At 45.3% G+C, this 121,111-nt stretch overlaps 4 protein-coding genes, 1 long non-coding RNA gene and 1 pseudogene across 11 annotated transcripts; 4 read left to right on the top strand and 2 right to left on the bottom strand.

The window, feature by feature from the left end:
- Nucleotides 1–37,088: 37,088 nt before the first annotated feature.
- LOC134731210 (E3 ubiquitin-protein ligase RNF181-like) lies at nucleotides 37,089–38,213 on the top strand (annotated as a pseudogene).
- Nucleotides 38,214–43,269: 5,056 nt separating this feature from the next.
- Nucleotides 43,270–78,914, top strand: MSANTD2 (Myb/SANT DNA binding domain containing 2). Of its 6 annotated transcripts, none has more exons than XM_024930860.4 (4): nucleotides 43,270–45,553; nucleotides 70,592–70,691; nucleotides 72,361–72,421; nucleotides 77,374–78,914. In XM_024930860.4, exons 1-4 carry the CDS (start codon nucleotides 44,777–44,779, stop codon nucleotides 78,224–78,226), a joined length of 1,791 nt encoding a protein of 596 aa, XP_024786628.2. In that variant the 5' UTR covers nucleotides 43,270–44,776; the 3' UTR covers nucleotides 78,227–78,914. The 6 variants fall into 6 exon arrangements, with proteins under 6 accessions (XP_024786628.2, XP_024786626.2, XP_034789841.1 ...); XM_024930858.4 differs by having other exon boundaries at nucleotides 70,436–70,691; XM_024930862.4 differs by lacking the exon at nucleotides 43,270–45,553 and adding an exon at nucleotides 66,276–66,365.
- Nucleotides 78,915–79,790: 876 nt separating this feature from the next.
- LOC103786301 (uncharacterized) lies at nucleotides 79,791–83,015 on the bottom strand. Its single transcript, XR_004665299.3, has 3 exons — nucleotides 82,904–83,015; nucleotides 80,623–80,674; nucleotides 79,791–80,291 (listed from the first exon to the last, which is right to left on the bottom strand). It is a non-coding gene; the product is annotated as an uncharacterized LOC103786301 (long non-coding RNA).
- Nucleotides 83,016–83,073: 58 nt separating this feature from the next.
- Nucleotides 83,074–92,267, top strand: ESAM (endothelial cell adhesion molecule). The gene is made up of 7 exons (XM_003819933.5): nucleotides 83,074–83,294; nucleotides 86,852–87,030; nucleotides 88,635–88,836; nucleotides 89,015–89,170; nucleotides 90,630–90,752; nucleotides 91,053–91,179; nucleotides 91,432–92,267. Exons 1-7 carry the CDS (start codon nucleotides 83,225–83,227, stop codon nucleotides 91,745–91,747), a joined length of 1,173 nt encoding a protein of 390 aa, XP_003819981.1. The 5' UTR covers nucleotides 83,074–83,224; the 3' UTR covers nucleotides 91,748–92,267.
- Nucleotides 92,268–92,414: 147 nt separating this feature from the next.
- VSIG2 (V-set and immunoglobulin domain containing 2) lies at nucleotides 92,415–98,644 on the top strand. Its single transcript, XM_003819934.5, has 7 exons — nucleotides 92,415–93,314; nucleotides 93,811–93,968; nucleotides 94,457–94,664; nucleotides 95,502–95,660; nucleotides 96,605–96,724; nucleotides 96,830–96,974; nucleotides 97,697–98,644. The coding sequence occupies exons 1-7, from the start codon at nucleotides 93,254–93,256 to the stop codon at nucleotides 97,827–97,829; spliced, it is 984 nt and encodes a 327-aa protein (XP_003819982.1). The 5' UTR covers nucleotides 92,415–93,253; the 3' UTR covers nucleotides 97,830–98,644.
- On the bottom strand, nucleotides 98,159–105,470 carry NRGN (neurogranin). 2 transcript variants are annotated; one of them, XM_034933946.3, is made up of 4 exons: nucleotides 105,285–105,470; nucleotides 99,645–99,871; nucleotides 99,388–99,408; nucleotides 98,159–98,966 (listed from the first exon to the last, which is right to left on the bottom strand). In XM_034933946.3, the coding sequence occupies exons 1-2, from the start codon at nucleotides 105,297–105,299 to the stop codon at nucleotides 99,650–99,652; spliced, it is 237 nt and encodes a 78-aa protein (XP_034789837.1). In that variant the 5' UTR covers nucleotides 105,300–105,470; the 3' UTR covers nucleotides 98,159–98,966; nucleotides 99,388–99,408; nucleotides 99,645–99,649. The 2 variants fall into 2 exon arrangements, with proteins under 2 accessions (XP_034789837.1, XP_024786473.2); XM_024930705.4 differs by having other exon boundaries at nucleotides 99,388–99,405; nucleotides 105,285–105,469.
- Between the last annotated feature and the right edge of the window lie 15,641 nt (nucleotides 105,471–121,111).

Below are 121,111 nucleotides of genomic sequence, written 5' to 3'. Positions count from 1 at the left end.
GGTTTCTCTAGACACAAGCTCCTTTGGAGAAAATTATTTATGCTCCCCCTTTTGCCAGTACTGGTGGCCCCCACAGTGGAGGGGGGGATGGTGCAAAGCATTACTGAGGGCTGGGGGCTTTAGAGTCAGACTGGTGGGAAGGTGGAAGTGTCTGACTTCCACGGGGGGAGACTGATTTGTTTTAGGTTGGCCTGGGCAGCCTCAGTTTCCCTGATTCAGCAGAAGAAACTCATCCAGAGGAAATTGGCTCATTTCAAACTCATCAAGACTTGGTAGGAGCTGATTGGCTTCCGGTCTCAAATCATTCTCGACTGGAGATCGATATGGAGTTGTAGATCCCAAAATCAGATTACTAGGGGAGGGGAAGGGCATTCACGGGAGAGCTCAGGCTCTTTGCCCTGTTGCCCATTGCTAGAAACTCCTGGCATGTCCCAGGGTAGTGACCTGCACTCTCCAACCAAGGACAAAAAGTGGCAATGTCCTTTCACATCCAGAACTTCCTGTTTGCCGTTTCACAGCAGTCCTGCGACATAGGGAGAGCAGCTACCATTCCCAACCGGCAGGATGAGGCTCAGAGTGGATAAGCAACTCACCCAGGCTCACACAGCTGGTAGATGACAGATTCATATGGTAACATGGGTTATCTGAGTCCAAACTCACCCTCATCCCTTCGCACCATGCTCTCTTAAAATTCAGGCTACTATTCCTCTGCCACTTGTAGGGAGATGGGGAACATTTGGTGTGTCCGTGTTTTGACTACAGAAGAGTGTGCATTGAGGGTGTGCGTTGAAGGCGTGGGGGTCACTGCCTGAGGTCAGGCAGAGGTCACTCTCAGCTCTACTGCTGCAGTTAGGACACAAGGATGCGGACTGCTGGAAAAGCCATCACGCTGCCTGCTCTCTCTCTCTGTTCAGTGACTCCATCCTTCACTGCCTTGTCTCTACTCTGGGTTCAAAACTGGGAATGAATGTGAATCACAAGAGTCTTGAGCTCTTCGCCTCAAGTGATCATCCTGCCTCAGCCTCCCAAGTAGCTGGGATTATAGGCACAAGCCACAGAGCCCGGTAAGTTAATATTAATAGTAATAATAATTGCTTCTTCTCACATTTGCTTAGCATTTTACAGTGTACAAAGTCCCTCTCTGGGCCAGGCACAGTGGCTCATGCCTGTAACCTCAGCACTTTGGGAGGCCAAGGCGGGCAGATCACTTGAGGTCAGGAATTGAAGACCACCCTGACCAACATGGTGAAACCCAGTCTCTACTAAAAATACAAAAAATTAGCTGGGCGTGGTGGTGGCCACCTGTAGTCCCAGCTACTTGGGAAGCTGAGGAAAGAGAATCACTTGAATCCGGGAGACAGACATTGCAGTGAGCCAAGATTGTGCCACTGCACTCCAGCCTGGGCGACAGAGTGAGACTGTGTCTCAAAAACAAAAACAAAGCCCCTCTCTGGATTTGAGGGTATGATTTGATGCTCACACCCCCCTTGAGAACTAGCACCACAGCCTTATGCTAAGGACAGGGCACAGGTTCTGGGATCAGCCTGTGTGTGTTCACTTCCGGCTCCACTGCTTATTAGCTGGGTCAGTCCTGGCAAGTAGCAGTGCGACCTCAGGCAAGTTAAGACCCTTCTCTCTGCCTCAATGTCCTTATCTCTGAAGTAAAGACGATAATAACAGAGCCTACTTCCTAGAGCTGTTGGGAAGAATCAATAAGATTATACACGCCAAGTGCTTAGAGTAGTGTCTGGCACTCACTAAAAGCCATTTTTAGGGCGGGTAAGGAGTGTGATCCCATCTTACAGACGCAGAAGCTGAGGCTCAAAGGACTAAGTAACTTGTCTAAGGTTACTCGGTTGGCACGGCAGAGCTGATCCTTAATTCGGATCTGGAATGCAATCTGCAGGTGGTCTGGGACCCATGCCCAAAGTTCCCTGAGGAGAAGAAAGTGGCGGTCTCCTGAGGTCCTTTGTTGTGTTTTAGATGGCAAGGCAGGCTCTTTTGCTGTTTAGCCGGGTTAGCCACAAGCGGAGGAGACCGACTTCAGTGCGGCCGGTATGACTTGGGGCGACCCCTCTTCCCCCCCGCCCCTGGCTTGAGGCGGCGAGAGGAGCCTGGGGCACCATGTGGCTTGCGCTCAGCCGCTACTAGAAAGAGAGGGCGGGAGATGCCTTCGGAGGACCCCCTCCAGGGCCTCGGAGAGGCCTTCCGCGGCTCAGCTCCCTGCGTTTAGCTTTCTCCTCATTAACTCCCCGGCCTCATTAATCAGCCCCGATGAAACGCGCCCCCGGGAACGCTGCCCGCCCGCTCCGCCGTTTGGCGCTTTAATTATCCTCCCAGCGGGAGGAGGCGGGGTTGGCGAGGCTGTGTGTGTGTGTGTGTGTGCGTGTGTGCGCGCGCGCGCACAAACACACACACACACGCGCGCGCACACACAAACGCACACATGCATGCACAGGTCCGAGGATGGCCGAGCCAGGCAGAGCCCGGGTCGTGACCCAGCCAGGGCTGCAGACCCGGCTGGCCTCCCAGGATATTACCTCAGCCCCAGGCAGCCCTAATATCTCCTGGGCATGTGCCCAGCGAGCCTACTGCCAGGCGGTCGTTTGCATCAAGTCCCTTCCCTGCAAGGGAAGGGGGATCCTCTTTCTCTCCAAAACAGTCCACAAACCTTCATCTCTTTTGTTTAATTTCATTGACTAACCAAATCCTTACTGGCCTGCACCTACTTTGTGCATTGGGAACATGGTTGGGAACATGATTTAGGAGTTGGAGATATAGACATAGCCCCTGTCAGGCATCAGGAAGCTTCCACACCGGCCAGGAGGGAAACAAGTGAAAAAGCAAACCAAACAAAGAGCAAAACGACCCATCAGTGGCAAGGTCCTCATCTTAAAGTGAGCCAGAATGCTATGGAAGTGCAGAGTAGGACATGGAATGCAGTCAAGGCTTGCCAAAAAGGCCTTTCCTAAGATCAAAGCCTGGAGTGGGACTTAAGCTATAAGTGGAAGCCAGCCAGTGAAGCAGTGGATGTTTAAAGGAGTAATTAGCAAATACAGAGAGGACATAACATAGACAAAACTGTGTGCACAGAGCCCTGTGGCTATTCCGTCCAGCTGGAGGACAGAGTTGTGACAAGGAGACAGCATGAGGTAAGGAGCTAGCCATGGCAGAGCCCAGGACATGAGGAGCCTTGTGTGCTGTGCTAACGTTGACTTCGATGTAACCTAAAGGCAATGAGCAGTTAGTGACAGGTTTTAAAGGCAGAGAGTGACATGGTTAGACATATGTTTTGGAAAACCTCATTGCGAGTGAGGAGGATGAGTTGGAGGAGGACAGGAATGGAGGAAGGGAAGCTAATTAGCAGGCTAGGTGGCTGATTGGATGTGGGAGGCAAAAGAGGGAGTGGAGTTTGGAATATTCCCAAGTTTCCTCTGCAAGGTGTGTTTGCAAATGGGGAGGAAGGTTATCTTGAAGTGGTCCCACGTCTCTGGCTCAGCTCAACTTGCAGGTAAGGCAGAAACCAGCTGGTTTTCCCTGTTTGCTTTACCCTCGTCTTGGTAGGCAGCCAGGAGACTTGTCTTCCAGTCTCAGGAAGGTAAGCTACTTCATCAGCTCTCTCATCTATAAGGTGAGAGACTTGGATTGGATCTGCTTTACAGACTTACTCCTGCAGGGCAGAGGGTCCAGGGTCTAAGAAGATCAAAGCATGCCAAGGCAAGAATGAATGCCTACTGAAGGAGGCAGTGCCCCTCAGCCAAAGTCTGCTCTAGTCTTGCTGGAAAAGGATTCAAGGTTGCCAGATATTCTACAATGGAAGCCAGAGGTCAATGTTTTTCATATGACATCTTCTAATTTTAAAATGCCCAATCAAAATATACTTGGTTTGAAACACATGAGATATATTTAAATCCATTTGTTCATAAGTGATTTAAAAAAAATCATTGGGCACCATTGGGGAATCTGAGGAATCACCTCATTATTTTGATAAATAATAAGGGAAAGAATCAAGCATTTATCCTGCCTTTCCTATTTGACGTGTACCTCTGCATAAACAAATCATTGATGACAGATTCTCTTTAGAGAAGTATTCAAGCTCATAAATGAAGAGTGAATCATAGAACTAGAATGTCACAACTTGGCAATCCCTAATGAAATAATGGGTCTAGACAATGGTCATCACTGACAAGCAGACATTACTTCGGATCGACTTAAACTATGGTCTATGAATTATTCTTTAAAAAATCCAGCATTAATTGATCAAGCCTCTATATCTAACAACCAATTTACAGGAAATGTAGAGGTAGAAGAACATGTTAAATGGCACCATGGGGATACATTTAACAAAATCCAGACTGTGGAAAATTCTACAGAACAAATGATCTGGTTTATTTAACAAATAAATTTCAAGGAAAAAAAGAGATTAACTGGGGGATTATCCGATTAAAGGAGAGAATGCACTGTGGAGATTCATTTGGATCCCAATTTGAACAACAATAAAGAAAAATAAGACAATTGGGGAAGTTTGAACATTGACTATATATTTGAGGACAAGGAATTATTGTTTTAGGTGTGATAGTGATATTATTATGCTATTTAAAAGAATTCTTATCTTTTAGGACTACTTTTTAGTACTTAAAGAAGAAATGATAGGATTTCTGAGATTTGCTTCAAATTCTGGAGGAGAGTGGGAGAATAGATGAAGGAAGATTGCCTTTGAATAGATTAAGTGCTGAAACTGAGTGGTGGGACTATGGGGGTTTATTATAGCATTCTCACTAATTTATATATATTTATGATCCACAATATGCTATTATTCATGATGGAAAGTTTAAAAAACACTTTATGGACCAAAATGTGTGGGTGGCCTGGATTTGGTCCACAGGCTGCCAGACTGTGGCCTCTAAATCTGATGACACTTCAGCTTCCATCCAACTGTAAATTGCCCGTGAGTCCAAACCATCAGTGGTAGGACCCCTTATTACTAGACTTTGATTCCCCAAACCTTTTTCTGGTCCCTTGTCACGTCCTTTCCCAGAGGTTCCCATCCCACAGGGAACGCGATAGTGTGGCAGAGAGGAGCATTAAACAAAGCCATGACGACCAGCCAGAGTTCCCTGGGACGGAAGATACCAGAGGATTGGGGTGCTTAGGATTGGGGTGCTTGGAGCAGGGCGTCTGGAGCTGTCACAGACTAGCGCTGCTCCTCTATCCAATTCTCTAGCCTCCATGTTGAAGATACACACTGCATCCGGCCAGACCCACTTTTTACCTGAGCATTCCAGAGCCCAGCCGAGGCAAAGGCATCTACTACCCAGGAAAAAAATAATAATAAAAGGCTGAAGGCTCCCCTGCGGAGTTCGGGTTAGAGAAGAAGGTGGTCAATCTCAGGGAGACAGAGCGATTGGGACAGAGGAGGGGAGAGAGTGAAAGGCCCCTTGTCCGAAGGCACGTGAGAAGGACAGTGCAGCAGACGGGCACGGAGCTATTTCCGTGCGGTCTCTTGTCTTATTGCATGCCCCCCCGCCCCACGCAGTGAACTACCCTTCCCTTGGCACGTGTCTGCGGCGCTGGCTGCTCATTTAGAAACTAAGGGGCCAGCTCGCAGAGTGCATCGCGCGGGCGGCCGCAGAGGGGACGCACAATAGGCAATCAGCGGCCGCGGGGCTGGAGGGGAAGGCGCGGGGGCGCTGCCGGGGGCGCTGCCGGGGGCGCCAGCAGCCTGCGCGCTCCAAGGGCGCTTCCATCCCTCCCCAGCCCCGGGGCCTTTTATTGTTCGCTGGACCAGCTCCTGTTCGTCGGACTGGCGCTGGCGTGGGAGGTTTGGCGAGAGGCGGTCTAGGCCGTTGCCCAGCCCGGGATCCGGCGTGCAGGCGCGCCCTCCACTCGCCCGCGCTCCCACCCAGGTGTCCGCGTGCGGGGATTAGGCGGCCCGCCGGGGTCCCGCCTCCTCCATCAGCCGCTAATGGGCCTCCCTCGGCCTGGCCCCCGCGCCATTGTGTGCGCGTGGGGGTGACGCCGGGTCTCCGCGACGCAGTGGAGTGTGACCGCGCGCCGCTGCCACCCCGCTTCACACCTGCTCCCCGCCCCCAGCCCCGGCCGCGCTTCGTGTTCCCTCCCTCCCCGCGGGAGGGGTCTCAGCTGGGGCTGCAGTTGGTAAAGAGGCCGTGGAGAGGCCGGCGGCGGCCCGAGGAGGAGCCATAAATTTGGAGCAGATGCGGCCTGACAGTCACCCAGCCCGGGGAGGTGGGGGAGGGCTCTACGCCCCTCCCAGGCCGCGTCTTCTGGTTTGCAGCTGAGTTAGATGGATTCCAGGCCGAGGTGACCCGGGACTTTGGACACACGGAGCCTGTGCTCCTCACTCCCCCACCTCTGCCGGCCGCCCATTGTGTGCCCACGTGCAGGGAGAAGGAATAGGGGGCAGGGACATGTCTGCATTGGCTTATGATTTTCCCCCTTAAAAAAGTCGTTTTCCAGCAGAGACTGTGACAAAGTCGGCCACCCTGGCTCTGAGCTGGCGCTTTTTGACAGCAGCCAGAGAAAAATATGGAAGATAGTAGAAGCAAGCTTCAGCTGTTCATTCTGCACTATTTTTTAAGTGCCTGTTTTGTGCTAGAAAGGTAAGGAGGCACAGGCATACAGGATGGGGAGATGGGAAAAGGTGGCAGAAAAAATACCAAGGACTAATACTTGCCATACTATAAGTATTGTGTGTACTGTAATTCTGCACATTAAATAGTATTTTCCTTTAGAAAGTGGCAGTTCCTCCAGCAGAGGAGGGAGCAAGGTGCAGTGTCTCGGGGGGTTGATGGAGTTCGCTCTCAATCCATATCCCATCCACAAATATATGTGTGTCAGGGGTGCTTTCCGCGGATCTGGAAGGGAGTGAAAAGAGCTGGAGCTGCACCCAGGTGGGGTGGACACAGCCCTATTTATCTTATTTGCTCTGGGTACTGTAGGGATTCTTCTCTAGTGTCGCTTTAATTGAAGACTGAGTCTCTCATCAGAAGATCTTGTGACCAAGGGTGATTGGAGGGTCAGTGTCCACAAAGCTGGTGCTCAGTTGGCAAAAACCTTTGCAACCTCCCTTTGTGGCTGTTCTCTGCTCCCTCTAACACTCTGGGCTGGACTGGGTAACTAGATTGGCTTCTAGGACCCATTGCTTCTCCCCTTAGCTCCCACTCCGACAACTCTCCCTGGTCTGTGCCCACAGGATCACCCTAAGACTAGAGCAAGCTTGTGCAACCCACGGCCCATGGGCCGCATGCAGACCAGAACACCTTTGAATGCGGCCCAACACAAATTCATAAATGTTCTTAAAACATGATGAGGTTTTTTGCAAAAAAAAAAAAATTTTAGCTAGTGTATTTTATGTGTGGCCCAAGACAATTCTTCTTCCAATGTGGCAGGGAAGCCGAAAGATTGGACACCCCTGGACTAGAGATTCACAGCTTGCATGAAAATCACCTGGAGGCCTTATTAACCCTGCCCTACAGTTTCTGATTCCTTTGATCTGGGGTACAGACAGAGATTTTGCATTTCTGAAAGTTTCCCAGGTGGTGACAGTGGTGATACTGGGGGCCACACTTTGAGAGTACTGGCCTACAAGGAAAGGAAAATAGGGGCAGGTGAAAAAAGGAAGGAGCTGAAGTCTTCAGTGCTGGAGGAGGTTACTGGAAGCTGAAGCTCTCCAGGGTACTTGGGTATCTTCACCCTCTGTGAGGGATCCATAGGCCAAATCCCCAAATAATTGTGGACATATTCCAGAATTCATATTCCAGTATTCGAGTGTGTGTGTGTGTGTGTGTGTGTGTGTGTGTGTGTGTGTGTGTGTGTGTTTCTGAAGACTTAGCACTCCCCCTAATGGCCTCAGATGATTCTGCACTCTCCTCAGCCTTTCAACGGGAAGCAAGAATTACTCTTATTTTCCCAGCCTAACTTGGTTATCCACTCCCATCTCTTTGTCACTGATGGAGCGGGGCATTGTCTTACACATTTGTTTACAAATTGAAGAGCATAGTTTTTTTACACAATAGTTTGTGTACTAATGAATGAATTAGTGCTATCTTTCCTCTTTAGGAGAACCTTGTTCTCCTAAAATCTACCTTAAGTCACGTTTGAAGTGTTTTAGAACACTGGTAGGGGGTTCTACAACACTTCAAATGTGTTCACAGGGATTGAGTTCCAGATGGTTGCCTAAAAATTCTCCCCAAGGTGTCGGTGCCGTTGTCATCAGTTGGGAACTTTTGGCTGGCGGCAAGCACAACCCGAGTCAGAGGTTAAGGATGGATTTGCAAAGTGGAATTTTTAAGTGTGGTATATGGACAGATCAGATGAGAAAATCAGGTGGCATTTTATTTCTCACCACCAGGTGGCAGACCTAACCTCATTAATGAGAATCATCCCTAGACTTGAAGCCTGGCCTGAATTCTACTTTTTTCATATATGAACCAGGGCAAAAGAGCTGTTTCTCTACTTAAATGACTCAGAAATTTGGGGTAGGGAGAACAATGCTTGAAAATATCTTTGTAGGCCGCGGTGGCTCTGTCTGGGCAACAGAGCGAGACTCCGTCTCAAAAAAAAAAAAAAAAAAAGAAAATATCTTTGTAACTGCCGCCAATGTACTTGAGTAATCCCTTGAGCTTCCTGATCCGTGAGGAAGGGCTCGCTGATACTTTTTTTTCCTTCTGGAAAGAGGGAAAACATGTGGATGTAACAAAATGGGTTACTTAAGAAAAATGTAAGCAATCTAACTTCTAACCAGAGGTTTCTGCCAGGGCATAAACACATGGCAGCCCTAAACAGCTTTGCAGGCACATGGCTTCCTTCGCTTCCAGCCCGTCTGGCAGGCACCCTCTTAATTCCTACCAACTTAATTCCTACCACCCGAGTTCTTTGTTCTGTCGCCCATATTGAAGTTTCCTCAAACTAAAAATGAAAGCTTTATTATAATTCTGGAATCTACTCAGGGCCTTCTTAACTAAATTCTAACTTGCAGTATATGGACATGTGGTTGATCTCTCCTTTATCCCAAATGATCTTGACCCTCAGATCATAGTCAACGTATAAATTAAATTCAACCTAAATTATATAACTATAGCAAGGGTTACACACACACAGCAAGAATGCAGGACGGGCGCGGTGGCTCATGACTGTAATCTCAGCACTTTGGGAGGTCAAGGTTGGCGGATCACCTGAGATCAAGAGTTCAAGACCAGCCTGGCCAACATGGCAAAACTCCATCACTACTAAAAATATAAAAATTAGCCAGGCGTGGTGGCGTGTGCCTGTAGCCCCAGTTCTCAAGAGGCTGAGACACGAGAATCTGCTTGGGAACCTGGGAAGCTTGAACCTGGAAGGCTGAGATTGCAGTGAGCCAAGACTGCACCACTGCACTCCAGCCTGGGCAACAGAGCGAGACTCTGTCTAGAAAAAATAATAATTATATATATATATATATATATCTTACAGGAGGGGTCAATGAATGTTTTGGGAGAAGGGCAGTGAAGATTTCTGTTCTACACACCTTTCTCATCTCAGGGCTATATTACAGCAGATTCTGACAGTATAGTAGCTTTCTTCACAATGTCAAGATCAGAGCAGATCTATACCTTACATAGAAGACAGAAAATTGACTATACCAACATCAGGTCCTCCAGCATAGGTGGGACATTACCTTTTTTAGCCTGCAGGGCTTAGTACTTCTTTCAGCTGATCGGCTTTAGGCCTCTTCCTCATTTTGGAAAGGGCAAATCTCAGGTGCACACTGAAAATCTTAGACTAAGTAGCCTGGTGCAGTGGCTCACGCCTGTAATCCCAGCACTTTGGGAGGCCGAGGAGGGTGGATCACGAGGTCAAGAGATCGAGAACATCCTGGCCAACATGGTGAAACCCCGTCTCTACTAAAAATACAAAAATTAGCCAGGCGTGGTGACATGCACCTGTACTCCCAGCTATTTGGGAAGCTGAGGCAGGAGAATCGCTTGAACCCAGGAGGCGGAAGCTGCAGTGAGCCAAGATCATGCCACTGCACTCCAGCCTGACGGCAGAGCCAGACTCCGTCTCACAAAAAAAGAAAAGAAAATCTTAGACTAAGTAAAACCCTCCAGCCCAGAGTGCTTCTCTGCATTGGGCAATTCACTCTCACTGCCAGAGCTCCCTTATACACTTTAAATGCTTATAAATACACTAACAGACAGAGCCTATGGGAAGCAATATAAGAGGATTGGATAGTAAGTATTTGGTTTTTTCTATGTAGTTTGTTAACAGAATCAGTCAAAATATATTTATGGAATGCCCACAGGCTACATAGCATGGTACTTCACCCTTCATTGAAAATCCATTAAAACAATTACTGGGTCATGCTTGGAAACTTTTTTCACAAAGGAATTTTCTTTAGTTGCTGGGTTGACAGGAACTAATTTGAGATGCAAAACTAACAACCCCATTTGAACTAGCAAGCCCTATACGTAAACCACTACAAGTGATATGTTTGAATTTATTCGCACCTGTGCCTGTATATATGGACTTAAAAGCTAAAGATATCGTGGTATTAATATGCATATAAGGGAAGGAGAGTTTTAAAAGTTAGTGAATCATCTTCCACTAATGCTTGGTAAATGTTTACCAAGAAGGTTGTGCCCTGGTTATAGGCCGGTAATGACCACCAATAAATAAAACTGTTTTCACCTCTATAACAGTTATGGAATGTCATTCCTTCTTGCCTTTCATACCAGGAAAACTAGGCTGAAGAAAAAAATCACTTCTTTTTAATCAAGGCAAAAACAGACTCACCCAACCAAAAACCAATCCTTGGTATTTGAAATTAGTTTATTAACATAGGGAGATTTCATATTTTTTTATTGTTTTCTCCCACCACTAACTTTAAGACTTTAACAACCTTTATTAGAATACACACACAGATATATATATATATATATATATATATATATATATATATTTGGTTCTGTCTTCTCTAAATCATTTGTTTAACAATGAATTTTTTCACTTAAGGCACTGGTATAGAAAATGTACCCCATTTCTTGCATATCTTGCATGTTATGGGGTCTTGTTAAGTGTTTCCAAGTTTAGTGGAATCACCACCATTTCTACCCCTGGTCCATATTTTTAGTTCCAGATCTTCTCTGCAACCACTATCCCAGTCCAAAACCCTCTACTGTATTCCCTGTCTTCTTAGTGCAGAGGAGAAAGAAAGAGCAGGGTTGGGCAGAGGGTCTTATTCTGCCTTAAAAGAAGGTTATACTTCCTGTCAAAGGATAGAACTCCGACTGACTTAACGAAAAATACAGTAGCATAAGTTTAGACCCAACGTCAGGTAGTCCTGGGGCTAAAGCTCAGATCCATCACTTAGCAATTATGTGATTTGCTGCAAGTCACCTAACTTCTCTGAGCCAAGGCTGCCCTTCTTACTTGTAAAGTGAAGCTTAAATAAGATAATACATATGAAAGGCTGGGTGTGGCAGTTGCACCTTAGTCCTTGCACTTTGGGAAGCCAAGGCCTGTGGAGCCCTTGAGCTCAGGAGTTCAAGATCAGCCTAAGCAACATGGCAATAAGCTGTCTCTACAAAAAATACAAAAATATGCTGGCTGTGGTGGCATGTGCCTGTATTCCTAGCTACTTGGGAGGCTGAGGTCAGGAGTTCAAGACTAGCCTGAGCAACATAGTAACAACCCGTCTCTACAAAAAATACAAATATGCTGGTCATGGTAGTGCATGCCTGTAATCCCAGCTATTCAGGAGGCTGAGGTGGGAGGATCGCTTAAGCCCTGCAGATTGAGGCTACAGTGAGCTGTGATAGTGCCACTGCACTCCAGCCTGGGAGATAGAGTGAGATCTTGTCTCGAAAAGAAAAAAAAAATGCACATGAAATGCTTAATGTCTGCCCTACTACAATGCATCAGAGAATAGAAGTTATTAGTATCTACCGGACCCAAACCTCTGTGAGAATAGAAGCTTGCTTCACTTCTGTTGCTTTGGGCAAAACTTCACCTGTGATCAAGAGAGTATGTGTGTGTGATACTGTGAAATATATATTTGGTCTTCTCCTGTCTCCTGACATATAGCTTCCCAAACCCTTGGAATCTCTAAAGCAACAGGAGTCTTTTGTATGCTAATGAGGTAAATGGTGGCCCAGCCATGATTAGAGGGCTGGGACTTTCAGCCCCACCCTCCAACCTCTGGGGAAGGGAAAGGATCTGAAGTTTGGGTTGGTCACCAGTGGTCAATGATATAATTATTCATGCCTACATAATGAAGCTTCCATGAAAACCCAAAAGGACAGAGTCTGGGGAGCTTCCAGATAGCTGAACACATGGAGGTGCCTGGAGGGTGGTGCCCTGGAGAGGGCATGGGAGCTCCGCACCCCTTCCCTGTGCATCTCTTCCAGCTGGCTCTTGATCTGTGTCCTTTGTAACATCCTTTTAATAAATGGGTAAGTGTAAGTAAAGTGTCTCCCTGAGGTCTATGAGTCACTCTAGCAAATTAATCAAACCCAAGGTGAGGGCCCTGAAAACCTCAATTTATAGTTGCTTGGTCAGAAGCACAGGTTACAGCCTGTGCTTATGACTGGCGTTTGAAGTGGGGCAGCCTTGTGGGACTGAGCCCACAGCCTGTGGGATGTGACTGAGCCTGTCTCCAGTTGGAAGGTGTTAGAATTGAATTGGAGGACGCACAGCTGGTATCTGCTGGAGTTAGAATTGGAGGACGCACAGCTGGTATCTGCTGGAGTTAGAATTGGAGGACGCATAGCTGGTATCTTCAGGTTTTTTCTCTTGCCTCTTTAGTATGCATGTGCAAATACAACAGAAAACTCATTGATAGCTAAGCACAGTGGCTAGCACCTGTAATCTCAACACTTCGGGAGACTGAAGCGGGAGGATTGCTTGAGGCTAGGAGATTGAGACCAACCTGAGCAACACAGAGGGAGAGACCCAGTCTCTTTAATTTTTTTTTTTAATTAGCCAGGTATGACAGCGCATGGCTGTAGTCCCACTTACTCAGGAGGCTGAGGCAGGAGGATCACTTGAGCCCAGAAATTCCAGGCCGCAATAAGCCATGATCGCACCATTGCACTTCAGCGTGGTGACAGAGCAAGACCCCATCAAAAGAAAGAAAGAGGGTGAGAAAGAGAGAAGGGGGAGTGGAGAGGAAGGGATGAAAGGAAGGAAGGAAAGGAAGAAAGGAAGGGAGGCAGAAAAGAAGGAAAGGAAAGGAAAGAAGAGAGAGAGAAAGAAAGAGAAAGGAAGAAAGAAAGGAAAGAGAGAGAAAGAAAGAAAGAGAAAGAAAGAAAAGAAAGAAAGAAAGAAAGAAAGAAAAAGGAGAAATCTCATTGAACCACCAAATCCAGGATACTGCAGCATAGGACTTTATTTTCTGGGAAAAAGCTGTGTTTTGAGCAGGATTAAAAGATGACCAAGATCCTTTGCCTTTCTCTAATTGTTGGTCAATTGAGTTGGATCCTTCCAGAGACGGACACTGAGACAAGCTTTTGAGTGCAAGAAGTTTCTCTGGGGAAGATCACCAATAGGAAAATAAAGGTGTGAGAAGGGAAAGAAGCCAATACAGGGTAAATTGTAGATAGCTGGGGCTTAATTCCTTCAGGGAACTCTGGGACAGATGGTTTAGGATGCACCTCAGAGTTTTCCTACCTGAGGGGCAAGGAAGTTGGGATATTTATCTACCAACCCTCTATCCATCGTTTGTTAAGATCCACTTCTGGGAGCATTAACTGTTGCAGGCACGGCCTTGCCACAGAACCCTGGAGGCCAATACTGCAGCTTTCCTAACAGAGCTTGCAAGAGACTCTGTGTGGCCTACACGCCTGCAACAAGCATCTCTAGCACCATGGAATTACCAGGCACATGGCCCAAGCAGAAAGGCTGCTTAAACTGCAGCTAGAACCTGCTGCGAAGTATAGTCTTGCTCTGAGCCTCCCTCAAAATCCGTAGCCTTCTGAGTCACCCAATACATGGGTGGGAGCAGTATTCAAAGAGGTGTGTTGCTGTCTCCAAAATCCAAAATCCCAGCAGTACCATACCCCTAAGTGGAAGAAAAGCAAGGTACAAGAACTTGTCCTCACCCTGGGATGTCTTGGCATACCCCAGACAAATGGACCCCTAAAAATTTCACTGATATGGGAGGCCCTGAGTCATTTTGGGGTTTATTTTCTCACCTCTGGTGATATAATTGACATAATGTATTAAAATAGGGAAACTGCATGGAGTTCTGGGGTAAATATCAAGAGAGGCAAGGTCTTTCAGGAAATATTTTGAGGCTGCTCTTGGAAAAGGCCTTTAAGATTCTCAGAAGCCGTGACTGCAAGGTTCCTTCAGACATTGCCTTAAATCATTCACACGTTTTCACAGGGGTTCTTACAACCCTACCCTTGATGTGATTTTTGGCTTTAACTTTCAGGAAGTCCAGGTCTTGCTCTGTTGCCCAGGCTGGAATGCAGTGGCTCAGTCATGGCTCACTGTAGCCTCAAACGCCTGGGCTCATGCAATCCTCCTGCCTCAGCCTCCCGAGTAGTTGGGACTACAGGTACACACCACCACTGACTTTTTTTGTTTTTTGTTTTTTGGGAAATGGTGTCTCCCTATGTTGCCCAGTCTTGTCTCAAACTCCTGGCCTCAGGCAACCTTCCTGCCTCAGCCTCCCAAAGCACTGCCATTACAGGCATGAGCCACCACAGCTGGCCAACTTAGACTAATTTTTACCAGCTGGGAAAACAGAGGACAAGAGACAGTTATGTTTTCCAAACTAGCAAATCCCTGGGCTTCTGTAAATCCTCTAAACTTTGCTTATAAGCTGAATGGTTCCTTCCTTTGCTCATCTCTCTTTTCTTGCATGTTATCATACCCAGGAGAAGCCAAGTGGCACTTTCAACATTCTGCCTGGAGATCTCCTTAATCATGTTTTTAAAATGTTATTAGGTATATTTTTTTTTATCTTTTAAGTTTCCCCAGAAAACATTTTGCCAATTATTCCAATGACGACATAACACAAGTTGCCCTTTCTTCAGCCTGCAGTGACTGTTTTCTCACTGCCTTTCCAGCTCTAGTTGCCCTTTCTTCTGCCTGCAGTGACTGTTTTCTCACTGCCTTTCCAGCTCTAGTTGCCCTTTCTTCTGCCTGCAGTGACTGTTTTCTCACTGCCTTTCCAGCTCTGGCAGCTGTTGGTTTGCCATTTCTCCAGCCTCTGCTCACAGCTTACTTGGTGCTTTTCCAGCCTCTAACCACCAACTGGTCTAAGGGCAGAATTCCAAGAGAAGTAGAGTGGAAGCTACAAGCCTCCTAAGGTTAGGCTCTAGAACAACATCACTTCTGCCACACTTTATTGGTCAAAGCAAGACACAGGGCCTCTCCACATTCAAGGAGTGGGGAAATTGACCCAACTCTTTATGAAAAGAGTTGTAAAATAATGGAACAGTGTTTTTCAATTTGCATCAGACATCTTTTCACTAAAACGTGGATAGATCTATAGAATAAATTCCTAAACGTGAACTTGCTGATTCAAATGCAAATATGTATTTGCAATTTTGTGATGTATTGCCAAGACACCCTTCACAGAGGCTGTACCAATTTTGAATTTTACTGCCAATGTATGGGCGTGCCAGATGAGGTTTCCCCAGATCTCACAACATGGTGTGTTATCCAGAATACAGAGTTTTTCCTCTGCCCATATGACAGGTAAGAATGGCATCTCCCTGTAGTTTTAAGTTGTCTTTCTCATATTATGAGTGAGATTGGGCATCTTTTGTTTAATTAAGAGCCAATTACATATTTTTTCTCAAAACTGGCTATTCATAAGTTTGCCATTTTCTATTTATTTTATTGGCTTGTTATCTTTCCGTGCACTCAAGAACTAGCATATGTTAGGAGTGGGGTATCTGGATACCAATTCTGGGACAGGCTCTCTCTAGACTCTGGACTAAATTTTCCTTAAATAACCAATTTTGGTCTTGCTGAGGTCAACAAATTCTCTCTTCCCCCAGGAAAGGCCATCAGTATGAGGAGAATATAGTAGCTTAACTAAATAAAATATGGCCAATTTCACTCATTGTATGCAAAGTTTACTTACTTCAGACCAGCTTGCTACAAAATAGGAGGTTCCCATGATTACCCTCAGGTTCAATAATTTTCTAGAACGACTCACAGAACTTGGGGCTGACAATTATAGTTTTATTATAATGACAGGATACAAATTAGAACAAGCCAAAGAAAGAGACACATATGGCAGAATCCAGAGCTAAGAGCATCCTCAGGAATGTGTGGCAACCCAAAAAGCTCATCCTAGTTTTGGTGTCCAGACTCTCTATTGAGGCTTCAGTAGATAATAACTCAATTATTACATGGGTATAATTGAGGGTGGCTGGAATTGGCTAAACACAATTTCCCACCACCTTCCCTCCCTGGAGGTCAGGCTGATTTCACTCCTGTAACTCAGGAAATTTCAAGGGATTCGAGGGAAACTTCCAGAAGCAGAAACAAAGCTCAGACCTTTCTTTGCATAGTGGTAATTCTTCACTACACAAATACCAGTAGTTTTTCTTTGTTTTGGTTTTTAAATCTTAATTTAAAATGTATTTTTCTACAAAAATTAGCCCGGTGTGGTAGTGCACCCATAGTCCCAGCTATGATACTTCAGAGACTGAGACACAAGCATCGCTTGAACCTGGGAGGCAGAGATTGCTGTGAGCCGAGATCATGCCACTGCACTCTGGCCTGGGTGACGGAGTGAGACTCTGTCTCAAAAAAAATAAAAAATAAATAAAAATAAGGCCAGGTGTGGTGGCTCACGCCTGTAATTCCAGCACTTTGGAAGGCCGAGGTGGGCGGATCACAAGGTCAGGAGATTGAGACCATCCTAGCTAACACGGTGAAACCCCGTCTCTACCAAAAATACAAAAAATTAGCCGGGCGTGGTGGCAGGTGCCTGTAGTCCCAGCTACTTGGGAGGCTGAGGCAGGAGAATGGCGTGAACCCGCGAGGCGGAGCTTGCAGTGAGCCGAGATCGCGCCGCTGCACTCCAGCCTGGGCGACAGAGCGAGACTCCATCTCAAAAGTAGATAAATAGATAAATAAATACATAAATAAAATAAAATAAAATGTAGTTTTCTTACATAGTAGCATAAAAAAACAGCCGACACTTGCCTTTCACAACTTGTGTGGCCAATCCCATGTACTTTTGATAGGTTTTGGTCCATTTCTGAGTTGTATCTTTTTTCCTTAAAGGACTGGGGCGTATATATACCTCCCATGGAAGGTCCCCTTCATTTTCCCTATGCTAATGTGATCTTGTACAAAGTCTTGGAAGGGACAGAGTGTTTTTCATGTCCTCTCCACCTTCCTTTTCTGATATTTCCAGTAACCCAATCGCCTTCCTTGTGCCCCGTGCACTTTGTTCACTGTGCCCAGGTCCTCCGCTCCTGCTTTTACACTCTTAGCCCTTGCTGGGGAGAGCACCGTTCAAAATTTACTAGGTTACCATTTTCACCCTACTGTCTAGTTATCTGCATGAAAAAACAATATAGTGAACTCTTTTTTATTTCTTTTTTTTTTTTTTTTTTTGAGACGGAGTCTTGCTCTGTCGCCCAGGCTGGAGTGCATGGCATGATCTCAACTCACTGCAACCTCTGCCTCCCAGGTTCAAGCGATTCTCCTGCCTCAGCCTCCCTAGTAGCTGGGATTACAGGTGCCCATCACCACGCCTGGCTAATTTTTGTATTTTTAGTAGAGATGGGGTTTCACCATGTTAGCCAGGCTGGTCTCGAACTCCTGACCTCAGGTGATCCGCCCATCTCAGCCTCCCAAACTGCTGGGATTACAGGCGTGAGCCACCATGCCTGACCCAATATAGTAAACTCTTAATGTTAGGCTATTAATGTCTGATAACAGATTTAGTGTGTTCTCCCTTTCAGGTATATTTGATTTTGAAAAAGAAATTTTTGTAAAGCACATGGGGATGATTCTCTAATTGCAGAATTTCAGGCCAGAGGGGAAGATATACTTAACAGAGGTCCTGATGAGGGAGTGAACCATGTGGATATTTGGGGAAAGGGTGTTCCAGGCAGAGGGAATAGCAAGTGCCAGGGTCTGAGGCAAACGTGTGCTTTATATACTCTAGAATCAACAAGCAGGCCAGGGTGCCTAGAGCAAGGGAGGCAACAATAGGAGATGAGGTCAGAGAGGCAACTGGATTATTCTGATTGTTTGGGTGAAAGTAGACTGAAGATGGGGGAAGGGGTAGAAGCAGAAAGATCTCTTAGTTGGCTCTCAAAATAATCTAATCAAGAGATAATGGTGGCCAGAGGCAGTGGCTCATGCCTGTAATCCCAACACTTTGGGAGGCCAAGGCAAGTGGATCACCTGAGGTTAGTTAATTCAAGACCAGTGGGCCAACATGGTGAAACCCCATCTCTACTAAAAATACAAAAATTAGCTGAGTGTGATGGTGGGGCATGCCTGTAATCCCAGCTACTCAGAGGCTAAGGCACAAGAATCACTTGAACCTGGGAGGCAGAGGTTGCAGTGTGCCAATATCAGGCCACTGCACTCCAGCCTGGGTGACAGAGTGAGACTCCATCTCAAAAAAAAAAAAGAAAAAAAAAGGGTGGGGGTTGAGTGATAATGGTAATGGTGACTTGAAACAGCAGTGGATGCTGTAAGAAATCCAATTTAGAATAAATTTTGAAGGTAGAGCCACTAGAATTTGCTGACATATTGGACATAGAGTGAGAAAGAGACAATGACAACTCCATGGTTTTTAGTCTGAGCAGCTGGAATGATGAGGAGGACAGGAAGGAGCAGGTTTGGAGGGGAAGACCAGGAGCTGTTTTGTGCAAACAGTTTGAGAAGCCTGCTAGGCAATGTGGAGATGTCCAGGAGGTGGCACATTATATAAGTGTGCAGTTTGGAAGAGAGGCTTGGTCTGGAGATATAAATTTGGAAGCAATTAGCATATGGATGAGTACTGAGAACTGGGAGACTTGTGCCCTCGATGTGGCACCATTTTCTGGGGTGATCAGCCCGCTACTTGGTGGCAGGTTGATTATATTGGACCTTTTCCATCGTGGAAAGGGCAGAGGTTTGTCCTCACCAGAACAGACACTCCGGATATGGGTTTGCCTATCCTGCACACAATGCTTCTGCCAAGACTACCATCTGTGGACTCACGGAATGCCTTATCCACTGTCATGGAATTCCACATAGCATTGCCTCTGACCAAGGCACTCACTTTACAACTAGAGAAGTGTGGCAGTGGGCTCATGCTCATGGAATTCACTTGTCTTACTGTGTTCTCCATCATCCCAAAGCAGCTGCATTGACAGAATGAGGGAATGGCCTTTTGAAGTCACAATTACAATGCCAATGAAGTGACAGTACTTTGCAGGGGTGGGGCAAAGTTCTCCAGAAGGCTGTGTATACTCTGAATCAGAGTCCAATATATGGTACCATTTCCCCCATAGCCAGGATTCATGGGTCCAGGAATCAAGGGGTGGAAGTGGAAGTGGCACCACTCACCATCACCCCTAGTGACCCTAGCAAAATTTTTTCCTTCCTGTTCCCGTGACATTACATTCTGCTGGCCTAGAGGTCTTTATTTCAGAGGGAGGAACGCTGCCACCAGGAGACACAGCAACAAGTCCATTAAACTGGAAGTTAAGACTGCCACCTGGCCACTTTGGGCTTCTCTTACCTCTAAGTCAACAGACTAAGAAGTAAGTTACAGTGTTGGCTGGGGTGATTGACCTAGACTATCAGATGAAATCAGTCTACTACTCTACATTGGAGGTAAGGAAGAATATGCATGGAATACAAGAGATCCATTAGGGCATCTCTTAGTATTATCACGCCCTGTGATTAAGGTCAATGGGAAACTACAACAACCCAATCCAGGCAGGACTACAAATGACCCAGACCCTCAGGAGTGAAGGTTTGGCTCACTCCACTGGGTAAAAAACTACAACCTGCTAAGGTGCTTGCTGAAAGCAAAGGGAATACAGAACGGGAAATAGAAGAAGGTAGTCATCAATACCAGCTACGACCATGTGACCAGTTGCAGAAACAAGGACTGTAATTGTCACGAGTATAGCCTCCTTATTTTAAGAACATATTTGCGCATGTATATACTTGTACTAAGAAAATATCTTCATTTTATTTCCTTTCTTTTTCTTTTATCATGTGACATAGATTTATGGACTTCATGTCATCATTTAAGTGTTGTTAACTTTATGTAATAGCATTTAGGTTAAGGATTAGTGCACTTCCAGTTGTATGAAGGTTAGCTGTATTATGTTAGGCATAATTATGACCTTATTATTGTCTTTATTTGAAGATTATGTATAATTTCAGGAGATATGTATGGGTTCAAGTTGACAAGGGGTAGACTTGTGATGGTTAATATTAAGTGTCAACTTGATTGGATTGAAGGATGCAAAGTATTGTTCCTGAGTGTGTCTGTGAGGGTGTTGCCAAAGGAGGTTAACGTTTGAGTCAGTGGACTGGGAGAGTTAGACCCACCTTCAATCTGGGTAGGCACCATCTAATCAGCTGCCAGCATGACTAGAATAAAGCAGGCAGAAGAACATGGAGTGAGAGAGACTTGCTGAGTGTTCCGGCCTTCATCTTTCTCCTGTGTTGGATGCTCTAAGTTCATCAGCTTTTGGACTCTTGGACTTATACCAGTGATTTGCCAGGGTCTCAGGCCTTCAGCCCCATACTGAAAGTTACACTGTTAGCTTCCCTACTTTTGAGGCTTTGGGACTTGGACTGGCTTCCTTGCTCCTCAGCTTACAGACAGTCTACTGTGGGACTTCACCTTGTGATCATGTGAGCCAATTCTCCTAATAAACTCCCCTTCATATATACATACATCCTATTATTTCTGACTTTTAGAGAACCCTAACTAATACAATATCCATGTTAGTGGTGGCAAATCCATAGGGGTCTACAGCAACCTCAATGTTTGCCTCCTCAGAAGAAAGAATTCAACCAAGAGGCATAAGGCAGAGTGAGAGACCAAAGCAAGTTTTAGATCAGGAGCGAAAGTTTATTTAAAACTATTAGAGTAGGAATGAAAGGAAGTAAAGTACACTCAGAAAAGGGCCAAGTGGGTGACTTGAGAGATCAAGTGCATGGTTTAACCTTTGACCTGGGGTTTTATACATTGGCATTCCGTGTGTGTGGTGGCCTGCCAGCAGCTGGGAGGGGCCACATGCACAGTATGTTTACTGAAGTTGTGCACGTGCTCACTTGAGGCGTTCTTCCCTTACCAGTTGAGTGTTCCTATAACAAAGTCATACACCAGTTAAACTCTGCCATTTTGCCTCTTAGTGAGCAGGCTTGAGCCTACTTGCCCAACTCCTGAGATCTTATCAGGAAGCTGGTCAGCTTCTCAGCAAGTTAACCTGGAATGGCAATGTTTCCAGGTCTTTCTATCTATTGGGAGACTGCCTTTCCCTGGCTCCAGGCAGTGTGACAGTGAGACAGACAGTGTGACAACCACCTGACCATCACATGATGGTCGCCTAGACATTCCTGTTGTGGCTGGTGGGGTGGGTCTGACTACCTACTGTAACATCAGGATCCCTCCCCTGAAGCTTTTAAACAAATATATGGCCAGATAAGTGAGTATGGTGTGTGTTTAACAAGCATCTGGGTAAATAAAGGTTCATAAAGCATGGGAACATAAAATGGGAAAGGGAAGGGAGTGGAGAATCACAGCGCATTTCAAGGCTGTATTTCAAGATGAAAGGAAACACATATGCAGTTTGTCTCAAAGTTATATCTTCAGATTGGGGAGAAAGGAGGAAAGGAAACAAAGTTTTAACATGCAATTTGAAGCCAAGCTGCTCAGTTACAAGATCATCAAGGAAGTAAGTGTAAACCAAAAATAAAATTCTAAGGCCTCTCAACCATCTGAATGGACTTTCCCCTCAGCCAGGGCATTCTTAAAACTTAACCAGAGAGACTGGTTCAGGACATGATGGAAAGTGGGGGCCAGACATGCCTCATTATACCTCTTCGACATTAATATCAATACTGACCTTTGAGTCTGATAAAAAGCATTTATAATCTATTCTGTCTGCAGCCTGCTACCTGGAGGGTTTATCTGCACGATTAAACTTCAGTCTCCACTACCTCTTATTGCAACCCAGACATTTCCTTTCTATTGATCCCAGGTCTTTAGATAAACTCAACCAGTTGTCAACCAGAAAATTTTAAATCTACCTATAACCTGAAAGATCCCCCACCCAACATCCCCCCGACTCCTGCCACCCTACCCAGCTTTAAGTTGTCCTGCCTTTCTGGACCAAACCAATGTATTTCTTAAACATATTTTATTGCAGTTTCACGTTTCCCTAAAATACATGAAACCAAACTGTACCCCAACTATGTTGGACATGTGTTCTCAGGACTTCTTGAGAGCTGTGTCATGGGCCATGGTTATGCATATTTGGCTCAGAATAAATCTCTTCAAATATTTTACAGAGTTTGACTCTTTTGGTTGAAATAAATGTAGTTAAAAAGAAGAGATCAAAGGACAGGTTCTGAGGCACCAGCAAAGGAGACTAAGAAGTAAAATGATATATTGATAGAAGTAAAGCTAGGAACTAGGAGAGCATAGTGTCCTGAAAACAAAGTGAAGACAGCGTGTCAAAGAGAAAGGTGAGACCACGCATGTCAAATACTGCTGGCTGGTCAGATAAGATGAAAATGAGACTTGACTATTGGATTCAGCCATGTGGAAGGCATTGGTGACCTTGATGGGAGCACTAGGGTTCATGGAGGGTTAAAGCCTGATGGGCGGTGTTGACTCAAAAAAGAATTTGCGGAGACAGGAATTGAGCATAAAGTACTAATCAGGCTTTCAAGAAGTTTTGGTTAAAAGAGAAGAATAATCATTTCTGGAAAGGCAATGTTGTTGTAGGACTTTCTCCTTAGTTCAGGTAAAAACGGGGTCCTTGTCACACGACCATGAAATATATTAGGCTCACAGACATTTTGAAGGGTGAGAAGGGCAGGGTTTATTGGGTGAAAAGGAAAAAAAGGAAACAGGGACTCGGCAGAGCAAGTGTCCTGCTAGTAGTCTTCCCACGTCACAGATTGAATCCCAGGTTCCACCCAGAACAGGAGAGGCCAGGCTCCTTCCCTCTGCAAACTGAGTGAACTTCCCAAGGCTCCACCCCAGTGAGCACTCCTCCCAGTGCCCAGATCAGTTGGAGGTTCTCTGGTGACTCCTTTATACTCGGCTATCTCAATGTGAGGAGCTCAAAGACCCTCTCCCCAACAAAACAACTGTAACTGGTGAAATTATTTTTAAAAATAACAACCTTTTAAAGTCCCTGGAAATTGTCCTAAGGGCATGCAGTAAATGAAGAAACATTTATTCAAGAAACTCTACTAAATCTTGGTAAGAACAGGAAGAGTCTGTGGCACTTAAGCTACTATCTGCTCCCTCTCTTGCCCACTTCCCCCAGCTCAGCAGCATAGATGCTCCACTCTGGGTAGCTGCAGCCATGAAGACAGGGCTCCCAGCCAAGCACTGTGCTATCTCCCTGTTAGGGGCAGACCACCAGCATTTCTCATACCCCCAAACTCTATGTTGCAGAGGCTAAATTCCAGGGAGGTGCTCCCAAGAGGTTAGGAACTCTCTTTCTTCATCCAGATCCCATTTTAGGTCAGAGGCTCTATCCAGGAGTAGCAAGCCAATAATGAAACCGCCTTTGCAAAAATTTTATCAATGAGAAAATCATGAGAGTGAAAGAGATCTGAGCTAGCCCACCCTGGATCTTGTCTATCCATTAACCATTCCTGGGCTATTGGGTGGAGCTAACTTTGGAAAACATTTAGGGTATTGTTTAGATGATAATAGGCATTGCCCAAAACTCAGCAGCTTTTATAAAGCTCATGGGAGGCCATCAGGCTGCAGAGAGGAGCCTAAATCCTGCTAAGGGGCAGACAGAAGCGATTGCCAGCCATTACTCCAGAGGTTATAAGATATGCAACTTCCCCAATTATGCCTGCAGATAACACCACTATTGTAGGTTGGCCTTTTGGGATATCTTTTCAGGTTTTTCACATGTTTAACACCCATGGCTCGACCTGGACCCACCAACCCCATTCCTGCAGCCCCACCCAGAAGTCATTCAGCCCACAGGAGGATGGCTTCAATCCCCTTGATTTCATCTGCGGCCCAATAATTCAGCAGCAAGCCTAGCCACCCCCACCCCTTTCCCCGAAACTGCTTCTGAAAAACCCCTAACCTACCAGTTTTGGATGAGATTATTTGAGCACAAACTCCTTCTCCCAGGTGGTGTGGCTTACCTTGTGTCTACTAAACTTTTTCTTTACTGCAATGCCGCGGCCTTTTTTTTTTTTTTTTTTGAGACAGAGTCTTGCTCTGTCACCCAGGCTGGAGTGCAGTGGCACGATCTCGGCCCAATGCAACCTCCACCTCCTGGGTTCAAGTGATTCTCCTGCCTCAGCCTCCTGAGTAACTGGGACTACAGGCGTGCGCCACCATGCCCGGCTAATTTTTGTATTTTTAGTACAGATGGGGTTTCACCATGTTGGCCAGGATGGTCTCTATCTCCTGACCTCATGATCCACCCGCCTTGGCCTCCCAAAGTGTTGGGATTACAGGCATGAGCCACTGCACCTGGCCGCTGTGGTCTTTATGCTGCCAGCAGGAAGAACCCCTTGGGTGGTTATAGTAATACTGGGGCCCCAATCGCCCTAACCCTAGTTCACTCACAGGGCAGAGGTTCCACATGAGGAAAGGCGAGACAAAAAGACCAGAGGCTGACCACCTCCATGACGTGCCCTGCAGGTCACTCTGAAATAAGCAGGCCACTGTCCCTGCCACCAACTTGGAAGCAGTAGTACCGAGATTTTGCACAGGAGAAAAGTAGGCCATAAGAGCAAAGAGCACCTATGCTTTCCCCAAGGGAACTGACTTTATTTGGAACCAAGTGTAGGGAAGTTCAAGCCTAGGGGCACTTTTTCAAAACAACGAAGATGCTGGTGGTAAGCTATTAAAAGAAGGCTGGTAGCTCTATGAGAACAATAAGCTAAACTGTAGGCTGACTAGTGTACCAGAGAGAACCAGGGGAAAAGACAGCAAAGAACAGCCTTCCTGGGGTCAAGACAAACCTCAAAGACTGTCTTTCAAAACTACCCCTGCAAAGGGGCCCAAATTTAGTGGATTAGATTACCGAGCAATTTACACCCCAGGTTATAGCATAAGACAGTAGAGCAATTTGTTGGCAATTAGTGGAACCTAACAGTTGGGTGCAAATAGAGATGTAAAAATCCTCAACAAAATACTAGCAAGCTGAATCCAGCAACATATAAAAGGGATTATATGCCATGACCAAGTGGAATTTATCCCAAAAATGCAAGGTCGTTTTAACATATGAAAGTCATTTAATGTAATCCATCCACTATACAATATTAATAGAAAAGAGGACAAAAATCACATGATCATCTTAATAGAGGTTGAAAAAGCATTTGAAAAACCAACACCCCAATGTCCCTTAGCAATAAAAATACGCAGCAAACTAGGCATAGTAGGGAAATTCCTAAACCTGATAAAGGACATCTACTAACAAAATCCACAGCTGACATCATTCTTAATGGCAAAATACTGAATGCTTTCTCTCTAAGATCAGAAATAAGACGAGGATATCTGCTCTTGCCACTGCTATTCAACATTGTATTCTAGGATCTAGTCCGGGAATTTAAGCAATGCAGTGAAGTAAAGAATATCCAGATTGGAAAGAAATAATAAAACTCTCTCTATTTCTTAGATGGCATGATCTTGTATATAGAAAATCATAAGGAATTCACTGAAAATATTAGCATTAATAAACAAGTTCAACTAGGTCACAGGCTACAAGATCAATTACACACATCAATAGTATTTCCATACACTAGCAATGAACAATCTGAAAGTGAAATTAAGACAATAATTCCATTTAGAGTAACATCAAAAAGAATCAAACACTTAAGAATATATTTGACAAATGAAGTTCAAGATTGCCACATACATTATTAAAAGGAATTAAGAAGACCTCCATATATCAAAAGATATTTTATGTTCACTGATAGGAAGACTTAATATTGTTAAGATGGTATCTAAGTCTGTATGTGCTGCTATAAGCAAATACCACAGACTGGGCAATTAGAATATACATTTATTTCTTACAGTTCTGGAGGGTGGGGAAATTCAAGGTCAAGACACTAGCAGGTTCGGTGTCTCATGAGGGCTGCTGTCTGCTTCCAAGATGGTGCCTTGTTGCTGCATCCTCACAAGACAGAGAGAGTGACTGCTCTGTCCTCACACGGCAAAGGTGGAAAGGCAAAAGAATCTAGTAGTTCCCTCCAGCCTTTGTATAGGGGTACTAATCCCACTGCTCTCGTGACTTAATGACCTCCTAAAGGCTCCAGTGTTGCAGGTTAAGACTGGCTAGGGCTGGTGTCACAGGTGATAATAGAATTTACCTAGACAGTTGTGGGTAAAGGAAAGCAGATTTTGGGCCAGGCACGGTGGCTTACTCCTGTAATCCCAGCACTTTGGGAGGTGAAGGCGGGTGGATCATGAGGTCAGGAGTTTGAGACCAGCCTGGCCAACATGGTGAAACCCTGTCTCTACTAAAAATACAAAAATTAGCCAGGCATGGTGGCGCATGCCTGTAATCCCAGCTACTTGGGAGGCTGAGGCAGGAGAATCGCTTGAAACCAGAAGGCAGAGGTTGCAGTGAGCTGAGATTGTGCCACTGCACTCCAGCCTGGGCGACAGAGCAAGACTCCATCTCAAAAAAAAAAAAAAAAAAAAAAAAGGAAGGCAGATTTTTTAGAGAAAGTATGAAGATACATTACAAGAGTGCAGCAGGCAGCACAGCAGAGAAGGTGGCAGACATCTTTGGGAACAGACTGATATACTGTTTGCAGCATTTGAAGGTGAAACAGCTGAATTCTAGAAGACACAAACTTCACTAGTAAGTTGAGATGCAAATGCTGAAAGGAAGGAGAAGGGCTCCTCATAATGAGGAGGCACCGAAAAATGACATCCGAGGTTGAGATGTCGGGGAAGGTGAGGGAGAAGGAGCAGATGGAGTAAGTGTAATTGAACATAAAAGTGGTTTTTCAGGGGAAGCATGTGTGGCCTCCATCAGTCCACCGGGTTGGACAGAATGGAAGAGAGTAAAGGAAGGGTGGTTTAGAATGTCAGAAGAGTCAGTGGGGCCAGAGAATTTGGCCAGGCATATCTGACAGGTTCGGCAGAGATTGGGATCCCGAGAGACAGTCAGGAAAGCCTGGACATAAAGAACTTGAGACCACGTAAAGAAATTATGTCAGAAGAAGTCAAGCTGTAAAACAGTATTGGAGACAAGAGTTCCACCCAGAGGCCAAGCCTCCTGGTCTGGAAATTTATAAAGTGGCCATTTTGTTATTACATGAGAAAATTAGATGTTTCTTTTTGAGAGTCTGCGGGTCAAATTTATCCCAATGCTTTAAAATGCAGCCCAGGGGTGAGTCTGAGGGAATGGAAGGGCTTTGTCCCATTGTGGGTCCAGGAAAGAATCTCTGCTGGGGACACGAACCACAGTTTTCTTGGGGGCATCTCACTGAGGGAAAAGGGCTCCCCTCACGTTCACTGAAGGACTCTGAGGTGCACTTTCCAAAGGGGCAGCCCACCTACTGCAAAGGGTCTCCTGGCACTAGGGCCTCATGTTAGATGAACACTGGATGAGCAACCCCAGGTCAGTGCAGGTACAAATTACACTGAGTGCTCAATCCAGGTACGAGGGGAAAAGACTGAAAGAAAACTCACCATCCCAGTGCTGTTTGGGTGATGGTGAAAGAAAACTCACCATCCCAGCGCTCACCTGGCTTAACACGTCTGGAGCTGGCTGGTGGCTGTCTTCATGGAAGAATTTAGGGTGAGAAAGAGGGGGTTTGAGTTCCCCAAAACATGTGTGGATTCATCCTGGTCAAGCTGCCACCACCAATTATGCCCCGCATAGGGATAGGGGACTTCTGACCAGAAAGGATAGGAGAGAGCCTTCCTCCCTTTCAGGCAAGGCAGCCAAACCTGTTCACCCCCTGGACTTTAGGCTACACCAGGGAGTCGCCCTGGCCAGTTGCCATCACTTGCCAGAGGGATACTAGAGATGGTCAGCTAGAAGACTGAAAAGAAAAGTAAACTCTAAACTCTCATCCAACTGGGCAGCGGTCAAATGTCTTTCCACCAGGACCTTCTGCTCTGCCAGGGAGTGGCCCCGGCTAGGACTGTCAGTTGTCTCCAGGCCCCAACACTGTTTGCCAAGAGGTTGGGGTTGAAGGGGGAGAAGGGGAGAGTTCCCCATATGGGCCACCAAAATATCATGGGTTGCGGCTGGCTGGGGCTGGAATCCAAGGTGATAAAAGAATTTACCAAGACAGTTGTGAGTAAAGGAAGGCAGATTTATTAGAGAAAGCATGAAGATACACTGAAAGAGTGCAATGGGCAGCACAGCAGAGAAGGGGCTATCCGCCAAGAGGCAGTTTTAAAGGGTCGTGCTGGAGGAGACTACATGTGGATAAAGTGTGCAGATAAGGTCGTGCTGCCAGGGCTATATGTGGAGCAAGATATTTGGGAACAGAATGTTGTACCAGTGGGTTGTTTGCAGTTAGCCATTTCTCAGAACAATTACTCTCCCCAACCTGGGGCCCTTTCCTCATTGTTGCTTACTTATCAGGACTCCACATCCACCTCTTTTGTTTGTTTGTTTTTGTTTGTTCGTTTGTTTGTTTAGAGACGGAGTCTCGCTCTGTTTCCCAGACTGGAGCGCAGTGGTGCGATCTTGGCTCACTGCAACCTCCGCCTCCTGGGTTCAAGAAATTCTCCTGCCTCAGACTCCACAGCAGCTGGGACTACAGGTGCATGCTGCCACACCTGGCTAATTTTTTGCATTTTATTTTATTTTATTTATTTATTTTTTGAGATAGAGTCTCACTCTGTCACCAGGCTGGAGTGCAGTGGCGTGATCTCGGCTCACTGCAACCTCTGCCTCCTGGGTTCAAGTGATTCTCCTGTCTCAGCCTCCTGAGTAGCTGGGACTACAGGTGTGCGCCACAACGCCTAGCTAATTTTTGTATTTTTAGTAGAGATGGGGTTTCACCATGTTGGCCATGATGGTCTCGATCTCTTGACCTTGTGATCCGCCCTCCTTGGCCTCCCAAAGTGCTGGGATTACAGGCGTGAGCCACCGCGCCTGGCCAATTGTTTGTATTTCAGTAGAGACGGGGTTTCACCATGTTGCCCAGGCTGGTCTCGAACTCCTGAGCTCAGGAAATCCACCCACTTCGGCCTCCCAAAGTGCTAGCATTACAGGTGTGAGTCACTGCGCCCGGCCTTTTTTTTCCTTTTCTTTTCTTTTCTTTTTTTTTTTTTTTAGACAGAGTTTCACTCTCGTTGCCCAGGCTGGAATGATGCAATGGTGCAATCTCAACTCACTGCAACCTCCACCTCCTGGGTTCAAACAATTCTCCTGCCTCAGCCTCCCAAGTAGCTGGGGTTACAGGAGCCCACCACCATGCCTGGCTAATTTTTCTGGTACTATTAGTAGAGATGAGGTTTCACTATGTTGGCCAGCCTGGTCTGGAACTCTTGACCTCAGGTGATCCACCCGCCTTGGCCTCCCAAAGTGCTGGGATTACAGGCGTGAGCCACCATGCCCGGCCATCAACCTCTTGATGTAATCACATTGGATCTTAGGTTCTATTATATGAATTTTAGGAAACACACATATTCAAACCATAGCAGATGTCAGTACTCCCCTTCTACAAATTGATCTACAGATTCAATGCAATCCCATCAATATCCTAGCTTTTGGCTTTTTTTTTTTTTTGCACAAATTAATAAGCTGATGCTAAAATTTCTATGGAAATGCAAGGGACCCAGAATAGCCAAAACAGTCTTGAAAAAGAGCAAAGTTGGATAACTCATTCTTCATAATTTTAAAACTTACTATAAAGCTATAGTAATGAAGATAGTGTAGTACTGGCATAGGGATAGATATATATTGATGGACCAGATGAGAGTCTAGAAGTAAATCCTCACGTTTACAATGAATTGACAAGGGGGTCAATTCAATTGAGTAAGAGTAGTCCTTTTCATGAACAGTGATGGATCAACTGGATATCCAAATGCAAAAAAAAAAGAAAAAAGAAAAAGAAAGTTGGATCTCTCCCTCATACCGTACACAAATATTAACCCAAAATGAATTATAAACCTAAGTGTAAGAGCTAAAATTCTCAAAGTCTTCAAAGAAAATATAGGAGTAAGTCTTTGTGACTTTGGGTTAGTCATAGACTTCTAAGATTTGACAGCAAAGGCACAAATGACAAATTAAATAATTAGGTGACTCATCAAAATTTAAAACTTATGCTTCAAGTGATGTTATCAAGAAAGTGGAAAACAGCCAGGCATGGTGGCTCACCCCTGTAATTCCAGCAACTCAGGGAGGCTGGGGTGGGAGAATCTCTTGAGGCCAGGAGTTTGAGACCAGCCTGGACAACATAATGAGATCCTGTTTCTACAAAAAAATTAAAAAATTAGCTGGGTGTGGTAGCCTGTGCCTGTAGTCTTGGCTACTCAGGAGACTGAGGTGGGAGGATAGCTTGAGCCTAGGAGTTGGTTGGTTGCAGTAAGCTATGACCATGCCACTGAACTCCAGCATGGGCAACAGAGTCTCAAAAAATTTTTCTTCTACATGAATATGCATAGCAATATTATTCATAATAGCCAAAAAGAAGAAACAACCCAAATGGCCATCAAATGATGAACAGATAAAATGTGGTTTGTCCATACAATGGAGTATTCGTTGGCAATAAAAAAGGATGAATTACTAATTTATGCTACAATATGGATGATCCTTGAAAACGTTAAGCTAAATAAAAGAAGCCAGTCACAATAACCAACATATTATATGATTCCATTCACATTAAACATTCAGGATTGACAAATTTATAGGAAGAGCAAATGTATTAGTTGTTGCTTAAGGCTGGGGTGGTGGGAGGAAATGGGGAGTGATAGCTAATGGGTATGGCATTTCTTTGGGTGATGATGAAAATGTTCTAAAGTTGATCATGGTGATGGTTGCATAACTCTGTGAAGGTATTAAAAATCATCAAAATGTACACTTTAAGTTGGCCAATTATATGGTTTAAGAAAGAAAAAATAAAATATTAAAAAATTTAATAAAGTAGCTATATCTTTTTTTTTTCTTTAGATGGAGTCTCACTCTGTCGCCCAGGCTGGAGTGCAGTGGCACAAATCTTGGCTCACTGCAACCTCCGCTTCCCACGTTCAAGCAATTCTCCTGCCTCAGCCTACCAAGTAGCTAGGATTACAGGCACGTGCCACCACGCCCAGCTCATTTTTGTATTTTTAGTAGAGACGGGGTTTCGCCATGTTGGCCAGGCTGGTCTCCAACTCCTGACCTCAGGTGATCCTCCAGCCTTGGCCTCCCAAAGTGCTGGGATTACAGGCATGAGCCACCGTGCCTGGCTGTGCTCTATCTCTTTTTAAAGGGAGAGAAATTGGACAGTAGCTGGAGGAAGAGGGTAGGTTTTGAGATTTTTTTTAATGAGACAAAAATAATGAAAGCATGATATATTGATAAGAATGATCCAATACAAGGGGAAAACAACTGCTGCTGAAGGAGTTAGAAGAGAAACTTTCTGGAACAATGTCCTTGTAGGTAGAGATGATAGCATTTAGTGCTTAGGCAGAGGCATTGATCTTAGCTAAAAGTACAGACTAATTAGCACTAACTAGAGGTACACCATGCAGGTAAGTAAATGTGTTGGGAGCTTTGATTCTAATCCTTTCCATTTCTTTTTCAGTGAAACAGGAAGAAAGACGATGAGCTAAGAACGAAGATTGGAGAAAGAGATTTTCAAAGTTTGAGGTGGCCAAAGGCATAACATAGTTCTATAGGAGAGTGAGAGAATGAATTAATACGGGAAACGAAATGGTTGCTGAGCCACATTAAGAGCTCACTTGAATCTGTGGTCACATCTAATTGAAAGGAAGACCAGTTGGCATAGTTTTGTGGGTTTTTTCTAGCCATAAGCAGTTACATGGTGCAGGCGTGACATAGGGAGACAGCTGGATTTAAACAGGATTGTGGTTTTGCCAAATGGATACTACAAAGAAAGGAAGGAACCAGTGAGCTGAGAAGTAATAGCCCTCACTTACAAGGGCTGAGGGGGAAATGAGACAGCCAAGTTTGAGTAAGAGCCAGAAAGTGTAAAGAATGATCAGATAAGAGATTGAGGACATAGGGATTTTTTTTTTTTAATCACCTACCCTGAATACCAGAGGATTTTGGAAGGGGTGAGTAACAGAATTGGAAAAGAAAATTTACAGAGTCTCGTGGTTACTAAATTCCAGAACATTTAGAGTGTCCTCAGATTCTTGGGCTTCTCATGGTGAGTCTCTTCAATGGGTAAAAGGGCATGATGAGATTGCTACTGGTGGTTCCAAGTCAGATAGTGTGACAAGGCTGTCAGTGTTAGACAGGAGTGGGTTTGGGGATGGGAGCCCTTCCATGCAGATGAGAGGAAACAGCATCAGTGATCTTTCATTGTGTTTAGTAGTACCAGGCTCCATGCAAAGTACCCTTCATGAATTACCTTATTTATGCCTCATTCTTTCCCATGAGGTAGGCATTATGTCCCCACTGGGCAACAAATGTGACACAGACTACCTTCAGTGTTACAGTGGCCCAGGGTGGGCTGCACCATGGAAGGGAGGAAACACTATTGCATGATTTCTTCCAATACTTCTTTTTTGAACAACTGATTTTCCTTTCTTAAAAATCACAAGACCATCACTTCTTTCTCGGTAAGAAAACAAAGACAAACAACAACAAAACAAAAAAGCAGCATTCAGTCTAGCCAGTACTAAACCAGTTGCATATTTATTTCAGCCCTTTTTTGAATTAACAAATGTAGGGCTATTTAAAAAAATATTTTAATAAGCTTTATTTCTTAGAGCAGTTTTGAATTTATAGAAAAATTGAGCAGCAGTACAGAGTCCCTCCCCGACACCCCCCGCCCAGCACCCCACACAGTTTCCCCTATTATTAACATCTTGCTTTAGTGTATAGTACCTTTGTAACAATTGATGAACTAATATTGATAGATTAGTATTAACTAAGATCCATCATTTACATTAGGGTTCACTTTTTGGGTTGTATAGTTCTATGCTGTGGGGTTTAACAAATGTATAATGTTACATATCCGCCATTACAGTATCATACGAAAGAGTTTTACTGTCCTAAAATTCCCGTGCTCTATCCCTTAATCCCTCTCCTCCTCCCCCATGGTAACCACTGGTCTTTTTACTGTCCTTATAGTTTTACCTCTTCCGGAATGTCATCTAGTAGGAAACATAGTCTTTCAGACTGGCTTCTCTCACTTAGGAATATGTATTTAAGTTTCTCTCATGTTTTCTCACGGCTTGTTAGCTCATTTCTTTTTACCAAATACTATTCCATTGTGTGAGTATACCACAGTTTGTTTATCCACTCTTCTATTAAGGGGCATCTTCCTTCCTTTCTGGTTTTGGTAACTACAAGTAAAGTTGTTTTGAAAATTCATGTTCAAGTTTTTGTGTGGACATAAGCACTATTGCTGGATCACATGGTAAGACCATGTTAGCTTTGTGACTGTACATTTTGCATTTCTACCAGCCATGAATGAGAGCTCCTGTAGCTCCACATCCTCGCCTGCATTGGGTGTTGTCAGTGCAAAATGAGTAAAATGTAAAGCGTTGGGTGTTGTCAAACGCAAACTGAGAAAATGTTTTGCATTTTACTCATTTTAATAGGCGTATAGTGGTAATTCATTGTTGTTTCAGTATACCAATCCCTAATGACATCCTTCCATGTTCATAGTTTTCATCTCTTTATCATCTTTGTATAGATCTTTTGCTTATATTAGGAAATTGAATTATTTGTAATTCTTATTGTTGAGTTTTAAGAGTTCATCGTGTATTTTAGATGCAAGTCCTTTATCAGATTTGTATTTTGCATATATTTTCTCCCAGTCTGTGGCTTGTCTTTTCATTCTTTTAACAAGCCTATTATTGGCTGGGCGTGGTGGCTCATGCTTGTAATCCCAGCACTTTGGGAGGCCGAGGTGGGTGGATCACGAGGTCAGGAGTTCAAGAACAGCCTGACCAACAGGGTGAAACCTCGTCTCTACTAAAAATACAAAAAATTAGCCGGGCGTGGTGGTGGCGCAAGCCTGTAACCCGAGCGACTCAGGAGGCTGAGGCAGGAGAATCGCTTGAACCTAGGAGGCAGAGGTTGCAGTGAGCCGAGATAGTGCCACTGCACTCCAGTCTGAGCGACAGAGCGAGACTCCGTCTCAAAAAAAAGCAAGCCTATTATTATTATTATTATTATTATTATTATTATTATTATTTAGGAACATGGTCTCACTACGTTGCCCAGTCTGGCCTCCCGAATAGCTGAGACTACAGACTACAACTGGCTTAAACAAACCTGTTATTTTGAACTAAGTTAGTTCATTTACTATACCATTTTTTATGTCAGAATATTTCATGGAATGAATACAGCAGTGTTTATTAACCAGTCTCCTACTGCTGGCTTTGTAGGTCAATTCTAATTTTTGACATCATCAACAGTATCGTGCTGAACAATCTTGTGACTAAATCTTTGTGTGCAGTCTTGTTTTCTTAGCATACATTTCTAGAAGTGGGACAGTTGGATCAAAGGGTTTTTATGTTGTTGAAGCTTTTGATATTTATTAAAATTGTCCAACAGAAAATTTCTCCCAGTTTACATCTTATTAGTAGATTGAGAGAGAGCACCTATTTTCCCAATCTCTTGTCAAGTAGGTACGATAACATGCTCTATTTATTTATTTATTGAGATGGAGTCTTGCTCTGTTGCCCAGGCTGGTCTGCAGTGGTGGCATCAAGGCTACTACAACTTCTGACCCCTTGGGTTCAAGTGATTCTCGTGTCTCACCTTCCCAAGTAGCTGGGATTACAGGTGCACGCCACCATGCCTGTAGAGATGGGGTTTCACCATGTTAGCCAGGCTGGTTTCGAACTCCTGACCTCAAGTGATCCACCCACCTCTGCCTCCCAAAGTACTGGGATTACAGGCGTGAGTCACCATGCCCAGCCATCGCATGCTTTAGAAATGGAAATGGCTTCTTTTGTTCTTCCAAATATAAAATAACATGCTTATTCTATCATTTAAAATTATTTGCAAACTGAAAGGTTAAAAACAGTATTTCATTATTTTAATTTGTATTTTTAAATTGCTAATGAAGTTAAACATTTTGTCAGAAAAAAATATATTATCTTTAGTGTCACTTAAATGACATGAATTTGATGGATATGTAACAGATGATAACATTCTTTTTTTTTTTTTTTTTGAGATGCAGTTTTGCTCGTTTACCAGGCTGGAGTGCAATGGTGCTATCTCAGCTCACTGTGACCTCCACCTCCCGGGTTCAAGTGATTCTCTTACCTCAGCCTCCCAAGTAGCTGGGATTACAGGCATGTGCCACCATGCCCAGCTAATTTTTTATATTTTTAGTAGAGACAGGGTTTCACCATGTTGGCCAGGCTGGTCTCAAACTCCTGACCTCAGGTGATCCACCCACCTCGGCCTCCCAAAGTGCTGGGATTACAGGCATGAGCCACCAGGCTTGACTGACAACATTCTTAAAATAGCATTTATTGAGCACTTACTCCAGCATGGTATTTTGCCAGGTATTACGTAAACATGTACAGAATAATCAATCCCTAACTGCTAACAAGTCACAGTCCAAGAAAGTCAACGACTAGTTTACAAATGTTTATTGAGTGTCTAGTATTGCCTGGAACTACTTTTTATAATAACTTTATTAAGGCATAATTAATATACAACAAAGTGTACATACTTAAAGTGTACAATTTGATAGCTTCTAACATAGGCATACAACTGTAAAACTATCACCACACTCAAGATATCCACCACCCTCAAAAGTTTCCTTGTGCATCTTTGTAATCCTGGCTGATTCTGGCCCCTCTGTCCTCTCACCATTTCCAGGCAATCACTTTTTGTTATCATATATTAATTTGCATTTTATAGAATTGTACAGAAATTGAATCATGAAGTATATACTCTTAGGGAGCATGGTCTGACTTCTTTGACTTACCATAATTATTTTGAGAGTAATCTTTATTATATGTATCAATAATTCATTTCCTCTTCTTTTTTAATCCAGCTTGTGTGTGTCAGAGGTTTATTTCTTTCAACTGCTAGGTAGTAAATATACCACAATTTGTTTATCCATTCTTTTGTTGCTGGACATTTGGGCTGTTTCCAGTTTTTGGCTGTTACAAATAAAGCTGCAATGAATATGCATGTATATCTCTGAATGAACATATGCTTTCATTTTCCTTGAGAAATGTCTAAAAATTGTATGGCTGGGGCATAAGGCAGATGTATGTTTAACTTTTTTAAAAACTGCCAAACTGTTCCAAAGTGGTTGTGCATTTATCTATCAGCAGAGTGTGAGAGTTCCAGTTGCTCCAAATCCTCATCAGTTAGTATGATTAGTCTTCTCAATATTAGACATTCTAATAGGTGTGTAATGGTATCTCATTTTGTTTTAATTTGCATTTTCCCAATGGTCAATAATATTCAATATCTTTTTGTGGGCTTATTTGCTATCCATATATCCTCTTTTGTAAAATGTATGTTAAAATAATTTCTTAAATTGGATTGTTTTCTTATTATTGAGTTTTGAGATTCTTGTGCATATTTTGGGTACGAGTACTTTATCAGATATGTAATTCACAATTACTTTTTTTCCGAGTTTGTGGCTTATCTTTTTATTCTCTTAACATTATTTTTCAAGGAGAAAACATTCTTAATTTTAATGAAGTCCAATGTATCCATCCTTTTTCTTCTATGGATTGTACTTTTGGTGTCAGACCTAATATCTTTGCCAGTCTGAGAGATATGTCAGAGAGCTGAGCAGCCATGACAGCCTATTTCAATGAACAAGACTGCAAGCTGTTGAACCCCAAGCAAGAGATCCTAACCCACATGCTGCTGGAGCTCACCAGATCACTTTTCAATAGGATGGATTTTGAAGACTCGGGGATGGCAGTAAATTGGAATCACCACCTGCCTCCACCAGCTGCCAAGACAGTGTGGTTGGGAACCTCCCCAGGACAGTCATCAGGAGCTCTCAGGCTGAGAGACACACACAAGTGCCCCATGTGCTTGAGGAGGAGGAGGCTGTTGTTGGGATGCCTTGCCATTAGCTTTTCCATTCTAACTGCATTTTGCCCCGGCTAAGCAAGACAAATCCCTGTCCCTTGTGCTGCCAGGAGCTGCCCGCTGATAACGACACCTGTGAGGAGCACAGAGGAGATAAGTCTCGAAACAGCAGCAGCAGCACTGTCTGGAGAACCTCTACAGAGCCATGTGCGTATGAGGAGGCTGGGGCTAAGCGCGGGCTCTCTACAAGGTCCTCCTCTTACACCTTGAACCCTCATTAAAGGTTTCTTTACCCACAAACACAAGAAAATATCTTTGCCTAATCCAAGACCACAAAGATTTTATCCCATTTTTTTTCTGAGAAATTTTAGAGTTTCAGGTTTTTACATTTAGGTCTAGGACCTATACCTATTTTGAGTCAATTTTTGCATATGGTGCAAAGCGTGGATCCGAGTTCATTTTATGGATATCCAATTGTTCCTGCACCATTTGTTGAAGAGATTATTTTTTCTGCGCTGACTTGCCTTTGTACCACTGTTGAAAATCACTGATCATATATGTATGAGTCTATTTCTGGGACAAAACCCTTTTGAGGATTGTGTAGCACGGTGACTCATTAATCCTCTCTAACAATTGTGCCTCAATATTCTCTGCTATTTCATCCATTCTTCTAGTTATGGTGTTAGCTGAAAGAGGAACATGTGCCACCTTTTGAACAGCAGCCTCTCCTAAAAGTTCATGACAAATGTCCTTAGCAGCAGGCAGGATCAACTCTTCACCAATACTAAAGGGCTTCTTAGCTTTAATAACGTGGTTAGCCACTAGGAACGATGCTCTCAGTACAGACACACTTAATGAAGTAGTGGCCTTCAATAATTACTGCTGTTCTCCGTGTTCATGTTTTTTCTTTAGAAAAACTCCAAAGGCTTGTCTTTTAATGCAGGGTGCTTGGTCTCCAGGTGGTGAAGCAGTTTTGAAGTTTTCATGGCTTCCTTGAATAGTGGGTCAGCACATAATATACAAAGTGGGCTTAGAGAATGTGAATCACCTGTTGCAATTAACCCATAATTTAAGTAGAACTTTTGGCATTTTCTTTTTTTTTTTTTTCTGAGACAGAGTCTCGGTCTGGCACCCAGGCTGGAGTGGAGTGCAGTGGCACAGTCTCAGCTCACTGCAACCTCTGCCTCCTGGGTTCAAGAGATTCTCCTGCCTCAGCCTCCTGAGTAGCTGAGATTACAGGCACGCACCACCATTCCCGGCTAATTTTTTTTTTTTTTTTTTTTTAGAAACATGGGTTTCACCATGTTGGCTAGGCTGGTCTCAAACTCCTGGCCTCAAGTGATCCACCTGCTTCAGCCTCCCAAAGTGCTAGGATTACAGGTGTGAGCCACCACGCCCAGTCTGGTATTTTCTTTTAAGTGCAGCTTTCTTTTTGTTGGCAATCTTAAGAGTCTTCTGCTGTCTCATCATTGGGTCTCTCTGACTTTTCAAAGAAGCTCTCCAGTGTCGTTTGCTTTTTACTCATTTTAGCTAGGGTTAGCTTGTGGGCTTACCAAAACTGTGACTGAGACAAGTGTTCAGTGCAGCAAAGAGGCACAGACAGAAGTGGTAAATAAAATAATGGGCAGGCCATGCACAGACTAAATTAAGTGTCAGATTCTGACTTAAAACTTGCCACCAGATAGAGCTGTGCAATTGAAATACATCGACTCACTTGCCTCTATAAAGTCTGCCACCAGATGCAGCTTAATTGTCACTTGCCACTCACTGATAGGGTTTTGATATGAGTCTGCAGGCAACTGTTTTATTATGGTCTCTGTGCAGTCAACCCTCTCTGTTAATGTTAATCTGTATTTGCGGCCACTCCCCAGCAACAAAATACCTACCTCCTAGCTATGCTGCCTCAGCTCCACCTCAGATCATCAGGCATTAGATTCTCATAAACAGTGCACAACCTAGATCCCTTGCATGTGCAGTTCACAATAGGGTTCATGCTCCTATGAGAATCTAATGCTGCTGCTGATCTGAGAGGAGGTGGAGCTCAGGTGGTAATGCAAGTGATGGGGAGTGATGGGGAGTAATGCAAGTGATGGGAGCTATAAATACAGATGAAGGTTTGCTGGCTAGCCTGCCGCTCACCTCCTGCTGTGCAGCCCAGTTCCTAACAGGCCATGGACAGTACTGGTCAGTGCCCCTGGAGGTTGGGGACCCCTGCTCTACCTAATGCCTGTTATCTATGGGGTCTTCCAATTTGGCTGGTGAGAACTGAAATTATTCCTGGTTTGTATGTGCTCCAAGTATTCTTCTCTTCATACTTTCAGGTGATTCTTCCCCTGGCCTTGGGGTGCTTTGTCACATGCATGTACTGATATGTGCACAGCTGAAGAGCTGAGATCTTTTGTAGATCTCTGAGGTTCTCTCTGTGCATCTATTTTCTTTCTGGTACTCTGCTCTACAAACTCCAGCTGCCTTGACCACTCTGCAATTTCAACTTTGTCTCCTCAACTCAGGGACACCACAGAACCTCAAAGGAGCCTCCTCCCTCTGCCATGGTCGGGAAACTCTTTCCAGCTAGTAATGTTGGGCAATTGCAGTACTCACCTTGTTTGTTTCCCATCTCAGTGTTTACTGTCCTTGATTGTCTGATGTCCTATGTCTTGAAAACCAGCGTTTCACAAACTTTGTCTGGGTTTCCAATTATTGAAGATAGAAGGGTATGTCTTTTCCCTGTTATTCCATCTTGGTTGGTGGGGAAGGCCTGCCTGGCATTCTTCTAAGTGCTGAATCTATTGGAAGTGAACAAAACAGACAAAGTCCTCGGCTTCAAACAGCTTACATGCTAGAAAGAAAATGCAGACGATAAATACATGAAAAAAATTAATATGCATAAACAAGTGTTTTCTGAAAATAAGTGCTGTTGACAAAAAGGTAACAGGCCTCTCTGGGGAGGTGACATTTGAGGAGATGAATTACAAGAAGGGGATTGTCACTGGAAGAGCTAAGATAAGAGTGTTCTAAGATAAGGAGATATGACAACTCCAAATGCTCCAAAACAGAAATAAGTTTGGCTCGCTTGATGGGGCAGATGAGGTCAGGGTGGCTGGGGCATATTTGAGGTGGTAGATGAAGTTTGCACAGTAGGTTAAGCTCAGAGTAAAAAGGGCCTTACAGATTGTTGTTCCAAATATCCATTGCTACGTACAAATACCCCAGAATTCAGTGGGTTAGAACATACAACAATAATTCATTTTGCTCACAAATCTGGGGGGTGCCTGGGGTCAGCTAGGCAGCTCTCAGGATCTCTGATATGGTTGTCGTCAGGTGGTGGCTGGGGCTGGGGTCATCTCAACACTTCTTCATTCACAAGTCTGGAGCCTGGAGTAGGCAGAAAACCAACTGGAGGCTGGAATCTTTCTGGTTCATTGGCTATCTTTCTTGTTCTCTTTGTGGTCTCTCCGTGTACACTTAGGATAGCCTAACTTCTTACATGGTGGATGAAATGCTTCTGAGCAAGTATCTCAAGAGAAACTGCCAGAAACTGCAGGGTATTTTCAAATCTAGCCTTGAAAGTCACAGTGTCACTTGTATCACATTCGGTTTATCAAGGTAGTCACCAAGACCCACCCACATTCAAGGGGAGGAAATATAGACTCAATTAATTTCTTCCTGGGAGAATGTCAAACAATGTGCAGACATGTTTTAAAACCACCATAGGCATGGCAAAGAGTTTGGATTATATCATTCCAAGGGAAAGTCATTGGTGGTTTTGTTTGTTTTTGAAACAGGGTCTTGCTCTGTCACCCAAGCTGGAGTGTACTGGGGCTCGATCATGGCTCACTGCAGCTTCAACCTCCCAGGCTCAAGCAATCCTCCCACCTCAGCCTACCGAGTAGTTGCAAGTACAGATGTGCACCACCATGCCCAGCTAATTAAAAAAAAACAACTTTTTGTAGAGACAGGGTCTCACTAGGCTTGGATTTTTAAAAAGAGAATGACGTGCAATGATATACAATTTTAATCAACTGCTCCATCAGGATTACTAGATACAAAATAAGATAATCAATTAGTATTTTTATATACCAGCAAAAACAATTAGAAATTAGCCAGATGTGTTGGTGCATGCCTGTAGACCCAGCTACTTGGGAGGTTGCAGCAGGAGGTTTGCTTGAGCCCCGGAGGTTGAGGCTGCAGTGAGCCATGTTCACACCACTGCACTCCAGCCTAGGTGACAGGGCAAGACCCTGTCTCAAAAGAAAAAAAATAGAAAATAAAATTTAAAAATGATACGACTTACAAAAACATTTTAAAAAATCAACTACCTAGGAACAAACTGAACAAAAATGTGTAAGACCTTTATGAAGTAAATAACGTAATTTTATTGAGAGACTAAAGGTTTATACCATTTCCAAGGACTCTAAGGGTGATTACTGTACGAACGTCAGTTCTCAAATTGGTCCACAGATTCAATGCAATACCATTCAAAATAACCGCAGTTTTTTTCTGTAGAATTTGACAAACGAATTCTAAAATGTATAGGAGAATGCAAAAGATTAAGAATAGCAAGCTACTCTTGGAAGAGGAGGAGGAAAAGCAAGAGGGTGAGAAGGAGGCACTTGCTGTATTCGACATAAGACTTACTATAAACTCACAGTAATTAAAGCAGTGTGATATTATTACAAGCAACACAAATAGAAAAATGGATAGACAAATAGACGAATGTAATAGAAGAGCCCAGAAACACACCCATGCATATAGAGACACTTGTTTTTGTTTTGTTTGTTTGTTTTGAGACGGAGTTTCGCTCTTGTTGCCCAGGCTGGAGTACAATGGTGCCATCTCGGATCACCGCAGCCTCTGCCTCCCAGATTCAAGCGATTCTCCTGCCTGTGGCCCTTTGGGGAGTCCAGACCTAGGAGCTCCCCGAACCAGGGCTGTTACACCCTCTTTGGGACTCTGCAGTTCCTGGTGTCGCCAAGCTTCTGGGAGCCACCACATTCCCTGGTACCAGCAGCAGAAGCTGCTCGCGGTATGCCTGGTCCAGCCGCAACCTCACAGGGAGCCAGTGCCCATGCTGGCTCCTGGAGCTGCCCAACCTGCCATAGCTGATGTGCCTGGCTGTGGGCAGTGGCCAGACCCCACACTTGCTCGCTCATGCACCCCTTGCTGCTCTGTGCCTGGCTTACCCTTGGCAGGTGTGGGATCTGGGCTGGTAGCATGAGCTGAGTGCAGCCTGCCAGGCTGAGTGGGCAGAAGGAACCTAGTGGGCCCAAGCAAAACTTGGGCAAAGGCACCACCAGCCACAGAGATTTCTGGCTGGCAAAGCCACATCCCAAGGATCCCATGATAATAGGGGGAGGGGTTTTTGTTGTTGTTGTTTTTCAGACTTGTGGGACAATGACAGAAGGTTAAAGTGGTAATTTAAAAACTCTTTGGAGGGCTGGGTGCAGTGGCTCATGCCTGTAATCCCAGCACTTTGGGAGGCAAAGGTGGAGGATCACTTGAGCCCAGGAGTTTGAGACCAGCCTGGGCAACATGGCGAAACCCCATCTCTACAAAAAATACATAAATTAGCCGGGAGTGGTGGCACATACCTGTGGTCCCAGCTACTTGGAAGGCTGAGGTGGGAGGATCGCTTGAGCTTGGGACCAGAGGTTGCAGTGAGCTGAGATCACACCACTGCACTCCAGCCTCAGTGACAGAGTGAGACCCTGTCTCACACACACACACACACACACACACCTCTTTGGAATCTCTGATTTAGTATATGATTTAGGCACAACTCTCCCTTTCATACACACCAAATACCTTATGACATTAAAACATTTATCACTGGGCTGAATGAGAGTTAATTTTGTTTTGATAGATGTTTCAGATTCTTTTACAGTCCTCACACAATGTTTACTGTGAACCAGGCACCGTTCTAAGGACTTTACCTGTATTAATTCTCTCAACAATGCTGTGACGTCATCCTCATTTTACAGATGAAGAAAACAAGGCACTGAGAGCTTGGTTAAGTAACTTTGCTGAGGTCGCAGAACTGGAATTTGAAGCCCGGCAGTCTGACTTTAGAGTCCATATTCTTAACTGAGGTGCTAGACTGCATCTTTCTTTGGAAAAAAGGGAAGAGGATATCATAAATTCGGGAACTTCCTCAGGCTTCTTCTGTTAGCTTATAAACTATGGTAGCATTTTCATATGACATACGAGAACAATTATCTCCTCCTCTACTTTATCCCTATTGCTTAATCCTTTGGCTTTTCAGTAACACCCAAAGACAACCAGTCATTCTCTCCAGTGAGTCTCAGAGTTAAAAATTTAGCTGTCTTCAATAAGAATGATACATTGGACTTTGGGGACTCGGGGGCTCGGGGGTAAGGGGAAGGCTAATGAGGGACAAAAGACTACACATTGGGTACAGTGTACATTGCTCGGACGCACCAAAATCTCAGAAATCACCACTAAAAAGCTTATTCATGTAACCAAACGCCACCTGTTACCCCCCAAAATCGATGGAAATAAAACAATAATTTAAAAGAGCACATACCCCCCCAAAACATAGTTGACCTCAGCTTAAAAAAAACTAACATACATTTGTTATTTTAAAAAATATTGCATAGTTTATTTGCATTCATTGGTCAGCATCCTCAGTTATGTCTGCTTTGAAAGAAAAATCCGCTGAGGTTTTAAGTTAATGATCCAAGATATCCAATTAAGATTTTCAGCTTTGAAAAATATGGAAATACGGTACAGCTGTGTACTGGATGTGGTGTGCTACTGTTAAGTTCCAGCACTTTAAGGAACGTTTCAGGAGTGACTAATACACTAATTCATTACCAGAGGTCACAGAGCTGTCATAATTGACAGTGTTCTTTGAGTACGAAAAACCGGAAAACGATGCAACTTCCAAAGCACGGAGGATGGAGAATAGTATTGGAAAGTAACTTTTCTGCTGGGCTCAGGAGTTTTTATATGCTCAAGCTATAGACAACTGTACCAACGCAATAAAGACTAATGTAATCTAACTATTCTATAAACGGCCACACCTACCCAGACTAACTGGAAAACAATAATTTATAACTGGAATTAAATAGTTGCTGTTCTTTAATTAATGAGATCGGTGTTCTTGAAAAGCTACAGCGTACGAACTCTACCCTGGTCCATATCTGCTTTTTAAAGCCTTCCCCAGAACCGCTCTCACTTCAGCCTTGGTGCCTTCCCGGATATACCCTCCAGAGGCTTCCCTGGTCCCCATCCTGGACGTCAGCCTCTGCACCTAGAGGCCGGCTTAGAGGGAAGACGGGCAGAGGCGGGGGAGACACGAGAGAGAGAAACGGTCAATTCCTCCTTAACTCCGGGCCCCCTCGCGGGCCTCACCCCTCCTCCCGGGGGCTGAGATTGGAGAGGAAGTGGGAAGGCTCCAATCTGTTCCTCACTCCAGCGCCCTCATGCCCCCACCCTTCTCTTCAGCTCGGGGCTTCGGCGCGCCTCGTCCCCGCCCTTCGCCCCGGGAGAGGAGCGGGCGGCGTGGGAGGGCTCGCGGAGAAAGGCCCAGGGGAGTGGACGACCTCCGCCCGGCAGCCACATCCTCGGCAGCAGAGACCCGGAGCCATCCGCCCGCGGGCGAGCCAGGCCCGAGGGCAGCCCCGGAGACCGCGGTGGCCGGATGCGCGGGCGCGTCACTTCCGGGCGGTGCAGCGGCGGCCGCTTGGAAGATGGCTGCGCCCTGTGGCTCGGAGCTGCCCGCCAACTCGCCGCTAAAAATTCCGAAGATGGAGGTGCTTTCCCCGGCTTCTCCTGGTGGCCTGAGCGACGGAAATCCATCGCTGTCCGACCCTTCCACGCCTCGGGGTGCCTCCCCGCTCGGGCCGGGCAGTGCGGCGGGCTCGGGGGCAGCGGCGTCCGGGGGTCTCGGGCTGGGGCTGGGGGGCCGCAGCGCCGCCTCGTCCTCGGTCTCCTTCTCCCCTGGTGGCGGCGGTGGCGGGGCTGCGGCAGCCGCCGCCGCCGCCTGCCGGGGCATGTCGTGGACGCCAGCCGAGACGAACGCGCTCATCGCAGTGTGGGGCAACGAGCGGCTGGTGGAGGCGCGGTACCAGCAGCTGGAGGGAGCCGGCACGGTGTTCGGCAGCAAGGCCCCCGGGCCAGCCATGTACGAGCGCGTGTCCCGGGCCCTGGCCGAGCTGGGCTACGAGCGGACCCCGTCCCAGTGCCGGGAGCGCATCAAGGTAACCGGCCGCCCGGCCTGGGGCAGCGAACCAGAGGCAGAGAGAAGGCGGGGAAGCGGGCCTCGGGGGCGGGGGCCGGTCTGAGGGCAGGGCTCCCCTCCGGGGCCCGGTGGGCGACTCGCATCTCCTCCGCCTTTTTCTTCTCTCCCTGGGAAGGGGGCTTTTTCCCAGATGGCCGCCAGCCCGTAGGTTTCCTGAGTTTGAAGTTGGGCGTGCCTGCCGCCGCCCCTCTTTCTTGCCAATTGAGGATGTTCCTGCGCTCTGAAGTTGGTAGTTTCTCATTGTGCGCCGTGCGGCAGTCCCCGTGCCGCTGGCGCCTCTTGCCCCCACCGCCGGGGCCCCTCGCTTTGTTCCAGGCGGAGGGGCTCCCAGGCAGAGGCTTACCGGCCAGGGCAGGATTGAGGAAGGGCAGAAGGGGGGGCATTGAGCCCCTAGTTTAGGAATAGTTAATAAGTGGCCATAGCGGAGCCATAGAAAAAGCGCCTTGGGACGACTGGCCTTTGTGTCAGTCGCTTTGCTTCTATCTTGAGCTACGAAGGACGAGTAAGACTAGAGATGCTTTGGAGAATTGGAAAGGCTTGATTGTAGCCAGATTGTGTATTGTTACCGCGGAGTTAGTGTACACCATGAAAGTTAGCTTGGCCAAGAGTTGGTCTGGAATTTGGATTGTCGATGCCTCCAGAGTTAGATTGGCTTGAGGCCCTGCGGTTTCTTAGGAAGCTCCTTCAGGAAAGCCAGTTTTTCCCTGCTTCAGTTTCTGTGCCGGATGTGGTGACAAGTAGAACTCTCAGTGTGCATCTGGCCGTCCTTGTGTACCTGCATGTTTAAATGCAGAGGCTTAATTTGGGCTAGAAATCTTAGCCAGGTTAAGATTTTGCTACTAGAACTGACTTTAGGCGTTCATATTTGTATTATTGGCAGATAAGGAGTTGTATTTTAGTTAAGCTCATTTCCTCATCGTAGTGGCTGCTAAAAAGATTGTGATAGGATTCTCCCAGTTTTTACTGAACTACTTATCCTATTATCTGTGCACTTCTTTTCTGATACAGCTGGCACTTTTTCTGGGAACTTCTTGAAGGGAGATAAAAACCACCAAGAACAATTATAAAATAAGAATGATCACACCAAAGAGCAATAATAAAGTCTAATAGGCGCAATCATGAGTTAGAGTAAGCTAAAGGAGGGAAATTGCACCAAAGTTCTCCAGGTCTTGGCTCCGGTAGTATTTCTTTGGGGATGTTGTTGCTTAGAAAACTTGGTCCAGAAACTAAGATATTTAAAACCTACTATTGTTCAAGGAATTTGCCACCCATTAATTACTCCATTACAAATTTAAATTAGTGTATTTGATAACATTTATCTTTGGGACTTCTTAAGCTTTCTCTTTTTTTAACAAGGACATTAAAGTAGTAGCTAACAGGACAAAGCTACTCTTCTCTGAATCTCATTTGTTCTATTCAAAGTCATTAAGGTTAAATTTTAATTTTTATTTATTTATATTTAGAGACAGGATCTCCCTCTCTTGGCCAACCTGAAGAACTCCTGGGCTCAAACAATCCTCCCCAGTAGCTAGGACTGCAGGCATGCCCCACCACACCTGGCTCATTAAATTTTTTTTTTTTTTTTTTTTTTTTTTAGAGACAGGGTCTTCTACGTAGCTCAGGCTGGTTTTAGCTCCCTGGTCTCAAGCTGTCCTGCCTCAGTCTCCCAAAGCACTAGGATTACAGGCGTGAGCCACCGTGCCCAGCCAAGGTTAAATTTTTGGGAGACTTTTTGTACTGTCTTGGCTAGCGTCTATCCATGACCTCTTCTTGAGTTTAGAAGTGCATTTTAGGCATTTCAAACTGTTTCAGCTTGATTGATTTCTGTCTGTAGAAACTTCCCAATCACGCAGAAAAAGTGTGTTGTCAAAACCTCACTGAATATAAATCTCTCCATAAAAGTGTTTCTCAACCAGGGAGTATCTAATTGGGTTGTTTCATTGTCCAGTTATGAGAAGGATAACTTAAAGCAAGAAAAGGAGATTTATTTGAATAATTTTTAAAAGAGGATTGGTTTACCTGTGTCCAGACAGGTAAAACCAAGTTGACCTCGAGCTCTTAGGATATTTTGGGAATGTGCTGATGAGTATGGGTTCTCTGATCCATAGTAGCTGTTAACAAGGAGGGCAGATAACTGTTTTGTGTTTTAAAGTGCTCTACTCTTTATGTGATTTCAATCAAAGAACCCAGACTTTTTCATTAGTAATGCTGAGTTTTCCTGCCAGAATAAGCTCTCTAAGGACAGGTTCTGGTCTCTCTTATTCACTGCTGTACTAGCATATAGTAGACACTACATTTTTTTAATTTGTTTTATGTTTATTTTTAATGGAGGCAGGGTTTTGCTCTGTTGCCTAAGCTGGAGTGCAGTAGCGTGATCATAGCTCACTGCAGCCTTGAACTCCTGGACCTAAGTGATGCTCCCACCTCAGCTTCCTGAGTAGCTAGGACTACAGGCATTTACTACCACGCCCAGCTAATTTTTAAATTTTGTATTTTTGTTTTTTTAGAAACAGGGTCTCACTGTGTTGCCTAGACCGGTCTCAAACTCCTAGAATCAAGCGATCCGCCTGCCTTGGCCTCCCAAAGTGCTGGGATTATAGGCGAGAGCCACCACATCCAGCCTTATTTAATTAATTCACCAAATAAAGTCTAGAAAGAGAATATTGGAAAATATAAAAATCTGCAGCAGTATTATTCAATAATACTGCTGTTTAACGAAAAAACAGACTTTGGAACCCAGTCTGAAGAATACTGCATTTAAGGAGATTTAGTGTGAATGTAATCTTCAGCACAGAAGCAAATGTGGTCACTGAAATCATATTCCTACACAATTATGAAGTGGATGTTCAAGTAACTCAGGTTATGCTTATGAAAATAAAACTGCTATCTTAAAATCTCAGAGAATCTCAAACCTCTGAAAACAAGTCATTAGATCCCAGTTTCAGAAATGCAGATTTAAAACAAGTAGTTCAAAAATCTCTTTTACTTTGTGTTGATGAGAACTACAAAAAGAAATTAGTAATACTTTTTGCTTTAGATTTTACAAAATAGAAGCAAAGTAGTAAGATGTGGAAAAGGAGAAGGAGGAACTTCTTAGGCAGACTAAAGTACATGTGAACTCAATGTCAGAGGCTCACAGAGAAGGAATATGTGTGAATCAATTACATTTCTGGGCTAATATATTTGAAATTCCTGTCAAAAATTCAATTATGAGTCGGGTACAGTAGCGCTTCCCTGTTGTCCCAGCTACTTTAGAGGGTGAGGTGGGAGGATCGCTTGAGCTCATGAATTTGAGGCTGCAGTGTGCCATGATCATAGCACCTGTAAATAGCCACTGTACTCCAGCTTGGGCAACATAGTGAGACCTGGTCTCTTAAAAAAAAAAGAATTCAACTATGAAAACCCAGTAAATAATTTCTTCTAACTTTAAAAGGAAGAGCTATATAGCAACTTTAATTTTTCCATGCAAACCTTCCTTTAGTCAGATAATTTCTGATTAGCAGCCTTCCTCACATTGTATAAGGGATCAGAAAGCTGAGCCTTATTGCACCCTTTTCTGACCACCTTCCTGAATCACCTTAAAGCCTGTCACTTACCTTCTCTGGACTGTGCCTTGGTCCTCTTATCTATACAGTAAAAGTACTAAAATTATAAATATTGAAATTGAATTAATAATTTAACTCTTGGATTTTGAGACTAACATCCTACTTTTTAATACTGTCTAAATGAACACGTTTCTAAGCACACAAGATTTTAATTTACAGTCAGATATGAAAATTTGTTTATTGCTGCAAAGTTTGATTTTGATGTCTGTCATCTTATTGGTATTTGTTCTGTCGTTTGGGTAAAACGGATGTGTTTGACACTGCCTTACTACATAGATTGTTTATCTTGAAGTTTTGTAGCATTTTTGTTTGTTTGCCAGAAGAAACTTTGTCTGCTAACAATTCCAGCCCAATTTTGGAGTCAGATACACAAATCTAGGTAGTTTTTTATCTAGTGATTGCATGATTTTTCTCTTTTACTGTAGGCCTTTTCATATCTCCAGTCACCAAATACTTAAGTGTTTACTATGTGGAGGGCTGTCTGCTAGGTGTTAGGATGAATAAAAGAACTGTAGTTTTAAAAATAAAAATAAAAATAAAAGTGTAATATACACTCCTGTAGTCCAAGAGCATAAAATCCAATTGAAGCTTGTGTACATACATCAATGAGTTAAAAAGCTGATCAAGACAACACAAGGGATGGAATGCAAGGCGGTACTTGATTTAGTGTTACTTGCCTAAAGCAGACTATAAGTGTGATGACTTCAAAGGAGTGACCAGTCTCATCGCTGGCCATACTGTAGTAGTTGAAAGACCTATCTAGACTTGGAATTCATGAAAGCATTCACTCTGAGCCAGATGCTGCATTCACACTTCAGTCAGTTAATCTGATGCACTGCAAAACTCATTCTCAAGTCCCATATTTTTGGGTGTTCTCCAAAAATTTGCCTCTTGAGAGTTGGCTTTATGTCTTTGAAACAGATGTGTACTTCTAGCTGTGCCTCAAGATGAAATGCAAGGTGATTGAATGTGACCTAAAAAACTTGCCTTTTCTGAATCAGTGCTGGTCGCTCATCAGACAAATTTAAAAATGGTAAAGGAGGCCGGGCATGGTGGTTCATGCCTGTAATCGCAATACTTTGGGAGGCTGAGGCGGGCATATCACGTGAGCTCAGGAGTTGGAGACCAGCGTGGACAACATGGTGAAACCTGTCTCTACCAAAAATACAAAAAATTAGCCAGGCGTGGTGGCACACACTTGTAGTTACAGCTCCTCAGGAGGCTGAAGCGGGAGGATCACTTGAGGTTGGGAGGTGGAGTTTGCAGTGAGCTGAGATTGAGCCACTGAACTTCAGCTTGGGTGACAGAGTGAGACTCTGTCTCAAAATAAATAAATAATAAATAAAAGATAAAATTTTGAGTCTTCTGCCCAGAAAACAAAATGATTAATTTTCTGGGGACATTGTTTAGATTTATTCATTAGTAATTGTCATCATCTTTGGAACAAATTTTGTACTCTTAACAGGAAAATCACCATATAGTATATTTGGTCTTTCATTTTAGCTCTGAAGCCTTGCAATTATTTGTAAGAACCAACAGGGCAAAGATAACTAACTTGGAGCAAAAAGCTCCCATTGTCCCTGATAAGCATTTTAATAGACTCCGCCCATCTCTGAGGACTTCTCTTTGGCGTTTGCAGACAAGGCATTTCTTCTACCTTCTCATTGAAAGATTTCTAAGAAATATGATAAGCTACTCAAATAGGTTTAGATTTATTTCGTGTTGTTTTTTATATATTTAGTCTCTGTTGTTACCATCCCAATGTTACCTGAAATCTTGTGCCTTCCAGTTTGCTTATCTGCTTGTGAATTTGACAGATGCTTGATGTGTATCCTCAAAGAATAGACCATCTTTGACTACCAATCATACACTTATATTTAAGATTTCAGTTTTAGAAGGAAAGGAGCTAAGAACTTGCACATGTTATGAATGAGTAGAATTCTGGGTTTATTTTCTGGCATTTTTGGAAATACAGTGAAGGGTGGAGTTAAATATTCTGGTTACTTCATTAAGAGGATATGTTAAAGGAAAAAATAATTTAGAAAGCATGTAGTACAAATAGTACTGTTCCATAAAATTCTGTGATGATGGAAATATTCTCTGTCTACCTCAGTTCAGTATGATAGCCACTGGTCACATGCGTCTGTTCCGCCCTTAAAATGTGTGGCATTGTGCCTGAGAAACAGAATTTTAAATTATATTTAATTCATTCAGTTTTAAGTTATAAATAGGCATATGTGACTAGTGGCTACCATATTGAACAGTTTCAGGTAAAAAGTTGTTATTCACAGTATTAAATTCATCTTTGTAAAAGGATTCTCATGGCCACCCACTCAAACCTCTAGGGGGAGCTCAAAGTTCCTTCTTGACCTTTCTGTCACTTTACCCCTGTGTAGGAGGAACCTTGATAAAAGTAAAAAAAAAATGGCCTGCCATTCCAGGAGGTGGTGCCAGGAATAAAAGTCTTATAACTTCAACTCACTGGGGCAAACAGTGCATATTCTAGGTTCCCTAGGACACCCCTGTCCAATAGAATTTATTGTGATGATGGAAATGTTCTGAATTTGCACTGTCCAATACGGCATTACTAGCCACAGGTGGCTCTTAAGGACCTGAAATGTGGCTAGCGTGACTGCAAAATTGAATTTTTTATTTTATCTAATTTACATTTAAATAGTCACCTGTGGCTAGTGACTGTTTTGTTGGCCGGAACAGCTTTTGAATAATGGGTGTTCAAACTTTTTGCTTGTGTACTCCCAAAAGGCTTTGAAACCCATGTATCCTCTGGAAGATTTTTAAGCTGACATTAAAATTTTTCATGATGTGTTTGGAAATTTATACGAGGTTAGCAGGACATAGAAAATGTTAAGTCTGGTATGAGATGAATATGATGAGAATTGGCGATAAAATGTGCTGAATAACAAACTGAATCTGAAAAATACACATTAAGTCATTATTTGTGAGTTTTATCAACTGTCTCTTGAAATTTTTGCTGTTTAGGAAATATTCAAGTTACATTTAAAAGAAACAGTATCACTGGCCTATATTGTTTTTGTTATTCTAAATTCAGGGGCCAGGATTGATAACTTAAACAATATAAATAAGAGGGGGAATGACAGGAATCCCTAAGGTTTCAAGTTGCCTCCATCAATTATTAAAGGAGACTACCCCAGTTAAATACTGCTGCTTTAGAACTCAGTATCTTTTTGATATCTTTCTTGGCTTATGTAGTGGTGCTGGGCTCCTGAATTCCCTTGCCATTAGAAAGCCAGAGGGAAACAGGGAAAGGTTACAGGGGAAAAGTGTGGAGCTTAACTTTTGGCTAAAGTTCAGGTATCTGGAGGCGGGGAGGGGATTTAGATATTTTGCTCATTCCCTGTCATCAGATTCAACTGACAGATTCTTGTCAGTTTAAAGAATCTGACAAGATTTCTTTAAATGCTAAGGTCTGAAATAAGGTCTTTATTTTTTTCATTATTCATCAACAGATAGTGCCTACTGCAGTAGGTCCGAGAGTTACGGTAGTATACCATCACCTTCAAGATGTCCATCTTCTAATAAAGGAGTCAGATTACTAAAGAACCAATTACAATATTGTGAACAAGGTCTTGTGTGTCATGTTAATGTTATGCTTATGGTGCTACAGGAGCACACACATCCTAGGCTTTCAAAAGGTGGATCCTGAAGGGTGAAGGTGGACTCAAAGGTAGATGAATAGTTGGTGTAAAAGCTCAGAGGCAGCATAACCTAGAATAGTGCCAACTGCAAATATAGTGAGATATACTTACCAAAGAATGCAAAACTGGAAGCATCCAAACAGTGTTCAGCTGTTTAAAAAGTCGTGCTTTTTAATTGAAGAATAATTTGCCAGTAGTGCATGGCATGTGGTGAAAGAGTGATGTGGGAGCCGTAAATGATGCCTTAGTGGTGTCATAATCACGTAGAATGGTGGAGCCGGTAGTTTTGGGATGACATTATAGTGAACATACCAATTCCAGGTCATTTATATGTTGTGATGAGTAACAACTTTTTTATGGTGTTGAATTGCAGTTGCGCAAATATCCATTACATATCTCATTTCTTAATTTGTATACTGGGAAGTAAAACCAAAACAGTGCATCTTTTTTTGACCACAACTCACAGGAAGAAGAAATATATTTTACCCTGGGACCTAGTAGTTTCATGACATATATGTATAACTGAAACAGATTTCACAAAACAGTGATTATAGCCAACACATAGTATTTTCTATGTGCCATGCACTATTCTAAGTGCTTTGTAAATATTAACTTAATCCACATAATGACACTATACTGAACTACATGTAATATACTCTGATATGTTCTGTTCTAATTGAAGGCAGACACTCCAGCTGTAGAGCCTCTTTCATAACAGTGTACACAGTGAATGCACCTAACACAATACCTGCCCCTGGCAGGGGATCTTTTTCTGCCCCACATCCTCCTCCTCCCCAGTGCTTGTCAGCATTGGCTCCCCTTTTCACCCCAGTCTCTGTGGTACCTCTCATCTTTCCCCTTCCCCAGCCACAGCCTTGCCTGTCTCCAGAAATGCCCTCACCAAATGCTGGTGCAAAGAAAGTCTGGAAGGATGGAAGCTGCCGATCCCACTGGTATTGGGCAGCGGGCTTACTCCTCGGAGACTGGCAGCTCAGGGTCACATTGGTGACCCTTCTGTCTGCACCCTTCTGTCGTTTCATTTATCCCTTCTCCAACTCTTGCCCTCAGCCATTTAGGAGAGTGACTTGCCTGACCTCCCAGTGCAGGTGGGGAGGGGTCCGGAAGTCTGTGCTTCTCACTCACCCCGTACACTGAGTTCTAAGGTTTTGATGATGTAGCCCCTAATGATGCCTTGTTTGTCTTGCACATTCACGGAGCAGCTGTAGGGGCCAGAGTCTCTCCTGGAGACCCTCCAGCCACAGGGACAGTTCTAGGAGGGCATGGAGTAGACCAAGGATACTCCAGGTTTGCTTGTTGTGACCCCATTGATGGTCAATGATGGCATTCTCCAAATGTCCCTCACATGCACCCATTCTTCCAACCTGAACCAGCTCCCCATTCACCTTTTGTCCCTAGCCCCCTTTCACTGTCCCTGGGTCCTCTTCACCAGAATAGTTCACTTCTTGGTCCCTTACACGTTATCTCTTCATCTCCTACTTGTGTTTAGAAAGGTGGTCACAACTTGCTAAAATTAATTGTACAACCCACTAATGGGCCATAACCTACAGTTAAATAAAAGAGGACTAGAAGATAATACAGTGAGATCAAGATTTTTTCATTCATTGTGTTCTTTTAGACTGAACATATTGAAACTCCAGAAACATTAATTTGCAACATCTGTCCCAGATATTCTGGTGAAATTATATTACATAGTTTTAGATAGCTTGAGCCTAGGCTTTGAGATAAAGGGTGAAGCAGGGGAGTGGGAAGTAGTAAGAAATGAGACTGGAGACTTAAACAAGAGGTCAGGTGATACGCTAAGGCGTTTGGACTTTATTCTAATCATCAAAGGATTTTAAGCCAGGCAATGACATGGTTAGTCTTAAATTTTAAAACAGTCCCTGACTGCAATGTGGAGAATCAAAAGGGTAAGACTGGAAGCACAAAGATTATTTAGAGGCTTCTTGCAGTAAGCTAGATGGAAAGTGAAATAAAGCAGTGGTAACGAAGATGGAGACACAAGAATAAATTTCATATACATCAAAACCGAGGACCTGTTTCGAAGAATCTGGGAATTTTAATTTCCAGAATTTGTTAGATCCTAACCTGTGAGACAACTCACTATCTACTTCTCTACCAACTTACACAGAGGGTTCTTGACTGCAGTCAAAGACCATAACAGTATTTCATAGCTGAAGTTTTCAGGCTTGATTTCTAAGAACCCAAGGAAAACCAACTGCAATACCAAATGAAGACAGTCCTGTCTGTATTGCCTCTACCATATACTCTCTACAGACTCTTCAATTCTGCTTCCCAGTCTTCAGAAGTGATTATCCTGCTTTCCCCCCCGACTTTTTCACAATATTACCAGAGAATAAGAACTAAAATTCAGATCCAGTATTTCAAATGTTAAGTGTCATGTAGCTAGATACCTAGATTTGTGCTCCTAGTGTTACGTTAACGTAGAACCAGCAGTTGTTTTCTATGGAAAATTGTATCTGTGTAATGTTAAAACAAATGAAATAAAATAGAAGGAAAAACTTTCTGAGTTTCAAAAACAACAGACCAGTACTCTAAAGAACTCTTTAAAACAATTAACTGTTAGGATTGCAGTTATGATTGGATATTATTTAATTCTGTTTCTGATGTGGGGTTCCTCCACTGTGTTCTGTGTGCTATTAATATTTACCATTGCAGAAGCTTCATTCAGTGTTGAAAATGAATGCTTAGTGGATCTGTGCCTCTTATGCATATGTTACAAATTATCTGGAGTTCCTAATCAATGCAGAGTTCCCCTCCCCTCCAATTGTTCTAAATAATTGAAAGATGTCTGCTGTGGAAAAAGGCATGTATTTAAATCTGTATGATTCTCAACCATCTTTAGTTGGGAAAGGTCCTTGAAAGCCAATGGAAATACTTTTTTTTTTTCTTGGCACTAATCAAGTGAGTGTTACCTTTTCACTTAGTAGGATGTGTTGTTACGCTAGTAAAATAGAAACCTGTGTTTATTCTCAGGTATTTTAGAAACAACAGCCATCATTTTATTTTATGTGTGTGTTCTTGGCTGTATTCATAAATTATATATTTTGGGCTATCAAATATTACTTCATTCAATATAAATAACAATAGTAGAAGTTGTTTACTTAGATATGCTTTCTAGTTGCATTTTCTCAGCCTATGTAAGACTACTTTGTTGTAATAGCCTTTGAAATTTACAGTACTGTCTCTCTACTATCTTCAGATTACTTGATTCAAATAAACCAATTATGTTTGTAATTGATATTAATAAAACCAGAATAAAAGTTCATATCTACCCAAAACTGCTTTTATTATTTTTTTAATTTGCAAATACTTTTCTCTAAAGGGAAATAGCTGGTTTATAATTTAGAAAGAATAGGATAGGTCAAAAAGCACTTCAACTTAATATTTGGTATCTCCACTACCTATACACCATCTTAAGGAATTTTCCATTCATTCATTCAACAAAAATGTATTGCACCCCGTTAACATGTTAGGCATTGATTTGGGCTCTGGGAATACGTCAGTGAACAAAACTGACAAAACCCTGCCTTCAAAGAGCTTACATTTTGATAGAAAATAATGTGATATTTAAAATATATAATTAAGCAATTAACACAATTAGGGAAAAAGACCCTCAAATATGATATTCATTGATAAATCCTTGAAGTTGAGCTCTTTCATTATGCTTATGAAAGAAATTCATTTGCTATTGTTATATTAAGAATGATTTACATGATTTTATATCATTCCTTTGTCTTGTGTATATCCAGTTGTCATTGAGGTTTGTACTACCAAGCAGCAAAGTGCTACATTCTTACTCATCAACCATCAGTTCATGAGCATCTGCTGTTGTGCCAGGCATTATGTGGAGCCCTAAAGAGTCAGTTTTAAGGAAAACCAGGAGAGATCCCTTCTCTGTTATACAGTTTAGGAAACATGGTTAATGGTTGGGCCTTGAGCAATCAGAGTTGTGCCAATTTTACAACAGTACAAATAATTACTTTTTTCCTTATGTAAGTAATATAAGCACACTATAAAATTAAGAGGAAAAATCAGGAAAAAAATTCTAACTTCTTCACTGCAGCATAATCATATATTCATGAAACCTTTTGTTATTTTTCAAGAAACAGTAGTGGTAAGTCTGATTTTAATTCCAGTAAATTTTGATGCACCAAAAAAGGAATGAAAGATCTACATGCTTTTTATTTTGTTTAACTCCAAGAGCATATGTGGGTTATTCATATTTCTTATTTCTATTCATGCTGAGTTTTGCCTGCCTTCTGCTTCTTGTAAACAGGTTGCCCGGCGAGTGAGGCCTATTCCTCACTCTGCATGGGTAGTTAGGATTCCTTTTTCCCCATTGGTTTATATGTCAGTGTGTTAGTCACCATATTCTTGCCAAGGCTATAAATCTTTCAAAATGATTAATTAATTGGCTTTTTTTTTTTTTTTTTGAGACAGGGTCTTGCTCTGTTGCCCAAGCTAGAGTGCGGTGGCACGATCACCTCAACCTCCCCAGGCTCAGGTGATCCTTGCACCTCAGCCTCCTGGTAGCTGGGCCTACAGGCATGCAGCACTAAGCCCAGCTAATTGTTGTATTTTTTTGTAGAGATGGGGTTTTGCCATGTTGCCCAGGCTGGTCTCTTAACTCCTGGGCTCAAGCAATCTGCCCACTTTGGCCTCCGAAAGTGCTGGGAGCCACCACCCCCAGCACTAATTGGCTTTTATCTATAAAGGAAGAACTGAGCAAAAAAGTCAAAGAAGCTATGGCAGTATAGCCAGATGTTTGTGAAACTCGAATAATGTATGAGCAAAAAGATGTTTATTTTCATAGGTACTCCTAGGTATAAACTCCTTTTACCTATAGAGTTCACATGTTAACACAAACAGTTGTGTGAAATACTTTGAATAAAATGAAAAATCAAAAAAATCATTGAGACCAGCCTGGCCAGTGTGGTGAAACCCCGTATCTACTAAAAATACAAAAATTAGCCGGGTTTGGTGGTGTACACCTATAGTCCCAGCTACTCGGGAGGCTGAGGCAGAACAATCACTTGAACCCAGGAGGTGGAGGTTGCAGTGAGCCAAGATCGTGCCACTGCACTCCATCCAGCCTGGGCGACACAGCAAGACTCCAGCTCCAAAAAAAGAAAAGTCAAGTTGGCATTCGTTTAATGATGCTTTAGATGATGTGGTTTAGCTGAAGCTTGCTTTTCTCGACATGACTCTGACACTGATTGCTAGGGTAAGGGTTCTTTTGAGTATGTTACTCCTACATGTTATTCCTACCCGTGTTGCGCCTCGTGATACCACACTTTGCTGCACTACTTTATTTGAACTAACCTTAATTCATAAGGCCCCTTGGTCTCCATATGGTGTGACTGTATCATTTTTGTAATAATTATAATAATAACGCAAACATTTACTGAGTGCAGGCAATTGAGCAGACACTTTTAAATGCTGTTTTCTCATTTAATACAGCAAATCTATGATGGAGGTACTGTTACCAGCCCCACGATATAGATGAAGAAATTAAGGCACAGAGAGATTAATTTGTCACAAAGCTTGCAGGTGGTGACACTAAGCAGTGTTTCTCTGGAACCCATGCTCTTCTTAACCACTTGCTTATATCACCTTTTTCTGAATCAGCCCATCTTTATTAAATTTTGACAATTGAAGTCATGTTTTTGGCAACGACGTGATTATCAACATTCATAAATATGATACCAAAATCATATAGTAACACCCAGATGGACAGCATTATGCTGATATTTCTTGTCATTGAAATGAAAAGAATTTTTTAAATTCTTGGAGATAATTTATCGTTTCCTAAGATTAGAAACACAAGGAGATTTGGAAGTCCTGAGGAAGAATTTAAGATAAGTATTGAAACCTAATAAGTAAAGACTTAATTGTATTCATTCAGTCATTCATTCAAGATCTCAGATAAATGATGGCATTTATTGGATCACCAACTCCTCCAAAAAGAAGTAAGTTTGAATTATAGGAGCAGAAACACAATGTAGAATTACTTTTTGACAGTAAAAGCAGGTAAGGATGTGGCTTATCAAAGGAGGCTATGGAATGTTCACTATCTTATGCCTGCCATTGTTTACCTAATGTGTAAATGGTTTGGGTACTTCTTAGAGATAGATGATGGGGATGAGATGGACTGTTTTTTAATATATGATATGCCAAACAAAACATATCAGCATATTGAGAAAGCTAAAAGTAGAATCAGGAAATAAGAAAACAGAGAATGCCAGCTTGGCGTGGTGGTGCACTCCTATAGTCCCAGCTACTTGGGAGGCTCAGGCAGGAGGATCACTTGAGCCCAGGAGTTTGAGGCTGTTGTGCATAATGCTTGCCCCTATGAATAGTCACTGCACTCCAGCCTGGGCAACACAGACCCCATATTAAAACAAAAAAAAAAAAAAAAGAAATGATGCAGGGCAAATAGCAGTAACCTAGGTAAATATGTTTACTTAAACTAAATATTAAGATGGGCTATGAGCTTCCTGGCAACGGTAGCAAAAAAGTAAATACAGTGACTTGCCATAATTTTCAGTGTCTTCTGAAGAGAAGTATACCAGGTCTTAGTTTTGAAACCAAAGATGAACTTACATTAAAGACACTGAAAGTGACTTTGGATAAGCTCTTAATGTTTCTCTGCCTTATTAATAATTTTCTTGTCTGTAAAATAGGGGTGTACCATATATAAATATGATACATATATCTTAATATATATGTAATATATACATAAGATACATATATCTTAATATATATATAACATGCTACCCAGATCCCTCTTCCAGGAATGAGACGCTAGTCCTCCCCAGCTGTCTGGAATGCTGACTGCTGGTGGCTTCTGGTTGATTTCTTCAGAATTTCACTCTGCCCAAGGCAACTGTCTCACCCAAGGTGAGGGCCCCCCACTCTCTGGTGGCAGCCTGAATCCAATGACTGGTCAGTGCTGAAATACCAAGGTCCAACCTCCTTGCCTCAATTCGGTATAACTCTGAAGGACAACCTGAGTTCCATACCTCATTTTAGGATTAGCAGAGGCTGCTGTTGCAACTCTACTTTAACTTCTTTCTGTGCCCAGCCCTGCTTCTCAGTCTCTCACATGTGTGGTTCCCAAGAGCCTTCCCCAGCATACCTGCACAGTCTCCTCTGACTCTCTTTCCAGGGACACTCTCGTTAGGAATGATCATGTAAATTGCTTAGCCCAAATCTCAGCACTCAGTTGGCACTCAGGAAATGGTAGCTATGATTTACCTTCATTACATGGCACGTTGAGCCATGTAAGGAAAATGTTTGGTTTTTGTAGAAGGTACAGAAATATTTTTTCATATGGTCATTTCTCTTAGCAGTCTTCATAAAGCTAAGAATAGAATATAAAAATTCTACCAAGTGAGCTATAAAAATACTTATGATTGCCTGAATTTATTTCTAACAACTTCCTAACTAAGTTCAGATCACCCAGGATAGTTGCTTTTAATAAAACATGCTTATTTTCAGGTTTTTCTTAGAAAGGATATGTGTCAGGATATGAAGATGTATTCTTTTCTTGCATTGGTGACCTGTAGTTTACACTGTGTAAATGCAAAAAATATATATTTTTTGAATGTTTACATTTTCACAAGTTAATGAATCTGGATTTAATGTTTGTACCCAGAGGTCTTGAGGGAAGATTTCAGATAACCTTAGTTTTTGTATGATTTTATCTGCCTATCAGGGTTCTTTTTCTCATAAACAAATGTGTAAAATCTACTAATGGAAACATCTCTATTATAGGTTATCTTTGCACTATAGATGGTAGTTTTTAGTGAGAAAATAACTACAGAACTGAGAGAATCACATGGTCAACAGATGAAAGGAATAAAGTGGCCTACTGCTTCAGGGGAAGCCTGCTCTGCACAGTCTCCCTTTTAAACATTGGTCTCATGAATGGAAACACCTTCGTATTTGGGAAGCAATACGATGTTGTAATGGTAAAGCTGTGTGCGGATTTTTGAGGTGGCTGGGGGGTTTTAATTTTTAGACATGGTTGTCCATGGAATAATTAGTTCGTAGTGGAGGGTGTTTGGGAGTACTTTAATGAAGACTGGTTCTCCCCTGCTATGCCAGAAATATTTTAGATAATTTTCTTGCATGTATTTTAGATATCACGTACTAATAAAAGTATCATTTTTAGTGTATCTGAATACCTCTTTGATGTAGTCCCCCAAGGTGTGAACTGAGAAAAAGATTCAAAGAGGTGCTGACTTAGCAACTTCAGAGGTGATGTAGGAGGTCAAATGAAAATAGCCTCTAATCCCAGTCAGTTCTTTACCAACAACTGATTTTTTTTTTTTCCCTTTCAGGTGAGGAGGAAGTTCTAGACAAATAATGTTATCTGCTATCTTTGGTGACTGTAGCTACTACCTATTGCTGCTTATATACTGAAATAGTTCAGTATACCCTACTTTTTTGACCTGTATTGTTGTAAATAGAAAAGCACTTGAGAATTCCTTGTCTTGAAGGATTCTTGTACCCTAAAGAAGCTCTTATACATGAACATGCATGCTAGGTGTGACCTTTACAAGTATTACTGCTCATCTGAGATCATTGTATGAGTGTACATGAGAAGCACACATAGCATAGGGTCAGAAGCTTTATGGTTACATGAATTGAGTTCCTTGAGCCATGGAAGATGTTTGTTTTTAACAATTAGTATTGTCCTTCTTTAGGGTTTTTTTCTTAGTAATCTGAATGGGCACGACCCTCAGCTGCTAGCATGGAGGAACCTAGAAAACTTAGAACTTGATATTCATTGACAATCAAAATTTCCTGAATTTTATATTTTTTTAAAGTTTTGTTTTTACTTTCTTTTATTTTTTATTTTTATTTTTTGAAACAGAGTCTCACTCTGTCACTCAGGCTGGAGTGCAGTGGCACAGTCTCAGCTCACTGCAACCTCTCCCTCCTGGGTTCAAGCAATTCTCATGCCTCAGCCTCCCGAGTAGCTGGGACTACAGGTGTGCATCACCACACTCGGCTAATTTTTGTATTTTTAGAAGAGACAGGGTTTCTCCTGTTGGCCAGGCTGGTCTAGAACTCCTGGCCTCAAGCGATCTGCCTGCCTTGGCCTCCAAAAGTGCTGGGATTATAGGCTTGAGCCACTGGACCTGGCCCTGAATTATTAATGTGTATTCTAGGCAAGAATCTCTTCTCATGGAGGCAGTATTGACCAGTTATAAACACAAAGTGAGTGAGTCATTGATAGCCAGATTCAGAATGAAGTGCAAGCTGATAGGATTCAGTCCTGGACAGTTCCCCACAAAGACTGAGGCTCCAGAGAGGTAAGATCTCTTCGTTTGTGGTGGTCATTCTGTTTGACCCTATTAAAATCAGGAAGCAATCGAGTCTTTCCCCCTTCCTGTCTTTGACAGAACTACTTTACATTCTTGACTATTTCATTTGCTTGTTTACTTTGTAAGGCATAAGAAATAAAATTTGGACAGGGCTGCAGAGCTCCCTTTGGCACGTGGCCTGCCCGCCCAAAGAAAGGTATAACAACAAGAATGATAGATATTTTTAAAATAGCCTTGCCCAGCTATTTTCAAAAGGTTTCAGGAGCCCCACCCATCAAGATTCATTGATTTGATAATTTATTTTAGTTAAGCAATGAATTTTCTGATGTTCTTTGCTAAGAAAAATTTTATCCTCTTGCTAGTGATTTACTACTTTAAAATTAGCTTAATTATGTATTGAATAAATACATATTTTGAATAAGCCTCATGTGATTAGCACTGTTCTAGGCTTGGGGAATAGAGACAACCAAGGTAGATAAAATCCTTACCTCATGGAGCTTACAATCTAGTGAAATAACTTCTTAGGAAACATTAAAGTTTCTTAAGTGGCATTTGATAATTTTCATATGCCAAACTCCTCTTAAAGGAATACTTATCTTTGGGCCTTGCTTCCTCATTTGTTAAGTGAGGAAGATGAACTAGATGATCTCTAAGGTTCTTTTATGTTCAGAACTTGTATTACGTTTTTCTATTTTTATTTTTTTTAGAGACAGGGGTCTCACTCTGTTGCCCAAGCTGGAGTGCAGTGGCGTGATCATGGCTCAATGCAGCCTCTACCTGCTAAGCCCAAGGGATCTTCCTGCCTCAGCCTCCCCAGTAGCTGAGACTGCAGGTGCACACCACCACACCCAGACTTTTTTTTTTTTTTTTTAAGTAGAGACAAAGTCTTGCTATATTGACCAGGCTGGTCTTGACTCCTGACCTTGAAGCGTCCTCCAGCCTTGGCCTCCCAGAGTACTGGAATTATAGGCATGAGCCACTGAGTCCGGCTCCATAATGTTTAGAAGATGGAGCCTGGTTTGTAATTAGAACCTTAGGCAATTCCACCCACCTTTAGTGGATCAGTATATTACAAAAAGTGTTATAAAGAGACATTTGCCAAAGACAGTGATATCAGCAGGTGATGAAGAGTATCAAATGCTGCAGGGAAGTTAAATGAGTTAAGGACAAAGTTTGAGGATCATTCAGTTATTAAGAAGACATTGGCCAGGCGCAGTGGCTCACGCCTGTAATCCCAGCACTTTGGGAGGCCAAGGCAGGCGGATCACCTGAGGTCAGGAGTTTGAGACCAGCCTGGCCAACATAGTGAAACCCCATCTCTACTAAAAATATAAAAATTAGCTGAGCGTGGTGGTGGGTGCCTGTAGTCCCAGCTACTCGGGAGGCTGAGGCAAGAGAATCACTTGAACCCAGGAGGCGGAGGTTGCAGTGAGCCCAGATTGTGCCACTGCACTCCAGCCTAGGCGACAGAGCGAGACTCTGTCTCAAAAAAAAAAAGAAAAGACATTGATGATCACAATAGGAACAGTTTTAATAGAGTCATAAATTAGACTGTGATCCCATTGAGTTGAGGATTGAATTATTGTAGACATTGCCTATTCCTGTGAGACCCTTTAGACATTAGGCAGTGTTAAAGCTGGAAGATGTGAGAGCTTAGCCATAGAGACTACTAAGGAACGTAGTCAAGACTTACTTTACTATACTTGTTTCTGGATGTGTGTTTTTCTGTTTTAAGTTGTTACTTGAGGTAGTTTATCTGGCATCTATATCGATAAGTTAATCAGATAATAAGTGATCAAGTACTGTGTGATGCAGTTGGAACAGATAATCAGCATAATGAATCATTTAATATCGCTTAATTATTACTTCAGAAAAAAGATTTCTTGCCCAGCAGGTAGAAAGAAGTGCTATATTTTTTAGAAGAGTAAAGTAATATCCTTGTGTGCTTTCACTTTTTTTTTTTTTTTTTTTTTTGAGACAGAGACTCCCTCATGTCGCCCAGGCTGGAGTGCAGTGGCACGATCTTGGCTCACTGCAACCTCCACCTCTCAGGTTCAAGTGATTCTCCTGCCTCAGCTTCCCGAGTAGCTGGGACTACAGGTGCCCACCACCACGCCTGGCTGATTTTTGTCTTTTTAGTAGAGATGGGGTTATGCCATATTGGCCAGGCTGGTCTCAAACTCCTGACCTCAGGTGATCCGCCCACCTTGGCCTCCCAAAGTGCTGGGATTACAGGCATGAGCCACCGCACCCGGCCCTTGTATGCTTTTACTGATAGAAATTATTTCCTTCAAGAAACGGGAATTTGGTTAATTTACCTCTTAAAGGAAATATTAATGCTGCTTTATCTAAATGAACAGGATAGTGAGTGAACTGATAATTGTACTTAAAGTAGTTGTTCCAATCTTTAGAATCTCCTATAAAATCTAAGATACAAGTTTACCTTATTTTAGGGTTTCAAACTAATGTATGTTATATTTTATGGAGGAAAGAACTACATAATGTAGAGCAGAATTTTTTAACAAGAGGTTCTTGTATGGGTTCTTTAGTGAGTCCAGGTACCCCCTTGAAATTGTATGGGACAGGTTGTGTATGTGTGCATTTTTCTGAGGAGTGGATCCATGACTCAAAAAGGTTAAGAACTTCTGCCCTGGAAAGGAAAAGCAAAAGATTGAAGAATAAAAACATTTTGTATTTGCCAAAACTTGTTCTGTAGCAGTAAGTGTGAAACAAGTTTGCTACATTTTTCTTTTTGGTTTTACTTTGTTGGGGATTTTTTGTTTGGTTGGTTTTAAAGGATTTAGGGGATTGGCAAGTCAGTTTGTCAGATGTCAATGAACAGAAAACCTAAGAAAAAAGGTAGCAAAAGTTCTGCTGGCCCCAGATGGATTTTGCCTTAAGTAATTTCCTAATCATTAGTTACAGCTCTGTGTCAAAAGATGTACATAGAAATTTATGCTAGATTCTTAACATCTTTCTTACTGTGTGCAGAAATGTTTTTTTATTTATGTATGCTACATAAGATATTTTCTTTCCTACTTTTATGCTCACAGTAACAAAATATAGCTCAAGAAATTAATGTTTTTCTTAAAGATATTAAATGGTGTTTTGTTGCCTCAATTAACTAAGAGCAACCAGTTTTAATAGTTACAATAGTAACTTTAAAGGAATAAGAAAGATCTATTTTGCAAAGATCTTGCTTCAAAATACAAATCTGCTTTAGTCTGAGGTATCATTTTTAACAATTTTATAAGAAAATTAGTCACTGGAAATTTACTCCCAAAGTAATTTCTTCATCTCTCGTGGAGCATAATATGTGATTTTTAAGGCCTTGTTTGTGAATAAGTGTGCTCTTTAATCATTTGGGTAAAAGGAATCTCAAATTTATCATGTGTACTTGGCAGTGGATTAAGATAACTATGTAATCCATTTCCAGTGTGGCCAGCTTGACAGCTACATTTGAAAATCTGTTTCACTGCTTGTTTTTTCTTGTAACATTGTTTCCTGCTATTATAACTAAGCTGTCCTCCTTGCAGATTGACTTTATTTTTCATCTGACATCTTAGACTGATCAAGCCAATGTTTTCTAAACAATACATTTATATAGCTGTTATGCCTTATTTCTGTTCCTCCACGTTATAATGCTCCATTCCATGTATGGTCAGTTAGCTAGAACAGTGTTTTTGTCCTGGTGAATATTTTATGATTGTATGAAATGGGGCAAACTTTGAGAAAATTATTAAGCCAATACTGGAATTGGTTGGCATATGCCTTTATGATTTATTTAGTTTGTTTTCTACTTTGCCCTACCAGGGAAGAATTTAATTCTTCCCATTTCCTGAAAGTCAAAGGATTGGAGGACACTAAAGCAAAATAAACCTTAATCTCACCACAAAAGTAGCTTAGGTAATGTCAGGAAGGGCTTTGATGAAACCACTGTCCCTGCTTATAGATCTTATTTTCCAAGCCTTTCAATATTTTATTTGCCCTTTTCTGAACTCTACAATTTCCCTCTCTTGTAGCTGGTTCGATGCCCAGAACTGAATGCTGTGCTCCAGCTGTGGCCTCACCGGTGCTGAATAGAGAGGAAGAGCCACCTTCATAGCTTACATGTGATTCCTCTGCTTATACAACCCAATACTGGATTTACTTACTTTGGCAAGATAGCTGCATTGTGCACTGTATTTAATGTTACATGTACTGTAACCCTGGGTCTTTCTCTACATTGCTGCCGTTAAACCCCCAATCCTGCCAATCTAAAACTCCTGCCTTTGTTTACCTTCCCCCTCCCCCATAGACTCCCCATACATTCATCCACAATGAATGTCATCTTTTTATTCTCTCATTTCCTTTTACTCTAATCTTAAACTTTGGCAAAACTTTCACTCTGTCCTATAAATTGTCAGTTGTCAGCCATCTTATTTTTCTCCCTGCTTTGGTAATGGGACATCTTTGAAGTCTTTTCTCTGGCTCTTTTCCCTTCATAGTCATGAAGCACTTGGCATGGTGGATTTAGTAAGCATTCTGTTGCCATTGCTTCCAAATCAAATACCATGAACTCCTCTGGGTTGACCACCGATCAAGCTGTTACCTATGCTTTAGTTCTTCAGTCCAGGTTTTCCTGACTCCTCCTGACCTCTATCCCTACAGCTTCTTTCAGGATACAGTATTCTCTCACAACTCTTCCTCCAGGGGGAGACAACAGCATCATGTCAATTTACTGGGGAGATTTCTGACAGTCAGGAAAATTACAATCTCTAATTGTGAATAGAATAGTTTTTAATAATTTTAAGCACATTTCTGCCCCTGCCCCAGACCTTAATCTTTAGAAACTATTAAGCTTAAGTTACTACAAATTTCTAGGATGAGTAAAATAAAGGAAGAAGAAAGGGAAGCAAGATTTTTGTGTTGAATAGGACATGGTTCTCCAAGAAAGCCAAATTGAGGTTCTTGTTGGGTTTGAGAGCTGTCTGAAATGGGAATTGAGGCTTCGTTTTTCTGAGCATTATTGTAATCTCAGCTCTAGAGTAGGTTTTTAAGTGGGTTTATTTAGGACTGTTGACACGCACAGTCTTAATTCCATGCTTTGGCTAATTTAGAGTGTGGAAAGTGTAACCTCTTTTGCTTTATTGTGGGTGATAATTGGAAGGTCTCCATAGTTCCTTTTTATCCATCTCTAAACTCCCTCAAGTTTAACTCAATCCCAGTGCTTCTTACGGTACCAGTCAAGCCGAAGTTTCAGTTCTTACTCTTTTTTTTCTTAGTTGATGTGATTTAAATAGCCTCTCCTTGGATCTGTGGTCTTTACTGAACCCAGAAGTTACCTCTTAAGTGCATTTATATCTTGAGAGAGTTAAAATCAGTTGCGAAATCTTTTTTAACATGATTTCAATACATCAAATTCCTATCATGGATTTAAAAGTTACCAAACATCTTTCCTTCAGGCCCCTGATATTTTACATACTAGCATAGTGCAGTAGTCAAGTGTATTACAAAAGTACACTACAAAGTAAGAAGTTGCAAGATCTGTTAGTGTCTTTTGATAAATTGTAAAATGTGTCACCTGACTTTTCTTCCATATCTGTAACCATTAGATACTGCTAGTTTCCTTATTCACAATTACATAAGCCAAGTGAAGTATTAAGCTCAATTTGGTGGTTCCAAAGAGAGTAAGAGTCTTTGCTGTGGTTTCCTACCATGTCTATCGCCAGAGATTGGTGGCTTTGCTTATGCTTGTGTCACTTCCTGATATGTGTGGCACCTTTCTTGAAAGGAATGTTAGTTTTATTCCCTGACTTCTGAAATAACCGTCAGCAACAGAGCCGACTGGGCCCTTGTGTGTGCTGAATGCTTTTCTCCAGGCAGTCAGTAAGTAGTGAGCAGTGACATGGTTTCCTTCTCCATTTATGGCCTTGGAAGGGTGAAAGGGACATGGTTGGGACTCTCCATTTACGGTCCTTGGAGGAGTTGAAAAGAGTGGTTGGGGTGTTCTTGGAGGCAGAAACTAGACATTGTGAGATAAAAATAAATTGGCAAGGGATGTTTGGAATTCAAATTCCAATCCCTGCAAGGAGGGCAGAGGGCGCTGGGAAAGGGAGAGTGTGTAGAAAGTCAAATGAGCTCTGCCGCAGGCATTTGTCTCCTTCCATTGGAAGGTTTGCCCATGACACACATTTGCCAAGTTCATATTTCTGGTTTGTTCTAGAAAGTTTTGTCTTACGTAATTGTGACTATCTTTTACGAAGAGGAAGAAGAAACACTTTTAAAAAGAGTGTATCGTTGGAAACCTCAGTTCTCTAAGGCATCATTTGAGGCTCCAGAAGAGATCTCAAGAAAGGGAGAATGAGGCAGATGCTTGTGCAGGGGGTAGGCCGGCTGGCTTTAGGGTGGGAGACTCTTAATTGTTGCTCTGTTTTTGTGTGAGGAAGATCATCACACATGTCGTGCTTTTATTATTCCTTTTACCCATCTAGATTTCTGGCTTCAAGGGACAAATTTTTAAAGTATCTGATAGAGTGTCTTGTAGATTGTCAACTGTGATTTAAAGATACTGAACTTCCTGGCTGGGTGTGGTGGCTCACGCCTGTAATCCCAGCACTTTGGGAGGCCAAGGCGGGCGGATCACCTGAGGTCGGGAGTTCAAGACCAGCCTGACCAACGTGGAGAAACCCCGTCTCTACTAAAATTACAAAATTAGCCGGGCAGGGTGGCGCATGCCTGTAATCCCAGCTACTTGGGAGGCTGAGGCAGGAGAATCACTTGAACCCAGAAGGCGAGGTTGCAGTGAGCCGAGATGGTGCCATTGCACTCCAGGCTGGGCAACGAGCGAAGTGCTGTCTCAAAAAATATATAAATAAAGAGACTGAACTTCCTTGGAGGCTTTGTAGAGATTATTAAGAGTTGTTTTAGTTTGGTGAAAATAGTTAACATATTGGCTTATGGAGAGCAATCTCACGTTTAGGATAAATTTAGTCTGGCAGTGCCTACAAATTAAGTCTGAGGTGAACTACTTTTGAACAGTTGAGTTAGAAAGTATTTGGTAGCCACCAGGGAAAAGAGATCTTATTTCAAGAAAATTATTAGTGAAACTCAGTAAAGTAGAAGGGAGATTAGAAGGAACAAAGGGAGGCAGAGATGGGATAGAGACTGGTTGCAACTTAACTAAATTTGGAAGCTGGGATTAAGCCCTTGATTTATCTTTTGAAATGCCATATAAGATAGCATAAGATGTACCATTAAATTCAGGAAACTGGGCTAATAATCAGAAATATGTGTTAGAAATAAAGACCATGGTAAAAATGGAAGGGTTGTACAAGAGAATAAAATTATTCAGGTTTTGTCTGTGGATTTGCATAATGATATTTATTTGCTGTGTGCCACATGGCAGAAAAGGAAGTGAAATAACACCCCTCTGTCCCGTCCTTTTCCCCAGAAAGAAATCACTGGCTTCATTTGTTGGTTTGTTTAGCTGGCAGCTTGAGTTGGTAGAACAGACTAGTAGATTGTCTAGCTTTAGACGTAGGTATTAGTGTACTGTTTCTTGATCATTGATGTTTGAGACCTGGAATTTGTAGCATTATTGATTTGACCTCTGTTTTAAATTTTAGCGGCTTCCACAAAGACTGAGTTAGTAAGGAATACAACTATGTAAGTAATATGTTTTACTAGCTAATTTGTTTAGGCAATTATTTTTACCCTGTATTCATTCCTTCTTAATCAAGAGTAAGGCAGGTATTCTTTGCTTTGGGAAATTCTTCTTTCTGTCCTCCCTTCCCTCACTTTTTCCAAATTCTGGGCACAACAGCAGCTCTCTCTCTTCTGTGGCAGGTGTGCATCCTATTGGCTGGCTGGTATTTCTTGTTTTTTTTCCCCCCTTATTCTTTTTAAATGGGGGTGGGGGTATAAAAATATGTGTATGGGGTACATGCAATAATGTTGTAATGTTTCTTGTTGTTTAATGGATAATTAATTGCAAAATAATTGTTTTAATTATAACATGTTTGAGTAAATGCTAAATTAGTATTTTTTTCTAATATAATAATGAATTTGAAATCTAGCATTCCTGTAACAATGTGTCTATGTTTGTCTGTCTGTGTCTGTCTAATAGTAATTAATATCTGTGGTCCGTACCTGGAAGAGGAAGTACAGCTTTAAAGGAATAACAAAAGACTTTGTGTCTTAGACCCTTCGCAGGTGTTACAGTCGGGTGAAAGAACATGGTGTTGGGAAAAGAAAGAGCAGTTACACATTTGAACAGTTGGAACAGGTGTTTGGTCAGGGAGGATGGGATGCTCAGCCCTGCCAGCCTGTACTTATTAACAGTAGTGGCTTGTACCAGGAGCTGGAGTCAGATGGCAGCACTATGGAGGACTATTCACAGGAGGACTGGGGAAACCACAGTCAGGATCTCCATGGCTATCCAACAGATCAGGAATTGGGTAAGAAAGCCAACATATATGATACTTATGTTTGTGTATATTTATATACCTTTATGTATGTGCACCAGTACTTATTACCTGTAAATATCTTTGGTACTGTTCCCTATAGTGGTCAGCATAAGGCATAAAGGGCATCTCTGCCTTGTATGTCTTTTATGAATTTGCATGTCCCAGTCTATATGGGGCAATGTGGGCATCCTTGGTTTAGCCTTAAACTGCCAACTGGTGCTTGGTGTTGTTCATTTGGCAAGTTGTTTACCAGCAGGATTCCCAAAGGCACAGAAGAATTTCTAATTCTGAGCTATACAAGTACACTCAGTGACAGGTAACATCCTGTGCAATTCTAAATATCCTGTACCTTCTAGTTCTAAGATGACTGCTAAGATAATGACTCTTGGCCCAACTGCTGTAGATGTTGTTCTTAGGAATTCCTTCTTTTATCCCAAATACATTTTTCTTTTCTGTTTATGATTTGGAAAAGGTCTTCTCTCAGACTTGAGCCTGAACACAAAATGAGGGGAAGCCTCCATTTATCTTGAATAGAGCTGTTATTTGAACTGTGTGATCATGTTCCTTCACACTTCTTAAGGGATCGCATCCCAACAGTAGCTGGAATTATTTATATAGTCATAGGCATTAAAAATGGAAAATAAAATTCCTGGTCATCAAATCTAAACTTGTAGGGCCTAACTAAGAGTATATATGTAGTTGTGGGGTTGTTCTGTTTCTTTGCGCATTACATGCTCCAATTTTTATTTTCATAATTTGATTTCATAATTTGGAAGTACTGATCAATCAGCCATTGTACATTAACAGGAGGTTATGTAATGAGTGCTCACTTAGAAGGGTATATTCTTGCTCCCAGCCCTTGGTACTCAGGCAGCCCCCAAGGAAGTATAAGTAGGATTGGCAGTATAAACATGCTCCCTGAGCTTTAGATAAAAGTCCATGGGCTCTGTTTTTTACCAAATTCTTGATGATAGAAAAATGTTAATTCCAAAGAAAAAGGACTAAATGCTAATATGATTCTTAGCAATGTTGTTTTAAAAATACTCTTCAAATATTGGAAGACAGTCAAAGAAGAAAGAGGTTATAAAACTATAAGACTAACAGCGTATAAGAAATGGACTTAACGATTAGAAGAATAAAAGGGATAGATGGTAAGCGATCACTACCGATTAATTTCAAAGGAGTAATAAGGTCTAAATTACTTTGGCATTCCCTAACACTGGTTTTGCTGTAGAGAGTTAAGTCACTCAAACCTTTGGGAAAAAAGCAATATGCAGAATATGTTGATCCTGACATTGGGGGAATAATTGCTTTGTAAAACCTACATAGAAAATCTAAATGGAACAGAATTATTTTTATTCTTCTCCTTTTAAAATCATGTCTGCAGCGAAATTAAGCTTTAAGCTCCTAGCTAGAAATCCACTGGTGACCTTGAAGAATTTTATACTTGTAGAGCTGGTTTCCGATGTTACATATAAATGTATGCATCTGATTATATAAGAGCTATATTTATAAATCTGACATTGGACAGTGTTTGACACTAGAATAAAAGCCTGGTTTTGGAAAGTATGGAATGATCAGTAAACACAGCTACTTATCTACATACATGCATGCCACCACTTAGGAAAGTATAACTTTTTTCAAAATCTTTGCTTTTCAGATGAAATACCTGTCACAAAGAGAACATTAAAAATAAAACAAGAGTCTTCTGAAGAAGCACAGTAAGTAGATGCTTCACCTTTCCAGAAAGTGTGTCTGCCTAAGTTTAATGACCATTGGGAAGATCAGAAAATATTTAGACATATTATGAAAGTTCCGGCCATTCACCAAGGAGGCATGTCTATTCATTCTTTAGATTTAATCAGGGACTCACTTAAAGCTATTAGAAAGCATCACAAACATAGCATCACTGGTAATTCCAGGAACTGTGATGTCTATACGTTCTTTTTTTTTTTTGAGACGGAATCTCGCTCTGTCACCCAGGCTGGAGTGCAGTGGTGCAATCTCTGCTCACTGCAAGCTCTGCCTCCCGGGTTCACGCCATTCTCCTGCCTCAGCCTCCAGCGTAGCTGGGACTACAGGCGCCCGCCACCACGCCCGGCTAATTTTTTGTACATTTAGTAGAGATGGGGTTTCATCGTGTTAGCCAGGATGATCTCGATCTCCTGACCTGGTGATCCGCCCACCTCAGCCTCCCAAAGTGCTGGGATTACAGGCGTGAGCCACCGCACCCAGCCAGATGTCTATACATTCTTTCGTATCTTAGCTTAACCCTTCCAGTGATTATCTAAAATGTTGAGAATTTTGTATAGAAGAAATAAATGTGTTACAGGAAAACAGATGTGTTTTTGGTATTTGCCTGTGTTTGGATGTGGACATCTGGATGTTTAATTAAGGCACAAAGATGAGTCACAGGAACCTGAGTTTATCTGAGGTTAGGTGAAATGATAGGCGGACCAGAGGGACACCTGAAGTATTTTGGGAATCAAAAAGAAAGCTCTTAGATGACCTATTATACATTTGGAGAAGAAAGCAGTTGCTAGAGGAAAGACTAAGAAAGTCCAGGGACAGAGTCCTCCCTGGTCCACACAATTTGATCTTCCCCGAGTTTAGCATTATCTTTTGTGCAAGGACATCATAGTTCTTGGAATTACCAGTGACATCATATTTGTGGTTCTTTTTAATAGCTTTAAGTGAGTCCCTGATTAAATACAATTACTGAGGAGAATATACTGACCGAAAATTTATGGGGAAAGTAAGGAACGCCATTCATTTTTTTTACCTGTTAACCTTGGAGCATTGATAGCACCCACTTATTCTTGAGTGCTTCATCCCACACATGTGATCTTGATGTCTGAGAGATGGTAGAGAAGAGGCAAAAAGGGCTGTGATAGGTAACAGGCAGCACAACAAGAAAACATTAGTTGTTTTTTGTTTTGTTTGTTTGTTTGTTTGAGACAGAGTCTTACTCCATCACCCAGGCTGGAGCGCAGTGGTGCAATCTTGGCTCACTGTGAGCACCTGTAATTCCAGCCCGAGTAGGTGGGACTACAGGCGCGTCACCATGCCTGGCTAATTTTCGTATTTTTAGTAGAGATGGGGTTTTGCCATGTTGGCCAGGTTGATCTCGAACTCCTGACCTCAAGTAATCCACCTGTCTAGGCCTCCCAAAGTGTTGGGATTACTGGCGTGAGCCACAGTGTCCGGCCACATTAGTTGTTTTTATTCAGCAAGCCACCACTACCACCTCCCCTTTGTAAATGCTCATTTCTTTTTCAGAGTCTCTCTTTGGAATCAAAGAATTCCCATTGTCATCTGATTCCATGTCTGGAAAGAGGGTGAGAGTTCAGGGATGAGGAGTTTTTCCCCCAAATTGTAGCCATTATTTCATTCCTCAAAAAAGAAGCTAATCGCCCACATCAGTAAGTTTAAGGCCATTTCTTATTGGGAAGTAGTTGTCTTTTAGGAGTGTGACATCAAAGTGTACCAAAGGAAGGGAAACTGATTAATGTTGTAAAAAGTAAGTTGGGCGTGGTGACTCATGCTCACGCCTTTAATCCCAGCACTTTGGGAGGCCAAGGTGGGTGGATCGCTTGAGGTCAGGAGTTTGAGACCAGCCTGGCCAACATGGTGAAACCCTGTCTCTACTAAAAATACAAAAATTAGGCTGGGTGCAGTGGCTCATGCCGGTAATTGCAGCACTTTGGGATGCCAGGGCAGGCAGATCACGAGGTCAGGAGTTCAAGCCCAGCCTGGCCAACATAGTGAAACCCTGTCTCTACTAAAAATACAAAAAATTAGCCAGGCATGGTAGCGGGTGCCTGTAATCCCAGCTACTTGGGAGGCTGAGGCAAGAGAATTGCTTGAACCCAGGACACGCAGGTGCAAGACTCTGTCTCAAAAAAAAAAACAAAAAAACAAAAAATTAGCTGGGCGTGGTGGCACACACCTGTAATCCCAGCTACTCGGGAGGCTGAGGCACAAGAATTGCTTGAACCCAAGAGGCAAAGGTTGCAGTGAGCCGAGATGGTGCCACTGCACTCCAGCCTGGATAACAGAGTAAGACTCTGTCTCGAAAAAAAAATGTGAGTTATTACAAGGCAAAGCACGGTGGCTCACGCCTGTAATCCCAGCATCCTGGGCGGCCAAGGCGGGAGGATTGCTTGAGCCCAGGAATTAAAAACCAGTCTGGGCAACATAGCTAGACTCTCATCTCCACAAAAATTTTTAAAATTCACTGGGTATAGTGGCATATGCCTGTAGTCCCAGCTACTCAGAAGGCTGAGGTGGGGGGTTACTTGAGTCTGGGAGGTCAAAGCTCCAGTGAGTCATGCATTCCAGCCTGGGTGACAGAGCAAGATCCTATCTCCAAAAAAAAAAACAAACAAACAAACAAACAAAAAAGAGTTATTACAAATGTATACCTTCAAACCTTTATTCTCCAAAAAAGTCACTGGCTTTTTCACTAAAGTGTCCTATCTCTTCCTTATAATCATTCAGGACCTTCAAGGGAGGCCCAGTTGGTATAACTAGGAATGAACTCAAATTTTATGGATTTCATGTCACCAACCTCAAACCACTTAAACTTTTCTGGTGATTGGAACTTCAAAAACCAGGAAATCTAACAGACAGTTCTCAGGAATTGTTTAAATAACTGAGTCTAGTTTTCATTGTGCTCCAGAGCTTTGAAATGCTGGTTTGAATCTTGAGCCCAAATCAGCTTCAGGCTCATATCAGCAGGGCAGGAAACTGACAGACTCTGAGGAAATATCCAGCCTGTGCTGCCTCTCCTCCAGGTTTTAGCTCTCAGGGTGAGAGATTCTGAACAAGGTCTGGGTAGGCCATTTATTTTCCAGTGCAAGAGTTTATTTAAAACGGTTCTTTGCAGGGTCTGACTATAGCATTAGCGCCATGACAATGCTGAAAAAAATAACGTGATTTGGGCATGGGATTTCTTTTTCTCTGTAGGTATAGGTGGGATTAGCTGAACCTGGCTAATCCCCTAGTCTGCTCATTTATTCAACACACGTTTCTCAAGTGCCTACTATATGTCAGGCATTGGGATACTTCATTGAGCATAATAGACAAAAATCTCTGCTCTCCATCCCAACTCCTTAGCATAGTCCTCTGTAAGATCAATAAAACATTTCAAAGGAGGGCAGGGAAAGATGGTAGCTATGAAAGATAATTTTCCTTTAAAGCATCGACCTATGCAGAAATATGGTCTATGTCTTAGCCTCATAAGCACCACAATCAGACATCATAAAATTGACCAAGTGCTTTTGTCTCCTCTGAGAAGAGGAATAATTCCCTGAGAAGGTAGTGATTTCATCTAGATAGCCACTCTCATACTTGAAAGCTTTCAAGACAAACTAAAGGATAGAGGGTAAATTCAGGGCAGTCTTAGCTCCAAGAAGCGGCTGATAACAAAATATTAATTCTCTGCCATCTTGCAAAGAAAGTCAAGGAGAGCGAGAGGACAGACTGAGAATGGCCATGTGAAGCCTTGCCAGAATGTTCCCAAAGCTCCTCCCCTAGAAGATATGAGAATGTAGCAGGAAAAGTCTCAAGGATCAAGCTCCTTCCAGAGCCCTTTTTCAAGAAGCTGTTAGCACGCACACCCCCCTTTCTTGCCTGTGTATGATTGTATGTAAGTGTGGTAGTTGAGTGTTTTTATAGGTTAAACCCGTAATTGATGTGGAGGGTAGTAGTTTGTTGCCAAGTTAATATTTAACAAACCAATCTTCCAGTATCAAAGTTTTGCTGTACTTGAGAAGCAAACTTTATATAGCTTCATATATATACAAATTACATGATTTAAGCAGCCCGTGAAATAAAAATTCCAGCATTTTCTGTCTTCTTCTGTTAAGTATATGAGTGAAAACTGAAATAATTCCTATATTTTTGCTTCCCTTTATAAAGGGTTTTCTAGAACAGTCTCAATTTATTATCTTGAATGTTGCTCTCTTGAAATCTAAGCCTAATGTGAGCCTTTTCCATCTGAATTCCCAGATCTTAATTCTGTGCTAACCTGACTTCTATTAATTTTGGGATTAGTAATGAATTTCAGACAAATAGAAAATGTCATTTTAAAAAGGTCATTAGCCATAATCAGTTGTATATTTTCCCACAGCACACACAAAGCCCATTATTGGACTTTCTGAATTTCCAGGTTAGAAATTAAGCTGTTAATTATTTTAAGTGACGCCAGATACTTTTCTAAATACAGCATTTTTCACCTTATTTTGGTAGGTAGGTAGGTCTGAAGGCCATCATAGACATAATAGCCACTTTAAAATATTATGATCCATAGATTTCTGAAATCCTAGAGTCTAAGGTATTGATTCTGATTATACAGTGAGGCTGTAGAAGTCATGGAAAGCAGTTTATCATTAATTCTTAGAAACTTGCTAGGGGTGTGTTTCTTTTCATTTTAATAGGTTGATTGTCTAGACTTACACTGCCCAGTACAGTAGCTGCTAGTCACATGTGGCTATTTAAATGTAATTTTAAACTAAATATAATTAAAAATGTAATACCTCAGCCACATTTCATGTTCTAGTGGCCACCATATTGGGCAGCAGATACAGAACATTTCCATCATCACAGAAAGTTCTATCTGACACCGCTGTTCTAGATACTTAGGGAATTTGACTTTTATTTGTCTTTCCAGGAAGAGAGACATCATGCAGAATATTGTACAGATTTTGGAATCGGTACAGTTGAAATGGGAACTTTTTCAGAGCTGGACAGACTTTTCAAGGCTCCATCTTTCTAATAAACTGGCCATTTTTGGAATTGGTTATAACACCCGTTGGAAAGAGGATATCCGTTACCATTATGCTGAGATCAGCTCCCAGGTGCCCCTTGGCAAGCGACTTCGGGAGTACTTCAACTCTGAGAAGCCTGAAGGACGGATCATTATGACCCGAGTGCAGAAAATGAACTGGAAAAATGTTTACTACAAATTTTTAGAGATCACTATTAGCGAAGCTAGGTGCTTGGAGCTGCACATGGAAATTGACTGGATACCCATTGCCCACTCCAAACCAACTGGTGGGAATGTTGTTCAATATTTATTGCCTGGGGGTATTCCTAAAAGCCCAGGCCTTTATGCCATTGGCTATGAAGAATGTATTGAGAGGCCCCTCTCACCACACGTGGAGCAACGTTCCCTGGACCCAGGAAAAGAGGGCCGGGTTGACCTGGAAACCCTTTCAGCACAAGCCTCATTACAGGTGGAAATAGAAGCCACCCGAATTATCTATTGCTACCTCGGGATTGCTGAGGTCAGGACTCTACAGCAGTGCTTATTTTTACATTTCCAAGCGAATACCAAAACCTTCAGCAAAGATTGGGTTGGTATTAACGGGTTTTTGTCTCAGAACTGTATCGTGGATCCCGGAGTTTCCCCCAAATCCATCTACATCAAATTTGTAGAAGTAGAGAGGGATTTTCTTTCCGCAGGCTCTTTAGTTGAGTGCCTGGAAAAAGCCATTGGATACCCCTTAAAATTTAACAACTGAATGTCATCCTTCATAAGGATTTGGGCTCTTAGCTCCTTCTTCTCTACTCACTTCCCATTACCCGGACCACCCCTCATCCAGATGCCGCCATCAGACTCTTCATGGAAACCCTTTCTTCAATTGGGCCAGTACGACTTCTAAGGAATCATAGTAGACTTGGGCCAGAAAAAACAGACCTCACCTGAAAATGCTCATTTTGAGCAAGCAAGATATATAGCGAACTTGCATGGTGGGTCAGCTATTTCTTTTTTAAAAACAGAAAAACAATTTTTAAATGGATTTTAGAGCCCTAATATAAACAAATGTAGGTACATTCCATATTGGACAAAACTTATACTTTGAGTTTCATATGAAATTGAAAAATTGTATTTTTTTCACAATGTTTCATTTTTACACATCTCTATGTCTCTATATAAGTAATATTTACAACCCTGAATAAATAAGCAATAGATAATGGCAAGTTAAATCTTGATTCACAGTTAAAAAGACTGTTTTTCAATATCACCCTTAGCTACTATTGTATATAATTTAGATTTTCATTTTTTTCACCAACCAAGTGTTTTGCTATTTCCAATCAGTATTGCTTGCAAAGACCTTTGTTTCTGTGATGTACCAACTTTACAGTTGTGTTGCCATTTAAACCTTTTTTTAAAAAAAAAAAAAAATTAAAGTAATTCCTGGCCCCTTGCCGTACTAGTTGAGCTTTTTGTAGCAGAGTGTGGCTGCACTGGCAGTGGGGGCTGCGCTCTGACTTGACTGCTAAGAATGAAGAGAACAAACAGAGCAGGGTATCTTCACATCCTTTCATTCTCTATACCTCACTGACCAATGTCATTATTTACTGTCAGAGTACCAAAGGTCACTGAACATCTCATTTTGTAATTCTTTGAAAAATGACTAAAAATGACTAGGATAATCCTTCTGACCCTAAGTACATCAATTTGTAAAAGACTCATTCCTCATCTTTTGCACTCAGTACTCAGGGGCAGCTCTCAAGGAGTACAACTGGAAAACTGATGTAATCTTGCTATCTCTCAAAAGGAAGGAAGATCCAGTAGAAACTTTTTTTTTTTTTTTTAAGACAGGGTCTTGCTCTGTCACCCAGGCTGGAGTGCAGGAATACAATCATAGCTCACTGCAGTCTCGAACTCCTGGGCTCAAGTAATCCTCCTGCCTCAAAGCTTCCTGAGCAGCTGAAACTACAGGCTCAAGTGCCACCACGCCAGCAATGTTTTTCACTTTTTTTTTTCTGTTTTTGGTAGAGACAGGGATGGTGCTATGTTTCCACCGAGCTGGTCTCAAACTCTTGTCCTCAAGCAATCCTCCCACCTTGGCTTCCCAAAGTGCCGAGATTACAGGTGTGAGCCACTGGGGCCAGCCCAAAAGTATTTTTTTAGGAGAGGGAATTGAGAAGTATGAGTCCATTAGGAAGGTAACTGATGTTTAGATCTTTCAGAGATTTCTAATGGGCCAACCACCACTCCACTTACAGGTTCGTACTCTTGGCTCAGAGTCGCTTACTAATAGAGTAGTCAAGGATCACTTTGGTCTCATGGCAGGAATTTGTTAGATTGGTTATTTATCTTTATGATTTCCCAGCATCTCTCAGGTGCTCTACTTTAAGTGAGCCGCAAATCCAGGTAAGAACTCTCGTTCTTCTCATTTTTCTGTACTACTGAAGATATAGTTACATATTAACAAAAAGTGTTCTTTTCCTGCAGCCTGAATGTTCTCAAATCAGTGATTTTCTCATTCTGATGCCTGTTGGTTGATTGATGCTTATTTATTTTTGTAATAACTAGAGAGCTTATAATCAGTGAGATGGCTTTTATTTCTGTTATTTGAGTCTGGGGTTATGGAGTTGGGTACTAGTTCAGGGAGGATATAAATAAAATGAGAATGTTTTGAGTGTAGCACCTGTTCTCCCCGGGCAGCATCTATAGGCAGAGGCCTGAGGAAATCCTCTTGAGTTTGCTCTTCTTTGGAACTTAGAATTCTGATCCTAATGGCTGAGGCAGTCTTGACCATCTTTTAGCCGTAATCCCATAGTATTCAGTGCTAAATGCTGTAGGAAAAAGCATTATTACCAGGAATTCTTCGTGGCATCTCTAAACGTTGCCAGTGACCAGTCCCAAAACTAACATTATGCTCCATGCATTTTTTTTTCTGCATCTTCCCATTGTTATTAGTTGCTCAGCTGGAGCAGAACATTTGGGGAACATTTCGTGAGGATGTTTTAGACCTACCAAACATTACCGAGAATGGGACATTGCTAGACCCACTATGAGCAGCATGGAGAAGATAGCAAAGGCTGGATCCAATAGATGTTTTCATCATTTGCCTTGGGATGGGTGGGGGTAGAGGACAAAGATGAGCATTGGGAAATGGAGGTTTACCAAGAAGGTAGCTTGCTGATACTGGATCTCCAGTCTCTTTGGCCAGAACAGTCTAGAAAAGAAGATAGCAGGATGTCAGATAACTACGAGCACTGCCGAAAATAAGAAATGGAATATTTAGACCTTAATGAAGCCTTAAATAACTGATTCAAGGGGGACAGAGAAAGTATATTCAAATGTAAAGGTAAATATTAGGAATTACTTTCGGAATCTAACATGAGATGTGCTTGGAAGAAACACTAATGACCTGCAAGTCTCTAACATACGAAACTATGAACTAGCTCTTGCACATGTTTATGTAAGCAGTTCCCAGGTCGCACATAGATCATCTGTGTCAGCATTCATGATTTACACCAGGGTGGAGAGCAGTCCACCCTAAAAAGCATCTTGGCGAAAACTTTCACAAAGTAATGGAGCTGCTCTGCTAACTTCTACGACTTGACTGCCTCAGGGTCAGAAGAAAGAAATAGCTGAAATAGGAGACAGGAGACAGGACAATTCTTTAGGGTCAAAGAATCTTGAAGAGACTGCCCCTGTGTCACATGGAGACATTCACTGACTACAAATCATTGGTTGCAGCTTTACTTCCCATGTCACAAGTCATTTGGGATCTGAATTCTGAAGGAAAAGTTAGCTACAGGGAATGAATGTTGAGGCTACACCTTATGTAGCACTTGATCAGGATAAGCACAGCCTGTGTGATTAGATACTTGGTGTTTCTGGGTTAGAACCAAAAGACTTTGTACTTCCTCTCTTGGAAGGAGTTACTTATTTGGGGTGACTTGTCTGGAAACAAAGAAGGGGTGTTTACAAGAGATGGTTTGCAATGCAGACTAAAGCCAGAAAAATTTGAGTGTGATGGAATAGGAAAACCAAACCAACAGCCCCCAACCCCACCACACAATCTGCTTGGCCAAGTCCAAGTTTGTAGCTCCCTACACAAGAGTGTGAGACTGGCAGGTATCTCTTCCTGTTGTCTGTGCCGCCACTGAGCTGCCAAGTGCTAGATTCTAGGGTTTGCATGAGCAGTTTCGTGTTTGCATAGGCGTTTCTCAAAGCCACTGCATGGCAGGTATTTGAAGAGGAGCCAGGCAGGTCACACTAGGAAGAAGCAGCTGAGAGGGCGTATGGGGCACTGTATAGAAAAAGATCTTGTGTGAACGTGGGCCCAGGGACTACACTCTGTTAAAACAGCAAAACTATGTGCAGTAAATGGAATCCCGCAGGCCTGGCTGCTTTTCTTCCCAGACAGCTCTGTCCGCAGAGCGGGCAGCGCCAGGAATTCGTTGTAATGCTTTCTGCCCTCACTGACCTTTGCTGGGTGGTTGAGCTGTGCTGGGATGTTTGAAGCATCTTTTTTTTTTTTGGCTGTTGGACAGAAAAGCAAGAACAGGTGCGTGCCTTTCTGTAAGGGAGCGGCGGCCGCCAGAGGGCGCAGAGGTGCCTTTTGACCGAATGGCGCGGGAAGGGGGGCGTTAAATTCAATTCACAGCGAACAAGATCTAGTCTTGGGAATTAAAGGATCAGAGCGCGCCTGAGCCTTTCGCTGCGGGGATGGGAGGCACTGAAGATTTGGGGGATAAAGAAGAAACGGAGGGACTGTCCTGTCTTCCTTCCCGCAGCCGCCCCTCCTCCCCAGTCAGCATCAGGCCCGTACGCCGCTCATTTCAGGAGCTAAGCTGGGATCAGCACGCACGTTGCCTCAGTTTCCTGCTCAGCTTCCGGGACTACTTTGTGCCAACCTTCCCTGCTTGGAGTATGAGGCACAGGCCGGGGTAATCCTCCAGCCTGGGCTGGGGTCTGCTGAACTCGCGGAGCGCTTTTTCCTGCCCGCAGGTGAAGATTCCCCGCTGGCCCGTCCCGGGGCGCCCTGGGCTCCCTCGCGACCTCTGCCGTCGCCCTCGCTGCCGCGCTCCGGTGGCCGCGCAGCCCCCGACTCCAGGAAAGCCACAGATTCCCGCTGTGCAAGGGAGCCCGCGCGGCCGGCGCTCCGGCCTCTCCCTGCAGCTGGAAAACGCTGCTCCCCTCTTCCTCCTTCAGGAAGGCCGCCCTGATTGGGCCGGGGATGCGGCACCCCCAAGTTTGGAACCAGAGCCCAGGAGCGTTTACATGTCAGGTGTTACGGGTGGTTCTGACTTCGGATAGTCCCCAAATTTCCCACCCTTCCTGGTCACCCTTCCTATCCCACCCCGGCGGAAGGGGAGGTTACGGCTCAGGATAGTTCTGGAGCCTCCTCTTCCTCCTCTACTCCCTGGCTGGCTCGTGGGGCATCAGAGCTTACCTCACCCCTCCCTGCGTCCAGACCTGGAGGAGGCCGCAGGATCCCGCCGTCCGCGCGCTGGGGGCGCCCCCGGGCGGCGGACCCCGCGCGCCCCGCCCGGGAGGACGGCGACCTCTCCGCCCCCTCGAATGCCCCGCCCCGCTGTCGCCGTCGGTCCCCACCCCGCCACCGGCACACAGGCGCGCAGACTTGGGCTGGAGCCGCCCTCGGTGTCAGCGGCTCGGCTCCCGCGCACGCTCCGGCCGTCGCGCAGCCTCGGCACCTGCAGGTCCGTGCGTCCCGCGGCTGGCGCCCCTGACTCAGTCCCGGCCAGGGAGGGCCATGATTTCCCTCCCGGGGCCCCTGGTGACCAACTTGCTGCGGTTCTTGTTCCTGGGGCTGAGTGCCCTCGGTGAGTGAAACCCGGACCTGGAGGGGACTTGGGATGCGGGATGGGGTGAGTTCGACCCTGAGGGAGAACTTTGGCCACTGCTGCGGAACTGGGTCCCACGACTCGCCCTCCTCCCCTGACCTCCTAATCCCACTCCAGGGCATCACTGGCTGGCGCTGACTTCTCGCTTTGTCGGGGACAGCCCCCAGTTTGGGTGTGGGGGCGGATGGCGGGGGGAGGTAAGGGCATCTCTCGGAAGACCTGGATACCTCTGGGGTGAGTTATCGGAACCATTCCTCACCCTGTCCACTCCCCACCCCCCACCCAGCAGAGCCGGATGAGCTGAGCCGCTAGATGAGACACTGGCTAAAGAGCTTAAGGACTTAACTCTAGCCCCCTCTCATCCCCGACCCCACATACAAGCTGATGAGGAAGATCCCCCGGGGAAATACCCCTGGTCCTCAGGCTTGACACACGCACTTCGTGTCAATTCCCCAGCGCGGATGCTCTCTCTTGCCCCCTCCTGCTTCCTGCCCTGGGAATCAAGGGAGGTGCCCCAAAAGGACGACCGTGAGGTCATTTGGGACACAGGAAATGGGGGAGGGGTTCAAACGCACAGAGAAACAGAATTGTGACCACCCCACCCCCCCAAGGCCCACCACCCCTATTGGTTCCCAGAGCCAAAGGGGAGAGGGGAAATTGGGAGGAGGGTGGCCAAGGGTCAGAGAGGAAGGGAACCTCCTTGGAGCAAGTGTTTGGGAAGTGTTGTAGGCCTCCAGGGGCACTGGCTTCAGCTGAAGCTGGGGTGGCTCAGAACTCCATCTGGGAGAGGACCGGGCAGGACTAGGCCCTTTTAAACTATTTCACTTTCTGTCCCTCAGCTTTCTTGCCATCTCCCTTCAAGGATCTCGAATGGGAGTGAAGGGTGGGTTTAGCTATATTGACTTTAACTCATTTCTCAGGTTGGAGGATGTCAGGACAAGTAAGGCCTGGAAAGCTGTAGAGTGAAATTCTACAATGATGGGGACAGAGATGAGGATCACCAGTGTCCCCTTTAGCATGTTCTGTGCTCCACAGGTGTCGGGGCATGCAATATTATAGTCCTTGGACAAAATGAGTCTCAAGTACAGCCCCCCAGGCCACACCAAAGCCACAGGTAGCCTTCTGTCCCTCTGGGCTTGGTGGGCCTGCTCCAGGATCCCTCAAACTTCTCATCCCGCCTTTCCCAACTTCAACTTCAGCTCTGTTCCTTCTGCATTCCACCCCAACTCTATCCCCCTTCCTTATGGGGGGTGGGGGCTGGGGGAATCTCTGAAGCCAGGGAGGACAGTTCAAGTTGACTGCCTGAGTGTCCCAGGCTTCACCTGCTGCTCATCTGCAACCCTTTGTCCTACCCCAGCTTTGAGCCTCAGTTTGTCAGACTGAAGACCTGGACTCAAAAGTTCCAATCGGCCCCCCTGGGGGGGTTGCCCAGTTCCCGCCAGCCACTCGAGGGTTAAATGGCACTGGTGACCCCGGTGCAACGTGCAGGCGCCCGGCTCCGCTCTTCTGGGCTCTGGAGGAGGCTCTCCGGCTCAGTAGGCTCCTCGGCGGCTCAGTGCTGCTGCCCCTGGGGCGTGAGAAGCCCGCGGGGGGAGTTTCTCAGAGAAAGAGGGAGACTAAAAATAGCCCCGGGGAGCGGGCCCATTTCGCTCTCCTTCGGCCCCTGCCGGCTCCCTCTCTCTGGCCTCGGAGAGGGCTGTGGGCCGGAAGGGTCCCTTTCTTGGGCTGTCCCAGTGTCCTTCGATCAGACCCAACCAGACTCCTTTTCTCTCCCACTGGCTCCGTGGACCCTGGGACCGAAAAAAACAGACCAGTTGGGTGACTTCCGAGCCAGCAGACACCCAGGAGGCAGAGCAGAAAAGCCTCAGGCCCTCTTCTGTTCCTAGTTTCTGACAGGGCGAAGGGCAAGGAGCACGTGCCCAGACCCCAGTGTGTCCCTTACTATCTCTTTTAACTCTCCTCTACCTTCTGGAAAGTGGAATTATAAATGTGGGACCTGGGGAGGTCGCTGGTGGTCCACAAGGTGAAGGAAGGGCGCGCCCCTTCTGGGCCCCAGGCAGTTTCCCGGCGGAAACCCTTTCTGGCCGCCGGGTGTGTGTTGTAGAAAGGCTGGGGGGAGAGCCGGCAGCACCTGCAGGCTCCAGGCGTGCCCGGCCTCAGCGGAATGGCCAGCGGGCCGGATCCCCAGGGGGCGTCCAGCTCCTTGAGGCGGGGATTGTTTCCTCCCGTAGAGCCTCCGGTCTAGTGCCCCCCCCTTCATTGTCTTCTGCCTTATCACTGGGTACAAATTTCCTGCCCAGACCACAGAGATCCTCCAGGAAATGGGAAGGGGGATGCTGCGAAGGCCAAGTAACAGAGGTGGGGGTTCTGTACGGCGCAGCCGGGAAGCGGTGGGGGAGGCTTGCATCCTGGCCGGATCGGCTCCCAGCCCTTAGAGGCCTTCAGCCTGGCTCTCCTAGGGCGAGGGTGGAGAGCGGGGCCTGGCTCCGGCCTCTTCCCGCGGCGTTGGCCGCCTGCTCGCCACGCGGAGGTGGCGTCTTGCGCTCCGAGGCAGAGGGCCGAGGCCTGGAGGGAGTAGGGCCCGGGACTGGAGCGGCCAGCATCCTCAGGCCTGGCCGTGTGCAAGCCCAAGGTTATTCCCCAAAGGGCTTACCAGTTGGCTGCTCTGTTGCCTCCCCGAAGGGCAAAGGATGAGTATTTCTGGACGCCGTAGTGCAAACGATGGCCCCCTCCTTGAAACCAACACCCCGGTCCACCCCCTGAGCGCCGGACACACTCAGGGGAGGCTTCCTACATGTCTAGAGACCGTCGTTCGCGCTGCCCTTAATTCCTTGCCACCCGAGAGTTCTCTGCCCAGATCGCCCGAACCCCAGAAGGGCTCCGAGGAGCTTTCTGGGTTTCAACCCTCCGTTTTCCGAGGGAAGCCCGCCTCTGAGATTGCGCGGGAGGGCGGGGAGCATCGCATTCACTGGGTCAGGCTTGGGCGCTGGGCTGCTCTGCTCTCTCCAGTTCCTGGCAAGTTCAGAAGGAGCCGCAGGGTTAATAGGTGACCAGACGGCCTCCCAAACCCCTCCGCCCTTTGAGAACTCGGGAGGGAGGGACCCTGGTGGCCCTGAGCAGCATCCCTATTCTCCCTCAAGAAAACTAGGGAAGCAAGTGGGCTACTTGGAGCGTACAACAGAAACAGTCGATCTACCCTTTCTCCTGATATCTTCCCCTCCTCGCTGGAAATCTGCCCCCTCTCTTTGATGCTCAGAAATCTGCGCCTCTGGATACGAATAAATGCATATAAATGTGTCCCCATCCCCGCTACAACTGCAGAGGCTGGCGGTGGAGAGAAGTGATGAAATGGGAAGCAGGACACTGAGCCAGTGGTCCCTGGGCACCCCTTGAGGCCTCCAGGGGCCGGACCCCGCACGGTTCCTCTTTCCAGTTAAAGCGACTTTCCTCGCTCTCTCGTGAAGCCGCGTCGGGCAGGGTCCGCGGGCGGAGCTGGGAGCCGGTCCTGGGCACTCACGCCTCGCTCTTGTCTCCAGCGCCCCCCTCGCGGGCCCAGCTGCAACTGCACTTGCCCGCCAACCGGTTGCAGGCGGTGGAGGGAGGGGAAGTGGTGCTTCCAGCGTGGTACACCTTGCACGGGGAGGTGTCTTCATCCCAGCCATGGGAGGTGCCCTTTGTGATGTGGTTCTTCAAACAGAAAGAAAAGGAGGATCAGGTGAGGGAAGAACGCCTGTCAGCCAGCGGCAAGTTGCGCCCAGCGGGGGTTGTAAGCAAAGAGCTGGTAGCGGTGGGAGGGGTGGAGGGGGAATGGGGGCCGGGGAAGGAGTTTCAGGGAAAAGCAGAAGTCTTCACCAGTTCAGTTTTTGTTCTGATATTGGAGACTTCCCAAACAATTATCTTTTGCCGGCTTTCCCTAAAAATCCAGCACACAAAATACCGTAAAAGTGGAGAGGCATTTTACTTGGTTATGAGGGAGGAGAGGAGGAGGGCAAGAATGGAAGTTGAGGACTGGGAAACGCTTAGGGGAAGTAACACACACGACTTATAAAAGTTAGCATATTTCTGGCCTGACTCAGTGACTCATACCTGTAATCCCAGCACTTTGGGAGGCCGAGGTGGGCACATCACTTGAGGCCAAGAGTTCGAGAGCAGCCTGGCCAATATGGTGAAACCCCCGTCTCTGCTAAAAACACAAAAATTAGTCGGACATGGTGGCACCCGCCTGTAATCCCAGCTACTTGGGAGGCTGAGGCAAGAGAATCGCTTGAATCCACAAGGTGGAGGTTGCAGTGAGCCAAAATCCAGCCACTGCACTTCAGCCTGGCCGACAGAGTAAGACTCTGTCTCAAAAAAAAAAAAAAAAAAAAAGTTAGCATATTTCTGTTTTCACATTCTCTGCTTTGAATACTGTCAAGTCACAGGCCACTTCTCTTCCCAAATGATTCTCATCTGTCACCTTGCCCCCCTTTATACCACCTCGAGAGCCAAGGGGCCATCTCCTCCCACAAACTCCCACCCATCTGTCTTGACACCAGGCTTACATCCAAATACAGATTTACCCCAGAAGAGAATGAAACAATGTTCAGAACCCCTGAAAACTGTGTTCAAGGAGGTCATCTGGATTTTTTTGAGACAGGGGTCTTACTCTTGTTGCCCAGGCTGGAATGCAATGGTGCAGTCTTGGCTCACTACAGCCTCTACCGCTCCTGCTCAAGTAATCCTTCCACCTCAGCCCCCTGAGTAGCTGGGACTACAAGCACACGCCACCATGCCAGGCTAATTTTTGTATTTTTTGTAGAGACTGTGTTTCACCGTATTGCCCAGGCTGGTCTTGAACTCTTGGACTCAAGCAATCCACCTGCCTCAGCCTCCCAAAGTGCTCACAGGCATGAGGCAACGTGCCCAGCCTCATTTGATACTTTTAAAATACATTTTTAATATTTTTTTCCTCCAAGATGCCTTCCCCATTGTGTAAGTTTCAGGTCTTACAAACCTGGATCCACCCCAGCAGTCTGAGTTGCATATATACATACCTCCTATTTACATGTCCCTCCTCCCACTATTATGTCACCTTTCTAAACACCGCAATTGGGAGATGAGACAATGTGCAGGAACCAAGAACTGTTCTGGTGAAGAGGACCCAGGGGCAGTGAGAGGGGGTTAGGGACAAAAGGTGAATGGGGAGCTGGTTCAGGTTAGAAGAATGGGTGCATGTGAGGGGCATTTGGAGAATGCGAGCTGGGGGAGGGAGAGTGGCTGAGCCTGTAGGCACGGTAGACACATGTAGTAATGACGGGGATGTGTTATGCCCCACACCAGGTGTTGTCCTACATCAATGGGGTCACAACAAGCAAACCTGGAGTATCCTTGGTCTACTCCATGCCCTCCCGGAACCTGTCCCTGCGGCTGGAGGGTCTCCAGGAGAAAGACTCTGGCCCCTACAGCTGCTCCGTGAATGTGCAAGACAAACAAGGCAAATCTAGGGGCCACAGCATCAAAACCTTAGAACTCAATGTACTGGGTGAGTGAGAAGCAGATTTCCGGATCCCTCCCCACCTGCACTGGGAGGTCTGGTGAGTCTCTCTCCTAAATGACAAAAGTTGGAGGAGGAACAAATGAAGCGACAGAAGGGTGCAGGACAGAGGGAGAGGACCTGTGGGTCTCCTGGGTGTGGTTTTAATCTGTCTCCCCCTGCCCAGTTCCTCCAGCTCCTCCATCCTGCCGTCTCCAGGGTGTGCCCCGTGTGGGGGCAAACGTGACCCTGAGCTGCCAGTCTCCAAGGAGTAAGCCCGCTGTCCAATACCAGTGGGATCGGCAGCTTCCATCCTTCCAGACTTTCTTTGCACCAGCATTAGGTGAGGACACTTCTGGAAACAGTGGAGACTGTGGCTGGGGAAGGGGAAAGATGAGAGGTACCACAGGGACTGGGGTGAAAAGGGGAGCCAAGGCTGACAAGCACTGGGGAGGAGGAGGAGGATGTGGGGAGGATGTGGGGCAGAGAAAGATGCCCTGCCAGTGGCAGGTATTGTGTTAGGTGCATTCACATGTGTATACCGTTATGAAACAGGCTCTACAGCTGGAGTGTCTGTGTTCAAATTCCAGCTCTTCTAGTGACTAGCTGTGTGACTCGGTGCCTTCTTTCCTGAATTTGTAAAATGCGGATTTTACACATATCAGCTTGAACTCATTAGTGTGACTTGAACACACCAGTTATAAAAAAAAAATTTTAGGGATAACTGAAACATTTTTAATATGAAGTATTCGATGATTTTAGATAGTTATGTTATTAATTTCCTAGGCGTGGCAATGCTATTGCGGTCATATGGAACGACGTACTGCTTTTTTGGAGATTTATGCTGACGTATTTACTTTAAAATATCTAAGTAAAAGAAAGAAATCAAATAAATACGGCAAAAAGTTAGCAACTGTTGGATCTAGGTTGTGGGAATATGGATTTTCATTTTGCCTCTTTCTACTTTTCACATGACCATTTTTATAATAGTAGCTTTTTCTTTTTAAAAATAATACTTATTACCTCACAGGTTTGTTGGGAAATTGTGGTAAGTTCATACACATCAAGAATCTAGAGCAGTCTTTGGCACAGAGTTAGCAGCCAATAAACATTCACTGTTTTATTTATTTATTTTTTTATTTTTATTTTATTATTATTATACTTTAAGTTTTAGGGTACATGTGCACAATGTGCAGGTTAGTTACATATGTATACATGTGCCATGCTGGTGCGCTGCACCCATTAACTCATCATTTAGCATTAGGTATATCTCCTAATGCTATCCCTCCCCCCTAAACATTCACTGTTATAATGATTAGTCCATATAGTCCTTTCAACACCCTCAGGGAGGTCACATTGTCCCCATTTTACAGATGAAGAAATGGAGACCCTCAGATATCAACTAACTTGCTTAAAGTCAGTCACATGGCCTGTTCTGGAACCCACGTTTACCAGTTCCTACCCCAGTGTTCTTTCTCTCTCATCACACTGTCTTGCCGAAATAAGAGTAAAATGGTGTTTTGGTTTCTCTGTGCTTCACTTTCTCTGTGGCCTCCTGTCGGATATCCACTGGGGGCACTGACTGAGGAGTTTATTGCAATGGACTAGGGCAATGGAGGTTATTGCACTAGTCAGTCTGCAGCTGGGAGCCAAGCCCAGCTGTCACACCTCTCCCCCCATCAGGGAATAGACAAGCCGTGACTCCCAGAGGGTCAAAGGGGACATTCCAGAGGAGGGACAAGATTTTTTTTTTTTTAATGGGAAAGAGGGTCCCTGAACTGATGGCTAAATTGTGTCCACAGATGTCATCCGTGGGTCTTTAAGCCTCACCAACCTTTCATCTTCCATGGCTGGAGTCTATGTCTGCAAGGCCCACAATGAGGTGGGCACTGCCCAATGTAATGTGACGCTGGAAGTGAGCACAGGTCAGTGAGGGGTAAGTGTGGTTAAGAAGAGTGGTCAATGGTGGGGGAGGGGTTGCAAGTGGGGAGGAGGCCTGTCTGCTGAGGCCTCTCTCTGTAGCAGGGCACGGAGCTTCCCCTGATCAAATGTTTGTACAAATGGTTGGTCAGTGACTGGTCATTTCCTGCTCAACAGCCACCTCTCTTCTTGACAGGGAAAAAGAGGGAATGTGTATGGTGGCAGATGGGGTGGGGAGAGTGGGATTGGAGAGGGGTGAGAACCCCTCAGCTGGGTGTCCTCCTCTGACACGTCGCCTTTTCCAGGGCCTGGAGCTGCAGTGGTTGCTGGAGCTGTTGTGGGTACCCTGGTTGGACTGGGGTTGCTGGCTGGGCTGGTCCTCTTGTACCACCGCCGGGGCAAGGCCCTGGAGGAGCCAGCCAATGATATCAAGTAAGTGTCCCTGGTGTCTGCTGCAGCGGGGGCTCTCCCAGCTCTCCTCACAGAGGCTGGGAATTCAGGCAGCTCTCATCTATTGGGATGGGGTCAGTGGCTGAAACATCATTCCTATGGGCAGGTTTTAAGGGAGAGGGAAAGGAGTATTGAAGTGTGCAGGCAGAGGTGGCATATAAGACCAAGCAGGTAGAAACTCTCTCCTCCTTCCCCCACCCACTTCTGACCTCTTGTTATTTCTTTGATGACTAGGGAGGATGCCATTGCTCCCCGGACCCTGCCCTGGCCCAAGAGCTCAGACACAATCTCCAAGAATGGGACCCTTTCCTCTGTCACCTCCGCACGAGCCCTCCGGCCACCCCATGGCCCTCCCAGGCCTGGTGCATTGACCCCCACGCCCAGTCTCTCCAGCCAGGCCCTGCCCTCACCAAGACTGCCCACGACAGACGGGGCCCACCCTCAACCAATATCCCCCATCCCTGGTGGGGTTTCTTCCTCTGGCTTGAGCCGCATGGGTGCTGTGCCTGTGATGGTGCCTGCCCAGAGTCAAGCTGGCTCTCTGGTGTGATGACCCCACCACTCACTGGCTAAAGGATTTGGGGTCTCTCCTTCCTATAGGGGTCACCTCTAGCACAGAGGCCTGAGTCATGGGAAAGAGTCACACTCCTGACCCTTAGTACTCTGCCCCCACCTCTCTTTACTGTGGGAAAACCATCTCAGTAAGACCTAAGTGTCCAGGAGATAGAAGGAGAAGAGGAAGTGGATCTGGAATTGGGAGGAGCCTCCACCCACCCCTGACTCCTCCTTATGAAGCCAGCTGCTGAAATTAGCTACTCACCAAGAGTGAGGGGCAGAGACTTCCAGTCACTGAGTCTCCCAGGCCCCCTTGATCTGTACCCCACCCCTATCTAACACCACCCTTGGCTCCCACTCCAGCTCCCTGTATTGATATAACCTGTCAGGCTGGCTTGGTTAGGTTTTACTGGGGCAGAGGATAGGGAATCTCTTTTTAAAACTAACATGAAATATGTGTTGTTTTCATTTGCAAATTTAAATAAAGATACATAATGTTTGTATGAGATAAGAAACAAGTTGCCTTTTCAAACTAAGAATTCTTGAAATTGAGCTTCAGGAGGATGCAAAGTGGACCCCTTCCCAAGCTGTGTACCCAGGAGGGCTTCCCCCCACAGGCTTAGAGCAGCTCTTCTAGTGTTTAGAAGGGTCCTTGTTTGTCACGTGGAGAAGGGGAGGAGACTCTAAGCTACTCTGAACAGCAGAGGGATGGAGCTGATACGCTTTCTGCTGGAGCTTGAGTGCTCCCGGCTAGGGGGTACGTGTACCTCATCTGCTTCCTCTTCAGGGACAGGGGAGAGGAAGCTCACGTGGGCTCCTCTCCCACACCACGGAATCCTTAACAAAACACTTCTTGCCCATCTGGAAGAGATCTCTGTTGTTACTGCGGGAGAGCTGGGCATAGTATGAGGTGCAGGTCTGTGTCCCAGTTCTGCCATGTTCTTTCCTACCAAGGGTGAGGTCTCCTTTAGGTCTCAGTTTCTCTGCCCCTAAAATGGAGTGGCTCTGGAAATGGAGAGATGCTCATTTCTGCAGAGACTCCTACCTCAGTAAGTGGTGAAATGAAAAGCGGTGTGGACAGGAAGGGTCTGCGGCCTGGGGCTCACACTCACAGTGAGGCTCCGAGGTGGGGACGCCCCTTGCCCGCTCTGGGGTATCAGGACGCCTTCCAAAGTCAGCTTTCCTTCCGACTCTGCAGAAGGCCCACCCCAAGCCCAGCGCTGTTCCCAAGGCCTGACAGCTTCAGACCTTGGGGAGAAGAGGAAGGAAGGAGGAAGAAGGGATAGAGGGATTGCAGAATCGGGGCTGGAGAGGAGGGAGAAGCACTTTTTTTTTTTTTTAAACCTGCGGTGCCGGCCTCTCCCCTGTTTGCTCTGAGATACCAGTCTCGCTCCTGCCCAGCCCGGGCGGCTGCCCTTGGGTGCTCCCTTCCCTGCCCGACACCCAGACCGACCTTGACCGCCCACCTGGCAGGAGCAGGACAGGACGGCTGGACGCGGCCATGGCCGAGCTCCCGGGGCCCTTTCTCTGCGGGGCCCTGCTAGGCTTCCTGTGCCTGAGTGGTGAGGAGGGGCCGGGCGGGACCACGGCGAGAGCTGGGGGGCATAGGCCTGGCTTCCCCGGCTCCTCGGACCCACTCTGTCCCCGCCAGGCCAGATGAGGCTGCCGTGGGCGGCAGGGGCCCTAAGGCGCCTGAGGTGAGGCCGGAGAGGGGGTGTCCAAGGCCCGGAGGGCGTAGGAGAGAGACCCCCAAGCCGGCGAGCGAGTTGGGCCTCTCCGCGGCACAGGCCTGAACCACTCCACCGCAGGGCTAGTGTTTTCCTTTCTCTGCTAAACACACACACCCTCTTACCTGGCCCGGTTCCGGCTCTTTTACCCACAAAGACCCGGCCCCTCCCGAAAACCTCAGGTTTTGGGAAGGGAGGGATTGGATTGAGGGGAGAGGGTTGTGCTCTGGGGAGGGAGCCCCCAGCTTCCAATATAGATGCCCGGGGGTGGGCCCGACCCTCCAGATCACTGGAATTTGGGTTCCCACCTCCCTCTGGTCCCCGGCCCCAGGGCTGGCCGTGGAGGTGAAGGTACCCACAGAGCCGCTGAGCACGCCCCTGGGGAAGACAGCCGAGCTGACCTGCACCTACAGCACGTCGGTGGGAGACAGCTTCGCCCTGGAGTGGAGCTTTGTGCAGCCTGGGAAGCCCATCTCTGAGTCCCATCCAGTGAGCTGAGAGCGACTGCATGAAGCTGGGTTGGCCTGGAGGGACAGGAGCCCAGGATGAGGGCATGGGGTCGGGAGGGGGCGTTTGGGGATCAGTATGCTTGGATGAAAAGGTAAGTGGGCTCTCCCTAGATCTTTTCAGAGCTGCAGTCTGCCTGACTCTATATCTTCCTTTCCTCTCCCATAGCTCCTATTTCCAACTCCCCTGCCTTAGTGTATCCATTGACACTAAGGTGTTGTGACTGATACCAAGATAATATGCTGCCTCTTCTGCCTCTCTCTTTGAGAGAGAGAGAGAGACCAATGGATCAGGTTCCTTTAGCACCTGAAAGGGGGTGGTGTTTGGGGACAGAGAGACCTTTGAAGTTCCAGCTTAAGGGTATCATGATGTAAGTCAGGGGCCTCTTATACCCACTTTGATGAGGAAGGACTGTAGAGTTGATGCCAGGCAGAAACAGGCACATATGTGTGTCTTCTGCCTCTCCCCAGATCCTGTACTTCACCAATGGCCATCTGTATCCAACTGGTTCTAAGTCAAAGCGGGTCAGCCTGCTTCAGAACCCCCCCACGGTGGGGGTGGCCACACTGAAACTGACTGACGTCCACTCCTCAGATACTGGAACCTACCTCTGCCAAGTCAACAACCCACCAGATTTCTACACCAATGGGTTGGGGCTAATCAACCTTACTGTGCTGGGTAAGGCAGACTGGGGATCCACGAGCCACATACTCTTTCACATACTTGGGGGGTTTGCACTGGTCTTGCTAAATCTCTGGTTTCTGACTTTTAGCCCAAGCACACAACTGCACTGGGGGCCCCAAGTGAAAATACTCCCTTTCCAAGTCTTCTAATTCAGATGGTCATACTCCAACTCCACCCTCCACCGAGAGCATCTCCTCCATCAGAGCCTAATAACAGAGTGTGTGAGAGAAAGTCCTTCCCATACATGGGGATCTGAGCCTGCTCCCAGCAGCTCCATCATGGGGGAGGCTCTCATCGGTAGTTGGATTCTGTCCCTCCCAAGGTCAATGGCAGAGAAGGGGAGTGGCCACCAAAGGAACAAGGGCCCCTATTACTGAGCACCAACTTCGTGCTCAGAGCTTCTGTCTCACCCCAAACTAGAGCCTTTTCAGAGATGGGCAACCAGAAAAACTATCAAAGAGACTGGCAGTGTTTAGATGGAAAAGAGAAGGCATCGGATGGGTGTATTACTGCTGGATTCAACTATCCAAAGGGCTGTCATGTGGAGGAGAGATTTTAATTTCTCTTTGTGGGCCCAAAGGGCAGGAACTGAAACCAATGGGTGGAGGTTATGTTAACACACATTTTGGCTCAACATGAAGAAGAATTTTCTCTAACAATCAGAATTTCCAATAGTGGAAATCCCTCAGTTCCTGGGGATGCAGTGGTGTGTGGACCCAAGAGGACCACTGTTTGATAGGGGTATTGAAGTAGAGAATGTAGCATCTAATGGAGTTGGGAGTGGGGCTGGAAGATTGCTGAGGAACTTTCTGTTTTTTTTTTTTTTTGCAGTTCCCCCCAGTAATCCCTTATGCAGTCAGAGTGGACAAACCTCTGTGGGAGGCTCTACTGCACTGAGATGCAGCTCTTCCGAGGGGGCTCCTAAGCCAGTGTACAACTGGGTGCGTCTTGGAACTTTTCCTACACCTTCTCCTGGCAGCATGGTTCAAGGTAAGGGCCCAGGGCATCAGGAAGAGGGTACTGGAGACCTGGGCAAATCTGGTCTCTAAATCCCACACACCCGTATTATCCGTTCCATGACTAGGGGTATGACACAAACCACTATACCTTTCCCTGTCTCTTCCTTGGCTTCCTGTATTGTTCCCTCCTGCCTGTCTTTCTGCAGTCTGTGGCTGCGTGATCCTGGGGGTATTTCTCAAGCTGAATATACTACCGATATCCTGGAAGAGAGTAGAGGGCAGGCAGCAATCTGATGATGACCACCCGTCTGCCTTGGGGAGATTTCTTTTAGGTTTCCTAAGGGTCATGGACCACTTCCAAACTTCCTAGAGAGGAAACTGAGGCAGAGTAGCACGGACTGGCTGGAATCTTTTAACCAGTTTCTTTGGAGGAGCCTTAGTTTCTTGGCTTCCTCTTCCTGGATCCAGTTCTCTCTCCAGCCCCAGCAAACTCCTTTATCAATCCAGAAATGAATGACCCACCCCCAGATCACCTTGCTGGTATGTGCTCTGCCTTCTAAGGCAAAGGTAAACAGTTTAGAAAAGCATTTGTGTCAGCTTAGAGCCACCCTACAGGATGCAGTTTCTAGCAATCAAGCCTTTTACCCCAAACCAGGAACCTGACATCAGCCAGTAAGCACCCCACCCCGACTCCATTGCCAGTTTCTGAATCCTTCATGAGTGTGCAGTCCGCCTCCTCCCAAAAAGGCAGCTATGTAGGGTGGAAAGAACAGGTAAGTTGTAGCAGCTTTGGAATTCCTCTCTGGGTCACCTCAGACACACTACTTCCTTCTTCTGAACCGGTTTCCTCCCCAGTGAAAAGAAATCAGTTGCTCCCTGACAGGATTGTTATAAGGATGACATGAAATGTGCTGTCCTCGTGGAGCTGCTCACTGAGTTGAATGAGTCGTGGAACACTTCCTCTTCATCCTCTAGATGAGGTGTCTGGCCAGCTCATTCTCACCAACCTCTCCCTGACCTCCTCGGGCACCTACCGCTGTGTGGCCACCAACCAGATGGGCAGTGCATCCTGTGAGCTGACCCTCTCTGTGACCGGTAGGGATGCTGGGTGGAGGCCAGGCCAGCAGCCTTGTGTTGGGGAAGCTGTCGGCTGGTGGGCCGAGGAAAGCCTGCAATTCTGAGGGTCCTGTATCTCCTTAGAACCCTCCCAAGGCCGAGTGGCCGGCGCTCTGATTGGGGTGCTCCTGGGCGTGCTGTTGCTGTCAGTTGCTGCGTTCTGCCTGGTCAGGTTCCAGAAAGAGAGGGGGAAGAAGCCCAAGGAGACATATGGGGGTAGTGACCTTCGGTGAGCAGGAGGGCTGGGGGGTGGCGCAAGGAGGGAGGAAAGGGCTTGAGTTAAAAGCGGGTGCCTGCAACCCTCAAACTCCGACATCATTCAGTGTGTTTAGGGGCAGGAGGTGTTGTTCAGCCGTGGAATTTGCTGGTGGCAGCAGTATAACCTGTGTATTTGAGGGTACAGGCAAGCGGTACAGGGTGGAGTGGCTGGTCCACAAGCTGTGGCAGGGAAGCTGTTTGCAGGACTGCCCTGCCCCTCCTCATATTTAATAAAGTTTACTTTTCTGTTCCGAAGGTATTTTCATATATTTTAACCACCTGGGAGTAGTAGTGGCTTGTAGATGCCAGGAAATGGATTTGTCCTGAGCAGTCAGCTGAGTTCAATTCTTCTGTGGAGGAAATCAGGAAAGGGGAGGGGAAACTGCCTCTGTCATCCACTTTAGCTGCCAGTCAGGGTCTAGGATAGGGATCAGAGCAACATTTCTCCAGGTGGAGTCCTCAGATTACCTGGACAGAAATCACCGGAAACTAGTTATACATTCAGATTCAGGCCACTTCTAGCCTTCCTATAGTTGTGCGTTGGGGAGTGATGAGGCCCAGAAATTTCATTTTAACCAAAGTTCCGCAGATGATTCTCAAGCACAGTGAAATTTAAGAGTCCCCAGGTTAGAGGACGGCCCTCCTCTGCAGGAGGCTTCTACTGTTCACTCAGAACTTGCCTATACCCATCAGGGATGATGCCATCGCTCCTGGGATCTCTGAGCACACTTGTATGAGGGCTGATTCTAGCAAGGGGTTCCTGGAAAGACCCTCGTCTGCCAGCACCGTGACGACCACCAAGTCCAAGCTCCCTATGGTTGTGTGACTTCTCCCGATCCCTGAGGGCGGTGAGGGGGAATATCAATAATTAAAGTCTGTGGGTACCATACTGTCTCCTTCTTCTTTCTGCCGGTATGGCGAATTCCTCTAGGCGGCTCAGAGTATTAACAGTAAGAGAAGGAATGGGCTTGAAGTCCGAGAAAAGGTAGGCAGGAAGTTTGGTTGGGTCAAAGGGGTAGGTTTCAACCTAGGTGCCTCTCCACTTCACCCCACCAGCCCCCGATTGTTGGTTTTTGGTTTGGCCCAAGGAGACTTGTTCAAGTTCCAAGCGGAGGCCTTGTGCACCCGAACTCCCTCCCCCTGGCACCCTCTGAACACTTGGACATTCCTCTTTATTGTTCACATTCCAACCCAGCACAGTCACATGCACACACGGAGATTAAAAACCTTTCGGCCACAGCCCCAGGAGCCCGGCGGGGGGGAGGGCGGGACCGACAGGGGCGGGGCGGGGCCGTGGAAGACTCCTCCTACCGAGCCTCCCAGGCGCTCGGCGTTTGCATAAACAAGAGAGCTGGAGAGGCTGCCCTCAACAGTGCGCTGGGGAAAGGGGAGGGAACGTGACAGGCAGGTGTGGGATAGGGACTTCTCTTCCGGTCAGAGCAAGGGGCGTCCGAAACCAAAAAAACCCTCTTCCCTTCATCTCGCCCCGGATCCAAAGTCTTGGGGCTAGGCTGGGGCGGGAGTGGCACGGAGATGTAGGGCGCCCCTTTTAGCTGCGCACAGAACGAAAGAACTCGTTTTTTCTTTAAGTGAGTGTGCTTGGGTGACGCTTAGGGCGCCCTCCGCAGTGCGCGCAGGAAAGCGCACTGAGGCTGCGGAGGCAGAGCTGCATGCTGGGTGCGGGAAGAGGTGGGCGAGAAGCAAAAGAAGGAAGATTGGGAGCGCATGGTTTAGGGTGGGGTGGGGTGGAGTGGAAGGGCAAATGGGGACCATACTAGACTGCAGAACTAACTAAAAGGGCACGGACTCAGCGACTCCGCGACGGAGCCTGCCTGGGTGAGGGAGTCTCTGGGACGCAGGGGGCTCCTGTAGCTGGCAGGTTGCTGGGCAGGAGGGGGTCACAAACACGGCAGGGAAGTCTCGTCGCTGCGAAGGGGACGCGGCATCCACCTCTCCTCGGGAACTGAGGAGAGAAAAGGTCTGAGAACCTGCCCTCTTCTGCTACTTCCTCTCCCCCCCACCCTTCCCCCTTTCAGTACCAGGATTCTTTGGGCGGTGAGTGCCAGAGGGCCCCAGTCACCCAGAACCCCCACCCCGAGTCAAAGCGCTGAAATGAGCCCCGCGGCAGGTACGTGTGCGCGCCGCGATGTATTTCTGCCCCTTGGCCGGGCTTGTGCAGCCAAATGGGGTGGCTGCGCATGTCTTGGTCCAGGTATGTCCCCGTCGCAGCCTCGGGCGTCTGGATGTATCAGAAAACCCGCAGGGGCAGGGTGCATTTTCCCCGGCTGGGAGGGGTGAGGGCGGGCAGAGGGAAGGGCTGGGGATTCGATCCTTTTCTCCCACTCACGGGTCCCACCCCGCCGCCTAGGGGCCGTGTTCATTACCTTTGAAAATGCTCAGTTCTTCTTCGGTCCAGGGCGGGGCAGAAGGGAGGATGCAGAGGGAGAAACAGGTGAGCTCCTGGAATCCGCGCAACCTTCAGCCTCTTCCCACCCACCCACCTCCCATCTCGGATTTCTATCCCCCAACCCTTAGCTCCCTCCACGCCCCCTGCACCTCCAACCCGCCCTTATTCTCCCCCTGCTCCTGGGGAGGGCTGGGGAAGGGCAGCTGTCAGCCAGCCGCGCGCCGCCCGCCTCACCTGGCCTAGTCTCCGCTGGGGCCGCCGCCCGCGCCTCCCCGGGCCACCCCAGCTCCGCCAGGCCCCCCAGGGCCCGGGCCCTTCCGGCCGCGCTCTCCGCTCTTTATCTTCTTCCGCGCCATGTGGCCCCGAAAACTCGCCTGGATTTTGGCGGCGGCCGCGTTGGCGCCGGGATCGTCCAGCGGGATGTCTAGAATGTCGTCGTCCGGCTTGGAGCAGGCGTTCTCCTGGGGGCGAAGCAGGAGGGTTCTTGTGGGGTCACTGGGTCTTGATCCGCGGGAGTGGGGTAGGAATAGAGCCCTGAGGGACAGGGACTATGGCGACGCGGGGGTGGGAGGTACAGAGAGGGGTGTCGAGCCTGGAGCAGGGCTATGGCAGGGACACTCACTGGGGCATGGGCAGCGACAGGCGAAGAAGGTTCAGGGCCAGGTGGACAGTCATGTCTCAATTCAGGAAAGAGAAGTGCGGGCAGGATTGGGTGCGGGAGAGCCAGGCCCATCACCAGCACCGAGTTAGGGGTCTGCAGAGCTGATTGGCGGGTGGGTTTGGAGGGGCAAGGAAAACAGCAGCAGGCACTCCTGGAGTGGCCGCCTGTCCCCCTGCTCTCAGAGGGTACCTCCAGCTCAGAAGGACCCAGTCTGAGTCCAGGGTTTTCCGTGGAGAGGATGGAGAAGCCTCAGTCCGCCAGCCCTCTCCCCAGTAGAAATGCAGAAAGCTCACAGCTGGAATTAGGGAGAGGATGGGGATACTAGTCAGTGAGCCAGCCTCCCCCGACCTAAGGCTAGAGGCCCAGAGATTGTTTTTCCATTGACTCTTCATTTTCCACTGCCCAAGGATGAACTCAAACACAGGAGATAGGTGATGATTTGGATGAAGTGATAAAGAAAAGGCTTCACTCCAAGAAAAAAAAAAAAAAGAAAGAAAATGAAAAGACCTGCAGGAGCAAGAAGCCCTTTCCAGGGTGTGCTTATGAGGAAGAAGGGAATTATGGTGATAGCTACCACTTAAGCACTTACCTTGTTCCAGGTGCAATAACGGTGTTTTATAGGCATTATTTTATTTAGTCCCCCAAAATAAAGCTATTACATACCTTTTTATCATTACCCCTAATAAAACTAATGATTAGACTGTTTAAAAACCTACCTGGGTCATACGGACAGTTACCAGTGGACCCAAGATTCAAACCTTTGTATTTCAGAGTCCAGAATATATTTTTACCCCTACTTTGTAGGATAAGAAAATGCAGCCCAGTCAACCAGCCAAGGTCTACCATTTGCTATAGGTGTGTGGCCTTCGGCAAGTTATCTAATCTTTTCCTATCTCAGCTCCTTCCTCTAAAATATCAGGATAATGGTATCCACCTCTATGGGTCGTGGGGAAGAATAAACAGCATGATATGCATAAAGTCTCTTGCACAACCTAGCTGCTCAATAAATGGTAGCTTTTATGATTGTCTTAAAAATAACATTAAGTTAATGTGAAATAGTCATTTTTGCAGGCCAAAAGTGGTCATATAATAACAATTTCATATGGTTCAACCTAATAATAATCAGGCCCACCTCTATGCCCCAAACTAGGTTTCTGCTTCTCTGACAGCCTGCCCTGGCTGAAAGTAGAAGGCGTGAGGGGATTGATGGTATAGATTGCAGAGGAAAGGCTATGGAATGGAGAGGAATTCAGCCTCTGAGCCCTTTTGTTGCATTAACATTACTTGCAGTATTAGTGTGGGTCAGGATGGGGATGGTTACTATGAAGTTAGAAGAACATTTCTCCTTTGATCTGGCTCTCTGGCTTCTAGGAATTTGCCTCCTTCTTTTTTTTTTTTTTTTTTTTTTCTTTTCATGAAGTCTTCCACTGCTTTGACTATCTTTTTCTTCTAGGACACGAGATGACCAAGGTTTCACATAATAATGGTAATTCAGTTCTGCACATTAGCTCTCCCTGCCATCATCCATCCGGTTCATAGAAGTGGACAGGATATGAGGAAGGCTTCAGTGATCACTGTCCTAGCCAGATTCTGCCCCAGGACCACAAGCTTAAACTCCAGATGCCCAAGCCCCGGCTTATAAATGGCTCCCCTCGCCATGTTTCCCAAGGTTAGCCTCATTTCCTGGGCTTCACATTCTTCAATTCGTGCTCAAGATGCCCACAATCGATTTAAACACAGTTAAAAGGAGTTACATTTTGGTAGAAGAGTCAAAAAAACAGAAAGAAAAAAAGAGTTACAAAAAGGCAGGTATGGTTGTGGAAAGGCCAAACACAGGTCTAGGGTGCTCAGAAAAGACTCCTTTGGAATGTTCTATTCTTAGAGCTCAAGTCTTTCTTGGGATATCCTCAGGGAACAGTGAGGCTTCTTCTCAAGAGGGTGACAACCATAAAAAAACATTCCTGACCTACCTTTCCTCCTTGGCCTCGCAGCTGTGGAGGAGTGGGAAGGTTGAGTGGAGGAAGGGATATCTGCCTCCAACCACGCTAGACCCGACCTGCTGTCACCGCCCGCCCCAGCTGGATCCAGAATGGAAACCTGGAATAGCAGGCAAAGCCACCCCCGACACTCCATGTTCCTCCCCAGAACCAGCTCCCTCTCCTACCAGCTGAATTTTCAGGACAGAGCTGCCAGGTGGCCAGTCCACAGGTGGAAGTGGAAGGAGATTGAAAGGACCTGGGAAGAGGTTCATTGGTCATGGTGCCTGGCTGGTGCCTTCCAAAGCCAAGGTTGCTGGTGTGTGCCTGAGAGTTCCATAGGAAGTAGGGACTTCGGGGAGGGAGGAGGAGGTGGAAGGTGCCCTGGTCAGCAAAGCGGGGGCCAAGCCTTCTAGTCCCAACTGGGCACATCACTTCATCTCTGAGAGTCTCATTTTCTTCAGCCACAACTAATGAATAAAGTCTCCTTCAGCTCCCAAATCCGAATAGCTTTAAGGATTTCCCCTGCTTGCTGCTTGTTATTATGTCAGGCCTTGTGCTAAGCGCTTTGCATATATTACCTCATTTAATCCCCATTTTGGAAGTCAGGAAACAGCCTCTGAGACATTTTGTAACGTACTAAGGTCACTCAGTTGACAAATAGTGAAGTGATGGGATTCAGTAGCCTCTGCTGCTAGCCACTGCCTCAGGGCAGGTAATTATTTCTATGAATTCAGCAGGGCCAAGCCAACTAGACTAAGCAAAAGAAATGAGGATCCAAAAAAATTCATGCGCTTTTTCATGCGCGGTGAATGCAGGAAAAGTCATATATATATATGGCTATGTAAATCAGCAACTGCAATATTTGAATCAGCATGAATAAAAAACCATTCCTCTGTCTCTTAAAAAAATAGGCAGATCTGTTTTCTTCTTCCTCATTTCTATCTGAGCCTCTGTACCAAGGAGAAACGGGAATAAGACAGGACTAGATTCTTCCCAAACACCAGGTGATGCGGTCAGTGAGGAGAGCTCCAGAATCAAAAGATGAAGAAGGACCTGCCTCTAGCTCCCAAGAGGTATGCTGTTCTTCCCACACATCTCAGCTCTCTCCCAGCACTGAGTCCAGCCCTCCACAGAAAGGGAAGGAAAATGCCCACCCCCAGCCCTGCCCTTCCCCAACCCTCCACACATCACTCCTTCTTCTTCTTCCTGCCCTCCTGCACAGTCTGATAATGGTGCTCTCTCTTGCTCAGCCCTTTAGCCCTGCAGACCTAGGACAGGGCATGACTTGGGAAGGCTCCTGTGCACAGGGTGCACTGGAGGAGGTGCCCCGGGCCCTGGGCCACGGAGATAATTGTGTATCTGCTTCTCCTTTACCTTTTGGGTGGGTAGCCTCTCCTTTTTTAAGGGACACTGACTTCAACCATGTCTACTAATCCCTCAGTATGGCTCCCTGGGCACTCAAGAGCAACAGTTCCAGGCAGGGACCCCCACATCCTACTCTAATTACTACTGCAGACACAGAGGAGACCAATTCCATTCCTTCCCTGGCCTCTTGGATTCTTTGTTTACTCACCTCTTTCCAGTGACCACGTCTCCCACTTCCCCTTCCCCAGCAATACTCCCCTGTCATCCTCACCTCTCCCCTCCCCCCAGCTCATTTCCCAGAACCCACCATCCATTTATCTTCTCTACTTTATACAACACTGCTGGGAGGAAGGGCTCTTCCTCAGTGGAGCCCAGGAACCTCCATGAGGAGCCCATTTCTCCCTTCACAACCAAAAAATTGCTTCCTGTAGAATAACAAGCAGAGGGAAAAGGCTGGAAGGAGATATGTTATCGGGGTGTTCTCCAGGGGGTGGGACTGTAGGTGACTGACATGTTTGTTTTTCATACTTTTCTCTAGGTTTTACGTTTTCTATTATGAGCAGATTACTTTTATAATCAGTAAATATTTAGAGGAAAGGTTAAACCACAGCTCTTCGAAGAAGACAGGGCTATGTTTGAATCCTGCCTCCACAGTTAGGAGTCATGCTTCCTTGGAAAAATCTAACTTTCTAAACCTCAGTTGGCACATCTGTGAAATAATACCTACTTCACAGGGTTGTTGCTATGATTAAATATAAAGTGCTGGCTACAGGGCAGGCATTCACAAACTGCCAACTATTACTTAAACTAATAAGAGTTAAAATCGCAACCACCACCACTTGCCCCTAAGTGTTCTCTGCCTCTTGGTACCCAGACATGGGAAAGTCTCACCTATTATAGAACTGGGCTATCCTTTCCTTCCAAAGCCCACTCTTTTTTTCTTTACTAGGCCATAAGATGGCAAAGTCAGTAACCTCGTGTATCATTAGCTGGTTGACTGAATGACTGAAAATACAAGGACTTTGGAATAGTCTTTCTCCAAGTGCAGAGGCAAAAAATAAATAAGCAAACAAATAAATTTCATATACGTATGATCACTGTACTCTTCCAGTGAGGCAGGAGCCAGGGCCTATGCCAGGCGCTTTCATACCGAGTCACCTTAGCAGCAAACCCCTCGGGCGCTGGGCACTTGCAGTACCCAGGTTTCCGCGTGGGCGCTGACAAATTGCAGACACTTCCTTCCCTCGCCAGCAGGGCTCTCTCGCGGTCACTTCACCCAGCCCCTTCCGAGCGAGAAGGCCTTGGGGGCCGGGACAACCCCTCCCCAGAACCACACTGACTAGGCTCTTTGCAGCCAGCATCACTACCGAGCTAACCAATATGGACCAGCCTGCGCTGCACAGGGCGCTTAGGCGATCGTTGGAGGGTCCTGAGGATCAGCCTGTCCGCCCACCGACGGCGGCGCAGTGGGATGGGGAACGGGGTGGGGGCCGAAAGACGGGAGAAAGGAGTCGCTGCAGTGTCTCCAGGCGATGGTTTCCAGCGTCTCACTGGGGAGGAAGTTCCTCCTGTCATCCACCCCGCAGTTCCCCTCTTGCAGAGCCCTGCCGAGCTCCCAGTCCAGCCTAGGCTGTCTAGCGGATGGGCGCTCAGACGCCCCCGCGAGTTGAGGAGCATTTTTCCTAGGGCTTCCAAGTCGGGCGGGCGCCTTCCACCATCCACCACCCACGTCTCGGCAAGGACCCCTTTTCTTTCTGCTCCTAGGTCTTCCGCATCCACTTCCATCCCTCTCTCGCCCTCCAGGGCTTTCTCAGGCGCCTCTCGCAGCGGACCCCGCCAAGTGCCCCTCCCCCGGGCCCTCTAACTTACGGTGCAGCAGTCCATGCTGGTGTCGGGGGTCCTCTGCGGGGGCGAAGGCTGGCGCAGGGCGGGGGTGGGGTCTGTGTGGTGCCGGGTGGGGGCTCTGGGGCAGTCGGCCGCCAGCCGACCCGCGCCGAAACAGCAGCTCTGCTCTCGGGTCCGGTCTCCCGCGCTCGGCTCCGCTCGCGAATGTAACCTGAGCCCCGCGGCCGGGAAGCCAATCAGGAGCAGCCTCCGGCAGGGTGGGCGGGGAGAAGTGGAGGGAGGGCCACGCCCTCTCGCGGCTCTCTCCGCCGCGCTCCCGCTCCTGCCCCAGCCCCTCCGCCTACACGCTTGTATCCAAGCCTCCTACACACTCCATCCTCCCGGGCGCAATCCCCTGGCTTGCTAGGCGGCAGACTGCCAGGCAGATGTACGCCGGAGTAGGCAGAAGGAGGCCCCCGACACCCCGAGCACAAACACCCACATCTGGGCACAGCACCTACTCCCGCTCAGAGAAAACCACGCACCCCTCACCCATCCCTCCATACTTCCACAACCTAGCAGGAGTCCCAAATATGGCTCCCTTTAACTTCACTCCCCCTCAGTCCGCAAAGAAAGGCTCCCTAACGGGCGGTAAAAAGGTCTCATCATCACTCCTGCTACAGACGGAGAAACCTGTTGGTACAACCTGGCGATGGGCATGCGTCCACACAAAAGCTCACAAGCCCCACATGTCCACATATGATTTTCCCAGGCCTTCTTCCAGCATACAGACACTGCAGATACAACCTGCAAAAATAACTACGCAGCCCTTCAGTTGCAGGTAAATGCGGACACCCTGTTGTGGGCGCCCGCGCGCTCACGCGCGCACACGGACAGTCACCCAACTCAAGCTGTCGGCATGACGTATCTATTATCGATCTGTCTACATGAGCTGCAACAAACAACATCATATATGCACAACACCTATTTTGTATGTATTTATATATGGGCACAGACTTGGAAGAAGTATCCTCCTCCCTTTCATACCAGACTCTGCCTAACCTTTTGATCTGCTGCCTCAGAATAAGACAAAAGCTGGCCATCCTCGCCCTTGCTCCTGAGAAGAAGAAAAATACCCTCAACCCAAGTGTAGAGAATTCGAAGTAATTGGCTCTTGGGTCCATGATGAGGCAGGATGTGGGCTTCGTGAGAGGCTGGGAAGGGGAGCTATGGAAAGAGCATCTGGGAGGGACAGACTGCCACTGTTGTGGTCGTCAGCGTCCCCCAACTCGGCAGGGTACAAAAGCTGGCAGTGTGGCTTGTTATGTGGGTAGGGTAGGCCTTCTCTGAGAAAACTAGAAAGTCTTTCTCAGCTAAGGTCCCAGAGAAGGGAAGGAGGAAAGGATGGCTCCTGCTGGGAGCAAAGGTGGGAAATGCCCTGTGGCTCTGGTTGGGACAGCAGATCCTGAGACAGCTCTGCTGTGCATCCCCAGTCCCTGGCCATGACCAGGGACCACGTGGCGGTGACATGCTTCCTTTCCACCTAGATGTTTGGGCCCGAGGCTCTGCTTGCCAAAGGAAAAATGAGTGGGAGAGAAATGCCTGAGTCCATTCAGGGTGGGGATAAGGTTAGCCAGTTTGGGGTCCCAGGCTGAGCTGGATGCTGGCCGGGATTCCAGGGCTTGGGGTGTAGGGGTGTCTCTCCCAGCATGTTTGGGACCCACCCACTTTTGTAACAAAAAATCTGTTCCCCAATCTGTCTCTGGCACATCTTTCATCTCCCCACCTCCTCCAAGTGGCCAGATGTCCTGGGAACTCAGGCCCTTGCCTAAATGACGCGCACATCTGTGGCCTTCTGTTGTGCCAATTCCTGCTGGACTTCAACTCCAGAATCCAGAGAGGAGAGGAAAGGGGGAAATTGGGGGACAGAGTGGATACCAGGCCTAGACTCTGTGCTTTTCTCTTCCCAAATTAGAGCTGAGGAATTCGGGATTTGGTGAGTTTGCAGTAAAGTCTCCCAAGTTGCTAGGCAACATCCCTCTGCAGACTGAGCTGCCTCTGGGCCCTTCTTCCTGCTGGTCAGAACTGAAGGGGGGGTATCTTTACAACACCCCCCCCCCACCAACTCCCACACAGGCAGCACAGCCCTTCCCTCTTCCTGAAGGACACCTTTGTGTGGGGTGAGGGTGTCTCTGAACACTGGAGGGCCCATAGGAGAACAGATACGGCAACTGTCAGTTCCATCCGCAAAGCAACCATTTCAGCAACAGCCCACTCAAGGCGCCTACGCAGAACTGGCCACAGTGCTGGCCCTGGGGGATGGGCAGGCTCTGAGGTGAGGAAAAGACAGAGAGGAAGGCAGAGCCTGAGATGAGAAGACAGACACTCACAAACTCAAATACCAGTGGCAGGAGCAGTAACACATATGGCCTCATAGAAATTACACACACAGACCCAAAGATGCAGACACACACACTGCCCACACACCCAGAGGCACACACCCTGCACGGGTTGTCACCCACTGACATCCAAAGACATGCTCAGCGTGGGCCCCTTAACCACTGTGGGGCCAGGGCACCCACTAGCGCTGGGGAAAGGTCCCTCTTCTGAGCCTCTAGGTGGCTGGGGTTTGTCAGCAAGGTGGACTGGTGGGACTCAGCCTGTGATACTCAAATAGATGAGCTAGGACAAAGGACAGATGCAGTAAGGGATGGCTGGGTGTGCCTCTGCAGGCTCTGGTCTTTGGCAGAATGATGCCGAGTTATACTCCCCATGGTAACCTGCCTGGCCTAGGGCCTGGGTGCCACCGGTCAACATTTGGAGTATGACCTACTGTCCAGATGGGCTTGGACTCGTAGTTGTTCTTGACTTTTCAAATTTTAAAGCTTCTCATCTACAGTCTCCAGCCCCCATAGCTACTGAAGGAAAACTGCTGGCCTGGAAAGGAGATGAGCTCTGGAAGGGAACGGCCAGGTTAGGGAGGCAACCGGGGCATGTTGGTGGGTGCCGTGGGATGGAACCAGCAGGAAGCATGGAGGTGAGAGGGGTGAGGAATAGAAGCCAAGGCAGGTGAGGGATAGACAAAAGAGAGGATAAAAGATGGATTAGTGGGAAGCTCCTGTGGTCCAATACAGATTCTTCTTGGGACAGATGGAAGGGGATTTGGAGAGGGTTGGTCCTAGTAAGCAGGCAGAAAAGCCAAGGCACGTGACAATCTATTTCCCAATAACTTGTGGCTTCCCCTTCTCGGAGTGGGCACCTTCTGAACTTCACATCCTGGCTCAAGCCCGTGGAGGGACCCATAATCAGAAGGGGGCTGGAAAGTAAGAGGCCTGTGTCTTTGGTGGAGCTGATCTGGGGGCTTCTTAGGTCAGGATTTTACCCATTTGAGTGGAGGGGGTGGAGGTAGCAGGAAATTCAGTTTTCTCTGCAAATATTTCAGCTTTTGCTGTTGTAGTATTTTTAGCAACCTGGTTGGCAGAGGAGGAGCCCGGGTACATTTTTAAAGGGGCCTCTGCCAGGCTGGAGGCCTCTTCCCACCCTCACCCCACATGTCAGAAAGGAGAGGAGGAGAAAGCACATGGCTTAAGGGGTCCCTTCAAAGGTAGAAATCAGGTTTGCTGGACATTAGGTGACCGTTGAGTCATTTTCACCAGTAGTCATTTTGTTCTGTCATTGTCAGCATCATGATTGTTACCGGCATTATCAAGAGGAGTAAATATTTCTTGAACTTCTGCTATGTTCAGGGTGCTGCTAGGGAGGCAATACGGAAGGCTCGATATAATATATTTGCTAAGATGGGGAAATAACCAATATTCTAGAGTGAGTTCTAGGCTAAATCTGAATAGCACTTTACAAAGTGCTACCACATCCATTATTTAAAGTGGTGCTCTCGAGAACAGTGTGAGGAGGTATTACTCTTTCTTTCTTTCTTTTTCTTTCTTTCTTTGTGAGACAGAGTCACACTCTGTCACCCAGGTTGGAGTGCAGTGGCACAATCTTAAGCAACCTCCACCTCCCAGGTTCAAGCGATTCTCCTGCCTCAGCCTCCTGAGTAGCTGGGATTACAGGTGCTTACCACCACATCAGGCTAATTTTTTTGTATTTTTAGTAGAGACAGGGTTTTTTCATGTTTGCCAGGTTGGTCTTGAACTCTTGGCCTCAAGTGATCTGCCTGCCTCAGCCTCCCAAAGTGCTGAGATTACAGGCGTGAGCCACCTTGCCCAGCCTAGGAGGTATTGTTATTTCTAACCTCTTTTTCTGAGGAGCAAACTGAGGCTGGGAGAGGTTAAGTGACTTGCTATTTGTCCAGCATTAGATCTCTGAGGAAATGCAGAACTAGGACTAAAACCCAGGAGTTCTGACTTTGAATTCTGCATTTCTCCTGTACAGTGCTCCTAGCGTAAGCTAAGCAAATCAGACATAATCTCTTCTCTCTTGGATGTTGTAATCCGATGGAAAAAGTACATATATGTGTGTGTATAAAATAATGAATGATAGATACGAAAGGAATTAAGCAGACAGTAAATGTTCTGGGAGTTGAGGTGTGGAAGAAATGACTGAGAATTTGGATGGTCAAGGAAGGCTCCCTGGATGATGGTTTGAAGCAAGCGTGAATCCAAAAGTATCTGAGACAGGTATCAATCAATTTGGAGAGTTCATTTTGCCAAGGTTAAGGATGCACCTGTTGACACATCTTCAAGAGGTCCAGATGACATGTGCCCAAGGTAGTTGGGTATAAGCTTGCTTTACAAGTTTGTACAAGGGGTACAGTTTGCTTTTATGCTTTTTAGGGAGACATAATACATCAATCAATACTTGTAAGATGTACCTTGGTTTGATCTGGAAAGGTGGGATAACTTGAAGCTGTGGTGGAGGGTGGTGGCTTCCAGGTTATAGGTAGATTTAAAATTTTTCTGATTGGCAATCAGTTAAAGGAGTTATTATCTAAAGACCTGGAATCACTAGAAAGGAAATGTCTGGCTTACCATGATAAGCAGAGTTTTATCATGCAGACAAAGCCTCCAAGTAGCAGGCTGCAGAGAGAATACATGGTAAATGTTTCTTATCAGACTTAAAGTCTGTGTTGATGTTAATGCTGGTCGGCTTTTCCTGAATTCCAAAAGGGAGGAGGGTATAATGAAGCATGTCAGACCCCCTGCCTTCCCATCATGGCCTGAACTAGTTTTCCAGGTTAACTATGGAATGCCCTTGGTTGAGAGGAGGGGTTTGTTCAGATGGCTCAAGGGAGCCTTAGAATTTAATTTTTGGCTTATGCAAAAATATGACTTAGATAAGTGAAGAGGGCCAGGAGCGGGCAGAAGTGCATTTGAGGCAGAAGCAATTGTGAGCTATGCACCACACTTAGTGTCCCTGTGAGTGCATGCCACCCCAGCCCAGAAGGGCCCTGAGGTCAGCAATCCCAGTATCCTTCCTCTTACCCAGGGTTTTATGTCCAAAGCTCAGTGCTCTGAATTCATCTACAGTACCATAGCCCTGCTGCTCCTCAGAGCTCTAATGCACACCTGCCCCTTGCTCCTATAGATGTGCCAGGTGTCTGGATCCTCTGCCTTCATCCCATTTTTTCTAGGTCTCAGATGTAGTTCAAAATCCTGGATGCGGTAGCTCCTTATTCCTATTTTGCTCCAAACACCTACTTGTTCTTACCTTTCCACCTCCTTTTCCTCAGCTTGCTTCCCCACCTCTCCTAATGTGTGAAAGCTCTGATGGCTAAGCAATGTGTGTCCCTGCTGGGCCTGCACATCCTGCCTGCAAACATTAGACCAACACAATTTTTTTTTAATAACAAGGCACCAACCATTTGAATAACAAGCTCTAGAACAAACCTAATAATAAGCATTTCAGTGTTGGTTCAGACAACGACCTGTTTTAATTGATTTCTGCAAAAAGATTTACATGAGATGTAGTTTTTACCTTATTTCTTAGTCCATTTAAAGACGTTTGCTCCTTTTGTGGTTCTGCTGGATAGTCAGATCCAAGAAATTCCTGGTTTAACCAGCAATGCATGCCTGCTGAACCAAATGAGGTTCAGGCCATTCTCCCCAACATTGTCTACCTCTGGGCAGAAGGAAGGGGGAACTCTTATCCAGGAGAGCGATATTCTCTTAAAATCATCCGGAATGAGTGGCTCTTGCCTGCGTGTATGTGGTCAGCATCCCAGGCTCACACTTTTCCATGCTGATGCTCTCTTGGTCTGAGAGCTTGTACTGATTGTTCTAATCTGGATCCACTGGCTATGGCTATGTCATTAATTTGGCATCTAGTATTTATTGCCTCATATTAACACTTAAAAAACTTTTTTATTTTCGAAAAACTTAAACATATGCAAAACTAAATAAAGTAATGAACTCCACTGTACCCATCATCCACATTCAATAATTCTCAACTTATCATCAAACTTATTTAATTCATATGCCTTCTGATTCCCCCATTATCATTTCATTCATAAATATCTAAGTATGTCTCTCTGAAAAATAAGGACCCTTTAATGCTTACTTTTAAAGCATATGTTCATTAGCCTATACGTTCTGTGGGGAAACAGATTAGATTCTGAGGATCCAATGTACAATATGGCAGCTACAGTTAATAATACTATATTGTTTACTCGAAATTTGCTAGGAGAGTAGATCTTAAGTGTGATCAGCACACACACGTACACCAAAAATGGCACCTATGTGTAGTGATGGATGTATTAACTAATGTCACGTGCTAATCATTTCACAAAGTATACATACATTAAATCATCCCACTGTACATTTTGAATATATACAATTTTTATTTGTCAATTATACCTCAATAAAGCCTGAAAAATATAAAATGAAGGCTGGGCATGGTGACTCATGCCTGTAATCCCAGCACTTTGGGAAGCTGAGGCAGGCAGATCAATTGAGCTCAGGAGTTTGAGACTAACCTGGGCAACATGGTGAAACCCCATCTCTACAAAAAATACAAAAATTAGCCAGACATGGTGGTGCATGCCTGTAGTCCCAGCTAGTTGGGTGACTGAGGTGGGGGATCACCTGAGCCTGGGAAGTCAAGCCTGCGGTGAGCTGTGATTGTGCCACTGCACTCCAGCCTGATAGAGCAAGACTCTGTCGAAAAAAGAAAAATACAAAAATGTAAAGAAAAAAATTAAGAAAGAGATGAGAGATGTTTTCTTTACCGCTGTAGCCTTAGCACAATATCCAGAACATAGTGGATACTCAATAAATAGTTTTTGAATAATTGAATGAATAAGGCGGAGAATGAAAGAATCTATGTCAGAGGAAGCAAGCAGTAAAGAAAAGTATATTGCTGTGGTCAGGCATGACCTTCTTCGCAGCAGGCCATGATTCTGTTAGAGGTCCAGGTATGTCTTCAGCAACAACTGAGAAGTTAGGCCTTAAATAGGGAAGCAACTCTTCATCTCTCTGAGATTTGGTGTTGGGGCTTCCATTTTGAGGAGTGGAGACAGAGAGAAAGTTGATGCTGAGGTGGCCTCTTTTGGGGAGCAGTTGGGAGATAGAACAAGACTGGGCCTGAAAGCCAGGAAGGAGCCACGTCTGTTCCAATGTATCTGGTTTAATGTCACTCTCTGTCTAGTTCCATTTTATTATTTCCTTCCTTTAACTTGGTTAAGCAATTCTACTTTGTCTTAGCTGTGTGAGGGGACATTCAAAGAAGAGTTATATACTTGGCCTTGGGCCAGAGAGGCCAGGGTGGGGCAGTCAGCTTGGTGGCAGCAGTCCTTACGGAGGCATCACAAGAGGAAGCGACTTTAAGCCTTCGTGGCCTTAGTGTCCTGTCGCAATGCAGGGATTTGTTTCCAGTGCTAATCTTGGAGGGTTTTATTTTTATTTAAAAAGAGGAGACATTTCTTTCATTGGGTGGTCTGACATAGCAGATCCCAATTGCTTAAATAAGCTCACAGGCTAATGACTTCTACCTACCAGGTCAAAGCGGCAGCCTGTTGGGTAGACGAAGACCACCTTTTCACTGCTGTTTATGAGGAATTAAGGGCCTAACACCTATCATCTCTAAACCAATCCAAGTCAGCCATCTGGCTGAAGATGGTGTTACCAATAATCATCTTCTACTGAGTTTTCATATGAGCTTCTCATATAAGTGTTGGCGTGTTCTGAAGTTTTAGACTTCAGAAGAAAGAAGACATTGACAGGATTGTTCCAGTGGACTGTCGTCCGCTATGGCCAAGATACAGATGAGCAGATATTACAAGTCAGCCATTGCAAGGCCTGGGTGGCAGGCCATGTGCAAGCCAAAGCTTCTTCAAGGGTATACCCAAAGTGAAAGATACTTCACATAGCCCTGGACTTGGATCATGACACAGGAATTGGTTATATGAACAAATGTCTTTCTTTATGTAAAAATGAGAGTTCTCTTACCCAGATAAGCCCTGGCTCTAATCTTGGAAAATGATGATTGTTTTGACTTTTCTTTTTCTTTTTGGTCAGACTGAAGCATTGAAAGGTAAAGGATTATTAACTACAAGTTTTTGCTATTCTGTAGTTTGGGCGGGACATTTAAGTTAAATGAGATAAGTAGCGATAGTTATTTGGGTTGCTGTATTTGTGTTATTTTTGCTTTGCCTTCATGGGATTGTGTGTTGGAGTGGGGTGACTGAGGGGAGAGCTGGGACGTGAGCTGTTTTTGGATTGGGTTGTTAGTGGAAATGTTCTCTCTGCTTAGAGAAAAGGCATGTTTAGAGAGAAGGAAATGAAAGTAAAAACCACACTTCATTTTGACCCTGGGGTCTTAGGATAACTTTTCCATGGATGTTCAGTGTTCATATATACCTAGTAGAGAGAGTCAAAGGTTTGTACTGGATACAATCCTATCTAGTAGATGTTCTTCAAAAGAGGAAGAATATAAAGCTTGATCCTTAAAGGAGAGACAATATTGCTGTTTTTTTGTTTGTTTGTTTTTAATTTGGAGTCTCACTCTGTCACTCAGTTTGGAGTGCAGTGGTGAGATCTCAGCTCAGTGCAACCTCTGCCTCCCAGCTTCAAAGCGATTCTCCTGCCTCAGCCTCCTGAGTAGCTGTCACCTGCCACCACTCCTGGCTCCTTTTTGTATTTTTAGTAGAGATGGGGTTTCACCATGTTGGCCAGGCTGGTCTTGAACTCCTGACCTCAAGTGATCCACTTGCCTCGGCCTCTTAAAGTGCTGAGATTACAGGTGTGAGCCACTGTGTCCAGCCTGAAGAAGAGAAAACACTTTCTGTTCCACTGGAACAGGATGGTGGAGCTATGCTACTTTACTATTTGCTGAACACATGTCAGATCATGACAGCAAGAAGGTCCTGCACTTGGGATAATAAGTGGGGCTGTGTAGACTGTAATGAAACCATCATGGCAGACACTGTTGCTTACCTAGTCAATATCCATGCAGTCCCTCTTCTTGCTTGATAATGCAACTGCAGTTTTGTTGGGGTGGTTGTGGATCCAGACATGACAACGGGTCATAGTCTAAGCCTGTTTAGGGCTAGTCATGAGACACAGATATAGCCAATGAGATACAAGCCGATTTCTGCTGAGGAATCTGAAAAAGCTCCTACTTCCCAGATAGGAGAGGGCAGATAGTACTACCAGCCCCTGTTTCTTATTCCCTCAATGCAGAGCTGAAGTCTGGAGCTGTATCAGCTGTCTTATGACCATGAAGCAAAATGTCAACATGATAAAATCATGAGGGAAAAAAACCCTCATAATCCCATAGACTTAAGCCACTATCATTCAGTCTTTCTATAATAGTATGTATAATATGTATATAATATGTATGATATGTATATGTATATTCAGTCTTTCTATAATATAATATAGTAATTCTATATGAATAAGGCTGGGCTCAGTGGCTCATGCCTGTAATCCCAGCACTTGGGAGGCTGAGGCAGGCAAATCACTTGAGGTCAGGAGTTCAAGACCAGCCTGGCCAACATGGTGAAACCCTGTCTCTACCAAAAATAGAAAAATTAGCCAAGTATGGTGGCAGGTGCTTGTAATCCCAGCTACTCAGGAGGCTGAGGCAGGAGAATCACTTGAACACAGGAGGCAAAGGTTGCAGTGAGTTGAGATTGTGCCACTGCACTCCAGCCTGGGAGACAGAGCCTGGGGGACAGAGAGCAGTTTTTTTGTCTCAAAAAAACAAGAAACAGATTTAAGTGAACGAATCCCTAATATGCCACAATAATACAAGAGATGTTCGAATGCATCAGATCAATGCACCTATCTTTTTGACAAGATGGGGACAGCATGTGGAAGTTGTTTCCAGGGATTCTTTGATAACAGACCCTGAAATGTCTAAGTTGGGACGCCTTGTAATTCAGACATAAATTTATGCAATCTTGTGCAACCTTGATTTCCTAATGGGTTGTTCTAGCTTGGCTTTGCTTAGCCGAAAGAACCATTGCAGGATTCCAAGTGACTGTTTGTTGTTCCCGTAGTCACACTCAAGCCTTTGTCCCCCGGTCTCTCTCATTATTTCTATCATGTCAACCTCTCCCAGTTGTCCCATGTCTGGAGTATGGGCTTGCTATAATTTGAATTACTAGTAACTAAGGAAAATTCCTTTAAGACAAAGATACCCAGAGATAGATGAGGACTGGATGGGTTTAGGCATTTTATCTCTTAGCCAAAAGGCCGATGTATATTGGTTTTAAAAAAGTGATAGGCGGTAGGCCCTTACTCCCTTATGAATGGCAGTGGCTGGCTAGTCCTCATTCCATCCAACTGGCCACTGGTTTGGCCTGGTAGGCAGCAGTCATTAATCCATGAACTTAGTCAAGGGAATTAGGATCAACCATGTCAGACAACCCAGTGAGGAAACTTCTCTTTTCTTTCAATGAAAACAAAACCCTCCAAGGTTAGCACTGAGAGAAGATTGATTAAAGGCAGAGTGAATGTTCATCTAGAGTCCCTCATTTGTGAAGCCTTTGGAGCTCCTTTGGGGAGTGGCGCCCGTCCTCTGCCATTCCTGCAGACAGCACTCGGTAGTCCATAACAGTTGCCAATCTAGTTATTTGGATATTCTGAAAGATTAATTAGATACCCTTAGGACAAGGACTCCCTAAAAGTTCTTGTCTCCCTTAAAATGAGTATTACTTACTTTTAATTATTAGATGGAAATGGCTTATACTGAAAAGCAGAAACCTCTGGGACACTGGTAGGGCACTTCTTTTTATTATACATTTTTATTATTGTAAACCAATGTATATATACATATATACAAGGGCTTAAAAATTTATTTTAGGCTGGGCACTGTGGCTCACACCTGTAATCCCAGCACTTTGGGAGGGCAAGGCAGAAGAACTGCTTCAGCCCAGGAGTTCCAGATCGGCCTGGGCAACACAGTGAGACCCTGTATTTACAAAAAATGAAAATTAGCTGGGCATGGTGGCACACACCTGTGATCCCAGCTACTCAGAAGGCTGCGGCAGGAGGATGGCTTGAGCCCAAAAGTTCAAGGCTGCAGTGAGCTAGGGTCGCACCATTGCACTCTAGCCTGGGCAACAGAGTGAGACCCAGCCTCCAAAAATAGAAAAATAAAAAGAATTTATCTTAAATTAAAGCAAAGATTCTATAAATCTAGAAGGTCTTAAACCATTTTCCAGGGAGCACTTTCTGTGCCAAATCTTTATTATGAGCATTTATTATGTGCCATCTGCTTTGTACTAAGTGCATTACATACTGTATTGATCAAGACTCTTTGGGTGGAAAAGGATAGAAACTCAACTTACATTAACATAAGCACTGATTCACTGAAAGGGCAGAGGTGGAGTTCCAGGAATGTAAATTCCTATTAAGACTCTCTTCCTCCCTTTATGTCACTTGTTTCTGCTTCCTTCTGCATAATGCTGACATCTCCATAATGCTGGAACAGTGGCTGCAGGCAGCTCTGAACTTAAGCCATTATAGCCTTGGGACTAAGGAAGAAATAGAATTCTTCAATTGCAACCTCATTAATAATAATTGTAAAATTCCCAGAGAAGATCGCTGATAAACCAGATTTGAGCCTTATGCCTATCCTAGCACCAACCCTTGTGGCTAGGTGAGGGAAGTATTATAATTGACCCAGCCTGTGGCACAACCGTGTGGCCAGTTGGATTCATTGACTGGCAGGGCCTGCAGAACCATTTGGTAAGAGTGGGGGAAAAGCAGTTCCACAAAAGAAAAGGGTGTTTTGGACTGGATGACTAAAGAATGCACGCGCATCTCAATACATTATGTTGTGTCATACTCACAAAAATCCAAGCAAATACCATTGGTGAAGAAATACCATTCTCCAATGTTTTATAGGTAAAAAATATATATAAGGGGGAAAAGAAAGGTTAAGTAACTTGAACAAGGCCATACAGCTGGTAGGCAGTAAAGCTGGGCTTCTATTCAAGTCTGTTTGACTCCAAAGCTGTCCCCGCTATTTGGCCACCTCTCCTGCCTGGATGAATTTCTCCTCAATCTGTGCATTTTACTCAGAGTGACGAAGCCATTAAGACAGAAGACTAAATTTGCATATTAAGCAACATTCTCCCGCTCTGCTCCCCTCTGGGAAAGGTCATTTTTGCACTGAGGGCTCTCCCAGGGTTCTGCTTCCTTCTGGAATAACTATCTCAAACAAACCTGGGGATGTTATGAAGCCACTTAACTGGGCTGACGTGGCTGGACCAAGGGCTTAGAACAATGCCATCAGGTTTCTGTCTCCCTTTCCATTTTTCAGCAGTGCCTCCCTCAGGGTGTCTCTGTGTTAGATTCACCCTCAGATTGGCCTTTTATGGTGGTGGAGAAAGGAAGGTTATTAGAATCCCCAAACTCTCAAGAGAAAAAGAAACCGTCTCTCTCTATGTACCCGTATATAAAATTTCGTGAAAGGGCTCTAAGCAACCTTTCTTGGGCGTTTGCTCATGTTACTGACAAACACTCCAGGACCACACAGACTGGGGCAGGGATGAGCCAGCCCTAGGAAGGGACCTTGGCAGTCGAAAACATGGCCACGTTGACACCTAGCAAGGCAGAATCATTGCAGAGTAACCACTTCCCTGTATGCCCTCTCGCCAAGTGTGTGCCTTATTGGCAGTCATCACACTGCCTTGTCATTGTTTCTGTCTTACCTTCCTCACTAGGCTGTGACTGCCTATAGAACCAGGATTTGGCTTTTCGTTTTTTGGGGGGGGGCTGGGGGGGAGGGTGGTGTCTCGCTCTCTTGCCCAGGCTGGAGTGCAATGGAGTGATCTTGGCTCACTGCAACCTCTGCCTCCCAGTTCAAGCAATTTTCCTGCCTCAGCCTCCTGAGTAGCTGGGACTACAGGCACCTGCCACACACCTGGCTAATTTTTTGTATTTTTAGTAGAGACAGGGGTTTCACTATGTAGGCTAGGCTGGTCTTGAACTCCTGACCTCAGGTGATCCACCCGCCTCGGCCTCCCAAAGTGTTGGGATTATAGGCATGAGCCACCGCGCCCAGCCTGGCCTTTCATTTTTACATCCCAGCATCTAGCATAGTGTCTGACACATGGTAGGAGCTCAATAAATATTTAATGAATGAATGACTATAATACAATGCTATGGTTTATATGATTTACAATGCTATGGTTAAGAAAACAAGCATTTTCCAAAAATCTGGTATGCACCACAGTAGTAAAAAAACTACCACTGAGATGCCATTGCATAATTTACAAAGTAAATTATAGGCACTTGGTCAACACATTTTACATATGTATCTCATTTAAACCTAAACGCTATGGAAAGTTATGTGCCACTTCTTATCAGCCTTGCACTTGGCTGGATGAGGGTGAGGGAAGTTCGCAACGTAGAGGACGCAATCTGTACAAAGTGTTTGGTCTTATGGAGAGGCAAGACAATCAAGATAATTAGAAAACCTCTTCCAGATGATACATAATAAGTTCTTCCATTCAAATCGATGATTAGGTGCTTCCTGGCCAAAGTCCAGTGTCTGTTTGGGGTTGCAAGGAGGAATTGGGGATATATTCAGAGCAAGGTTAAAGGAGTGACAACAAGATGAGCTAAAAAAAACATGATGTGTGGAAAGGTTCACGGAACGGGAATGACTCAGGTTGGAGAAGAGAAGACCGAGAGGAAACTGAATCATTTCCAAGACAAAGAAGGGCTCTCTTGCTGGGGGATGATGGCCAGCTGTCCTCCTTTGCCTCTGCTTGCAGAGCAAGGGGAAATGGGCTTAGACCGAAGGCAGGGCTAAGATTAGAGAGAAGGAAGAACTTGGCAGTGAAGGATGTTGTATAACCTAGTTTTTGAGACAACTTGGGGACTGAGGAGACTCCCACACGCCTGGTCTGAGCCCAGTGGACGTGCATGTGGGGTGATCTGGCTGACTGGCTGGGAAGGGAGGAGGAGGTCCTGAGGCTGCATTTTTCTGTGTCCTCGATTTCCCGTTGGAAGTTAAGTTCCCAAATTGTGGAGCTGGCAAGGCAGCACCTCCCCCACCCACCACGCACTGCACCAGTGTTCCTGGGCTGGGTAATAATGCCTGTCATTTCCTCTCCCGGGGGAGTGGGGCTGCAACCGCCCTGACAGCCCCGAGGGATTGAAGGCAACTAAAAATAGTGCATTAAATATAATCTGTTGAGGGGCACATTTGCATTGCTTTTCTTTCCCCCTCGCCTGTCTCTTCATCCTTCCTGGCAGGGCAGGCCTGGGTCTTGCTCTGGGCACTGGGAATCAGGTTCCGGGCACTGGCTGCTCTCATTTTGTTGCAGAAGGGCTCTCTAGACAAGAGGGCCGAGGGAGAAAATCCATACAGTATAGTCAAGGATCCCCAAGGGTGTCCCATTCCACTCCTCTCCATTCCCCCTGGGCCTCTGGGTCCTTCAGGGCCTGAAGGTGCAGGGGGAGGAGCTGCAAGTAGGGGAGGCAGTGTTGAAAAGGAGAGCCAGCCAGGGCTTTGTTCTCTCATCAGCCACTTCCGTCTGCTACACAATCTCTCTGAGGTTAAATATTAATTAAGAGCAGAATGACAGTGAGAGCTGAGCAGTGTCACTTTTTGTCCCAACACAAATGCTAATTTCCTCCCCTGTAGAAAGTGACTTTGGAGTGGGATTGGCAGTGCAGGGGGAATAGCTGGGGAGAGGGGAGGAGAGGCAGCAGGGAGAGATGGGTGGCGGCGGCAGCAGCCCTGCGTCAGAACTATTAAGAATGATAAGGCAAGGAAGGTGTTTGTGCTGGGATTCCAGAGGGAAGACAGGACATATCCAGTCACAGAGGACACCATCACGGCACAATCCTAAGCTCTTCCCACTTTAACGACAGTCATCTAAGAAGTTGAGGTAGAGCTGGGTCTCCCCACTTCCCTAAGACTGAGTTCTTAATCTTGGGTCTGTGCGTTGGTTTCGGGGCTCATCAAACCTGGGAAGTTGTTTGCAAAACTGTTTCTGTGCACATCACCAGTTTTTTTGGAGACAGAGTTTCCAGCAGGGCTGGTATGTGATCCACAGTGTCATCCTCAGCATGTGGTGCCATCTTTGAGGTCAGCTTATGGTTTGAGATGGCTGCTGGAGCCTCAGCTGAACACCTAGATTCTAGGCAGGAAGCAGGAAAAAGTTGGTGGGCAGGAAAGACCAAAAAGTTCCACTCCAGTTTTCTGTCCCTCTTTTAATGAGCTTTCTTAGAAATCCATTTCCATCTTACTGTCCACACCTACCTGCAAGAGAGGCTGGGAAAATATGATAGTTTCGCTGACATGGGGCATCTCCATGTCATACTGGTGTTTGTGTTTGTAGGAAAGAAAAGGAGAGAATGGTAGACAACTAGGACTTTCTGCTGCAGTGTCTGTCTCACAAAAGGTCAACAACCTTGGATTTGGGAGAGGAGATGCTACCATCTCTCAAGGGT

The sequence above is a fragment of the Pan paniscus genome, chromosome 9 (assembly GCF_029289425.2).
Source record: "Pan paniscus chromosome 9, NHGRI_mPanPan1-v2.0_pri, whole genome shotgun sequence".
Classification (NCBI taxonomy): Eukaryota; Metazoa; Chordata; class Mammalia; order Primates; family Hominidae; genus Pan; species Pan paniscus.
The sequence above is the reverse complement of the archived record's forward strand: the minus strand, read 5'-3'. Positions and strand labels throughout refer to the sequence as shown.

Bases quoted from the DNA above. Each gene is read 5' to 3' on its own strand.
- MSANTD2 (XM_024930858.4), top strand. From the start codon at position 44,777: ATGCCCCCACCCTTCTCTTCAGCTCGGGGCTTCGGCGCGCCTCGTCCC. The intron at 45,554-70,435 runs GTAACCGGCCGC...TTTGTGTCTTAG, and splicing joins AGTGCCGGGAGCGCATCAAG to ACCCTTCGCAGGTGTTACAG. The intron at 72,422-77,373 runs GTAAGTAGATGC...TTGTCTTTCCAG, and splicing joins GAGTCTTCTGAAGAAGCACA to GAAGAGAGACATCATGCAGA.
- ESAM (XM_003819933.5), top strand. From the start codon at position 83,225: ATGATTTCCCTCCCGGGGCCCCTGGTGACCAACTTGCTGCGGTTCTTG. The intron at 83,295-86,851 runs GTGAGTGAAACC...TCTTGTCTCCAG, and splicing joins CCTGGGGCTGAGTGCCCTCG to CGCCCCCCTCGCGGGCCCAG. The intron at 87,031-88,634 runs GTGAGGGAAGAA...GCCCCACACCAG, and splicing joins AGAAAGAAAAGGAGGATCAG to GTGTTGTCCTACATCAATGG.
- VSIG2 (XM_003819934.5), top strand. From the start codon at position 93,254: ATGGCCGAGCTCCCGGGGCCCTTTCTCTGCGGGGCCCTGCTAGGCTTC. The intron at 96,725-96,829 runs GTAGGGATGCTG...GTATCTCCTTAG, and splicing joins GCTGACCCTCTCTGTGACCG to AACCCTCCCAAGGCCGAGTG. The intron at 96,975-97,696 runs GTGAGCAGGAGG...TATACCCATCAG, and splicing joins TATGGGGGTAGTGACCTTCG to GGATGATGCCATCGCTCCTG.